General features: G+C 36.6%; 2 protein-coding genes, 2 long non-coding RNA genes and 6 pseudogenes across 9 annotated transcripts; 8 read left to right on the forward strand and 2 right to left on the reverse strand.

The window, feature by feature from the left end:
• The first annotated feature begins 522 nt into the window (after positions 1 to 522).
• Positions 523 to 1,053, forward strand: LOC122136312 (annotated as a pseudogene).
• Positions 1,054 to 1,184: 131 nt separating this feature from the next.
• On the forward strand, positions 1,185 to 2,100 carry LOC122136239. Its single transcript, XR_006154036.1, has 4 exons — positions 1,185 to 1,270; positions 1,373 to 1,509; positions 1,677 to 1,738; positions 1,851 to 2,100. It is a non-coding gene; the product is annotated as an uncharacterized LOC122136239 (long non-coding RNA).
• Positions 2,101 to 2,598: 498 nt separating this feature from the next.
• Positions 2,599 to 9,679, forward strand: LOC122136240. Its single transcript, XR_006154037.1, has 3 exons — positions 2,599 to 2,761; positions 3,306 to 3,324; positions 9,574 to 9,679. It is a non-coding gene; the product is annotated as an uncharacterized LOC122136240 (long non-coding RNA).
• Positions 9,680 to 9,701: 22 nt separating this feature from the next.
• Positions 9,702 to 14,490, forward strand: LOC109110320 (annotated as a pseudogene).
• A 1,172-nt stretch (positions 14,491 to 15,662) lies between these two features.
• LOC109110329 lies at positions 15,663 to 21,688 on the forward strand (annotated as a pseudogene).
• Positions 21,689 to 22,725: 1,037 nt separating this feature from the next.
• LOC109072826 lies at positions 22,726 to 27,696 on the reverse strand (annotated as a pseudogene).
• Positions 27,697 to 33,259: 5,563 nt separating this feature from the next.
• Positions 33,260 to 36,482, forward strand: LOC122136313 (annotated as a pseudogene).
• A 9,666-nt stretch (positions 36,483 to 46,148) lies between these two features.
• On the forward strand, positions 46,149 to 54,706 carry LOC122136314 (annotated as a pseudogene).
• Positions 54,707 to 95,993: 41,287 nt separating this feature from the next.
• LOC109056764 (SLIT and NTRK-like protein 3) lies at positions 95,994 to 103,277 on the reverse strand. The gene is made up of 2 exons (XM_042718587.1): positions 100,465 to 103,277; positions 95,994 to 99,411 (listed from the first exon to the last, which is right to left on the reverse strand). Exon 2 carries the CDS (start codon positions 99,385 to 99,387, stop codon positions 96,742 to 96,744), a length of 2,646 nt encoding a protein of 881 aa, XP_042574521.1. The 5' UTR covers positions 99,388 to 99,411; positions 100,465 to 103,277; the 3' UTR covers positions 95,994 to 96,741.
• Positions 103,278 to 105,106: 1,829 nt separating this feature from the next.
• On the forward strand, positions 105,107 to 117,173 carry LOC109078041 (nardilysin). Of its 6 annotated transcripts, none has more exons than XM_042718592.1 (31): positions 105,107 to 105,259; positions 105,698 to 105,898; positions 106,183 to 106,435; positions 107,100 to 107,181; positions 107,279 to 107,432; positions 107,626 to 107,699; positions 107,789 to 107,884; positions 107,966 to 108,088; positions 108,175 to 108,232; positions 108,316 to 108,389; positions 108,474 to 108,543; positions 108,825 to 108,902; positions 109,040 to 109,160; positions 109,467 to 109,525; positions 109,645 to 109,699; positions 109,846 to 109,950; positions 110,065 to 110,188; positions 111,283 to 111,369; positions 111,475 to 111,594; positions 111,730 to 111,781; positions 111,967 to 112,117; positions 112,202 to 112,329; positions 112,752 to 112,914; positions 113,161 to 113,192; positions 113,280 to 113,418; positions 113,528 to 113,575; positions 114,254 to 114,306; positions 114,394 to 114,477; positions 115,306 to 115,513; positions 115,622 to 115,711; positions 116,288 to 117,173. In XM_042718592.1, exons 2-31 carry the CDS (start codon positions 105,723 to 105,725, stop codon positions 116,513 to 116,515), a joined length of 3,285 nt encoding a protein of 1,094 aa, XP_042574526.1. In that variant the 5' UTR covers positions 105,107 to 105,259; positions 105,698 to 105,722; the 3' UTR covers positions 116,516 to 117,173. The 6 variants fall into 6 exon arrangements, with proteins under 6 accessions (XP_042574526.1, XP_042574524.1, XP_042574523.1 ...); XM_042718590.1 differs by having other exon boundaries at positions 105,116 to 105,259; positions 105,662 to 105,898; XM_042718589.1 differs by having other exon boundaries at positions 105,123 to 105,259; positions 105,603 to 105,898.
• The last annotated feature ends 2,947 nt before the right edge of the window (positions 117,174 to 120,120 follow it).

Here is a 120,120-nt window from a genome sequence, read left to right on the forward strand (position 1 = left end):
AATAGTAGTGCACAGTTGATCATTTTCATATAAAAAATCGAATAACCTACATAGCAACTCCAGAAAGGGGAATTCAGCGCGCGCTAAATAAACCATCGTATACACGCCTGCAGTACAAAGCCAACTCAAACCAAAATGGCGAAAGGAATGTACTTAGAACATTATTTAGACAGTAAGTTTTTAAACGGTATTCTTCAAAAACTCGTTGCCACATTTTAAATGCTGTCAAGTTGTATGAAATGAGATGAGTTCCTCTTGAGTACCCAACTTGAGAGTTGAGGAGTTGTTGTGTGTTTAACATTATAAATTTATTAGTCTTGGTGTGTTACGTTACGATAAAATGCTGTAACTGTACATGACTGAGTGATGCCTAAGTAATGTTTTGTATCGTATAATACCCTTGCTCAGTATGTATAAGTTAACTTCCTGTAGCGTGTGCATGCATGTTGTTTATTTTCCTGCCATGTAAATACAGTTTGCACGATTTTTAATTATAATCACTGGCTCCAGGTATCGAGGGGACTTCCCTGCGAGTTGCAGAGAAACTTCTCATTTAATGGAGGATTTAGATAATAGAACTGAAGGTATGAATGTTTGGACCACTTTGTATCAGAGGCCGTTACAGTTAACTTTTTTTTTTAATTATGACTAATGAACAATTATATTTCTTACTGTTGTTCACAGAGAAAAAAGCTGAGATAAGTGAACTAGCTTCTGAGTATAGTTGCAAAAGTAAGAAAATCTGGCATCCGAGGAGCGTGTCCAGCATTTAAAGAAGATTGAAAATGCCTATAACAAATGCAAAGAGTACAGTGATGACAAAGTTCAGCTTGCAATGCAGATATATGAAATGGTGAGATGCAGAGTCCTCAGTTTTATATTTGCATGTTCCATTTGATGCATCAAGCATAAACAAGTCTCCTTGCATTTCCAGGTGGATAAACACATTCGGAGATTAGATGCTGATCTTGCACGCTTTGAGAAATGATCTGCAGGGAGAAACTGGACTCAGGCATTCTGGATAGCTCAGATGAGAAAGCAATCTCGAAGTAAGTCATATTGTTCAGAGAAAGCTTTTCTTCATGTATGTATCAATACAATCAATGCCCACAGTGTATCCCTTTTGCTGTAATTTGGGGTGAGCCTAAACAGATTCATTTGTTGTTTCAGAAGATAAGAATATAAAAAGAAAAGACAAGAGGGCATCCCATGGAAGAGACAAGAAAGGATCGGATCAAGACTCACCAAAGCAGAAAAAACTGAAAAATGGGTAACTGTCATATTAAAAGGACACATTTGTTTGATGCATGTGTATATTATTTTAAGGCTTTGTATTCAACATTTGTGTGTGCTTTTGTCTCTCAAACACTAGTGCAAACATAAGTGAATCTCTGCTCGCCATGCACCCATCAGATGTCCTGGATATGCCAGTGGACCCTAATGAACCCACATACTGTTTATGTAGTCAAGTATCATATGGAGAAATGATTGGATGTTGACAATTCTGATGTGAGTAATAGTTATTTAAGAAATCTTTTTTTTTTTTTAAGCCATTGTTGAGAGAAAATACAATTGTCACACAGACACAAGCACCGTTTACATAAAAAAAATAAAAATAAGGGGGGGAAAGTTTATATGTAAAAGAATGAAAAGGAAGGTTTCTTCTCTTTTAACAGTGTCCAATAGAATGGTTTCACTTTGCTTGTGTTGGCCTAACAACCAAACCAAAAGGAAAATGGTGAGCCAAATTCTATACTTAATTTATTTTATAAGCACACTTATTAGCACATACTGACTGACTTCATGTACTTAATATTGCAGTTTTAAAGTGTTGTGTTCTCCATTTACAGGTACTGCCCACGATGCACCCAAGAGATGAGAAAAAAATAGTCTACATCTACAATGCATCCTAAATCAAATGTCCAATTATTACAGCCTATTCAGTGGAAATCAGTTACATTTTTGTAAATGTGCCTTTCATATGTAGACGACCATGAATGTAACAATAGGGAATAATATTAAATGTATTTTCCAGTTGGTGCCAGCAGAGGGCTTGGATCTCTTTTCATTTTGACTTGGAATAAAGTTTTTTTTTTTTAATGTTGTTACTTTTATGTCTTGTTTAAATAGCTTGCGTCTTACTATCTATAATATATGAATTAAGTATTTATGTTTATCTAAACGCCTGGCTCTCATAGGACTGAAACACTTACTTTGGCATACCGGTGAGTCGTAAAATGAAATCATTTGGCAAAGTTAGAATCAGATCAGTGCAGGGAAATGTAGTTTTTTAGAGTATTCGACTTAAGTGCGGTGCAATTAAATGTAGACTACATTTCCCGTCATGCAACAGAGCCGTCAGCATTCATGGACGGAACCCATTTGCAAACAGTAGTAGTTTGAGGTTGCAGAAAACTTCTTATCACCGTTCGTTTTTCGCGCAGTTTAAGAATATTAATTCAGATTTTTATGAATAATAGATTTTATTAAACCCTGTCCAACCTAAAAAAGCTACGTTTAGTGAAGTCTTCGTTTAGTGTCCAAACACTGGGCTGGGTCGACAGTTCCGCTTCCCCTCCGCCATAACACTGGCAGATCCTGGGTCCAAGAAGAAGTTAACTAAAAGAACTTACAAGCACGTCGACACGGCGTCGCAAATCATAATATCAAGGGAAATATTATCATATTACTTGCAGCAAAACCAGTTTATGAGAGTGAAAAAGGCGGAGGCAAAACTTTGAAGAGGTTTGCGGGAGTTCTGGTGAGTTGAAAATGCAAAATTTGCTCGGCCAACAGTGCGCAGGTCTCTTGATATTTAGAAAGGGTGATGTGTATTGATTTATTACTGAGCTTTTATTTTTATTTTAAATACTTGGACAGCCTTGTTTTGATAATGCCCAGAGGTAGTTGGTGCTTCGTTTTCTGGGTTGTTTTTCTCCATAAGAATATGAATCAGCTTAAGTAGATAGTAGTCAACACATCCAAGCCGAAGAAAATCGTAGTTTATGTTAAGCCTATTTTTTTACATCAACTGTTGTTTTTTATTAGTGTTTGTTAAAGTGTACTTGTATGAGAAACAAAAAATACAGTAAATCAAATTCTTTCATGTTTTTGCTGGTATGTCTTGTGACAAATGTGTTTTCTTTTCTTCTTGGAAAACAAAGCAGATGTTTGGCATTAACCACAGTTTTTAAGTCACCATTCACCTTTGTATGAAAAACAATGCAGTAACGTTCAATAAATGGTGGACTGACTCTGATAGTTCTCATAGCATTCTGTCTAACATCTCATTTTGTGTTCCACAGAAGAAATGCAGTCATGAGGGTGAGTAAATGATGACAACATTTTCATTTCTTTGACAATAAGCAAAAATTTGGCAATTAGAAAGTTGGCTGCTTCTTTGCTGGACAAGCACATGCCTTCATTCTCCAGTAGCGTGGAAGGAGGACGACAGCTAGGCTTAGTTCAGGAAGCCTTTCTCAGTATTTCCTTTTATAGAAGCCGCAAATACAAAAGGCCCCTGTTCTGTCTTCCTGTAAACAGTTCCTCTACACAACCACACATCTGTAAAAGAGAGGTGTGCTCTGATATCTTTGTTTTGGTTCAGTTGGTCAGATCAAGTGCAAGTGTGTGACCTATAGAGGTTGTGGCTGGTAGGATCAGGAAATGCTTCTGTTATCCTTCCACCAATCAGAAGAGGAGGGGATGTGAGTAATAGGAAGTGGAAGCACTCTGCTGATGATTTTTTTTTTCCTTCACTGTCTCTCTAGTGGTTGCTTGAAGATTGTAATCAGCACTATTAGAAGTAACATAGCTCAAATTCTTTTGACAAGAAATGTTTGATAGATCCAGTCCACGGGGACTTGTGTCAGTGTATCGTGCCTGTAGGCTGAATGCTGATTAGTGAATAGTGATGTTCTTGCATTCATATGGAGGGCCCACATTGCATGCATAGTCAGTCACTGGCACCTTATGTTTACTTTTGGCCCACCAGTCTGTAACTGTGAAAAAACAAATACATGCTGGTTAGTTTAGTTCTGGCGCGGCTCGCATCAAAGAGGCTCAGGGGAGCAGACGGGAATGTCCAGAGTCCCTCTTCCCATGAGCTTTCTCCGGCATTTTCATCTCACTTCCCCTGTTCGTTCACACAAGTTGAGAGCCTTTGGCTAAGTCTTACTTGCCTTGCTTTACTGTGCATTTATGCATTTGGCAGATGCTTTTATCTAGTGGAACTTATATTGCATTCAATGTTTGCTTTTTTTTTCAATTCATGTGGTCCCTGGAAATCAAATACATGAATTTGGTCTTACTAGTGTCATGCTCTTCTTTCAGTCTTGAATTCATGTCTTAGATTAGTCTGTCGCTGTGTGTTGATTGATGCATAAATGAAAAGTAAATACAAGAGAGAACGTAAAAAATAAAAAAAGTTGACTCACCAAAATTTGCTCGATTTTTTAATCTCGTCACAGCAGTGAGCAAGTGAAAAGCCAAAAGCCAGTAGTTGTTGTCAAGCATAGATCAGGGCATGCTTCACTTAACAGTGCATCTATTTATTGTGCTTTGGCACATTTTAATTTAGCAAACTTTTTTGTTTTGTTTTTTTTTTTTTTTTTTTTTTTTTTTTTTTTTTTTCCACATACTGAAATATATTCTCTCAGGTCTTTATAAGTAGAGCATTTCATGTGGAAGATTTTTTTTGTGCGATGTGTATGGGTGCACGATTACCCGCGAGCCAGTTGCAAAAAAATCGAGGCTTGTTTTAAAATTTCAATTTAGGATTTTTGTTATTTTACATTTACATTATATTTAATTTTGTCATTTAGCAGACACTTTTTATCCAAAACGACTTCCAAATGAGTACAATAGAAGAAATCAAAACCAACAAAAGAGCTATAATATGCAAGTGCTATATATAGATATATTATTATAGTGTTTATATTTCAATTTCACAAAGAAATGTGCAGCATTTTGTCCAAGCAATAATAAAAGGGACATATTTAATTTCTAATTTGTCTTAAATCTCATTTTGTTAAAAAAAAGAAAATAAATCGTGAATCGAATCGTGAAATCAAAATCGTGAATCGAATCTTGAGTTAAGTGAATAGTTACATCCCTAATGAAATGATAACGATACTTATTATGATCTACGTTTCATTGATAAAATGGGATAATACACAGTTTGATAAATGGTTCGATATAATGTTTATGCACCAAAATCATAACGAAACAGCACTGCTCAAATGGCAGTTTTTAAAGTTCAAACGGCAGCTCTTTTAAACAGCGCTGTGAGATCCTGTGTGAAGCACTTGAATTCAGTGAAGAAAACAAATGACTCAATGGTTTATTCAGATTTACAGCCAGATGAAAGAGGCGCTGACAAACAGGAGAAACACTGCGCAACAATACAGTCAGAAGGCTTTTGATGCCTGTGCTACTGTGGAAGACCAGCGATTGATTTGAATAAAACTCAAACCATCAGAATAATTACATTTCACCATATAAAAATTATGTAATAAAGATTTGAAATTTATTGTGAGAATTTTTGATATTGACTATGAAAAATGTATCATAAATTTTTTATGATATTACCGTATAGTTTATCTTCTTTTATAGCAGGGATCCTCACACCTGGTCTTGGAGGGCTTCTGCCCTGCAGACAGAGTTTAACTCAAATCTTGGTCAACCTTTGATTTTCTAGTGATCCTGAAGACCTTGATTAGTTTGCTCATGTGTGTTTGGGCTGGAGCTAAAATATGCAGGGCACTAGTTTGAGGAACCCTGTTTTTAAATCCTCACATTACCAGCAAAGTAATAAGACAATGGGTTTGATTGACAAACGAATAAATGGTCCTCTGCAGGGCTCTAGAAAATTACAACTGAAACAGTCACAAATATGCTAAAAAATTATTTGTGACAATAATTTAAAATCTGCTCATTCTTTGACTTTGTGGAAAACTTTGTGTGTATCCATTTTGTCATGTGACTCATTGGTTAAGTACATCTTCAGGGTGCAATGCCAGTTTTTTCTTGCATTCAACAGTGAACTCATCACAAGCCTTGATGTCTGATTCACAGAAAAATGGTTCTCTTACAAACCAGTTCTTCGTGAAAAAGATTCTTGAAACATTTTAAAAATGATCTTTGACCTCATCTTGTTGAAGCTCACTCTTTATCAAATTATTCTGTAATTTATTTACAAAATAAGTCATTTGGCTGATTTGATTCATAAAACGTTTTCCTTTGGAGTCCTGAATCACGTTATCCATGGCTTCACAGGAAATAGTTGTGCAATCAGTAGCTTGAGGCTGTAAGATTCATGATAGCGCTAGAGTAACAGTTTCTAAAGGGAAAACCTGAAACACTGGCTGTGAGTGGAAAAAACTCCATGAAATGGACCGTGCAGAAGTGTGTTTGGGCCTATAAAGCACTGTTGTGCTGGAAAGAGCCACACCTCTCCAAATCACTGTTATTACGGGGAAGCAAGTTCAGACTTGATGATCCCAAATAACATTCCTTAAGGAAAAAATGGGATTTTTTTTTTTTTTTTTTTTTTTTTTACTGAAATCTGTGATCCGGTAGTCTGTGTAGAGGTATTTAATACTGAATGAAACCATGCTTTAAAACAAGAGTTTATTTTCAGATACGCTTTTATAGATTTTTGTGGGTGAGAGTGCTCTCTAATCAAGCTCTTTAAAACACCTCCCGTAATCCTGATTTCATTTCCCAGTAGTGCGATTGTTGTGTAACGGTGGTGGTTCCTCAGAGCGAGAGTCAGTGATGTGTAAAGGTATGTCCAGTCTAATGTCTCCTCCGCTGTAAGGGCCTTACATCAGGCCTGAGGGCTGGTATATCACTTATAGCAATGCGCAGCACAAAGGCATGACTGCACTCGCAGCTTTTTTATCCTGCTGTGGAATGAAGTATGCCTGCATCAACAGCGCCTTTATCTCAGCTGTCTTCAGTGGAGCACAGGGAGAAAGAGACTGTGGACACACCATAGCGAAGACCCTCAATGTCCCAGGAGTGTGGCAGATCTGGGCCAGGGACCTCAACTGGATCTTCCATCAGGGTTCTTCAGGGTGAGGTGGCATTAGTGGTGGTACTGGCATCTGTTTGCATCCTTTTTCCTTGATTTCTTTAGTGTTGACTGTGTGCCTTTTTACAAGCTGAAGTGTAAGTGGTGGTGGCTGCTGGAAAAAGCTGCTTCAAAAGACAGTTTGACTTCTTAATGAAAAAAGATACAAGTGTTTTTGTTTTGTGTAGGTTTTTTCATTGGATTGCATGTGATACGTATTGGAGTTTTATTTCTATATTCCTAACCAGACTAGCTTCAGAGAATGTTCTTGCAGCAAGTCCTCTGATCTTTATTCTGCCCATGTTTTTTTCTCTATTGGGAAACAGGAACTGGTTCACGAGTGTTAGTCTAAGATCATGCAAGACTTGTGCAATAGTTAATCTTTTATTGATCTTTTCTCAATTCTTCAGAATATCTTTGTTATAGCTCAGGTAAAAAATGACTTTCTTGTCTATTTAAGGATCTTTTAAAGCTTTCGTGATGAAAGCACTTCTTCTGGATTTATTTATGTGTCTGTATAGAAGTTAAATCATGTGGTGAAATGCACAATTCAACTAGGCTAAATATTTAATGTTGCATCACCTTTGCATCACATCTTTGTTGTTTGAATACAATGCACAGTTGAACTGTGCTGTCAAACAGGAAGAGATTTGTGGTCACGTCGAGGTTGAGTTGCACATGATTTGCTGAATTGACCTCACTATGGTAAGACAGGATTTTTCCTTATTTGGACATGTTAATGACAGGGGCGGAGATGGGAGAGGATGCAGACAGCCGCATGTTGGCACTGATTTCTATCTAGACTTGATAGACTGTTGGCAAAAACACCTTTGTACCATCTTAGGCCACATGAAACCTGGTTTTTTTCAACTAAGCTACTGAATAAATTGTCTTTTCATTACTAGTAGAACATTTGTGAAAAAGAAAAAGATTGAGGACACATCATTAAATTCACCTCTATTCCAAAAAAAAAAAAAATAATAATAAAATAAGAACTTTTAGGATAGAATTTTAAAAGCAGTATAAATGTGCTTCCACCAAACAATCAGTAAATAGTTTTTTAATTTTTATATATTTTTAGCCAAAACTGAAATACAAGTTTCGGTAATTATTGAACTACATATGCTGTTGAGGACCTCATGATGAACCAGTTGTAAATTTCTTCGGCCTCTCAGTATTTCAGCTGAACTTGATGCTATTCTATCATCATTTTTGCTCATGGTGAAATGTGTCCACATTGTTGAATTGTTTACCTGTTGTAGCTTATCTGTGCTCTGTGTATTCAAAACACATCATTGAAAAATCTTTTGGCCCTTCAAAACTGTCTTGGCCAAAATTTAACAAAACTGCACATTTTCGTTGTTTCATTACTAAGAGAATCATTTGCAGTTCCATTCAGATATAATTGTATAGCATTTTCAGCTTCAGTTTTACAGCAAAATATGAAAGCTCTTAAATACATAACAAAAAAAAAACTCTTAAAATTTCCCTAAGAACCATTTGTGTGGCTCCACTGAAGATCTAATCGGCATTGCATGTAACTGTTACAAAGAAGATAATCCCATAGTCTATTTTCTATCCAAGAAAAATGTACAGAAAAAAAAAAGTCATATACAGAACTGAAAAGTATACATTTTTTCCATGTGCCTTGTATTTTTGTCTGTCGAGTTTCTTAAATATTTCACACAAATAGAAGTCTTTTTGTAGGTTGCTGCCTATATAGAATGCATTAAATCAGTTATGTATTAGGTTCTTTTTTGGTTTAAAATGCTATCATAGTGCAGAAAGCAAGGTAGCAAAGCTCTAAGTGTGCTGATGTCACACCAGCCATCTTTTAGCGAGACATCCTGTTGTGCAGACTTGTTTGTGCACTCTGGCTTGAACACCTCAGCACTTTCAGTTGAATTGATGACCTGCTAGAACTGGTTACTCTCAGAGGACTGCAATGCTAAGCTAACTGACAGTGCTCTGTGTTACAGATAGGCAGTGAATACTCCAAAATGTAATCAGTTGCTTTTGCACAGGGCGGACATTGTTGGCGTATCTCAAAAAAAGATGAGTTGGCAGCTAGCAGAAACAACGAGACAGAGTCTCTCTGTCCATGCTAAAGTTGTTGACTGGCTGTTTTGTAGCACAGTAGCAGCTGTTGGCTAGTGGTTAGTAAGTTTTGCACTGTTTTAGCAGACTCTTGGTGTGGCTGTTGTGGTGGTTGGAAAGCTTTCATAAAAGGTCTATACAATAAAATTCTGAAATTGCTCCTCTGAGATTTTACTGTGAAATAGTTACATTGTTTTTATGTGCATTTCAAACAACGCATTACTGGATGAATAACCTTGTTTATTTTGCTTGTATTCTTTTAGTGATCTTGACCCTGATAAAGTCTCTTGCTAAAATGGCTTGCTATCTGTCATTCTCTTCATTTGTTGTGTCTTCAGTTGTCTTTAGTGCAGCAGTTCATTTATTGGCTATGTTGTTTGTTTCTCTGACGCCCTCTGCAGGTTCATCTCTGAAACCCTATTACCCTTCTGAGTGTGTTTCCCTGTCATGTCTGACAACGGAGAGCTGGAGGACAAACCCCCTGCCCCTCCAGTCAGAATGAGCAGGCAACTTTGGCATCAAGGACAGTATGTCAACAAACCCAAGTTCTAAACCCCTGCCCTCCGTCCCAGAGGAAAAGAGGGACAAACCACGCAACAAGATCATCCATCTTCTCAGCAGAGAAAGGTTAGACCAGAGGACCCAGGGTGCATTCAAAATCAATATTTTGGGTCAATACAAAATAGCAAATTGTGTTGAATACCACAGAAAAAATACTTTTGACTCAAAAATTGGGTTTTCTTTAAAAGCACGAAAACTTTCACTGAAATGATGTCTTCCTTGATTTTATTGTTATTTAGCTGCAAGTTTTTGAAGCAGGATTGTGATTTTAAGCAGATAGTAATTTGTTAAATTGCATCATTCATGTGTATTAATTTTTCTCTGTCAGAAGGGTTAACCATATGCATGTCATGAGGTTTCAATTTAGCTTCATAGGTTTCAATGTAGCTTTTTAGTTAAAAATTTTTCATTGTTAATGACTTACTATAACCCAGATTTTTGCTACAAAATACCACAAATGGTGACAATAAGGCTCAACTTGTATTGAACTCAACACATTCCTTTAACTGACCCTTCTGTAGTATGCTGTAATTGATCACATTTTTGGACACAGAGGCTCATCTCATTGATTGTAAAATTGTCCACTGGAATCTGTCATTTTGCCAGTGACCAGAAGCATGTAACCACAATCCTACTTTCTGTTGAAGGAAGAAAAAAAAGACAAGGATAAGGAGCGTCCCAGAGATTTCTAATCCTTCTGACTTCGACAGACCACACCATACACGTGGGCTTCGATTCTGTCACGGGGGAGTTCACTGTGAGTTAGACATACTTTCATACTTTCCACTGGTGCAATTTACCCATGCTGCCCCTGATCTGTCCTAATCCATCAGATGCTAGAAAGAATTGCCAATTCAATTGCCTAGATTGATTTCTGTGACCATTTGTCTCCTGTCTGTCAGAGTGCACTGATTTAATTTGCTGAAGTTTAATTAATCAAATTATCAGATGGGCCCTAACTCACTTTCTTATTTTCATTCCCGCTTCTGTGTTTCAGGGCATGCCAGAGCAGTGGGCTCGGCTGCTGCAGACCTCCAACATCACGAAATCTGAGCAGAAGAAAAACCCTCAGGCTGTGCTGGATGTGCTCAAATTCTACGACTCCACAGGCAACAGCAGGCAGAAATACCTCAGTTTTACAGGTAAATGGGTACAGATACATACCACAACTCCCAACTGTATTTGAATTCATTCTCTAATATCTATGTTCCTCCTCTTGATTTCAGATAAAGACACACCACCAGCAAAAAAAAAGGCTCAGAGCAATCACCAGTTAAGGATCCTGATGATGATGACGATGATGAAGCCCCGCCCCCTGTTGTAGCACCACGTCCACAGCATACCATATCTGTGAGTGAAGATTTCTTGTCATATTTATCATGTAAAATAGGTTTATTACTTAATTTAATTTCATACTGTTTCTTGAGTGAACTCCATATTGTTGGTGTCTTTGTTGTCTGGATAGGTATACACTCGTTCTGTCATCGATCCTATTCCGGCACCTGCTGCCATTGCAGACACAGATGGCTGCAAAGCTGCAGATAAACAGAAGAAGGGCAAGGGCAAGATGACAGATGAGGAGATTATGGAGAAACTTAGTAAGTCTTTGGTGTTTACTAAACATTAGAGATGCTCACTATAACAATAGTTTTATTATATGCACTGCGGGATGTGAAAGTGATTCTGTATGACAGAATCCTAACTGTGTTGTTGTGATTGATTTCAGGAACTATTGTCAGTATTGGAGACCCCAAGAAAAAATACACAAGATATGAAAAAATTGGACAAGGGTAAATATATTCTGTGATTCTTGGTTATTTTTTCAATATGTCGGTCTGTATCACAAAAACAGTTAGTGAGTAAGTTGAATTTATATTAACTATAATCTAAGATTGCTTCAATTGAATGTTGTCTCTTTACAGTGCTTCTGGTACGGTGTATACAGCCATTGACGTGTGCTACTGGCCAGGAGGTATTTTTCTCTATTCAGTTTCTTAATCTAATTTGAATCAATGTTTTCCTGAGAAAAAGTCATTGAATAAAATTTTAATTTACATGTGGGTCTAAGACAATTGTTTGATGTACACTACTGTTCACGCAATAAATAAAAAATGAAAGTAAAGACATTCATAGGATTTCTATTTCAAATAAATGCACATTTCTAGCAGCACAACTGTTTTCTACATTAAAAGGAAATCTTTCTTGAGCACCACATCAGCAAATCATGTGACACATCATAATATTAATGTTTTTTTGTTTTTTTTTGATCAAATAAATTCAACTTCGCTGAGCATAAGAGACTTCTAAAAAATATTACAGACCCCAAACTTTTAATTACACTAAATTAACATTAAATGGGCAGCCATAATTTAATTCTTTGAGTTTTATTTTGTGCTTTCACATTTAGTTGACATAGGTTAAGCTAACTGGCAGTGATATGTTTCTGTAGGTAGCTATCAAGCAGATTAACCTACAGAAGCAGCCCAAGAAGGAGCTGATCATCAATGAGATCCTGGTGATGAAGGAGCTGAAGAACCCAAACATTTGTCAACTTCGTAGACAGGTAGTTACAGCCCTTAAAGCTATTTAAACTTGATTATTTTGTGCATTGTATCCCATAATATGTTTTCAGCCATCTACTGTAACATCTACCTTCTGGTATTTTTTTTGTATTTTTTTTTTTTTTTTGTATGTGCAGCTTCTTGGTAGAGATGAGCTCTTTGTGGTAATGGAGTATCTTGCTGGAGGCTCTCTGACTGATGTGGTTACAGAAACCTGTATGGATGAGGCACAAATCGCTGCTGTCTGCAGAGAGGTACAGTATTTCTGGCATAGTAGTTGTGAGCTCAGAGCTGTTTGTTTTTCTCATCACCACATGAACATTGGGGTCTGTTTCCTCTACAGTGTTTACAAGCTCTAGAGTTCCTGCATTCAAACCAGGTCATTCATCGAGACATCAAAAGTGACAATGTTCTATTAGGAATGGATGGATCCGTCAAACTAAGTGAGTCCATGATCCCACTGTCAAGTCCTGGCTTCATCATATCAGAACAGTTTGAATGAATTGTCTGCTCTTCTCTTTTCAGCTGATTTTGGGTTCTGTGCTCAAATCACGCCTGAGCAAAGTAAAAGAAGCACCATGGTTGGAACACCCTACTGGATGGCCCCTGAAGTGGTCACACGTAAAGCCTACGGGCCCAAAGTGGACATATGGGTCCCTGGGTATCATGGCCATTGAGATGGTAGAGGGCGAACCTCCTTATCTCAACGAGAATCCTCTGAGGGTGAGCCTTTCCTGTCTTTATTCTTTTATTGGTCTGTGGCTGATTCATTTGATAAGTCTTTTTGTAATTAATGACAGTGGTTCAAGTGATCTGTTTAACTTTGAAGAAAAGATTTATGGCATTAATGCTTAATGTTTATCTCCAGGGCGCTGTACCTCATCGCTACTAAATGGCACCCCAGAGCTCCAGAACCCAGAGAAGCTGTCACCCATTTTTAGAGACTTCCTAAACCGCTGCCCTCGAGATTGGATGTGGAGAAGAGAGGTGGAGGAAAAGAACTCTTGCAGGTAAGGAGCCAAACTGAATCCCAAAAATGCCTCAACAAATGAGTTTTGTTAGTTCATAACTCTGAACATGTCAGGGTTTCCCAAACGGGGGTTCGTGAGGAAATTAGCAATGGCTTTGTGAGGTGACGAAAAGCGAATAATTAATAAAATTCAATGTCAAATTAAAATACATAAATAGGGCTGCAAGATTAATCAAAATAAAATGGTAATCCCTATTTAGATGAGTGCATTTGGGACTGCAATGTGCACTAGTTTCTCTTTATTTACATTCACATAATTTCCAACATTTTTGTGGACACGTTTACAGCATTTCAGCAGTATTCTGCCAAAACTCTTGAGGTTTGAAATATTATATGCGTGAGGGTTTGACATTTGAAAATGAAGAATTTAAGACACAACCCTTATTATTAGTAGTTGCAACTTGTGGTGTAAAATGATTTCTAATTGTCAATATTTTTTTTTTTTACTTTGAAGTACAGTTAAAGTACATTTGCCTTAATTTTTGTAGTCAAAATGAATTATTAATGTTTCATTAAAATAATAATTTAAATTCATTCACTAAAAAGAATAATTAATTTTTTTTTTTTTTTTTTTTTTTTTTTTGCCAGTCTTGTGACTGTCAACCATCACCACGAGAACCATGAATACATGGAGGTGTTCTTAATTTATTGTAATATTTATTTAATTTCTTAGGAGGTACTTAAAGTAAATATTTTACATCTAAGTGGTTTTGCTGAGAAAAAAAAAAAAAAAAAAAAAAGGTTTGGGAACCCCTGTTATAGACTGTGTAGGTGATGATGACTAGGTACTTTCTGGAAAATGTGCTAATGTCCTTCTGTCTCTTGCAGCATCCCTTCCTGAAGCTGGCAAAGCCTCTTTCCAGCCTCACTCCCCTTATACTTGCATCCAAAGAGGCAATGAAGAGTAACCGCTAGCCGTTTTGTCACTATGTGCCAATGCCCAAATTCCTTCTCATGACCGATTCCGGTGAGAACCTCCATCACTCCAGCAGAGTCTCCCTTCTAGTCCCGTGAAGGACCTTTGCTATTCAGCCCTGAGGACCCTAGTCATCTCCACCTGGGCGACTAACTTGCACAATCACCATGTCTTGCCTCCTCACACCAAACTCTCCTTTAATGTGCCTTAAAAAGGCTACAAAGCCAGAGGAGCCACTGACTGTAGACCTCGTTTTTCTACTGATGTCTCTCATTGTATTTGTTAAATGTACACGGTTCAGACACCATTGCATCGGTTAGTGTGTACCTGAACATTTCATGCATTTCTGTCAAAATTCTCTTGTATTTTGAGTGTTGTTGAGCTCTGGCCTAACAAAGAACTTCCGCCCTTTTTTTACCTTCCAGAGAAGTATTATCATACTTGAACTATCCCATCCTCTCTTAATGACCTGTCACTTGTGCCTACTACCTATTTGCCTTCCCCTGTCTCAACAGAAATGGAACAATTTTGCTGTATGAAATTAAATGAACCATTTCTGTTTTTAAATTTTTATTGCAAAACCTAAAGTTTATTAAATCATTTTGTATATTATGTATTTTGATTAGCATAAAGAAATGGAGGGGGAAAACAGAAATCAGGACATTTTTACATGTTTTGTATTTATGTGTATGTATACAATATTTTAACTAACAAATCTGACAGAATACCAGACCTTAAGTGCATCTCCAGAGGTTGTCATAGAAATGAATAATTTGCTATATCTTTGCATGCTAAATCTAAAACTTGTTTACTAAATTAACATTGCAATGAGAAACATTTTCAGACATTCCAGTTTGAATAAATACACTTTGTCTGTTTTTTGGCTTGTTTTCCTACGAGATACAAAGTTTTTGTTGATGAAACCATCTTAAAAATATGCTTTGTAAATTATTATTAAAACAGATTTGGAGCAAACATGGTTAAACCAATAACATCGACTAGTACATTTCTAGAGCTTGCATCATTCTGTTATGACTCTTAAAATAGTTGACCTACAGTACTTGATGAAATCTAAATTAAATTCATGTTAATACTGCTGTGAGGTCAGACTGTAGTGTTTAATAATCTCTATACTTGAAAAGGATGTCTCTTTCATTCTTTTTTCTCTTTTTTTATCAAAAGGTATAAGAACATTTGTTTTCTTTCTTTTTTGATGAAGCCGTGATGTCTGACGTATAGCCTGAGCATATGAAATTATATATTTCCCCTAAAAATACAGTTTTTAGTTTACAGACAGCAAAGAGGAATAGCCATAAATGAAATGAATGGAGAAGTTGCAGAGCCAAATTTGCGAGGCCTCAGCACTTCCTCTTTGTAGTCCGTTATGAAAACAGGAAGCTTGAGAGTTAGGAACGAAACAGTTCAGCTTTCAGCTCTAGTGTTTCGTCAAATATCTAGACATCACATGGTGCTGAACTCGATTCAGAGTTGAAATCTGTAACTTTTTGGCACTCCAGATCATGGCTGACACTTTAGAGAATAACTCTGAGTGCCCTCCATCTGCCAAGAGTGAAGCTTCAGCAGGCGGTCTGAGCATGCTAGAGAGCTCGGTGCAGGAGAAACGACAAGATGGGCAGGTCGTGTTTGAAGAAGACTCTGTGTTTGCTGGTTATCTGCAGGATGGACTGCACAGTCTCCGGCTGGAGGACAGCTTGACCGACGTCAGCCTCCACGTACAGGGTCAGAGCTTCCAGTGCCATCGAGTGGTACTTGCTGCAGCCAGTCATTATTTCAGGTCAGCCAGTAGCACATTCTCATCTGAAGAAATTAGTTGAGTTTGCTTGTTTCATGTAACATTTATTTTTATTTTTATTTTTTTTAAATAGTAAGAGAGCAGTGATTCTTCTTTAGATATACCAATTGAATTTTTATTCATATATATTTTACAGAGCAATGTTTTGTAATGACTTGAGAGAAAAACATGAAGAAAACGTAAATATTAAAGGCATTGATGCTGACACCATGGGAGTCCTGTTAGAATACACTTACACCCGCAAAGTCATCATAACCAAGGACAATGTTCAGAGAATGCTTGAGGCAGCCAGTCTATTTCAGGTTTGTACTATCAGCTTTATATCAGAATTTTCGTTTATGATAGAATAGTCGATATAAAATGGTGTTCAGCAGGATGTTTTTGCTTGGTACACATGATAGCTTTTACTTCCCCAGTGCCACATCTGTGGTGTTTTGCTATGTTTGTTTCTGTTTGTTGGAGGTGAAGACATCAAAATCACCTCAAAAATACCAAACATAACGGGGAAGTGAAACTGTGTATTATTTACAGTGGGGATATTTTCCATTACAGTCAATTATAGTAGTCACATCTGGGTTAAGGTACTGTAGCTGGGTGGGGGCACGAGTTTGCTAAATATAGTTGATGTAGCTTATATATCAAATCATAAACTTTTAAGTATAACCATCATAACAATGAATTTTATCTATTTTTTTTTATTTTATTTTATAATTTTATTTTTATTTTTTGCCAAGGCCAAATCTGGTATCAGGCTATTTCACATTATAAAAGCATATATAGCACCTTTTAAAAACAATTTTACAGTAGATATATACGGTATAAAAGCACTACTCTTTAAAAGTTTAGGGTCGGTAAGATTTTTTATTGATAGTTTCCAAGAGGACGTCTTTTGGCTCAAAATTTATGTTATTTGATCATAATACAGTAAAAACAGTAATATTGTTAAATATTACAATTTATTATGACTTTAATATATTTTAAAATATAATTTATTCTTGATGCAAAGCACATGTCACATGTTTCCTTCAGAAACTATTTTTAATATGCTGATTTGGCACTCAAAACATTTATTATAAACACTTGTGCTGCTTAATATTTTTTGTGGAAAATGTAATAAAAAAATTTTAGGATTGTAAGTTTTTGTAATATTGTAACGCTGTCCACCTTTGATCAATGTAATGCATTTTTGCTGCATAAAAGTATAAAATGTATTTCTTTAAAGTCCCTAAATGTCTTAATGCAAAGCAATAATTGATTGCTCTGTTATGACCTCAAATCTAATCTATGTTTGCAGTTTCCGCGTATAGTGGACGCTTGTGCCAGTTACTTAGCAGAAGCCCTTCACCCGGAAAACTGTGTGGGAATCCTGCTTCTAGCTGATGTGCATTCGCTGGGGTCTTTGAAAGCCCAAGTCTACTCCTACATTATCCAAAACTTCTCTCAAGTGGTGGACCATGATGAGATCCTTGAGCTTCCTGTAGATGTGTTGGTCGGTCTGCTCCAGCATGATGACTTGGGGGTAACAGAAGAGGAGCAGGTGTTTGAGGTGGTTATGCGTTGGCTGAGGGCTCAACAGGATGAAAGATTAGCCCAGCTGCCCCGTGTCCTCACACATGTGAGGCTGCCCTTGTTGGACCCATGGTACTTTGTAGAAAGGGTGGAAGGAGACCCTCTGATCCGCCAGTGTGCCGAGGTGTTCCCACTGCTGCAGGAGGCCCGGGTTTATCACCTCTCAGGCAAAGAGGTCAGTTTTACAAAGGTGACCTTTCTAAATGCTTGATGTCATGTTGAAGTGGTCACAAGACATTCAAAAACAGGAAGTGAAATCCAAGCTTAGGGATTATGACTGTGCGTCATGATGACATGACAAGCTTTCTGTTGGAGGAAGTGTATTAATTCATAATGTCCACTTTGCTTACATATGAAAGAAACTGTCTGATAGGGAATGCTGTAAATTATACAGGGAACCTTCTAACTTTGAACATTGCAAAAAAATAATATAGAAATTATGTTTATTAATAATAATAAAAGGGCACAAACTATGCAGTTCAACTATGATATTTATTTTACTAAGTAAAACAATCCCTTTATTAACCAAAAACTGTTCAGCTAGATAGCAGTTGATGTGAACTTTAAACTTAATATATTTTGGAAAGATGATATGATAACTGTGTAAAAATATTTATAAAATGTGTTTTAAATAATGTAAATTCACAAACACTTCAGTGATTAAACTATGGGAGCTAATTTCTGGCACAGAATAAATAATAATAAAAGTGGGTAATTCCGATTTTTCTCACAATCATAGCTTATATCTCACAATTCTGAGTTAATTTCTCGCGCAAATCTGAATTTTGAGTGGTTAACAAAGAATTCTGACTTTGAATGTTAGTAACCAAACTGTTGATGGTAGCCACTGACTTCTATAGTTTTTTTTTTCCCCCCATACTGTGGAAGTCAACGGCTACCATCAACTGTTTGGTTACCAACATTCTGATAAAATATATTTTCTTTTGTGTTGAACATAAAGACATTTATACATGTTTGGAACAACTTGAGGGTGAGTAAATGTTGACAGAATTTTCATTTTTGTGTGAACTGGTTTATAGGTGATCTCAGAGCGTACCAAACCTAGAGTGCGGGAGTTTCAGTCTGAGGTGTTTATGATCATTGGAGGATGCACAAAGGATGAGAAGTTTGTATCTGAGGTGACCTGTCTGGACCCACTACGCAGGAGTCGCTTAGAGGTGGCAAAACTGCCCAACACAGGCATGGAATCTGAGAATGAAAATAAGAAGTGGGTGGAGTTTGCGTGTGTCACCTTCAGAAATGAAGTCTACATATCAGGTGAGCATCAGTGCATCACACCGAGATAGAGATAAAGTGACAGTAACTATGTAGTTTGTTTATTCGCATGGACGCTGATGTGCAAGATCAAAGAAATGTGTAAACCTCACTTTTTTACATTTAAAACAGGTGGCAAGGAAACATTGCATGATGTGTGGAAGTATAATGCATCACTAAACAAATGGATCCAGATAGAGTTTCTCAACACAGGCCGCTGGAGACACAAGATGGCAGTTGTTTGAGGAAAAGTGTATGTTTTGGGTGGCTTTGATGGAACCCAGAGATTGAACAGTGTTGAAGCCTATGATCCATTTCACAACTGCTGGACAGAGGTGAGTCCTGTAAATATCCGGTATCCGCTATGGTAACTTCGGGCCCTTTGCAGTCCCAACAGTAAAAAAAATAAAATAAATAAATAAAAATTGACAGAGAGGGAGAAATACCTTTTCATTTACAGTTAACAAATAACTAATTGAAAGAGTATTTGTTTTTTAAAAACATCTGTGAAGTACAGAATATATTCCAGGTATGAAAAATGTATATAATGAAAATTTGTATTGAAATAGATTTATGTAGCATATTTTAAAATTCATTTATTTATGTCATGGTAAAGCTGACTTTTTAGCAGCCATTACTCCAGTCTTCAGTGTCACATGATCCTTCAAAAATCATTTTAATATGCTGATTTGCTCAAGAAATGTTGATAATTATTAATAATGTTTACAACATACTGCTTTTGCTGCTTAATATTGTTGTGTAAACTGTGACACAGTACCATTTAAAGGTTTGGGGTAAGAAAAAAAAAGGAAATAATAAATTTATTCTGCAAAGATGCATTACATAGGTCAAAGAAGACATTTATAATGTTATAAAAGTTTTGACATTAATAATAATGAGAACCATTATTAATAATTGAGCACCAAATCATGTGATACTAAAGATTGGAGTAATGGCTGCTGACATTTCTGTTGAAAAAAAATTATATTTTAAAATATATTGATAAAAAAAAGTTATTTTATAATTAAAAAAAATATTGCACGATATTTCTGTTTTTCCTGATTATTTTTTTTATCAAATAAATGCAGCTTTGTTGAGCATAAGAGACTTCTTTCAAAAACTTAAAAAATGTCAATTATTCAAAATTTGTGTTATATGAATGGATAGATGGATGGATGGATGGGTAGAGAGATAGATAGATAGATAGGTAGGTAGATAGATAGATAGACAGTAGATAGATAGTAGATAGATAGATAGATAGATAGATAGATAGATAGATAGATAGATAGATAGATAGATAGATAGACAGTAGATAGATAGATAGATTTCTCAGATGTTTTATAACATTATTTTCTTCCTCTAAACAGCAACGATATACAACAGAACATGTGGAGCTATTCCTTACAACGTATACTAAAAGTTAGAAAAAAAAGTCATACATTTTCTTTTACAATTCAATTCTTCCATCTGAGTTCTTAATGAAAAAGATGATTGTAGATTTTCATTGTGTTTTACAAATTCCATCCCAATCCTCATCTGAGATATTAACATTTCCTTCCATTTTCCACTTGTCTCTAACATTAAAATGTTGAAATCAGCACCTTTAATAACTTTTCTGTGCATTTACAGTTTTTAATCTTATCATATATTTTCATTACAATTCACAGTTAATATTTTTATCCACCTTCCAGGCAGCACCGCTCATGCTGAGCGTAAGCTCCTTCTCTGCTGCCAGCTATGACAAATACATCTTTGTGATAGGTGGAGAGCCCAATGGCAAGCTAGCCACAAACAACATGCAGTGCTTTGATTCCCTGTCAAACAAATGGAGTTTAAAATGCCCGATGCCAACTGAGGCCAAATGCACAAATGCAGTGACCTTTAAGGACGCCATTTTTGTTGTTGGTTTGTGCCTTTTACTTTTTCTTTTTTTTTTTTGCTTAAATGAAACAAACCACTCACCAGAGATAACCGCCTTGCTTTGCTAATTAAATGTGTATTTTCCTCTCAAATAAAGGTGGTGCGATGAAGGCCTTGTATTCCTACAGTCCTCTGGAAGACTCCTGGACGCTAATAATCCAGCTGGGTTGTGAGAGGGCCAGCTGTGGCATTGCTGCCTGCAATAACAAGCTCTTCATTACTGGTGGTCGTGATGACAAGAACGAAGTGATTGCTACTGTTCTCTGCTGGAACCCAGAGACAAACAAGTTGACTGAGGAGTGTGTGCTTCCACGTGGAGTATCTCACCATGGCAGTGTGACTCTCAGGAAGTCCTACACACATATACGCAGGATAACTCCTGGAACAGTCACCGGATGACAAATTCATTCATTCATGTTTTTCCTTTATATATGACTTGTTTCAGACCCATTTGATCAAGTTTAAGCAGTATAACAATGTTATACTGTTACAATGATGCTGAAAGTGTTTCCTTTTTACCTTTAACTATGATGTTGGATACACAACTGCACCAAAGTGTAACCGGCGTGTTAAATTTGACAATGCAAAAAAATTGCATTTATTTTTTTTTAATAAATGCTTGCACATTAAAAGTTACACATTTACAGTACAACTCGTATACATGGAAACATTAATATTTATTCTGTAACACTTCACAATAATATTACATTCGTTAATGTTGACACTTTTTTTCATTTTTGACCTTGTAAATTTCAAATAAAATATAACTCAGTCTTCAGGTAAAATGAAACTTTTGATATATGCAAGATTTGTCCTTTTTCTTGCAAGCTCTATCCTATGAATAGAACGATGAATAAAAGTTCCTTCCATAGATTTTGTTTCAGTAATGTTCATCTGGATATTCTCACTACTTCCATTCAATCATGACTTTAATGTGAGTTAGTTATGAATGAATATGAATTAACAAATAACACTAGCATACTCATAAACATTTACCTAAAAAATGCTAGTTCACTTAACCCTAAGTTACCATTTATTCTGCTAATGTGGTCAAGATATAAAACCAGCTTCTATTAGCCACTGAAAACACCAGCAGCTTTGTGAAAAGAGCCAAGGAGTGTTTTGTTTTATTTCATTAATTTGAAGTAACTTAAAGGGAATGTTCACCCAAAAATTACAATTGTCATTAATTACTAACCCCCAAGTCATTCCAAACCTGTAAGACCTTCGTTCATCTTCGGAACACAAATTAAGATATTTTTTCATGAAATCCATAGACAGCAAGACATCAGCGGTTCTACCATGATGTTATGAAGCTACAAGAATACTTTTGGTGTGCAAAAAAAACTCCCTAAAATTATGACTTTATTCAACGTTTTCTTGTCTTCCGGGTCAGTCTGCCACCACTCATGAGTACCACACCTCTCGGATTTCATCAAAAATACTCTTATTTGTGTTCCGAAGATGAATGAAGGTTGTTCCAAACCTGAAGACATCCCGAGTGTGAGTAATTAATGAGAGTATTTTCATTTTGGGGTGAACTAACCCTTTAATAAACACACCATATGCAGTAAAACAAAGGATCTCATAATTTGAATAAAGCATTTTTATTTTTTGAGGAGAGATGAATACAAAGAAGTCATCATAAAAATAAGCTTTATTTGTACAGTGCACAAAAACGGCTGGGCATTTTGGAAAATATTTAACACACAGGTCTTGTCTGCGCTTTCCTGTGCAACTGTGATCCCTGATATTGGCAGATTTTTTAGCAGTCAGTTGTTCACTTTCAAGTTTTAACATATAACACAATTGTCAAATACATAAAAGGCACCACTAGCTTGCCTAACCAAACACTACATGAGCCGGTCAGATGCAAGAACAAAAACATTAAGAGAACATCCACTTCTTAACAAGGTTAACTCTGGGGAAACATTGTATTGAAGTAAGCATTTTCCAATCTACAATTTAGTCCTGTTGTCCAATGCCATCGTAGTCCCCCTCGGTTTCATTCAGCAGTGCTGAACGTCTCATCTCCTGTGTCTGCTGTGGCTGTGTCCAGAATGTGACCTGCTCTGGTGTTTGCTTCGTCCGTGATCATGTGATCTGTCACGGTCTTGTTCACGATGGTCCCAGTGGTGACTGCGATCATGCTTGTATTTCACATAGTCACGGTCACGGGCTTGTTTGCGGGGATTACTGCGAGATCGGCTCCGTGATCGCCTCCTTTTGTTGCTGTGCCGACTAGTATCGCTCTGTCTGTCTCGCTCCGTCCTGAGCTGCGTGATTGGTGAAGCTCTGCGACCTTTTGTGTTGCCGTGGCGATGGACTGTGGCTGCTCTGAGAGCTGTACGTTCCGGAGTGGCTCCTCTGACTAAAAATAAGAGAACAGCATGTCAGCGGCAGAAAAAACTAATCTATTTTAAACATTAACCTGGTGTACAGGTATGAAATATCACTTGAAGTGAAAGTGTATGTTGAAACTTACTGTCTGTGTGGAGATCGGGATGGCGAGCAAGATCGTGAGCGAGACCGGCTGTGGTTCTTGCCATTCTGAAACACTTTGCTATCCTCCTTTTTCATGCTGCTATACAGGAAAGATAAAACAAACAAAAAACAATAATCAATATAGGACAGTAAAGAACAACAAAACCGAGATGGGCAGCAGTGTTGCTATTAACCCCAAAAAATATTTTTTATAGTTTAGGTCAATTAAAATTCATGTGACTTAAAATAAGTACTAAGCTGAAGTACTAAATTAAAATGTGAAAAAACATTGCTAAAGTAAAAAAAAAAAAAATAAATTAAAAAAATAAACTTACATTTTAAAAAGTATTTACATTTTTTTTTTAACATGAACTACTAATAAAAAATGTTGTGCATTACGACCAAAATCACATTATGATAAAATAATTCCACAATGTAGTTGTTTTTGTTTGAAAATTTACCAGAAAGTTGTAGCAATAAGCAACCTTACATTCAAAGATGAAAAGGGACCTAATGTTATTATTTTTATTTTACCCCAAAATGGTCAAATTATTTGTGAATGATGGAATTTGGCATCAGTACAGAAACAGCTTTAACACAACAGTTAAAAAACAGGAATAATTTCAGAATTTAAAAAAATGTTGACATACCAGTATAACTGATATAACCATCTCTTATCAAAAGACAAATCTATTGTTTGGTATACACACATTTCACACAGTATATACAGTCTAGTGTTGTCAAAAGAAACCGATCGCGATTTTTTACAATGAAAGCTGCGTCTGTCAGTGGATCTGTCTATGTGCAGATATATTAGGGACCCGCTGACAGACGCGGCTTTCAAACGCTCTTGTGTGCTTCTGTGAAAGTGCTCGGTGAAGAGCGTGAAGCCATGATCATTGTAGCCAAACGCAGTCATATCTTTTAAGAATACGCTCAACAGCGCTCAAATGTTAGCAGGAAATGGACGTTTTTAAAATTTCAGTACCGACTTTCGTGGTCGGTATTTTTGACAACACTAATACAATCACATTGCCCGGCACAAACAAAAAAATAATAATAATAAATAATTGGTTATGGTGCTGTATTTTAAAACGTACCCATTTAAGGGGATTTTTGGAAACAACAGTCTCTTCTCAGTCTCCTTCACTAGTTTAGAGTTTGGCGATTTTTCTTCCACCTTCACTTTCTCGTGGAGAAGCTGGGAAAAGGAAAACATTTTAGCTACCTGTGAACTGACAAGTACTTGCAAATAGCTTGTTTAGTAAGAAAAAGCAAACAAACAAAAACTTACAGGGTTTTGATGCTGGGGAAAATCCACCAATGGCAGCGAGAGCTGGCGTGCCATTGGGATTCTGTCCTTTGGCTTTTAGTCTTGCCTCTTCCAGGGCCACCCTTCCTCTTCTCCACCTGTTTTTCAAGCTGTTCACTGTTAGGCTGAGAGAATGATGGAGTTTTAACAACAGCATGAAGTAACAACAATTAGTAGAAATAGAGACTGTCAAAGTAATGTGCCAAGCCAAATAAACAAACTCTACCTTTTCTCTAGAATAAAGCTTCATCGGTGCTGATACATATTTCTTTGATGTCCTCCTTCGTAGCACCAAAAACAAGATACCAGTATGGCTTGGAAGGAAGAGGAATCTGAAGAAATAGAAAAAGACCTAATGAAATAAAAAGAAAGAATGAAATAGATAAAAATAGACAGATAAATCCAAAGACGTACCTGAAGTACTCGAGCAGCGAGGTAAATACAGGCACACGCAATGGTCTCAGGTTCAAACCGCACAAACACATTGGTTCTGAGCGCGTCATTCATATAATTCCTGCAACACATAAAGAAACACCTATGCAACACCTGCCATGCTCTCTCTCTCATATGGCTTCTGGAGACTCTTAACTTCATGTCCTTTCCCTCACTTTTTAAATGTAGCCATGATGGTGGCAATACTAAATCTTAAATTTAAAAAACAAATAACTAACTGAAGAACAACAAAAGCTAATGTTTTTTGCGAAATCGAATTTTTTCAAACCCCGTATCAAAAAGTTGTGAGGAGAGGCAAGAATCACTTCAAGGTGGATTATCAGGGACAACTTACTGTAACAAAATTCACATGAACATGATTCATATGAAAAAAGTAACATACCGTTTTCACTGCTAAAAAAAAAAAATCTTTTGGATTTAGAGAGCATAAAGTGCACAACTAAGTACTAGTACTCAAGCTCTGTGTGAAAAAAAAAAAAAAAAAAAAAACCAAATCCTGGACCCCCCAGCAAAGCCAAGGCCTTCCATTCAGAGAACCTCCGCTGAGAGCTCTCACTGGATTGGCTGGCAGTCTCGAAAAGGCCAGCCAATGAGGTGGGAGGGGCTCCCGGGTCTTGTGCCTGAGGAGTTCGGGTGTTTTCTGTGACACTTACCACCATGGGCTACCCTTTAATCAAAGAGTAGAGAAAGGACAAAGTTAAACAGAGCTCTCCATAAGCCTTAACCTCAATGATGTGCATGAAACCAACAAACATGTGACCTACAGAAACACTTCTGCATTTTTACTACAAAAAAACATGTGATGCCAGAATGATGTGAACCTATCTTACCTTTAGGTATACCAACTACAAAATACAACTCATGCTTTATAATGCAGTGTTTCCACTAGGTCCTGTAGATACTTAGTACCATAGTACTTGGTGGATAATTACCAAGCTCTTTCACACAAGTTCAAGGTCTTATCAGCAAATGTTACTAGTGGAAACACGGCATGAGTCCAACCATAAACCTGAGGCAATGTCTCCTCTATAAGGGAAAAAAACTCCAAGTCATAATTTACAGGGCATTTTTATGACATCCAAAAACATAATCACACTTACCATGCTATTTGTACCAGCATCTGATTCTTCTCACATTCAAGAACTTGCAGGTACATGACTATAATCTGAAAGAGTTAAAAACTGAAAATTAATTACGGACACTAGCAGGATTTTTCATACACAAAAATAGATAACAGCAGCAAAGTATATTCTGGATAGCAGCAGAATTTTAGAATTGAAAACTTACCTTGTGTGGATGTTTTTGACGTGAACACAGAAGCCCAGCTCCTTTAGGACACGGGCGCTCCGCTTTGATCACTTGGTTTCTTGGTGTTAATGTAGTTTTGATCAAGGACAAGAGGGGTACTCCTGGTTCAACACAAAAAGCAAAAACGGCTGATGTAAGTACATGTTGGACATGATATATTATTAGAAAAAACTACATTTTCTGTGGTCTATGTTTTTTTCTGCGTTATTTCATATTTCTCTTTCACAGATGATACTAACATGTTTAGAATAAAAAAATAAATAACCCAATTTTCAAAATGGCTTTATGTAAACGAAAATCATCATTACATGCGCAATCCCGTAATTAATGGATATGAAATTCTACGGGTCTCATCTACTAAATTTCCTGGATTTAATGCTAAAAGTTTCACCCTGGGACTTTAACTAAGATAAAAAAACCCATAATCGACTTACTTTTTGCCCTTTCCTTGTTTTAAGTGATGGAAAACATTGATCACATCCCTCACTCTTCTCGGCGATTCCTCTATCTTTGATGCCAAGTTGAGGCAGGCCATGGCAACAATCTGATTTAAAGTGACAACCACAATTATTTTCATTATCTGGGTTCAATCATTTTTTTTTTTTCATTTTAATATGTCCTGACTTACCTCAAAGCTGTGCTTGATGAAGGACTTCGAGTAAAAGAATCGTTGAAAAAGGACTTGTCCGGTCGCCATCGCCACCTATTCAAATTAACTAAAAAATACATCAAAAACAACGTTTATGTCACTTGACATGCAAAAACAACACCTACTTGTTAGACAGTTAAAAGTAGAAAACAAATAATCTGTTTTAACGACATTCCAAAATACATTTACAGGGCTTACATCAGCTGAAGGAAGACAAAGGGCCGCCGGTATGAACGTGCCGGTGCCAAGCACATCGTCTTATACCTTAAGATCATTAGGAACTAAGCTAACGGACTAATTCACATATACTTTAACATATTTAGACAGTAACCTGTGGCAGACGCAGAAGAATCCCGGCGGCCTGGATGAGTTCGCAGCCCAGAATCCGCAGGTCTGTCTCAGTCTCACGATCGAGGCCATCTAGCATGGACGGGGTCGTGGAGAGTGTCTCCTCGGATACTAACGAGCTATCGATGGCCAGAAACACCTCCGAGTACACTTTATCACCGATAAGTATACCTTGGCTGTTTTGGTAGAGTGTTTTATATGAGGAGATAAAACACCCAGAGACATCGTGATCGGGTAAATCGTTATCACAAACCGTATACTTTTCGTCTGCCAGGCGGAAATGGCAACGTTTCGTGGTTAGGATTGAAGCAGGATTGACGCAATACAACAACGGACGTGACGTCAGCGGCTCCGCTGGCCTGGTGAATTCCCGTAGAATACCGCGATATTGTGTAAGTGAGCTATGTGGTTCGTGCTGTTCTTTAAAGCATAGTACATTTTGTAATTTTATATATATATATATATATATATATATATATATATATATATATATATATATATATATATATATATATATATATATATATAAACAATCTAAGTCCACGACATGTCCTAATTTAGAAAGCTTAGTATACGTTTGTTTAATAATGAAAGGAAATTGAATAAAACAACTTTATGCCACAATAGATAGATAGACAGACAGACAGACAGACAGACAGACAGATAGATAGATAGATAGATAGATAGATAGATAGATAGATAGATAGATAGATAGATAGATAGATAGATAGATAGATAGATAGATAGATAGATAGATAAGTACAAGGTCAGATTTCTTGCAATGCCACGGTGTGGACCAGGTCCCTGCAGGGATGTACTGTGTTGCCAGTACCAAAGTAATAACATCATCATGTTTGAGACCTACACCACAGTGAGGGGCTCATCGCTGAAACTGATGAGACAGCTTACAGAGGGGATGTGATATGCCTAGACACCTGGTCAACAAGACATAAAGATATTTGTTGACTTTAGGAAATCGTGTGCTTCCCTCTTCATATCAACGACACCATTAGTTACATACCCAGGAGAAAAAAAAAGACTTATAATAATAACTTTTTTTTTTCAACAGTGCAATAAAGTATGATACTTCTCTTTCATTTTGCTTTTTCACATATTAATTTTCCATTTAATACACTGTTTTAAAATATACAGATTTAAAAATGTGGATACGGAATAATTTGGTAAAACTACTGTTTGGAACAGAAACCTGTGATTAACTTTTCCTCTTTAATGTCTTAATCAGCACTGATTATACTATTTGGCTACATTTGCTGAGAGGGTAAATGATAGCCTGGGTCTTTTGCTGTGCACCAAGCAGGAAGTAGGAGAGATGCCAGATGTCACTGATACTCAGTTTGACCTCATTGCATTTACCCACTTGCCCCTCTCATTTATCAACTAATATCCTTATGAGATGTGTCCAAAAGAATTAAAGTACACAAGAAATTCATTAGTGTCACATTTGATTTTCCCCAAAACACCAGATTTCAATAAACAAATGTTTTGTAAAAGATCCAAATCCAATTTGATCTCTTATTACTGCACTTTTCATAAATCTAAATAGTTAAGAGAAATTTACAGGGGCAGAATCATTTTTTATAGAGAAGTTGTGCAAATGCTGTTTTCTCAGTCCAAGTGAAAACATTTTGATGTCACTGCCAGCAAACAGTAAATCTTTTTTTTTTTAATCAATGTATTTTCACAGTATTTTCCTCCTCTTTGCCTGTGGTTGTTTTTGTGAAATGCATGTCCCAAGTTACTGAGAGAAAGAATAAACAAGCCCTACTGTAGACAAAATATCCTGCCGCAGTAGCAATTCTATTATATTCTGTGAAACTTACTTAAAATAGCCTGTTTCCTATGCATATGCATTACTATATGTATTGTATCACCACAATTATGTGCATTATTTTCAAATGTTTCACATTTGGGAGCTTTTCTCATGAGGTTTGCACCAGTGTAGTTTCAGTGCATGCCAGCATGCAAATAACACCTTGCACACAAGCTGCTTTTTCAGTTGTATAAAAGGGAGCCCCTTCCCCTTTGCTTCAGTTTGTTACACAATATGTTTTGTGACTATGCTGTGGCTTTCAAAAAACTGAAAATTAGCTCAGTTGGACAGCCATTTAAATTACATTGCATGTCAGTCATGCAAGTGCAAAGTGTCATTTTCTCTCATACATACAATGTATTACTGGCAGCTGAGTAGCACTGAATAAACCGAATGTCCCAGAGGAGGAACATCTTGCAGCTTCTTCTTGCATAAATCACTCACTGAGACATTTTAATCAGGTAATTATTCATCCTTTCTGTCAGTGACTGGGGATTCATAATGTACTCCAGATCTGCTGGCCCTTTGAATGACACTACTGGGATCTGGTTAGAGAGCTGTAATGTTTCACCTCACAGGTTCAGAAAAGCACACACTGCATCTTTGCTAGGGGTGAAAATTTGATGTTTTAAAGCAAAAATGATGTCTGCGTATGCGCTCAATTTTCTAAGAGTGCTTTATTTCACAGTGCTGGGGCTTCATAGACCCGGGAGGTACCATCATTATGAACAAAACATTCTTGAGTGAAATGAATATCTAAAACCCTTAAGTCCACAGGAAGGAAATATCATCAGCAGTACCGCACAGTTAAAACTGAACAATACAGCGTTTTATGAGGCAGGTTTGAAGTAGCCCCCTGAGATTGGAAAAAGAAAAGTTGTCGCCCGTAGCGAGCTCGGCATGGACAGCAGGGTGACGTAAATCAGCATGTTTCTTTGTCTGACTTCAGGGTGAACATGTTCCTTTCACCTGAGGAATTTTTCATTTCTAGATGTCTCCGTCCACCATTACCCAAAGCAAAACTGATTGGCTGCTTCTATGCCAGTGAAACTAAATGTGTTCCTTTTAGAAAGCAAAGTCAGCTATATTTTCTTAACATGCTAATGATTTTCCAAAGCCTGTGGCAGTGACATACAGCAGAGACCTGGCAACCGATGGTTAACATACAAACTGCTGTTGTATGAAACATTTTCAACCTCTCACCTCTCTGCTGTTCAGATTGTGCCGAGCCCTGAGGTCATTTTCCATTCCTGAATGTGTGTCAGTGGAGGGAAGCAAAGGTGTGTGTTTTTTTTTTATTTTTTTTTATTCAAGTGTAAATATATTATATCCCCTCTGGTTTATGGTATACACTACAGGTGCCTTGTTGCACGGCCCACAAACCAGCTGCATTGCTTTATTGAGAAAGAGCGTCACAGGACACCTGCAAAATTTCAGTTCCTGTATACCTCACAATCTGAAACCCATTTATAGGAACAGGCTAGATCTGTTGCCTGGTTCACACTGGGTCTAATTCCCACCTCACCCCCCAGAAGGCCCAGAAGTGTAAATATTTCCATCTCCACATGTTCTCAATTTTGTTCTGACTGAGAGTGCTCTGTTTTTTGTGAACTGAATGCTGAACTATAAATGCAGAACAAATCACATGTGATCAAATTTTTCTGTTTCTATGTGACACATATGCGGCATGTCTGTAAATCCCCCACAAATAGTAAAAAGAAGAATGGAATGAAACTCTCTGCCAGTATTGATAAATCACCGGAGGAGAGATTTCATAAACGGTCAGATTAATGACTGCTTCTCAGAATTTCTGTCTTTTGGAATTTTTAATACTGTTTTCTTACTGACTTGATGTAGATAGATCTGCCCATTATAATGAGCAGATATTTAGTAAAATCATATACATATGTGCATAGTTTACTTAATTTTGAATAAGTAGTGCAGAAATACCATTTAGTACCATTTTTATTTGCTACTTAATTTGTTAATTGTGGACCAAGTACAACAGCTAATGACATTATGTTTGTGTGTGTGTGTGTGTGTGAGAGAGTATATATATATATATATATATATATATATATATATATATATATATATATATATATATATATATATATATATATATATATCTATATATATAAAAAGCACAACTGTCAGATGTTTTATCTATGTTCAAACAGTACATCATTTTAAAATGGAAAACACATAAAGCTTTCCTTTACTGAGTTGTTTTAATGCCTTCTGAAAAGTTGGAGTCTCGTCTGAATTAGGGGAGAAATATGCACATATCAAGCCCCGCTTACTAGCAAAAACAATCAGAAAGTTCTAAGCAAATATGTCAGACATTTATAGTGTCAACAACTGTGTGTGCCAAAGGTGTGAGGGGAAAAAAATATGAAACGTGAGTCAGTGTTCTCTACAATGAAACAATGAAGATTATATAATGCAGAATATTATAATATTCTAAGAAAAATATTAATAATGCCAAAATATTTAATTGCCAGTCTCTGAGGTAATAAATAAACCATTTTATGGCATCATATTTAAGGTAAATATACATACACACATATACATGTGCACGCACACACAAAACAAAATTTAATGAAGATGTATAGAGAATGTACAGTGTGTACACAATGTACACACACACAAATATATAAACAAAATTTAATGAATATATATATATATATATATAATATATATATATTACTGTGTTATATAATACTATATTACTGTAGCAAAGTACTTATTTTACAGTCTAAGAACAGAGTGTAAAAGGTGATACTGATTAAACACTCACACATGTGCCCAGCACAAAAGTAGACGCACACTAAATCAGTCTGCAGTTAAACAATGCTATTTCTGTCCCTCTTATAATAGCCAGTATATTGGAAAATAAAGACACGCCTCAGACAAGGAGTATTTAACAGATGTTTGTCCTCACCTCAATAAATTATTTGGCTGTGCTTCTAAAAACGTCTCTCTGCTCATAAGCAGTGGGTGGAGCATTCATTTAAATCTGCTTTGGTCTGATTCATGCTGACAAAAATATTTCTGCTGGAAAAAGACCTTTCAGGAAAAAAATACGTTTCAGGTGTTCAAGACACAATATTGCGTGAAGGGTGACTTTTTCAGTTTTTCTGTCTGTTCTTACAAAATGTAGTGAGGTCACAAATGTTTCTTTCAATAGTATGAAAGCTGGAAACCAGACGATATTATTTCATTGTTTTGTATTGTATTTATTAACTTGTTTGTGTCATTAAGAGTTTGCCCTAAGGGTCTAAATAGCCATGACATACTCAATCACTCATTGTTTATCTTGAGATCTGCTGGTAATTTATTAATATAGTCCCTGACACAATTATTTCAATATTGGGTTGTGTAACTCAGTTCCCAAGTTCTCTTTTCCCTCTATACAATATGGCGAATGAGTTAAACTTCAATCAGAGATTGATGCTCCAATGCACCCACAGTTAATATTTACACTCCCTGTTAATATTTTGAGAGTTGAAACCTCAGATTATTAAATGGACTGACCCACAATAAACATTCTCTCATGATTTACTCAACCTCATGTCATACCAAACCTATATGACTTTCTTTCTTCTGTGGAATGCAAAATTATTTCATGTTTTTTGATGACATGTGGACCCCACTGACATTCATTGTGGAGGACAATCTTCAATATATCCTATTTTGTGTTCATACAGGTTTGGAATGACATGACGGTGAGTAATCACTGGCAAAATTTACATTTTTGTCTGATCTATCCCTTTAAGAAGCAGACGTAAAAGAGGAACTCCCATATTCAAGTGCTGAGCAGTGATAAGAAAGAAATAAATGGATGGGTTAACTCCTGGACAACATACAAAGGAAAGCTCCCTCTGGTGACATTATAGCTACTCCCATAAGATCAAACATCTTTTTTGCCCAAATATTTCTCCCTTTGCTTCCACATTGACCTGAAGCAGAATTCTCCTTTGGGGAGACCCAACCTCTTTTCTACTTTTCCTTTCCACACCCCCATGACAATTTCTGCCCAACCAGCGGTAGAGGCTGTGACATTTGAGTAGATCACATATGCTGCCCACCTCCAACAAAGTATTACTCAGACTGTGACAGCCCTGCTCTGAGTGCTGTGTTTAAAAGAGCTTGCTCAGTCTCATGTACGCTCAGTGGGTTTCCAGGCACACGAGGAACAACAGAACATCTGATTTACTTCAAAATAATCTGATTACATGCAGGGGCAGACTAACATACACACCAGCATTAACATCAGAATGTATGCGCCCCGGGCCCTGCTGGCCCTCTGCGGCCCTGCTTTTTTAGTGGGAATGTGTTTGGTTATGAATATGGAGAGGATTACTCTGATTCCTACTATAATGAAATCTCCAATGGTGAACGCCTGCAAAGTAAGTATTTTTCAGTTCCAGATGTCTCTTCATTTTTATTTATTTATTTTTATGTAGCTGTACTGACATTTTGCTTTTCATTTGACATTTTAAAATAATCATGACTGCATGACAAATTATTTTAAAACAGAACTACTGAATAAAGTGGTAGTTGAATTGTTTAGTTAAATTTCAGGTTAAAATTGATCAAAGGAAACATATATTAGGTGCTTATCATTATTTCCCTATTTTTAAGTACATTTTTGTCTTCATTTTATATTTTATATGTGGACAAATTAAATATCAAAAAATACAAATGATTTTTTCACATTTCACATTTATGCTTTTCACAAGATTTAAATGTTCATGCGACAAATTCAAGAACAATATTCCATAAAACCTCTTAACTTAAAATAATAAGTTGCACACATATAATTATAAAAAAAGCAAAATATTGCTGTTAAAAGTTTTAAATGTACCATATTACAGAACAGCATATGGCAACTTTCTAAAAATATTTAATGTCAACAACCCAAATATATTTAAATATCTGTATTTTTAATGCACAGTGCTATGAAAGCATAATGTCATGAGTCATGACCCACAGCTTTCAAAAATACAAAAGTGTTGGTAGGTTTCATGACATTTGACATTTACATACCTTTCCACTGACACTCTCCTGCAAAGCCAAGCCTGGGGCTTGAACATTTTAACCAGAGGATGCTTATGAGCATCAAAGGTTATTCATTTTCAGAGAACTTGTCTCTGAGAATTTAGCAAAGAGGCAGTTGGTATTCCTTGTGACCACTACAAAACTTTTAGCAGCAGACCTGGGGAAAAAAGGATGAAAACAAACCATAACAATGTTATTCATTACAACTATATTTTGTTTTGTATTATTTTATTGTGTTTAAGGTATTAACTTTTAAAAAAATGTATTATGTTGCACCAACACAGAGCAGTAAAAACCATACTCTTTGTCCACAGCAGGAGCAACACAAATTCCCTGTACGCCTCAAGACCTCTCACGCTGGAACAAACTTTTCATCATGCTGGAGGACTCTCAAATGAAGCAAGACATGCTCTTGCATCAGAATGAAGACATGGTTAAGGTGGAGGTGGACTCCATACAGAAGGAGCTCCATAAGCTTAAACACAACAAAGCGTGTGTCCAAGCCTCAGAAAACACCTGTAAATGTATAAGTGAGCAGATGAACGGGCAATCTGAATAAAGCCATGGAGCAGCTCAGAGAGGCTGCAGATATTATCAAGCCCAAAAACAATGAGACGCTGCAGCAGCTCATTCATTTCAGCAAGAACCAGGCCACACGTCTCACCAAACTGGAGAGCAGCTCACTGCTGGGAGCAGGTCTTGGGCAAGTGGCCATGAAGTCTTTCTCCGCTTATCCAAAGGAACAAGAAGCAAGCAATGCAGATGGCGGGAAGCTGGAGAGAGCGCTTATGGCCACCGTTGCGGATCTCCAAAGGGTACATGCCCAGCTGGCTCTTTTCCAACGAGCAACGGCACATCGATTTCTGCCCTCAGGTATCTATGATTTCACTGTTTTTTAATTTAATTTAATACACTTTATTAATTTGCAAAGGGCAGTTTGGTTTAGGGCATTCGGAACTGACAGGGCAGACAAACACTGTGTATTTATCTTATCCTCAACAAGGCTGAATTTAATTAATCAAAAGACAGTAAAAACATTAATATTGAGAAATAAATTATAATATATTTTAAGTTAATAGAAGAAGAGACCAAAAGTGACAGTAAAAAGACATTGATAATCTTACAAAAAAATTCTATTTCAAATAAATGCTGTCCTTTTGAACTTTTTTTATTCATCAAAGAATCTTGAAAAAAGGCTTTAAAAAGCCCTAACTAAATAACTGAGCACAACTGAAGTCTGAAATAATGGCTGCTGAAAATTCATCTTTGCAATCAAATGACTTCTTTTTTTTTAAATATATTAGCGATCGTTTTAAATGTAATAATAATATTTCATTTCAATATTAGTGTTTTTACTGTATTTTTTTTATCAAATTAATGCAGCCTTGGTGAGCACAGAAGACTTATTTTAAAAACATTAAAAAAAAACAATGATTCCAAACTTTTAACTTATAACAGAATGTGTAATTTAAAATATCTTTGGCCTTGAGAAATAATAAATAAATATTTTGCAAACACTGTACTTTGTGTTAGTATTTGCATAATGATTCAATGCATTAATGAATCTTTAATTTCTTGCTTACTCTGTTTTAAGGCTGTGAAATGGCTTTATTATTTCCAATGCGCTCCAAGCACATCTTCGCAGAGGTAATACCCTCCATGTCCATGTCCCTACAATCATTTCACCATCTGTCTGTGGGCCAAAGTGACTCAGACTCTGAATAAAACAGTGCTTTTCTCTTACGGAACCAAGAAAAAACCTCAAGAGCTCCAGCTTCTTTTGGCAAGACACTCGGTGCTCCTCACGGTGGGCGGTGTTGAGACCCATCTAGTGGAAGCTCACAGCGTAGTAAACAGATGGGCAGTGGGGACACTTCTGTGCAGCTTGGAGCTCAGAGCAGGGGCTGGCCACTTTGTGGGTGAATGGAGAGAATGTTGCCAGAGTGCCTGGAGTAGCTGAAGGGCACGTATTGCCCAGTAATGGGTTCATTCTGCTCGGGCAAGAGCGCAGCCGCTCAGGTATCTACAGAGATCTGGACTCATCAGTTGCGTTCACTGGAAAAATGACAGGGGTGAACATGTGGGACCATGTGCTGGATGCAGGGAGGATTAAAGAGTACGCCAATCAAGATGGATCCTGTGATAGCCGTGGGAATGTGATTGGATGGGGTGTTTCAGAGATCATTCCCACATGGTGGCTCTCAGTAATCAACTGAGACTGCACCAATATACATTGCAATATAGTTTTGTACATTAAGTAATATTACATTGTATATCATCAATGATCTTGTATTTACCTTCTTTTTTCATTCCAAATAAAAAGCACTGCTAAAAGGAGTAGTTCTCCCAAAACAGAAAATGTGCTGTTTACTCACCCTCAGGCCATCCAAGATGTATGGGACTGTCTTTCTTCAGTAGAAAAGTAAAGAAGATTTTTAGTTGAACCCATGATCCCTTGTGGTTCATAAAACACGAGTCAAGAGTACCGTACTTTAACGAGAAAAAAAGAAGATACAAATGAAAATAAAATGTTGTGGCTCCTGATGATATATTGAGGTTTTACGAAGTGAAACTTATACTTATCCATTCAGGTTCAGAGCAATTGTTTCACTTCATAAGACTTCAATATATCATTAGAAGACACAATTTGAAGAATTAATTTAGTTTTTCTGTAACCACTTTTTTTTTACTCTTAGTGTCATTACCTATTGACCTATATTTTATGAATAACCAAGGACCACGGTTTCAGCTAAAATCTTCTATACTGTTCTTTTGAAGAAAAAGAAAGTCAAAAAACATCTTGAATGGCCTGACGTTGTTAATTTTTGATGCGAACTATTCCTTTAAAGGGATAATCTACACAAAAATGAAATGTCCATATCATTTACTCACCCTTATGTCATATATGATTTTCCCCCTGTGGAACACAAATATATATTTTGTTACATCTCTCTGTGGGGGACAATTAAATTTTACTGTATAGTCTAAACAGCTGAAAACATTCTCCAAAATAACTTCTTTGTGTTCCACACAAGAAATAAAATAAAGCATGACACAAAATTTCATTTTTGGATGTTATCTCTTTAACCTTTAAAACACTGTACAACTAAACCAATTAAAATGGTTTTAATGTTGTGTATTCTTTTTTAATTTTAGCGTTTAGTAGAATTGCATTACCATGTAAATAAATTAGTTAAATGAGTAAAAATGTTAATAAATTGAGTGGTGTGGCTCAGTGGGGGATAATTAATGGACTACAAATAGAAGAAATGTTTCTCTGTTGTTCCAAATGGACTCTGTTGTTCCAAATGACATGACTGTTTACATTGGTCACCAATGATTCAAAACAGATTTTCCCTCTTCTATAGTTTGGTAATTTACAATCTTTGTGGCGTATTGCATAGGTGTTGCTCATGACTATTGCCAGTTGTTCCAGTCTGACCACAAATAATATAAAATGAACTCAAACAAGGCGTGTGCTTTAACCATAGTGACAGTAACTCTAAAATGACACCCACATGTGTACCTGTAATGATTGTTTACAATGAGCAGTATTTTTCCAGTGGTTTGTGAGACATCCAGTCAGAATAGCCCTCCCATGTTAAAATGACCTAACTTTGTCCTGTCAACCTAAAAATAGGCTATTTTTAAACCATATTATTATTATGAAGGCCTACCATGTTAAATGACCTAACTTGTCCAGTCAAACTAAAAATAGGCTATATTTAACCATATTATTTATTATGAAGGCCTACCACATCAGTATCAATGACTTTAAAAGTTGATGTATATCACTTGCTATTTCTGTATTACATAATAACTGTATCATAAAAATATTGCTATAGTTTTGAAACATTTTTTTTCTTCTGAGTATGAAATATCGTAAAACAACATTGTTCAACGTAATTACTCGTATTTATAGAGATCTCAGAATTATTTGACACCAATCCATCAGCTCAAAAACAAAGAGGTTACAATATTTGTGAATTTGTAGCAAAACACAAAAACATACTTTTCTTAGGAAAGAGGAAAATCAGTTGATTGGCAGTTTACGCTGTCATTGAAAAGCCATTAATGTCGTTTTGGGGTGTCCTTTTTCTACACTTTTATGTCCCAGGAGTTGATTTTTATTAAAATGAACAGTTTTTTAAATTTTTAATTAATTATATTTATTATATGGAGGACACGTTAAAAACTGACTTTTATTATCTACTCAACATTTATTTCTTTGCATTTTTTTTTTTAAAGAAAGTCTATCAAACCCACAGGTCAGCTACTTAAGTCACAGCAGGAATATTTTGATGAAAGAAGTGTTGAAATTGTTGTGATAAAACTTTGAAAAGGCATATGACAAATCAAACATGCTAGATTCTTGAATATTGCTAGAATATTGCAACCTACTTTTTAGTGTGTACATACAAGGATATTGCGACTTACAGTACCTGCAACTTATAAAGGTAGCAAGGTGACCAAAGGAAATCTTCAGGATCCTTCTTTGCCTGCCGTTCAAACAAGAACAAGGGGCTGGATGCCTACTTCACATTTAATCCTTTCTTCCCTTTGGCTTGCTTACCCGCTTTTAGAAGTGAACAAGCATGTATATCATTTGACTCATCACAGTGTTCATAAGAGAGGTCGATTAGGCAGTGGATACTTCACACTGACTGGCTCTTCAGCTTTCCAGCACATTCGATGGTCTCCTTCCAGCCAGGTATTCCAGTCCCACATTATCACCCAGATAACAGCGGCAGACTGAGCAGAGGTTTTGTCAGGTCTGAATCTTTGCTGACAAAGAGAAAGGTTCAAATCATTTTTGCATTAGTTGGTCCCCAAAGTTCTTGTCCGTTTAGTAGTACAGCTGGCATGATGGCAGATAAGCTTTCTAAAGATCATCTGCTCCTGAACTCTTCTCCTCAGGAAGCGGCTTCTCCTCTGACCCCAAGTCTACTTCATTCACTTGTTTCCAGGACATCAAGTAGTGTCGTCGGCCCATGAGACGGAGGGAATGTAAAGAACTATCTATCACTAGCATCAAAATTTCACAGCTGCACAACTCAGACATATATCACAAAGGAAATATGAATGATACCTGACCAGAGCAATGATTGTGCTCAATTAAAGTGCTTTGTAGAATGAAGACCACCACTGTGACACCCTCACTGCAAGAAAAGTTCAAATTTACTAGAATCATTCTAGTCATGTTGGAAACTTCCTCTGCATAAAATAAGAATATTTACACTACAAACATCTGGTTTATGATTTGCAATCATGTTCATAAAAGTTAAATGACAAAACTAGCAAAACTAGTCTCAGCAGATTGCCTTCTGTCAAGTTATATTTATACTGAAATTTCATGTAATTTAAATTTGTAGTAGCAAGACAATGAAACTATAAATTAAAAAATGTTATGTTTGTAGGCTAATGATTTTGACAAATTGTGAACGACTTGTGCAAAAATATGATTCACGTTGTTTACCTACATAAAATAATGTGATGAATTAGTAGGTTTTTTTAGTAATTAGCCTATACATTTTAAATTTCACCTTAGCGCTATTTAAAAGCTTTACCATATTTCTTTCACCACAAAACGCTAATGAAAAACAATTACGTTAGGCATATCTGAATGTGGTGGAATTTATGTGGTATAGAAGTTGAAGCCTAATGACTTTCAGAAAACCATTATAATAAATAATCTGTGCCCCTAGGTGAGAAAAAACACTACTTTTTATAAGCATATGTGTTATTTTGGATGGATTCTGATTGCACATTAATCTCTTTTGAGTACAGTAAACCGAAGTAAATGTATTGTATGGTCAGCGCACTGGCTGCTGGGTGGGCACTGTACTCAAAAGGGCAGGAGTTGGTTCGAACCAACTCCCAATAATGAGTAGTCCTTTTGTGAAATGACACGCATGAAAGTTTTGAAAAAAGAGCAAGTACAGAGCCCATTAGTCGGGACTTATTTTTTCCGTAAGGGATTAAGTAAGTAGCCTATACTTCGGGATTACTCGAGAAGTCTAGGCGAACTCAACTGGTTGCGTCCATTAAAGGGACAGCATTCAGCGAGAGAGGAAAAAAAGTTAAACTGACGGCATCATGTGGCATTCACTAAAAATTTTACGTTACTGAAGAAGAATCGGATGGCACATAGTCTTGACGGTATACTCAAGAAGAGGAGGAAAGGATGGGGAAAGGAATTTAGTTCGAGGGGGACGATCAGCGAAGAAATATTTCAGTCTTTCCTACTTTCCCTTCTTCGTCTGCGGGGACGTTGTACGCCTTCATTGATCTCATATGGAGATGCATATTAAAGAGCTGCAAAAGACTGAGGCGACGGCTTTGAAGTACCAGCAGCATCAAGAGGCACTTTCTGCGCAGCTGCAAGTAGAAAAAATTAATGAAAAAGATCCTAAAGCGAAGGCACTTTGTATTAGATGTTTGAATAGGGTCTGTATCTGATTGTTTGAGATATCTGATGCATGCCCTCCGGAGATTCTTTTGAAAATGTTTTGGCCTGTTTTGTTGATTCCTCTTATCCAAGCCTAATAGTTGGTGCATAATAATTGACACGCATCAGAACAGCATCAAGAGTTTTCTTGTGAACAAAGGAGTCCTTGAGAATACTTATTTGCTTTTCACTGATGGCAATGCTTTCTGCCTCTAAGCTTTTGAATGGGGTCCTTTGACAAACATTGGGTGACACCACACTGAGGATTTTCACCTTTCTGTGCCAGATTTATAGTGTTCATATATCAAGGTGAATCTCATAAAACCTGTCAAGTCCATATCACATTTTTGTCCAAAAAGAAAACCTTATCTTGTTGTAAAAGAAATTGAATATTACAAAGGAACTTTTTATATAAAAAATAATATTTTTCTTTCTCTTTTCAGTGGTATATGAGCATCATTCTAAATTAGAGAAAATCCCTCCAGAAAGAAAGAAAAGACTTGAGCATAAGAAAGGATGAAGAGGGTAATGTCGGGTTCATTTGCACAATAATTGATTTCCTGATATACACAACCACTTAATCTGGATGCGATTGATAATGATGATAGATAATGGAATGATAATGAGTCCAGGTTGTGCTGAATTGCATTCCTGCATCACGTTTGTTTTTAAAGCCTCTATTGATTGTCAATACATCATAGATTGTGCTTGTGTTTAAGCGGGAATCACAGAAGGCCTCAACAAAGAAAATGTAATTTAAAACTTTTGGTGTTTTGAATTACTAATGATGTATAAACATGCCAGATAGAGCTGCCTGTCAGCTGTTGGGATGCATAATAAACTTACAGGTTTGTTTGACCTGACAGCAAGAATCAACCTATCGACTGAATGCTCTGCAGACAGAGCATCAAATGACTGAAGGTGAGATGGAATAATGGAAGTTTTTGATAAACTAGTTATGGTATTTTCACTTGTAGACAATGTTAAATATAATAATTTCATTTCGTTTGCATACCAATCTAAATCAGTCCCAGCATGAAGACTTGAAGATGCAATACTATGAACTTCAAGAGAAGCACCAAAATCAAGGGCAGGATCATGAACGTGCCTCTGGATGAGCACGAGGTTGGAAATAGGACAATCTGCAGAGGGAGAAGGAGGTTGAAATTTCCAGACTGACAAGGTGAATCTGTGTGTGCTACTCTTGTATGTATTCAGAGTAATCAGGTTTAAGGCTCAGACCAAATCCATTTTTCCAGCCATATAAAATGCCCCTGACCCACATACATTTGCTAGAGTCTTTCATCACCAGATTTCCTCCTTTGTAGAGAATATGTACAACCTTCAAGCGGAGAACAGTCAGCTGCGGAAAGCTCATCAGGAACCTCTACACACAGTATATTGATGTGCAGGTCAGAGAAAACTACAAAGGATTCTGTGATGCATTATGTGATTACGGAGTTCTCAAGGAGAGTGTGAATTTGCATGTAGTAGTTCAGTAAGGACAGGGGAATATACTAGTCAACATTTGAAGTGTGTTCAAACCTTTCATCAAAGTTGTCCTAAAAACCGAAAAAAACCAAAAATGTGTTCTTTTGTTAGGACAACTTGGACAACTTTTTTTTTTTTTCGATCCACTTCAAATGCTGACTACTGTATGATGTTCAGTTTGCAATCCGTAAAACCTAGACTTTTAATGTTCTAAAACATCACTGAAATTACAGTTATTTATTCTTCCTAAACATTTCAGGAACAGCACAAGAACCCTGCAAGCTTCAAAAGATCATCTCTCACTCACATTACAAGACCATAAAAAATGCACTGTTGCCGCCGCAGAAGGTAACACACAGTCCTGACAACTGCTTTACAGTTTGTGTGTATCATGCTTGAAGTGCAATCACATTCTGCCACTGCAACACACTTTAACAAATTCAAAAACAAATTGGACAAATAAAATAAAAAATTGATTGCTGGGTATCCTGCTACTAACAGTTAATATACTGTGTTTGCTATTAATTTAAGAACAAACACATTTTATGTTTTGTGATTGGTATGATCAAGCTAAAATTAATTAACTGTTAAAAAAGTTTGGGGTTTGTAAGATCTTTTTAGTGTTTTTAAAGAGGTCTCTTATGCTCACAAAGGCTCTGCATTGTTAGATAAATACAGTAAAAAGAGCAATATGTTAAATATCATTACAAAGCTGGCCCAAAGCTGATTTTTCAGCAGTCATTACTCCAGTCTTCAGTGTCACATGATCCTTTCAGAAATCATTTACTTATTAATTTTTGAAACATGTAAAATGGTCTTTACTGTTTGCTTTGGATCAGTTTAATGCATCTTAATGCACCCATTTTTGTTTTTTTCTCTCAAAGATTTTTATTGACCCTAAAACTTTTTAACCCTACAATCATGACTATAATCTCATTTCATGCCATCTCACCCTACAAAAGACAGCTGAAATGTGCAGAGAGAGATGTGAAATGGAGTTAAGTTTGTTGGAAAAACAACCTGCCTAGCAATGTTTACATCTTAAGCATGTCTAAGTCTCGTCATATGGTTGATCTTTTCTTGCATTAGGCCACCTCAAGCTGTAAATACTTCAGATGTGTCACCTGGCATTTGACCATGTGTGAGTGATGCATATTTGCCGGCTATTAACATTTTAATACTGACATTCTAGCTGACCTGATATATAGTGTTGTGGAAAAAGTTTTTGCCCCCCTTTCTGTTTTTTGTTTTGTTTTCATTATTTGTCACACTTAAAAGATTCAGGACAAATTTCAAACAATTTTAAAAAACTTTTTCACAGCACTCTAATATGCCTTTGTTTGGACACATTCTAACATGTAAAAGACTTATTCTTCCTCACCGTGCATTGTAGAGAAATTAGAGGTTCATAGTGTCATGCTGCATAATAAAACATTTTTTCTCAAATAAAACTGAGGAATCTAATTTAGTTAACAACAAATTTATGAAGTGGTTAGGAAATATATAAAATTATAATATTCAGTTACACCCTTTCTACTTAGCTGTGTCATTTAAATTTATGTTTTTACAGTCTCTGTGCTGAGTTTGAGGCTAGAGAACGCCCCCTGCGTGCACTGACACTGTACAACGCGGTCTTTATTTGGAGGACGCTATGACAAGCATCTTCATAATTTGACTCTCATTACCCATAGCATTCACATGCAGTAAGACAAGATAAAGTATCACTTGAGAAATTTTAATTCCATCCTAATTCAATGTTTGAAAAAGCTTCAGGTGGGAAGAGCTGAGGCGGAGATTTAAAGGAGAATCGCACAATATATATAATAAACTAAATATAAAGCATTCCAGTACAGGCCCGAGATGCTAAAAAATTGATAAAATTTGCCAACTGAAGCAACGCCAGCTATAAACCGCTTAGGCTACACTTACCGCACCCGCAGACAGCTAGGCACTACCTATGCAAGAGGATCAGTTTTTTTAGCTGCTAATAGTTCGTTTACTGCCTTCAGGTCAGACGAAAGGAACATACAACGTTACACATTTACTTACGTGGCCTTTTTGCTGCTGCATAGTAATAAAGCTCCAATTCATGGGTACAGAAGGAAATGTGTAAACATATTTCACACGTCTGCACCACACATTTACTATTTGGTATCTTTTGCTTTTAATTAGTAAGGGAAGACGTCCTATGGATTAGCCTGATAATAGACTTAATTTGCCAGTTTGCCTGTTCCTCAACAACGCAAGGAATGGTGGCTGTTCACTTGACTGAACGGTCGTTCACTAATATTTTCTAAGCCTTATATTCTTTTTTAAAATATTCTCTCACTTACCTATTCCTTGCAGTTTGAAGTATATATTCACAAGGCCATGTTGGCCCTTTTTGTCACACTCTCAGGATGCAGATGACCTCAGTAACTAATAATGTAACTGTGTGATTGTGGCTACCTGCAAAGTGTTATATCATGTGGGCACACCACAGCTTTGGTGTCAAAGGGATGTTTATCCTTCGCACCTAGCAAAGGATTATGAGGAAGGGGAAACGGAAACATGGAGAAAAGTGGTTATCCACCCTCAAGGTGTTGTTTGGAAAATTGACAAATAACAATGCGCGACCAACAAGTGGCAATTGAAGCAGCCCTCGGCCACAAATTGATATTTTTACTGAGGAGGGAAACGGCAAGAAAGAGGAAGAGAAGCACATCAAAGGATAGAGGGAGGAGAGGATAAGGGGGAAAAAGGCAGTTGCCCAGAGCTTGTGTGGAAACATTTCCATTATACGAAACCCAGAAAGAGCTGGGCAATTTAACCCTCGCAACACGCTAAGCCATAAAGCGACGGGCCCCGGGAAACAGACACAGACAGAGCCCACTTCACAGAACAAAAAGACCTACACTTGAGGCTTTGGATACAGTTATGTGCTGGTCAAAGGAACGAAGAGAATAACCGTTTTGTGGCAGAGTATTGGCGTTTTCCTGTATGTCCAACAATAGTATTTCATGAATGTTTAAGGGTTCTGTGTAGCACACAAAGTCCAGAGAAAGTGCTTACCAAGCAGATGCAGGATTTGAATTGTGGACAACATTTAAAATTAAAAACACTGATGTGTTTAGTGACATGAATTTATTTATTTTTTTTACACATGAAATTGCGGTGTTTAAACTTACACAAAATTACAGATAAAATTAAACATGAAATTTCAAAGTAGATAACCATAAAGTATTTTTTTTCTTGTAAAACAATAATCTGCTGTTTTTTTTTTTTTTTTACAGCTTTGAAAAAACTAATTTTTACTGTTATTATAGTTTTTATTTCTGTTGAAATACAGAGAATGCACATGTGCAATCACACCATGTATGGTATGGCTGGACGGGGAAGATGAAAAGGAGATGCACAAGCACGAAAAAAGGTGTGTCTGATAATGCAGTGTGTTATTATTTTATATATTGTCCTCAGTGTCTTTTTTTTGGTCCTGCATTTGCAAATTTTCCTTTTTGCAGTAAGAAACTGCATGATCTAGAAATGGAAAGCGACCTGAAACAGATTTTGAAAAGATCAATGTTTTGTTTATGCTCGTTGTTCAGAAATTAGATCTGTGTCACATGTAGAGAGGAAAAAAAACTGATCCGGACGACTTACACACCGAGTGAATGACAAATTGCATGCAGAGTCATAAATTAATTATTCAATAACATCAAGGCAGTGTGGCGTAAACACTGTGGCTACGCTTTCTCTGTATTATTTCTCGAAAAAAGCTCAGTTATTTGAATTTTGAAGTGCAAATTACAATTTCTTAAAATTTTATCACAGGAACTGATATCATTTGAAGTTTATGCTTTTCTATTTAATGACTTATTCTCTATGAAATGAATCATTTGCGCAGGGGATAGGAGGAAAAAAAACTTGAAACTCTGTGAATGAGGAGCCAACAACCAGAACGAAGATGAATTTGAAGAGGCAGAAGAAAGAGGAAAGAAAACCGAAGTACAAGACCCCCGCAATGCGAATAAGATTCAGGCCTGAAGAGGATGAGGCAGCTTGTGGTGAGTTAACAAGAAGGGATACAGAAACCAAGCTCCTCTTATATTATTCATGGAATAAAGTCTGAAGTGATACTGACCTCTGACATTTGTACAGAGTTTGATTAAATTTTTTGTAATTTATCATTATTTGGCAATATTGAATATACACTGCTGTTCAAAACATTTGGGGGGTCAGTAAGATGATTTTTTTTAAAGAAATGAATGTTTATTCAGAGCAAGGACACATTTAAAACTGATCGCAAAACTGACTGTAATGCCTTTTTACATTGTCACAAAAAAAATATATTTAAAAAGAAATGCTTGATTTTTTTTTTTTAATGTTCAGTTGACCAAAGAATTCTGAAAAATCTCATCGGCTCATATAAAAAAAACATTTTACTGTTTCAAGGACAATTCGAATAAACAAGAACATTGTGTTATTTTCAGAATCTGTTTGTCTGGATCACCAAATCAGCACAATGATTACGGACGATTGTACTGAAGGATCATGTACGACACTGAAGGACAATGTGACACCCCGTATGAATGGATGCCGCTGATAGGAAAATACAACTCACACGCGTTGTATTGTATAAAAAATCTGAGTATAATAAGTAAAGACAGAGGTTATTTTAAAATTATAATATATTTCAAAGTAGTAACAGTGGTACTGTATTTTTTGAAATCAAACAAATTGCAGCCTTGGCAATGCATAAAGGACTTACTTTCAAAAAAACAATAAAAACCTAACAATCCACAAATTTTTGAATCTATGATGTTTTCATAAAAGCCGAAAATGCAACCATTTTTTCCATATTCAACTTTACTGTTCTTCCATCAATTCGACGAGTTGATACCATAGACTGTATAAAGATACTCAATCCATGATAGAGCGTGGTGCCACTATGCTAGCGATTCTAGCTTGAGCAACATTGATTCCTTAGGAATCCAAACTAGGGATGAATTTAGAAGCTGTAACCAAACAACTTCCAACTGTGTTTTCACCATATAAAGCTTACCAGTTAAGAAGTAGTTACAAGAAGTAAATCATTGGGTTGACACCAAAGTAAACGGTGTGAAAGAATTTCCTAAGTGGATAAAAAATTATCGACTATAATGTATGATATCGTGAAACTGGAGTGAAAGTGTTTGGTCGCTTCTAAATTGCATCCCTGTTTGGATCCATAAGGAATGAATGGTGCTGACTAAAGCTAAAACGCTAGCATAGTTGCGACCACACGCTTACCAGTGATTGAGTTGCAAGCACTGGTGAGACGACGAGAGGTAGCTATCAAACTCTGTACTAAGTTTAAGGTAATCAAAATCCCACTGGTATGGAACAACGTAAGCAGCGATTATCTGATGCACTATATTCAATAGTGTGCCAGGACAATCAACGCAGCAGCAGTCACGAAGACAAGCTGGCCTGAGCAATATGTGAGGACAATTGTAGAGGATGAGTGTGCAGGCCCGGAGTAAAGGCATTGAGTAGACTGGTGTGCATCGCAGGAAGTGAGTGATACAAAAAATGCTACCATGGAAAAATGACTTGTTCCAATCATTCCCACACTGCATACATCCATTAGGACTCTTTGATGACCTAAGATGCATGAAAGAACAGACAGAGAGCAAGTATGACGAGGATAGAGGATTTGGAGAAGATCCCTACAAGGAGCAGTTATGGAGCACCAGGTCAGCCTAACTGCTTAAGAAGGCTCTTTCCTATTCACGCATACCAAAATTGAATTATAACTTGATACTTCAGCTAAAAGGGCAGAGAAGTGTCTTTAGACTGTATCATGCAATACACAAATTGAATATAGACGGGCTAAGTGCCATTTGCCAGCCACAGACGATATTTAAATATCAAATAAAATGTTTTGTTTTCAGGGCCATCGATGAAACTTGAATGCAAAACCTCAGGACGCTGAAAGACGGTTGCCAATCAGATGGAATGAGCTCTCCAAGAAAAAAATGATGACTGAAAAAAGAGGATGAAGAACGATCTTACGAAAGAAAAGGAAATCAAAAAGCCTGCTGAGATTGATGGATGAATCGAGAGCTGATTCTAATGTCATGATGAGTGGCTTTAGGTCGTCTTTCTGGCTTGCAGAATAACTAAAGTAGCATCACACTGTGATCCCTTGTTTGCTTTTTTAAGTGACTACTTACTGCTAAGAGCCTTGTACTTACAAGTACACACGGATTTTGTTTAGATCATTCATACTTTTAATCAAAGCATCTGTATCTTTTTGAGCTTACTAAGGCAATATGGAAATCGGCTCCCTGCTGAATAAAAATAAGTAAACTTTTGGACTTTTATGTCAGAGGGCTAGCTGAACGATTTCTTGTAGGACAAATGACTATTTAAATTTTTTTTTTCACCACACTCAGTGACGGTACTTGAGGTATTTTAAGGGTTTTTTGTTTTTTTTATTATTAGTAATCTTCACTTATTAAAAGTATGTAGTATATGTCAGTAAAATGGATAGAAGTTAAATTGTAAATGATTTTCACATATGTTTCTTTTTACCGTTTTTTGTACTTTTTGTTCTGGTATATCACTTTCATCTCAAACACTAAAGCACATCTGGACTTTCCCTGTAAAGTATCAAAAATAGTATCCTATATTAAAAGCTGTAAAAAGAGCTCTTTTATTGTATTCTGTTATTATCAAGTTAAATTGTTATGCTATCTCAGTAGTTGAACCTTTAAATAGTTTGACCATGTGGACATAAAATGTACTTATAAAAGATAAAAAATGACACATATTTTTGAAACATTTACATGAAGCCAAATGTGGGATTTTTTCTGCTTTATTAAAAATTTTGTTCATGTTCAAGCATTATAGTTTTTTTCTTTTCTCTACAATGATCATACTGTTATTTATATATCTGTTATTTGTTTTTGCGAAAAAAAAAAATGCTGTATGTTTACTGATTTGCAAAGTAAAAAAGACTTTTCAAAATATTCCTACTAGTTAATTTATCATTATATTCAATACAAAGTATGAGGACTCAATCAAACGCTTATAGAAGGTACTGTCTGTGTTTGGCAGGAGACGGAAGTCGTAAGCTTTCTCTAAAGCTCTCACGGTTCAGAAAAACTTCCGACTTTCGAAGTTGAAAAAAAAAAGAAACACAGATACATTTTGCTAGCAAGCATCATAGGAAACCTTTATTAACTACCCCTCAGACTGATGGGACGTGCAGCGTGAGAGACGAGAGCCAGGTATTTTGTTAAGGACTGTTCGGCTTCCATTACTTACATGTCAGGGACCGTCGAATCTGAACAGATCTGTCTGCTAACTTTGCGATAAGCCAGCTTGCTCAGTTTTGGTCTAGGAAAGAATGTTAGTAGAATGCTAACACTAGAGAAACATCTTGAGAAATAAGCAAAAGCTGCGATATAAGTCAGAACTGATGTGTCTGTTTCATTTGGCCTTGGCGGTTTTTATATAAACGGCCTTGGACTGACCGAAAGGAGCCGGACGGGATTGTTGACCTCAAGATGCTAGAAAAACATTTGCTGACAATGTCTGTTGTAATGGAAGGGTTAGCAGGTTAAATAGATAAACATAGGTTCACTAGCAGGGACTACCTAGGCTATGTGGTGAAAAAAACAATGTGTCTCGATTGGGTCAGCCGATGACGTCACGATATTATGTCATGCATGTTATGTGAGGCTCTTGCAGTACAAGTTTGGACTGAGGGAAACCATTGCTCCTTAATACATATATATACAGCACCTTCATAAACTATCTATATATTTAGATGTGTTATCTTTCTGGTTATAAACAAATATGCAGCAATAGTAATGCGTTAAAAATAGTTACATTGAGAAAGGCTTGATCATAATATTTATTTTAATGCAGTAAGAGTTATATAATTAATTGTATCTTTTTAATTGCACCTCAGAGTAAAAAAAATTTTGTTGTTTTTTTATATTTGTATATTCTGTTAGCTGTCACTAATAATGTGTTTAAAACTTCCAAAGTAGTATGGACTTTAACCACTTATGGATTTTATTTAAACTAAACAGTTTGTACCTGAATATGTGAAAAAAAAATTATTACAAAGTAAATCTTGAAATGTAGAAAATTTGTCATGAAGTGAATTGTTATTAGGTGAGAATACATTTTTTGATATTGAAGATCTCAATTCAAGTCAATGTATTCCTTTCAAACATTGTTAGAGTGCTTGAGAGAAAATGCATGAATTGTGTGGTCTCACCTGACCCCTTGTGTACCTGAGAGTGGGCCTCCATTGAGGCTGACAATGGACCGCGTAGGAAGGAATTGAAAGGCTGAGACAAAATTCATATTGTCTCTATTGACAATGCTATGCAGTCCAGTATACCAGTCTTCAATGAGGGTATTTAGATTTACCACTTCAGTTCTAAGCAACTACGTATGGTTTATTGACCATTATAAACCATGTATGTTTATATTTGTATAATTGAACCTGCACTGTCAAAAGTTATGGACTTTTTATTCTTTCATTGAATTACTTTATTATTTATCTAAAAATAAAAACATTTTACAGCTGTTCTGGTGTACACTGATACATTTGTGTTTTTGAATACACGTTGAATACAAAGTTCAAAAGAACCTCATTTATTTGAAAATAGGAAATCTTTATATAACTCCTATACATGTCTTTGATTCGTCGACATTTGATCAGTTGAATGGCATACTTGATAAAGAAGTATGAAAAAAGTTTTTACTGACCCCCAAAAGTTTTAAGCAGTGGTGTAGCTTAAAGCCAGTTGAGTATTAAATCATAAAGTATTGGTGAATATGATAAATGTCTGATCTTTGAATTTGTTCTTCTGACAGTACTTGGAGAGGATAAATACCTGGTCAGCAGCCACAGACTACTGTCGCATTGCGTACCTCGGGCAGCATTTATCAAAAGTAAGAATTGCCTAAAAGTGCCCTACTTCAGTCATTCATCAATAAATTCATTTATTTTTCTGAAATGTTAATTATCTCATCTGGCCCTTGTGATGTATTGGTTTTAAAAACGATTAATTTCATGCTCAACATAATATGAGGTTTACTGATGTGAGTTTAATGCTTTTCAATCGACGCCACCCTCTCAAGGCAGAGAAAGAGAACCCAGGCCTCACTCAGGATATCATCATGAAGATACTGGAGAAGAAGAGCCTGAGATCAACTTCACAGAATCACTACTGCGCATGGCTGCAGATGACGTGGAAGGTAAAAAAAAAATATATGATTTGCTTCTGGTACAGTCCCTATATCTGGATCTTTCCGACACTCAAAATGAATGATACAAATAATGAATCTGAAACCTGAGACGTTTTGTGATTCATAGTTCACAGAGTACATGACTTGAAAGACCAGAGCAGGAAGTTCCAGGACCTAAACGAGGGGAAAGCACGAGCCCTCAAACATATCTTGAGTAAGATCCCAGACGAGATCAACGACAGAGTGCGCTTCGCCTACAGACCATAAAGTGAGGGATCCTGTCCCATGTTTTAACCTTGATGTCATAGTGGTTAAAGATCTGGCCCGGTAATCTGCATGGCACTTAACCTCCGGTCACTCCAGAGGGAATGTCCCAGTAATAAGTGTACTGTATGTCACTTACGATAAAGCATCTGCTAAATGATTACTTAGGTTGTACTTAATTCAAACTAGACTAATGATCACACAATAACTGCAGTCAAAATCGTTTGGAGCCTATAGATTTTTCTTTCCTTTATAATCTTGCTTAAAGTCTAGGCTTTAGTTTTAATTAAGCAATTAGCCAACAATTAACGACTAAGGGGGATCTCACATAGCTAACAATACCATGGATACATAGACCTCAGGAGATGTTCAAACGTGAAAGATTTGTAGACATTTTAATAGGCCTCTCCTCTGTTATCTTGCCACCCTCCACTGCTTGACTGCTTAGTCAGTGCTTCGCTGTTCATAAATGTATTCATCACTCCTGACCTCTCGCTGATTTCCACAGAGACTCGCCAGTGCCATAAAAGAGCTGCTGGACACAGTCAACAATGTGTTTAAAAAATATCAGTATCAGAATCGCAGGGTAAGTATTTCTTATTTCACAGATTAAAGTTCCATTGTTGCACAAGCAGGTTGGGATATTTTTTTAAATAATATTCTGGGATTAATACAAGTTAAATGGATAGTTCACTCAAAAATGAAAATTACCCCATTATTTACTCACCTTCAAGCCATCCTAGGTGTATATGACTTTCTTCTTTCAGACAAATACAATCAGAGCTATATTGGAGTTCTGGCTCTTACGAGCTTTATAATGGCAGTGAATGGGGAGTGAGATTTTGAAGCCCAAAAAAGTGCATCTATCATAAAAAGTGCTCCACATGGCTCCGGGGATTAAAAAGGCCCTTCTGAAAGTGAAGAGGTGTGTGTTTTGTGTATAGAAAAAATATCCATATTTTAAAACTTTATAAACCATATTCTCTCACACAAACTTTGGTATGTGCTGTCATGAGATTGTCCTGTGTTCTGACACACTTTTTGTCCTATACATGAGCACGCATACCACAGTAGCAGAAGCTAGAGATTACGGTTCATAAAGTATTTAAATATGAATATTTTTTTCACAAAACACATCTCTTCGCTTCAGAAGTGCCTTAATTAACACCCTGAAGCAGTGTGGAGTACTTTTATGATGGATGGATGCGCTTTTTTGGGCTTCAAAATCTCGAACCCGATTCACTGCCTTTATTAAGTCTTGGAAAGAACCAGGACATTTTTTACTTATAACACTTATTGTATTTGTATTTGCAAGCAAGAAGAAGTCATATATACCTAGGATGGCTTGAGGATGGGGTAATGGGGTAATTTTCATTCTTGGAACTATACCTTGAAATGAATAATTCACCCAAAAATGAAAATTTTGAAAAAATGTACTCCCTCAGGTCATCAAAGATGCAGGTGAGATTGTTTCTTCATGGGAATGGACTTTGAGAAATTTAGCATTGTATCACTCGCTCATCAATGGATCCTCTGCAGTGAATGGGTGGCCATCAGAATGAGAGTCCAAACTGCTGATTAGAATTTTTATTTATTATTGTTTATTATTATTGTTTATGGACTCAACGGTTTAAAGTTTAAAACACCTTAATGATGGATTTCTTACAAAAACAATATTTTGATGTCTTTATCATCTGTTTTGATAAATAAACATCTGGATGGCTTGAGGGTGAGTAAATATTCAGAAAAATTTGGGGTGAACTATTCCTTAAGCTCAATTGATAGTGCTTATAAATTAATTTCGACTTGTCCATTCTTTTCTTGAAAAAAATAAAGTGCAGCTTGCAGTGGAATCTGCCCAATCCATAAATATTAAAATACTTGTTGTAGTAATAGAGCTACAAGTCGTAAATATTATGTGTGTTAACATGATTTTAATGTGAAGAAAATCATTTACTAACCTTTCTTTGTGTAAAGTTTCATCTAAATTATACTTCGTTACACCACTTTGTTGCAATGACCGCCTAATGGCTGAAACCTTTCAATTACTTAAATTTGTGTATTAAAACTTTTATTTGAGATGTAATGTAAGTGCTTTTAGAAAATAAGCCTCACATTTATTTTTAATCATAAAAAAAAGTCCACTTCCATTGTAAGTGCCTCACTATAACCTTGATCTGTTTTTTTGCATAATCAACAGTATGTCACAAAACGCTGCTAGTTATGCTCAATTCTTTTTTCCTTAATAGCCAAATATTAACATGTTTAAAATTTTTTTCCCAGGCACTTGAACACCAAAAGAAGGAGTTTGTGAAAGTACTCCAAAAGCTCAGTGATACGCTGAAAACATACTTCAAAGATGGAAAGTAAGCAAGCAGGCATTGACGGATGTCTTTTTAAAGTGCAGTGCTTATGCTTCTAGCAGACATCTGTTTCACAGATCTTCTATGACAGTACATTTCTCATTGAAATATGATCAGCCAATTGATGTCCTGAGCAGTGACTTTTCTCTTTCCCGTCCACAGGGCAATAAACGTCTTTATCAGTGCCAACAGGCTTATCCACCAAACGAACTTGATACTACAGACCTTCAAAACCGTGGCCTAGGAGACGAAGCTGTGACGTGTGCAGGAGTGTGGAGCCAGTTATGTGTAATATACAAAGATATTTGTCTTTTCAAAGTATAATTTATCAACTTTGCCTCATTTGAAGGAACTTGAAATGGGGAGTTCAAGACACGTTAATTTACTCTTAGCTGAATAATTATGATTTTTACCATTACTGACAGCTTCATTACCTTTTTCTTTCACTATGGTTCCGATCAAACGAAAGCCAAAAGATTTTGCGCCTTAAAGTGTCATGCAACATTCCATATTCAAAGTGTAAATATTGGTATTCTTTCTTTGTCACTGAGACATAAAGAATAAAAATAGGAATAAATGATGTATTTAACAGATATTTGGTTATAAATGTTCAATAAATAGTTTTCAAATGTTTAATATTCTCGGGAGTCTCGGGAGGTTTTTAATTTATTCAATTAATATATCCCCACAGATGCACTAAGGAAGTTAAAAATACAGCTTTTATGAAGTCTGCTCTGTAATGTACATAAAGAAGCACAGTTAATGGAAGAGCTCTTCGACTTTGTGCATTTAAGTGGATATTTAATGGGCTGCGAGTAGATGCAGAAGAGGGTGTCCTGTGCTGAAAGATGCTGAGTAAAGTCTAATTGGGTCACCCAACCTCATAATGTTATTAGTTTTGAAACTGAAAACCAAAACTGGCATATTTGCTCTCATGTAACAAAAAATACACTATTGTTCAAACATTTGTGGCTCGTAAGATTTTTTTTCTTATTCTTACTTAAGGAGCATCTTATGCTCACCAAGGCTGCATTTATTTAATAAAAAAAAATAAAAAAACTGGTAATAACGGTAAAATATTACAAGTAAAGTTTTCCATCTTTTTTTTATATTTTTAAATTATTCCTGTTATTTGCAAAGCTGTTTTTTAAAGCAGCATTACTCCAATCTTAAGTGTCGCAAGACCCTTCTTCATATAATTCTTATCAATGTTGAAAAACAAGTGTGCTGCTTAATATTGTGCAGAAACTGTGAATTCCTGAAAAAAGAATTGAATTTATTCAGAAGTTAAAAGCCCAGCATTTATTCAAGTGTACATTTTTTGTAACATTAAAAATGTCATGAACTTGATCAAAACCGTCAGTTAATTGCCATTGCTAAATAAAAAGATTAATTTCCTTAAAAAAAAAAAAATAAATTAAATCTTGCAGACCCCATAATTTTGAATGAACAGTTGTTTAAAAGAGTATAGTCTTGAAGGGATATTTCACTCTAAAATTAAAGTTTTGTCATGATTATTTTGTCATTATTTCCTTATTCTCATGTTGTTCTAAACCTGTATGACTTACTTTCTACTGCAGAAAACAAAAAATAAATAAATTCTGAAAAATGATCAACTGTTTCTGTCCATATACAATGAAAGTCATCTGAAACATTAGACCCAATTGCCCTTATTTCATCCTATTTTTTAAAAAAATATCTTCTATTGTGTTCCACAGAGGAAATAATGGTATGGATCAATATGATGATTGGTATGGATCAAAGTGTAAGTAAATGTTGAATTTTCATTTTTCAGCCATTTTCTTTCCCACAGCATTTGCTATTGTTTATCCTGATGTTTACCTTACGCTCATATAAGCCAATATAGGCCTTCTGATGCAGCTTTGTGTGTGGTAAAATCTCTGAGAGAAAAGTGACTGCCAAGGCAAGGCGACAGATGATACTGGTGAGCAAACTATTTATTACTGACTCTAAATAGAACGCCCAAGGCCAGCACAGACAAGTTGCTGCTTCTGCTTTAATATCTAATGATGCCCTTTTAGGCTCACCAATTTGTCTTGTGATATTTTGTTTGGTATCTATTTGTTGAAACAGTTTAGAAGTTTGCAGCTGCAGCAGATTGATCAATTATAGAGGCCTATTGATTGGAAATGTCAGCAGGCATGACTGTGCGAGTCGATTGTATTCAAAAAAAAATTTCCCCCACCTGTCGATATGAGACAGAGGGCCGCCGCTTCTTGGTGAGGTGTTTGGCGGTGCTCTGTCCGCGAGTCTGATAAAGCAACAGTGGTTATGTGCGTAATCTGACCTTTGGCATTGGCAGAACCTGCTGAAAAGCCTCTTTATGAAGAGAGAGGCCACCGGTTGGACTTTTCGCAGGGACTTTTGACATTGCAGACGCTGCTGACATGGTCTCCTCTACTGCCAGATTTAATAGCTCTCATCATAATAAGTGCTTGTTACAGAATAAAAACAACCTAGAGAGTTGATGGCTCTGAAGTACAAATTCCATTTCATTTTCCAAAGTGGGCTTTGCATTTGGAATTTTAAATTTAAAACAGATGCTCAAAGTCATTCCAGTCAAAATCTCCAATTTAATTTATACACAATGTTTGATATTCATGCGATGCTCTCCAGTCTTCTGGATTTAGAAAAAAAAAAAATGCTGGCATAATGCAGAATGCCCACAAGCCGCTGCAGAATTAGCATTTAAAATGGTCTGAGTTGAGTTTAATGAGCATCTACCAGGGACAGCTTTGTTTTTGTCTGCATTCTTGCAATATCAGAGCAAGTCTGTCCAATCACAAACAGGAGTTAGAACTGTCAATGCAGATTTCTTTCTAGCTTAACCCTCCTGTTGTGTTGATAATATGGGTGCCCCATTTGTGTTGGGCATCAGTTTAACCCCCATCGGTTTCAATGCAATTTGCCAAACATCAACACTACCGAAAACACTGCATCATAAAATATATATATATATATATATATATATATATATTAAAATATATATATATATATATATATATATTTTTTTGTTGTTTTTTAGTTTGTTAGTAGTTTATTTGTTTTATTTGTTTTATTTGTCACACATATTTCTGTTTAATATTTGCTTTTTTTGATTTTTTTTTTTTGGTGTTTTTTTCAAATGAATTTTGCTAATTAATAAATATAAACTAATACTTGGTATAAATAATAATTTTTTAGCCTCTGCATTTTTTGGTTTGGCTGGGGTTGAGTGTAATTTTTTTTTTTTTTAAATAATAATTTTTTAGCCTCTGTATTTATTTATTTATTATTTATTTATTTATTTATTTTCTTTTGTGCTGCAACTGAGGACTAAAAAATAATAACAACAACCAAAAACATCCTTTCAATCCTTTGACCCCAACACTGTTGTCATCAAAATTTGTACACCATTCATGACTGAGGAAAAAGTCAACCAAAAGAAAGTTTAACCAGTGTTTCAAGCAGTTTGAAATCAAATTGAACACACCACAATAAGAAAGTTATCAGTCAGAGTAAGTTTCACAGAGTTTTCCTTTCTCTGTTAAAACATGCTGACTTTCTCATCCATTAGATCATTTATAGCGCCTATCCGAGGTACAGTCAAGCTTGCACGAGCACTGAGGCTTTCAATCATTTTAGAGGCACACTTCATGTCAGTTATCTCTGTTCAATCACACCTTGATTTTGGGAGGAAATACTCCCGTCTCTCTTACCAGGATGTATAAAGAGCCATCAGAGAATCCCTGCTGGTGTTACTGATGGAGAGAGCACTTCTGCAGAGACGCGGGATCTCCTCACACCATTAGTTATCATAGCAACACGCTTGATTGATAGATTGCTGAGCGTTTGTTTATTCTCGCCAGTCAGAACTAGCGCCGTTGCACAAAAAAGGTCTGCAGACGGTGTCGGCAGGTGTCCTACTGTAACCCAGGTCATTAAAATGCAGAAATCTTTCAATCCCCAGGTATATGTGTACTCTTCCATGAAATTAAAATTGTTGTTGAACCATGGATTAACTTGGGGCGAGGTAATTGAATACACAAGCGTAAGCACATTCAGTGTATAGTTGTGAGTCTCCTGCTTTCTGTCTCAGCACACAGCATACATTTAATAGCATGTTGTTAATTGTAACACAGACCTCCATCTTTTCAGTCATTGTGCGATTCAAAACTCATGAGTTCTGAGGAAAAAGTTGTTTTTATGACATGTATGGATCTTTTACGTCTACTTTGCTCACAAGGTCAGCCAACAGAACAGTCTCATGTAAATTCTTAACCATTTTTATTAGTGATGTATTGATTCACTCAACTCACAATTCGATTCGATTCACGATTTTGATTTCACGATTCTATTCGATTCACTATTTTTAAACAAAATGATATTTAAGACAAATTATGAATTAAATGTGTCCTTTTATTATTGCACGGACAAAATGCTGTACATTTCTTTGTGAAATTATAATATAACTATAATAATATAATAATATAGCACTTGCATATTATTGCTCTTTTGTTGATTTTGATTGCTTCTATAGTCCTCATTTGTATAGCTTTGGATAAAAGTGTCTGCTAAACAACACAATTTAAATATATTGTAAATGTAAATAACAAAAAAAAAAAAAAAAAAAAAAAGCCCCAAATCAGACTTAAGTTTTTGTGAAACTATACATAAAAATATCTACATGAAACAGCGGAAGAGCTGAATGAGACGCAGATTCACTCTCTGCCAGCAGGTGGAGCTTAAAGCGTTTCCTTGGTTTCTGCTGTAAACAAAGCAGCTACGAACTTTAATATGCATTATACAGAGGCAAGATGAAAAGAAAAAATACCATATAAACTTTTCTAAAGACAGTAAGTTCCCCTCAGACATGCATTCATATAAACTTCTACACCTAAATGAATCACGATTTGTTTAGCATCTCACCCGATTTGAATCGTCACCTATTTGAATCGATTTTCAACCGGCTCACAGTTAATCGTTACATCCCTAATTTTTAGGCAAATTGGTGGCTAATTCATAAGAATTTGCACAATCTCACCCGTTAGTATGTTAAGGGTGGATCTTCAAGCGGATAGTTCACGCAATCAATCTATTAATCAATAAAATCGATCATCATTTATTCGCCCTCATGTTGTGACGAATCCCTAGATTTCTTTCTTCCACTGAAACGAATGCTTTAAAGAACTTGGGTGGCCAAGCGGTTGATGGAAGCCATTGACTTACATTAGTATTTTTTCCTCCGTACTATGGAAGTCGGTGGGTACCATTAACCACTTACCCACGTTTTTAAAAACATCTTTCGGTCTCAGCATAGAAAGAAACCTATAAGGTTTTGACAAGTTTTTATTAAATTATTTTTTTCTCAGCATAGAAAGAAACATATAAGGTTTTGTATAAGGTTTTGACAAAAGGGTGAGTGATTGAGGACTGATTTTTTTTTTGGTGAACTATAAATTTCATTTTACAAATTCATACAAAATCACCACCTCCTAAAATGGTTGTTTTCTCAAGAGACAAAACAAAACATTGTCATTTACTGCTACAAAACAGTTACAGACTTAATTTATGACTTTATTTCTTCTGTGGGACACACACACAAAATCTATTTTGTTCTTGCCAGTCCTCAAGTCAATGGGGTCCAAAACAACACTGGGGCACTTTGACTCACATTTGTATATTATAATAAAAAAAAAAAACTAAAAAAAAAAAAAAAAAAAACTGAGCATAATGTTCATGTATGGGTGATCTATTCCTTTAACATAGACGGCAAAGGATTTGATATTTAAAATGCTGACCAATTCCACATGCATTGGACAAATTTGTGTGTAAATGGTCATATGTATGTAAGAAGGTAATTTGTTGGTGTAACCACACAGAGAAGTGGAATCGCTATAGGCATTCCTACAATCTTTCCATATCAGCCACTGGATGCCAGTATAGTACTGACTTGATATCCTGACTGCACCCTAATCAGGGTTTCTATTCTTACATTTTCTTAAACAGTGGGTATTTATTACCATAATGTGACCAATTAAAAATCATTTAGCTTTTAAAAGATGCATGCTGCTGGTGTATGACAAACAGCACAGGTCACCACTTTAAAAGAGTGATAGGCTGTCATATCACTAAGCTTGAGATGTTTGTTGGGAGTGAAGTATCAACTGCTGCTATCCCTCTAGCAGCTTGTCAATTTTCCCAAGCACTTTGGAGGTAATCGTCATCTCCGTTCTCACCTGTCACTGGCTGGTTGTACCTCTCACAAGCCGAAGGGTGAAAATTCACTCACACAAGGTAATTGTGTCAAAGTACATGTTTGAGCAGCAACAGAACAGATGTATCATTTTCCTGTGTTGTCTTTCTTACACCTCCACAATTTGTCTCTGAACTTCACCTTCGTAACACCCACAACATGCCGCCTCAGAATTTCAGTGTATGTGTACGAGCCTGTGCAGAACCGGAACAGTGAAGAAGCAAATGAATGAATTTGCATTGAAATCACAATTTCAGTTCACTAAGGGTCCTTTGTCAAATTTAGCAAAGAGGTTTTTTTTTCATTCCAGCCGACTTGCTCTGTGAGAAGACAGCTGTTTTTAATGCAGGGGCAGTGTGGGTCACAACACTGATATTTCAGTAGGTCAGCTGTCTGATAACACTTTCCAGCAAAGGCTTGCCCACTGGGGTTGTTTCCATTACTGTGTTTAAAGCACAATAGAGTAAATCCAGTCTCCCGACTTTTCCTTAAAAGGTTTATCTTAATAATGTGTTTCAGGAGAGGTCAAAGGTCAGCCTGGCTCCTGGCAATCTCAAACGCTCGCTTACAGATCACTGCAGAGTTTCAGCCTATACTTATGGACACCAGCTGATAAAGGATTTGCCTTTAAAAACATCTTGTTTATGCACCATCCCGAGATTTACTTATATAATTTGAATTCTTAAAGTCATGTAGATTAAAAATACACAATTGGCTCCAAAAACATTTGGACACTTAAAGGAATAGTGCACACAAATAAGAAAAATTCTGTCATTCTGTCATCTACTATGGAAGTCAAATGTTCATTCTTCAAAATATCTTCTTTTATGTTTAACAGAAGGTTTAGAACAACTGGAGGATGAGTAAATTAACAATGAACAACATTAAGAAATGTTTCTGTGCCTTTTAAATGTATCTCTTAAATATGGTTGTCAGATGTTAGTGGAATATGTTATTGTAATGAACAGCTTTATACATCCACTAAAAATCACATTCAGAACCAGTTAGTTAAATTTAAAGTCATTGCAAAAATACAGTACCTAACTAAAGTGAAATTATCTCTGAGAAAAGCATAATTTGATTGGAAATGCCGCTTTTAAATTTTGTTATGTGTGCAATGAAATTCATACATTTTTAAAGGGTCCAATTACATTTTGGGTCCAATGTATTGCATAATATTAAAATGCCCTGAAATTATCCATCTTGTTTTCAGTTTATGGGTCTGTGGTTGCACATGACCGCAATCCCACTGCTTTTCTTTATTCATTCACACACATTACATGGTTGCAGATCGTTCGAGAGTACATGTGTTTAATTAAAGTGAACTGCAGTATATTACATGGGAGCCACTTTAGGTTTGAATTAGTAATGTGTGTTAATTATGCATGGTGTGCCGGCTGTTGAAAAAGTGTAGATTAGGGCCTGGTCAGCTTTACAACACTGATGTGATATTTCAGTAGTACAAGGCACCTCACTGCATCTGCGCACAGGCTCTGTGGGCTTGTTTTAATTGCATCAGGCAGCGCCCACAGCTAGAGTACTGGGGCAAGGAGCATCCCGTCTCTCTGCCTAATGTTTCTGAGATGCTTTAGAAAGTTGTTGGTCCCCCTGCGCGGTAGCTGAGTCATTATGTCGGGCAGTGCTTCTCTGTGGCTTTGCACATTTTCTCTGCATTGATGTTCTTTCATCTCCCCTCTTCTCCTTCTGGCTCGCTGTTTGCTTCTGTAATGGAAGAGTGTGATCAATTCTTGCCCTTCCTGTTCTGCAAAAATGGATTTTGATATTTTTTATTGTGTATTACCAGGAACAGCAATTGGGCAGACGGAATCATATCTGTGAGGAAAATAAAAAACCCTCTTCCACGATGGGCTGTAAAATTGAATAATATTCCCAAACCTTCAAATCTATTATTTTGCTTAGAGTGGTTATAAATGACAGCTTTACTGTGAAGTCAAATGTATGCTGCATTCAGCATCCTATACAAAGAACCCTGATACACTAGATACATATCACAGTGAAAGTCTGGCTCAAAATCTTAGTTTTAGGATTTTGAATGTTTTAAAACAAAGAAACGTTGTGTTTAAAGTGACACAAAGCATGTGACTTCATCAAATTGCATTCATTATTGCAAAGTAAACAGCGAAAGTCACCAAATAAGAAAAAAATAAAATGAAACAATTTTAATTATGATATATTTTTAAATACAGTTTTACCAGTCCAGTATATTATCTTAAATCTTCAGCTAAGAAAAAAAAACCATTACAATGGACAAAACAATCAGCCTGGTAACAAAAAAACCCTGTAACAATATTATATTATTATTAATACTGCCCCCATTTAACTATAATCAATCACTGAAAAGGTAATTTTAACTTCGATTGAGATGCAAAATAGTGCCAGTTGTGTGTTTGTATTAAAAAAGAGAAAGTTCTGCAGTGTGATTTGAGAGACATGATAGTAGTGTTGGTTTCAGTTCCCCGGATACACAGAGCTGCCAAAGACAACAGTGAATATTAGAAAATATCCAACCACTGAATACCACAACCGACCAATTAGAATCATCAACTATTACATAGTGCTGTGTAATAATGAGAAACAGTTAGGGGTCCCACTTTATTTTAAGTCCTTAACTACTATGTACTTACATCAAAAAATAGTACAATGTACTTATTGTGTTCTATATTGTAACTTGTATTGGCAAAACACTTTTAATTGCAAAACTTAATAAAATAATGAATGGTTAGTTACAAATGTAACTGTGTTCAAGTTGAATTGCAAAAATAAATAAATAAAAATAAAATTTTATGGTGCTATTGAGGTGGTTAATAAAATAATGAAGAAATTAATTACAGATATAATTACATGCAGGTATTTTAAAATATAAGTACAATGTAAAAACATGGATGTACACAATAAGTGCTATGTATTAAATTATTAATTTAAATGTAGTTAAGCCCACTTAATATAAAGTGGGACCCAATTAGGATTTCATACTTTTTCTAGGTCACTGATCAAATAAGCTAATTTTGTGACCACTCTTTTTCACATTTGTCTTGCTTCCATTGAAGCAAAAAAGATGCTCTTTGGAAGATTCTCAAATCATGCAGGAAAATATGAAATCATCACTTGAGAGGTCCATGTCAGCTCAAGCCCATTAAATCAGAAGTGGACATATCACATACTAAGAAATTCAAGGACTTGTTATAGTACTTATAACTGGGTATAGGTACTAACCCTGACCTTAACTCATATAGCTACCTTACATTACCATTTCTTTCATAGACTATACGTTCAGGTTAGTGCACGTACTGTAAAACAAAGTACAACCAAAATGGTTATAATAACAAAATATGTAACAAACCCCATTGTATGTTTTCTTGAAGGCATGAAACACAAAATGACCATCTTTATGATTTACAATCAACCTTATTGAATACCAAGACACATAAAACATGCAAGAGCGACTCAGTGTTGCTCTGCTTCTTCACTGAAAAAGTACATTTCTCTAAAGCTAAATCTTCAATGCATGCTTCATATGAATATTTAAAGTTATAGGCTGTTATCTTAACCAAACCTTAAATCTATACGCATGAATGTATGTTGATAAGAACCTAAACAATTATTTGCATGCTGGCTTTCTTTCTTTCTTTAAAAGATTTGCAGAAAGAAAGAAAAAAACCTTATGCATTTGAAACGGTGTTCCTGAAGCACAAGGTAAAAGTGAAAATAGTCGTGTCTCCTGTGCATGAGTGCTGGAATAAATGAATTGGTAAGTAGTTTGTTTGTTGGGGTTTTGCTGTGTAGTATTGTGGAGCACCTCTTTCTGTAAATTAGGTCCCAATGGAGCACTGCATCACAAACCCCTGCACTGATTGTGCGGCTAAAGCTCCAACAACCTAACTACACTCGATTTGCACCAAAGGATAAACTCTGGCTGTGGATTAGCTTTTTATTTTATGTTGCCCTAACCCTTTTTTCTTTTAATTTGCACAGTTCCTTCATATCAGTCTTGCAGAATCAATTCTATTACCCATGAATTCTGGAAAAGGTATGCAAGATTCTCACCTGCTGATGAAAAAACCCTTGGATTATTCCAGTCTCCAGGGCCGATTTTGCTCCCAAGAGTTTTTCTCCCATTTTGAAGACTTTTCATTCTGGTTTTATTGGGAGCTCCAATCATGTCAGGTTTGGCCTCAAGGGACAACCTATGCACCCTATCACATTGCCCACAATCCTTCAGCGTGCAGAGAGAGAGAGAGAGAGAGAGAGAGAGAGAGAAATGAATATGCCAGGACTGCAGCTGGGGATGATGAATTATATTTGAGATATGCAGACAATTTACCCTGAGAACGGTGCATATGGCTCCTGCTTTTCCTGCTCTTCTGTGTTCCAAAACGTTTTTATGCGTGTTTGTGGCTTCGTAAGAAATGGTCGATCTCGTGTGGCTTATCAATTTCACAGACGACCGAGTCAGACGCGAATGCGTTCTCCAGTGTCTTGCTCTGTATATTCCTCAGCAAAATAGGTTGGCGGATTAGTTGATGCAATCGGGTAATACAGTGCTCTCAGCGCTCGATGCCATTGCAAAAATCCCTCAACAATGACCGTATGAAAGTTAACTTGCTCGAAAAATAGGAGCTGTTTTCGGGTCTGGCTCCGCATTTACTTCGGCTTCCAAATAAGGCAGAAATACAGAGATCCGAATGCTGTCTGCAGAAAGCTAATCTCAGGGTGTGATTTCTTTTTAACTCAATGTTCTGGTATTTCCTTGAGATAAATACCCTCTCCAGATGCAGTCCACCGTCTCATCCTTGTGATTTACAACAGCATGTTGTTGCCTAAATTAAATTACTCCTCAGCTAAACACTCAAACACAGAGTCTTTATTTAGTTTAGCCGTGACACTAATGTGCGGAGAGATGGTGGCCCGCAATACTCATAACTCCCCAACACCATGAGGCAAGCTCTCCGTACCCCTAGTGCAGATGGAGCTGGCATCCCAAGGCACCTCGAGGCCTGCAGGAAAAGCCCCGGGGCTGCCTGGACGTCTGATTGAATTTGGGCCTAATTTCTGCTACTTGGGCCTGTGAGCAGGCTGTAAAGATCCCACTGCAACCCGCAGATTAGAGCCCCACATGGTGCCTTACAAATCACTCCCACAGCGTGACTGCATGTGCGACTGCGTGCGTCTGCCACAAGAACATTAGATTAATTAACGCTTCTGTGTTTGGCACAATTGGAGCTGCAAATGTTAGCATAGTGATTAGGTTTATCTGGCATTTATGTGATAAATTGTAGATTTAGGACACGCACACAACTGTGCCGGAATTAAGTGTGGCGCATAACAGTTAAACGTGCAAGTTGGTGCATCTCTTTATTCTTGTGAAAATAGCTTGGTGTTTTCACAGGTGGCGTGTGCTGATGAGTCAATGTTTGGATCGGAAGGCGGCTGTGTGCATGTCCTTGCTTTTATATCTGTATGGGGGAGAGGATTTCTCTTCAAATCTTGCATCTCATTTGTGCTGGCAGAAACTTGTGCGGCAGAATGCCATTTCTCCCTCGGAAGGCCGGACACAGATCATTTAGCTTAGGATTTGCTATGCAGCCTAATAAGAAGCCATGATAGGCCCTCTGACAATACAGTAAATTAGCTCATCGCTGCATCTTATAGCCGTGGACTAGAGGTCTGCGCCTAAGACGAAATAATTATGTCAGATTAATCCATTATTATCCAAATGTTGTCTGTCGGAAAGAGATGAGAGGCACTGGGCTCTGTATATAATGTACTGTTCTGCTAGTGGTTCATTCTTTAGGTCAATGAGAAAAAAGACAGTCTGTGATAACAAAAAGAAACAATCTGCTTAAAATCTCCATTTTGTATTCATGTACATACACACACAACCACACACCACACACACACACACACACACACACTATTTATTTCTTTTCTATTTATTTTTGATATATTCTTAATAGCATTTAAATTATTTATTAAAAGATGTTTTATAAAACTTTATTTAGTTTTCTGATCAAAACAAACATGAGGTTAGAGATGAACCTGATATGTTAAATACTAAAAGGATGTTCAAATCAAAAGATAATATTTATTAATATTTTGAATTGGCTTATATTTTAGTAATTTTATGTATAATTTTATATTCTAATAAATGTATATTTTTAGTTACACTTACAGTAATTGTATTAATTTAGCTTATTTAATTAGTTCTTATTTTAGGTTAGTTGCCAAATTAAAAATTCAAAGTTTTTTTAAGTTTTGGTTGTTCATCTAATATTTATATCAACTCTTTATTTTAATTAATGAAAATATATATCTTTTTTTTATTGTTCTGTAAAGTCTTACTTTACAAAAACAATACTGTTTCATATGGTTATGCCATTTTTGAAAAAAGTTTTGATAAATTTAATGTGGTCTAATCATCAAGTAAAATGTAGGAAGATGTACACTTACTTGTAATTATTAATGCACTATTTTTAAAAAGAATTTAAATATATTTTTCAAGATAATTTTTTAAATACCATTTTGTTGCACCACATTTTCCACCTGTACTACTAAATTTTCTATACAAAAGTTTTCAAGTATAAATAATATTAACAAATATATTTTTTTTTTCTACAAAATAACAATAAAAGATTAAGCAGTGGCAAAAAATGCCATGTCAGTCATGGCAGTGACCCCAATGCAAATGTATAAGTAAGGCAATCACTGTGTATATGATTTTTGCGTTGTTACAAGTAGCATGTTGGTTGTAATCATATAGAGCCTAAGAACTAAATTACTGTGCTAGAACTGCATCTTACATCTCGAGTCCTACTGAGACTGTGATGTTCTTCCATCTGCGTGCCGTGAATGTGGAATTAAAGAGCTGGTGTGTAGAACAGATTTCATTGCTAACTGTATCAGTGCATCTGTGGATCAAGGCTTGCATTTAATGAGCGAATTATCCCTGCAAACATTTCTAATAGCCGCATTCATACTTTCTCCTCCCATTTTTTAAGCAATTAGGCCATTTTAAAGATAGTCTTATCGATCTGACAATTTTTGCTTTCTTTTATTTGATAAAAGGCAATTAGCTTATCGGTGCAAAGCATGCCACCATATGACAATCTGATAGATGGATAGCCCACAAAACACAATGCAGCCATCACATCTTCACTGTCAGTGACAGGGCTTCTATTACAGCTACAAAAACATCTGCATCAATCATTGCCTCGGCACCTTTTAAAACAATGGGCCTGGGACTCGCTGGAAATGGCAAATCAGTAATTGCAGTTCCATTGTCAGGCGGGGACAAAACAGGGTCTCATTCGAAAACTCCCACCTCACTGTTTTTCGAGCTGATAAAGTCAATCCAACCGCCGGCATAACTAATATAGCATAATCATGGCTATTAGAGACAACCGCTAAGTAAAAGGCTGAGGATACAAGGCTGGAAAGGTGAGATGTCTGGTTGTTGTCTTGATGAGGGTGCTCTACGACGGAATTAGTACGGGACGTGAACCCGTTCCACATTCGCAGAACGTCTGGGTAGCTTTGTGAATGTGTGAGTTAATTGATAAGGAGACTGAAGGAGGCTAATGAAAAGCACTTTGATGGCTCTCATTCGGAATGCTCCGTTACTCTGCTGTAACCTCAGGCCTCTCTGCAGTAGCAATTATCAAAAGCATGTAACCCGGTGAGAGCCATCTGCAGCCTCTAGGAGTGTAATCTTCATGAAATAGATTCAATTTTCCCCAGAGCTCCAAATGAAAGCCACAATGTTGTCCAAAAGTGTGAACTTTCAAAAGTTTTCATTGTTTTGTTTGGAGTTTTTTTCTACGTACAGACCAGGTTAAGAAGATCAAACCTATCCAAAATCACACTACGGTGGACTGGACTGATCACAGAGATAAATTGTTTGACTTGGCCAAAATATAAATGTCATACTTTAAGATGCATCAATTTATCTGTACAGACTTAAGACATCAAGAACAACAAATACACTACTACAAAAGTTTGGTGTCAGTAAGAAATTATTTTATTAAATCAAGAAAAGTGACAGTACAAAAGATTTCCATTTTAAATAAATGTAGTTCTTTTGAACATTCTATTCATAAAAGAATCCTGAACAAAAATATCAGTTTTCACAAAAAATTTAAAGCAGCACAACTCTTTTCAACATTATTAATAATAAATGTTTCTTGAGCACTAAATCAGCCTATTAGAATGCTTTCCGAAAGATCATGTGACACTAGAGTAATGGCTGCTGAAAATTCAGCTTTGCCATCACAGGCATATATTACATTTTAAAATATATTAAAACAAAAATGGTTATTTTGAATTTTATTAATATTTTAAAATATTACTGGTTTTACTGTATTTTTGATAAAATAAATGCAGCCCTATAAGCATAAGAGACTACATTAAAAATCTTACTGACACCAAATTTTGAATGCTAGAATGCTCTGAATAAAGTTGAGTTGAGTAGTGTACACACTTTAAAGGGGTCATTTGATGCTGCTAAAAAGAACATTATTTTGTGTATTTGGTGTAATGAAATGTGTTTATGCGGTTTAAGGTTAAAAAACACATTATTTTCCACATACTGTACATTATTGTTTCTCCTCTATGCCCCGCCTTCTGAAACGCGTCGATTTTCACAAGGCTCATCACTCTGAAAAGCGAGGTGTGCTGTGATTGGCCAGCTATCCAGCGCGTTGTGACTGGCTGAATGCCTCAAGCGTGTGACGGAAATGTTACGCCTCTTAACATATTGTGATGTCGTGTTGCTCCGGGCGGACAAGGCATCACAATATGTTAAGAGGCGTAACATTTCCGTCACACGCTTGAGGCATTCAACATAAAAAAACATAAAACCCATTATAAACGTGATATAAACATGATTTCTAGTCGTGTTTTAATTTGGAAGGCAAAAACAAAGTAGTTTCGATTTCTCAACGAAACAGCGTCACACACCACGGCCTTGAGTGAGCAGAAGCTGGAGATCTAGAGTGAGCCGCGGCCGGCTTGAGTGAGCAGAGGCGGGCGGCTTGAGAACGGTGCGGCAGGCAGATTCTACGAAGAAGCGTACCTTGGGCTTGTAGCAACCACATGTGACGCCCCCAGGCTGGATGCTGCTTCGTCCACAGTGAAAGCCGATTCGGCGATCCACAGTGCAAAGTTGATGTATATCCTCAGCGACCAGCACGGATCAGCTCCAGGCATGACGAAGCGGATATTGTCCTCTTTTGGAAGGCCAAACAAAGTAGTTTCGCTTTTACAGTGAAACACACAGCGTCTATACGACATGGCGGCGGCGGCAACAACAATACTACAACGAGAATAAAAGGTACGCCTTCTTTCTTTGCGTGAACATCTGGGTGGCGTTATGCAAATCTTCCCACATGGTGACGTAGAGATGTGGGGGCGTGTTAGAACGAGCCGTTTCAGGGGGGCGTGGACGAGTCTAAACTTTTATAAAAAATATCTATTTGGATTTGATACTTTAGTTTTGCAACTTCACAGATCTTCTTTATTCACTAAGAGCTTGTAACACTCCAAAGAGAAAGGAAATTTTGAAATCGTATCATATGACCCCTTTAATAAAAACCTGTTCAAATTAGTAAAGGAGTAACTCTGAATGAGCTAATAAATTCACTCACCCTCTATCTAGATGTATACAGAGGGGACAACCATCATTTCAAATAAACATAAGAGAAGTCAAAGCATGGCATAATATATCTTTAACCATGTGTTAACATGTTCAATAACTCAATAACAAAAAATACTGATGAATGTTCTTTGGGATGTTGTGCCTCGGGATTACTTTAATCAGCATATGTTCTCAACTCTGTGTGTTTCCTCTACATAAAGTCTTTCACAAGGGCAAAGAATAGCATAGATGACACTGCATGAATTACAAATGACAACACTTTTTTATTGCACATACATTTTATCAGTTGCAAGGTGTGAGAAATGTTTAACTTTTTCGTTCATCAGTTCTGACTGAATAAATCACAAGAAAAGTTAGTGAACTTTAAACTGGGGCTTTTCACTGTTTGTTTCACTCCACTTGCCTGTTTTCTTTATGTTTCAGACTGAAGCGTTGTTTTCTCTCATAGGAAAATATGAATCAGCAAACGAGGAACAAAAAACCTGGAGTGGAGTAATTTCAGAACACTTGGATGGAATATATTCTATTTCTGTCTATGCGTTGCTTAGGGCCATTCAAAGACTGATGGTTTGGCTTGTTTTAGAGTATTTTTTGTGTACAATGTACAAACTGGCCAATTTGTATGAAAGTTTTTCTTCTGAAGTTACAGAACTTCTTGCCTATAGAACTGCTGTGTAAACAAGCAAGAGTACTGATATCCAGTGATGTGATTTTGCTTCACGTTGGACTGATAACAATGCAATCTTTTAAAAACAGGCCCTGACTGGCAGACAATTTCCTATTCCTTTTTTAGAAATACCATGTCATTCTGTCTGCATGCACCTCCTGCACAAACGTGGGCCAGCTTTTTTATGTGGAGAGAAGCACTGACATTATATTGATGTGTAAAACTTAACAAAAGTCTTGGTTTTTTTCTCCTCCTTTGTGTTTTCATACTTCATCATGATGATAGAAGATTTCAGACTGTTGTGAAACCTGGCTGAGAATTGATTTACAGAGGAGTCGATTCTCGCAAGGCCCCTCATCCTCCCCTCCCTTTTCTTACTCTTTCTCTTTCTTTCTCCTTTCTTTTCTCCTGCCGCCTTTCTCTCCTGCTTTTTTCTTTCTCATTGACTTTCTCACTGCTGTTCTTCCAGTACCGCATGACAGGTGTTGACAGGTTTTCTGGTCTAACTAAAACCTGCTCGTGGATGCAATCAATAATCATACCCCTACTTCATTTCTCATTTATAGACATACAATAAAAACAATAAATCAAAATGGAGAAACTTAATCGGTTCTGTGCAATTGTGCAAAAACAAATAGCTACAAGAAGTTTTTGTATGTTTTTCCCAAGAGAGAAAGATTTATAAAAATAAAAAAGATGATAGATAGATAGACAGACAGACAGACAGACAGACAGACAGACAGATATATAGATAGATAGATAGATAGATAGATAGATAGATAGATAGATAGATAGATAGATAGATAGATAGAGATAAAAATAAATAAATAAACAAATATATTATAAGATATATAAACACATAAGTCGCTCATAAGTCACTTGATAAAAACAGCTGCTAAATGACAAACTGTAACTGTAAATAAATCAGCATACACTTAGCGATTAACATATTTTATTGAACAAATGTTTAAACAATTTAAGCCAGTTCAAAGAGCATAAATATCTTTAAACTGTGTCTTTATTTTCTCCAGAGGATGTCAAAATTGCCACTTATTTACATTAATAATAAACAGATTTACCAAGAGATAGCAAGCTGCCAGCTACTATGAAATGTGCCACTATTCATGTAAGCAGTTGGTTAATGTGAAATCAAATATCGCAGCGTATGGGCAGCTGGCTGCCAGGAAGTCGCTGTGAAAGTAATTGATGGTTATTTGTTTTTTGATATTAATCAAATCGGCAGATTTGAAAATTCTGCCAACTGTCTGTGTTCACGAGCTGACTTCAGAGTGCACAGGGAAAGGCATCAGTAGGGATTTACATGATTTAGAGCACATGATGTTGAACAATACCAATTTGCCATCATAGCTAATCAAAGGTGATTTTGGAAGCTGATGAATCTGTTTGTACACTGTTTTATGGGGAACTTTTGTCTTTTTTTGAGTGACACAGTGACCTTGCCAGCATATGAATCGTGCTATTAACTCTGCGTTTCAATTTCAGGTATCCATTTTGTTGCACATGCAATTTTAATTCGCCTACTCTCCAAGTCTGATTGTAACAGGATTTTTTATGTTTCTCTGAACAAGGTGTGTTCAATCGTGTTTGTCCTCGCTGGGGTCAGAAAAAATGTATGATAGTGAAGTAGAGTAGAGATGAAAGCTGCATGCCAAAGCTCTTTGGCAACAGATGGATGAAAAACATGAAACAGTCATGACACAAAATGAAAAAAAAAAAAGAGTGTTCCTTTACAAACAGACAGTGACAAAGAGAATTCAATACAACCTTTGTTATCATAGTGTTCCTTTATATCTGGCCTCTGAAAAAAACTCCTACACAGGGGTTCATTTGTTTGTCATCAGCCGAAGCAGAATTGTGGGTCTGTGTTCACAGGAGGAAAAAAAGATTACAGTTTTGATTCCCCAGTCTATAATTGATCTGTGTATTCAATAAACAGAGAGGTTTATTACTATCCATAAAATGAGTTTTTCACCATCTTCAATAAACAAAAACCAATAATGCTTGGAAATATGATACACTGTTATTGTACAGCACATATTCATGTCCTCATTTCTTTCTTTCTGTACTTTGGCTTTCTTTTCTCTGAGAGTGGTTGCTAGCTGCTTCTTTTCTCATTTCTTTGTACATTTTTGATGACGAATCTTATAAGTTCCCTACGAATTGAATAAATATGAGAAAACGTACAGTCAATCTGTAATTATCGCAAAATCAACCCGGACAGGGTGATCAGGATATATATTTATCCCTGAATTCAAGGGGTTTATTTGATCTTACTGGATATTATCTCACTTAACATGGCTACTTACCAAATAAAGTACTTATTTACATTGAAATTATTACAAACAATTATATATTTCCAACAGGGATTTAAAAAAAAGTCTTAATTAAAGCATAATAAGCCCTGAACCAAGCTAACCAGTTACAAGGTGAATAACAACATTAAAATTTTTGATTTGATGCAAAAATTGGACAAAAAGACAAAAGAACAAGATTTTACTAAGGGAAAGAATTACAATCCCATGAAGCACTGCAAATGACAATTGAGTTTAAAATGATAGATAAACATAAAACTATTTATTTAAAGTTGTTTAAATATTTTGAGAGTGTAGGGAGAAGGCTCTTTTGATGTGATTTTCTCATCGCAGCTCTCTGATTGTTGGAATTTTTGTGCAGCATCATGGGTAATGTAGTTTTCAACTACAAATACTGCTGGTAAACATTCTTTTTTTTTTAAGTAAGTTGAAATAATGTGAACAGATGACTTCAACAATTCATCAATCAACAATCTCGGCGCTTACAACAGGTCTGTCTTTAAAGTTTTTTTTTAAATTATCCTCAAAAAATCTCCCTATGCAGAAAATTATGTTTTTACTTCCGAAAATATGGGAAATATCCAACCACTGCAGGGCATGATGACTTATCAGAAACAAGCATTACACAAAACAAACTAATTTAACAAACAATGAGACCATTGTAAATCTGTGAGAGGTTAAAAAGACAACATTATGGCCTTTGTCTTTCTGTTACTCTAAAAAACAACATTATCAAAAAATCTGCTGATCCATTTTTCATTACAGCACAAACAATTTCAAAGAACTTGGCCTCTTTCTTAACTGGAGCATCATAATGCCTGCAGTGGTTTAATTACTTTCTTATTGCTGCAACACATAAAGCTAATGAATCCGAGCAGTTTAATTTTCATCATTTTACAACGTTCTGCAAATATTAAACGCTAGATTGGTGAGGGATACGTAATGAAGACTACTCTATATTCCGTAACTGCACTAATCGTAATCTGCATACTTAATCTTCTTGATATTAAACATAATAAGGGAAACAACAGAACCCCAGAAAGTTATTAAGAGGATATATGCATATACTTGTGGTTCATCTCCCATCCTCACCCTTGAGGTTTGATTTTTTACCATATTGTTAATCAGACATCAAGAAAATGTATACCAGTCTACACAAATACAGCCTCCAGGTAGTTACACTTTCATGGAATTACAGTCAAACAAGAATATCTGTCATGTACGCAGTCTAGCATTGATATATTTTTCGCCATATTCTTGACTCTTCAGGGAATGCCAAACACCTTTCACAACGAAAGAAAATGAAGGGGAGCAAATCAAACACATGTAGGAATCGATGTCAATACCTACAGTAGAAATGAACTCAATTTCTTGATATTACAAAAACTTTGCCCACATGAATGCTTAGCTCCATACTCGCAAAAATGCATGCATTTTGCAGCTATTTTAAGACTTCACTGATGCCCTTGTATCTTGCTAATGAATTGTGTTCATGCGATTAGAGGTCACACATTTTAGAAGCAATTGCAAACCACACATAAGGTGTTGACAACGATGGTTTCAGAAGCATGCAAAATTCCCACTTCCCAACTTAGCCGACATGTTTTACAGTACTTTCTCCACAGCAACAGCAAAACTCTTTTATATAATGAGAACAGAGATGTAATTTGACAGAAACAATTGTATTCACATAGCTCCATTAAAGCACTATTTCAACTGAATGCCAAAACAATGAAGTGTTTAAGTGCAGTGACCAAGCATGTACTTCTATTGCGATCATGAACCAGCTTTTATCTCCTCCTCGGTAAATCCCTGCCTACGGGCACTGAAGGATTTGGCTTCTGCCTCTTCTGTAATGAGCTCTGTGTCAGTACATACAAAACAGCCCTTTTGCTCAATACTGGAGCTGCGGCTCTCACTCTTTTCACCCTCTCTCAGAACCTCATTTTGAGCTCACAGTTTGATCTGTTTCAAATGAATGCTTATTTAAAAGTGAGTATTTTGGAGAATGCTTTGTCTAATACCTCATGAATGCTCTGATGTCCCGCAGTGCAATACAACATCGGCCATTGTTAAGCATTAATTAACAGTGGTGACTCACAGCCCACATTATGATGTCAAAAAGTAATACAATATAATTGTGTCATATAGTTAAAGCCCTGTTTCTCTAAGCTGCAGTCGTGGTGTAAATCTCCTAATAAGCAACCGCCAGCTTTAAGGATAAATTTCTATTATAATCATGGTATTTTAATTTACATTATACATAATTAAATTTGCAACTCAAGTCAGGTTATATCTGGTTTTTACTTCACCATCTGTATGATGTTATGTACAACTGCAAATGAATTCACAGTAATGTCCTAGATTTGGCTCAACTTGTTTTGAAGAACCAAGGTAATCAAGTGCTTTCATCTTCGAAAGGATGCATACAGATGCTTTATTTGTCAAAATCTAATTAATTTTCTTTTTAAAGCCCATAGGGATCACTAATGTCTGGGGCATGGATTTAGAGCGCGCCACAATCCTCAAAAACAACATAAGAAGACCTTTATTTATTAGTTATGCTATGATTCTGCAAAATGAGCTATTACAGCTTGTGATAAATGGGACATATAATTCACCATTGAAGTATTACAGCTGAATCAAAACTATTAAACTAATTAAACACTCCAAGACTGTTATTGCATGCTGAGCTTAATTAAAGTATTTTAATTATTTTAAATGCTCAAAAGCTCAGACAGTGAGGAGACAAATATGGAAGTTGCAAGATTGCAGTGATGATGCTCTAGTTTTGCCATAAACATAAAAAATGTTTCCCGTTAGTTCTCATTCCCTGGAGGAAGGGATACCAAGATTGTGCTTTAAATTCAGTGGTCCTACTTTGACACGGAATATCAGTGTCAATGTAAAATGCAGAGAAAAAGTATTATTCCAGTTTTATTTGCTCCATTTTAAGGCATGCTCATGAATTACTTCTGGCATAAATGCATAGATCAAACTGAAACAAATGCAATATAATGTTCTCAGAACTGTGGCTGGCAAAGCTCTCTCAAAGTTATAAACAAACATTCTTCAAGTAACATTAATAGAATGTTCATTTAAACTTAGCTGGTCTTTAATAAAATGTTAGCACAATTTTATTTTATTTTTTACTAAAACTCTTCAGTTGAACGTTTGACTAACATTTTTTAAATGTTACTACTGAAAGGGATGGTTCACCCAAAAATTTAAATTCTGTCATTAATTACTCACCCTCATGTCGTTCTAAATCTGTAAGACCTTCATTCATCTTCGGAACACATATTTTTGATGAATTCTGAGAGCTCTCTGATCTTCCCATAGACAGCAAGGACCCTTACATGATTAAAGGGGAACGTAACACACACAGTTTTTGTCAAAGAAAACAGAAAATAACGACTTTATTCAACAATTTTTCTCCTCCGCATCACCCTATAGTGCCATTTCTTAGAGTATCACATATGTAAACAATGTATGACGTTCTGTGTTAGCAGCACAGCACGCGGATACACTGTTTGCATCATTTATGCTTTGATCTGAACATAAACAACGTATTTCCGTACATACGTTGCATATGTTGTTTACGTACGTGATATGCTACAAAATGGAGCTATAGGGTGATGCGGAGGAGACGAATTGTTGAATAAAGTCGTTATTTTTGTTTTCTTTGCTTACAAGGTCTTACAGGTTTGGAACGGCATGAGGGTGATTAATTAATGACAGATTTTTCATTTTTGGGTAATCTATCCCTTTAATGTTACCACTTAAACACTGAAAATAGAACATTGAAAAGTAACATTACCATAATGTTTGCAAAATTCTAAAATGGAATATCCCCTTGAAGTTTGCCCAACCAAAAAAAATTATTTTTAAAACATTTAACAAATTGGACTTTAGAGAACATTCAGAAATAAAAATTTCCTTAATGGGAAAATGTTCTTAGATCATATCTTTTGTTAGCCTTGCATGAGGTTAAGCCTACGCTTAGGTTAAGCCTTGCACTTAACGCCAAGATGATAATGATGATGGATAACATTAATGAGAACCTATTGTTTGAATGGCCTATAGGTGAGTGATGTTTTCCAAAACAAATGGCTAGTGAGCGTTATTTATAGTCACAATTGATTTAGAGTTTGAGGCATTTCTTTGTTTTGGATTCGTACACCGTAGATGTGAGTGTGTTTGAAAGATCAGGGTTGGAGTAGGATTACTGTCAAGTGACGTCCCTGGAGTCGAGTCTAAACAGAAGCTGCACAGCTGTACATACACACACAGTAATGCACCCATACAGCAAGAGATAGCTGGCAGGATGACTACAATGTATACTATGTAAAGAGTGCTTATTTTTTAGCCCATCCTAAAAGTATCTGGCATTTTGACTGTAAACCTATAGTTAAATCTATTTTTAACAGATTGTGTGCGGTTGAGCTGAATTTCAGGGTAATGAGGCAGCGAGTTGGTTTGTAAATTTCTGGGCTCATCTATGTAATGTTCTGATACTAGGTTTTTATGGGAAATGTTTTATGTAATACATACAGTTCAAAAAGTGATTCATAAATGGTTTGTAGAATTTATGGCAGGTTTGTTTGTTATCGTTCTGCACATGCTGCAGCCATGAGGAGCTTAGAGCTCCGCACATTTTGCCTGCAAAATATAAAGAATAAATAAAAGTACTTAAGAGAGAGCTAGTGATAGTGAATATTGAAGGAAAACGCTGATGTAGAAACGTGCATGAACAAGGCTTACTCTCAGCCTACCATTAGCATGTATTAACATCTTTTAACAGGTTTTTTCTACTTTGGCCAGATTTGGCCACTCACATGTTGGCCTCAAACATGAACTGGCTATTTCTCCAATAACATCACTTGTTTTAAACATGAATAAGTTTTGCAAATGCAAATCGAATCATTTTCATGTCACTCAGTTCGTTTAATGGTTCTTGAACGTGCATTGTTTTCACAGATGCAGATGAACACCATACTAAATTGTTCTGAAAGTGTTCAGGGAATTACTATTATGCACAAAACATACAGATTATGGTTGGTGATTCAAAAACATATAGCGTGACTATTGAAGTCTGATTCCCGAGCTAATATGACTCTTTGGAGCAGGTTCTGATTAGCGAATGAAACACATGCAATGCAATTAGAGCATCCCAATTCAGTACGAATGACTCTTATGAGACGGTTCTTTATAGCAAATCACAAACACTCATTAGTTGGAGCAGTTTCTCAATTAATGCAACACACTTACTAAATCGACTCACTTTCTGAACCTTCATACATGAAGTAAAAAATTAAACCATTTTAAATAATGTAATATTGTCCTCTGTAATTAAAATAAAGATGAAATAAAATAAAATATGAATATTAACTAAATGAACAACTTAAAGGGTACATCAGATGAAAAATTCATTTTTATATGGTGTTTGAACATAAATGTGTGTTGGCAGTGTGTGTATACAACCACCCTATAATGATAAAAATCCACCCAGTGTTTTTATTTAAATCCCAATAAATCACAACCTCTTTCTCAGATCAACCCATTTTTGGCAGTGTGACGTACTTTTGGCAGGCTCCTCCCATAATTGTTTGATGAACAGTGCCATTGTTTTAATGCCAGAACAGGTGTTTGAAAAGAATGGCTCCTAAGTGATTGAGGTGTTTTGTAGTTGGATGTAATAATGAACATAGCAGTCTTCATTTACTCCCGACATCTGAGCCGCTGAAGACACAGTAATTGCTTTTGATACAATCTCTCTAAAGTGTCCAGTGAGTATAGAAGAAGTGAGTATAAGTTTTTTTATAAAACTTTGCAAATTACCTTTCCTAATAATGTGCTAGTTAGCAAGTTCCATGACGAATGCAGCTAAAGTAACAGTCTCTCAGAGAGCGGCTTGTCACCCCATGGAAGAGGGGGGGGGCGGAGTGAGCAGAGCTCATTAGAATTTAAAGATTTAAAGAATTTAGTTCAGAAGTGAGGAGGGAATATTACTGTATTTATTAGTTTTCTGTTTCAGGTATGATTCTGTAGCTATGTCCATATGTCCATCAGTTTGCAAACTCGTGCTGTGCCACTAATCGGTCTGTTTTAAAACTAAGACAGAAAAAACAGACGTTTGCTCATGCTAAAAGATAAGCAGATGTATGTGTGTGAGAAAATATCATATATGTGTTGACAGAAAGAAATGACACAGCAGATAAGAAGAGTTCCTATTCTGTTTTTATTTAAGCACCATTAGATTTGAGGCATGTTCGGAACATTCTCTTGCCATTTACTGTTGCGATCAGGAGCTATTTTTAGGCAAAAGGACAGCATTTAACAAAACGTGCTTCAAAAAAGTAACATTCAAATATATACATTTTGGTTTTAATATTTTTTATTGTGTGGTAAACCGTTTTATAAATTCAATAAGGTACTCGAGGCCATGCTGTATTTTGACTAAATCACAGCTGAAGGGGTTGCAGCCACTCCGCTTCGTGTCGTGCCTAACAACCAAAAACTATAGAATACCCAAGACGTGTCACTCCTATAGTTTTTGAATGGGGAAAAAATGCAACACTTAATATGGCCGATCTATCGAACGAAGCCCCGCCTTCTCAGCAAAAGAGCCAATTGCTAAACGGTAAGATCAGTGTGTCACTGAAGCTGCAGTTAGAAGTCCCGGCTGCTATAGAAATAGTCAGCGCTCTGAGACGTGCGCTTAGGACTGCGCATATGCACTGGCTGATCTAGCCCCCAAAAATACGCTTTTTATAACACTATTTGAGCAAATAAACAATGTTTATGATACAGTTGTTGTCAGATTTCATTTGTGATTTTTAATCAATAGCTTGGCTAGCAGTTTTGGAGAATTTGATGTGTTCCCCCATTCAAAGAGATAGGAGCTGCACTTGCATGCATGAGAGGCGTTTCAAAGATGGCCCCCAAGTGACATGACTTGCCTTAAAGTGTTTTTTTCCTACAACGCCCTTCAGCTGTGATTTATTCACGATACAGCATGGCCTCTCATACCTTATTGCTTACATAAATACTACTATAACACTGGTAACAAGATTTGATACTGTGTTAAAGTATGTTGTACTTAAGACAAGGCTTAAGACATAAATCAGTGTTTTTTTTTATTTTTTATTTTTTATAAAACATTATGTAATGTTAAGGTAAATATATGATAAATTATTATTATATAAATATATATAAATATATTTTGTTCTTCATTGCTATTTATATATTACTGATCCCACATTTTTACACACAAATTACATATCTGTAATTCCAAACATTTCTTACTATTAATAAATCAATGTAAATGGGACTATTAAGAAATCACAATTGTTCAGAATCAAAGACCAAAATTTCTTAATTCTTCGAATCCCTAAACATGAGAGACATGTTATTCCGCTGTCAAATAAGAAGCTGCAGGCATAGCAGACTCGTGGCTGCGTGCATGATGGAAAATAAGTGGAGGAGTCAGGAAAGCACACAGCTTTTATGTTGCATTTGTTTTCTTTGCATCTCAAGGTTGCACTATTATTCCTGCACAAACACAGCTTCTCACCATTCATTTTGGTGAGGGCTTCTTCAATAACTACTCCTTGGAGCAATTCCATGTCATCAAAGAGCACATCATCTGTTATTGTAATGAGTCTTGACTCTAACTCAGCTCGGAATCATTAGTGAATGGATCAACCACTCTCATCAATGTGTTCGAGCCCCGGTGGGAATGTGAGCGTGATGAGGGCCCATCCAGTGCACTGTGATTGATCATTATTTTAATCACTGCAGGCAGACGGTCACGGGGACGACGTCAACCCACCACACCATTATGGAAGAGAAAAGAAATAAATGAAATGCAGGTAGGAGGCATTATTTCGAATTAGCGTCTTTATGGATTCTCGGTCACAGTTAAAGGCTTCCCGCACCTTCCTGTAAGCACCACACTTGACGCTCTGGTCCTCCAACCTTAAATACTCTCACAGCCAGTGACCACTCACAAAGATGAGTCTGCTCTCTGCTCGCTCTGTGCCAAGGGTCGTCTGGGTAGTATCTCGGTTTGCTTACAGACACATTTTGTGAAGGATTCCTTCCTAGAAATTCAGGCTAGATAAACAGAACATTTTTAACACGTAATCCCATAGGCTGCTCATTTAATGGTTTTGTTTTGAATCATTTTAATTATCTTTTTTTCTGCAATGATACTGAGCTTTTCAGCTCTGTCATTGACCTGTGTTTCTGCCACATGAATAGCAGCTCTCAAACTGCTATTTCCGTATTTCTCTGTCTTTTATGATGCTGCACAAGCACAAACAACACAGCTTGAGTAATCAAGTCAAAGGCTTTGAGATGAACTCTTCAAAAACATACTCCCACTTCTGTGTAGGAAAAAAGGTCACATTCGATCGTGTTTCCGAATGTGTGCAGTCGAGGTAAAAGAGAATGTGCTGGAAGTCTAAAAACATTAAAAGCTGATTCACTTTCTCTGTCTCTGTGGTTGAAGTGGCATATGCAGTATACACCCCACATTCAGATAATTTTTTTTTTTACAGATCAGCACCTAGATGGCCTTTGTTTTTTCCAAGCCAGTGCAGCAACGCTGGTGACAGGATCTAAAGATAGTCCAGTAGCAGATAGCACAGGGAGAATCTAAAAAATCAAGAGGACACTTTAGAGAGATTGTATCTAGAGAAAGCTAGTGTTTCTCTCTTATATGATATTGGAACGGTCTGGATTGTTTGCAGGTTCACGGATTTCTCATACAGAAAACTTATTTTGTTGATTTGATAAGATAAACTGCATTGACAGCATTCATTCATTCATTGTCTATAAAATCATCTATCATCTATCTATCTATCTATCTATCTATCTATCTATCTATCTATCTATCTATCGGTTTTTGAAAGTAATTAATTCTTGAAAAAAATTATTATGGTTTCTACAAAGATATTAAGCTATACAACCATTTTGAACATTGATAATACCAAGGAATGTTTTTCAGCACCAAATCAGAATATTAGAATGATTTTTGAATGGACTGGAGAATGAAGTAATTTTTGTATTTCAATAAATGTATTGATTTGTTATCACAAATCATGTTTTTGCTTTATCATTGTTGAAAATAGAATGAAAATTGATGCAAAAAGGATATTTATTTATTATCAAATTTTCATACATTGTATGGGTAAAATTGTCATATTCCTACCGTAAATACATCAAAAGTTAATTTTTGATTAGTAATATGCATTGCTAAGATCTTCATTTGGACAACTTCAAAGGCGATTTTCTTAATATTTAGATTTTTTTTGCACCCTCTATCTCAGCCAAATATTGTCCTATCCTAACAAACAATACATGAACGGAAAGCGCATTCATTCGGCTTTCAGATGATGTATAAATCTCAATAAAAAATTTGTTTTTCATCCAGAAAATAAATTAAATGTTAAAATACATTCAAATTTATTTCTCAGTACTACTGTTTTTAGTGTATTTTGATCAATTAAATGCACCTTTGATGAGCATAAGAGAACGCCTTCAAAAACATTAAAAGATCTTAATTTCTGCAATGTTTTCAACAGTAGTGTATGATAGGTAGATAGGTAGGTAGATAGATAGATAGATAGATAGATAGATAGATAGATAGATAGATAGATAGATACTGTAGATAGATAGATAGATAGATAGATAGATAGATAGATAGATAGATAGATAGATAGATAGATAGATAGATAGATAGATAGATAGATAGATAGATAGATAGATAGATAGATAGATAGATAGATAGATAGATTAAAAAATATTTCTAAACGAATCCTTTGAATGAACGATTCAATGACTTTTTTTCTAGTGCTGTTGGATCAACTGAAGGCTTTGGGTTGCCAAGCAACAGTGGTCATGTGATAAATAAACGGCGCTTGCTTCTGTAAAGGATCAGATTATTCTCCCTCAGTGTATTGTCGGAGGGAAAGAATAACTAGGGATGAGCTACAGGGCAGAAGTTGGAAAGATAATGCATTTACGAAAGTCTTTTAACTTCATGTAAATTGACACAATGTGCAGCTGGGTTTCTGGTGGCAATTTAACTGCCTTTCATTACGGTCAATGACCAAATTTAAGATGCAGTAATTAATAACTCAAGTGTCTTAACTGAATTCACAGCACTGAGGACTTTATCACCATACCAAGCCAAATGGATTGGCTCAATTATCTGAATAGGGAGCAGTGACCATAAAGCAGACGGCTTGAGACGTTAAATGAAAGCCTTGACACTGTTTCTGAATAATTCAATAGGAATTTCTCTTGAATTATCAATAATTGCACACCACCGATACGCCTTTGAGAGGTCATTACAAGGCACTGGGCAAAACTTGGGTTTAATATACTATCTTTATGCTTTTTTTTTTTCCCTCTAATATTCTGTGTCTCGTGCGGCAATATTTTGTACAATTAAGAAGAGTAATGATTTTTCACCAACAAAAAATAGGACTGAATCATTTTCAGTGAAATATTATTAATCATAATTCCAGTCCTGACCCAGCCTCTGAGCTGTGAAATGTATTTCTACTTTAGCAAACAACAATAATGGATAGGAGAAAAAAGAGTAAATTGTACAGCATGGTCCAAATCAACGGATAATAATTACAGCACCGCGCAGACTTTGTGTCTGCGAAGGCTGTACTCAGCCGAAGTCATTTTCAATTAATCTAGACGAAAGCCATTGTGTGAAGCAACTCATGGAATTCTCTGAACTTCACAATGCTTAATAGCACACACTCTCTGACACTCGGCTGTGCTGAAACTTTGGAATAGAATTGCATTTATTAAGCCAAACGCTATTAGATGTTCACACACGTTCGCGCTCTCTCTCTCTCACTAATCTGTCGAAGTGTTGAAATGAAATCGAAAAATATAAATACTGAAATAAGGACTGCAGTCAAACTCGCACAGAATACCTAAGGGAAATTCTACTGGATTCTGGGGGTTCAAATGTTTCAGTGCAAGAGATGATGCAATCATTTGTGTGGTGGTGGCCATGATGATGAAATAGGCATAAACAATATACCAAACAGACATATCATACAGGCTTGATGGATCTTTCTCTGCATTGCAGCAGTGTGAAAAAAAAATTATATATATATTTTTTTTTTTCCTAGCATCAGGATCTTCCTTTTTGCTCTGAGCTTCTTTGTTGTTCTAAGTCAGAATGCTTTATTGCACATATTAATGTCATATTTCAGATGCCAGCAATATGATTAAAGAAATGTTTGATGCACTCTTGGCTTGATCTAAGAAAATGGATTTAATTCAATTTAATTTAATTTAATATACTGTACATTATAATATTTTGATGACTAAATTGGCCTTTTCTTTCATTTATTTAGGCAAAGAGTATAGAAATTTAATATTGGCCATTTATCAGATATCAGCCATAACATGAAAAAAAAAAAAATGATTGGCTTATTGGTACAAGAAATAATTTTGAATATTGATACATCCTGACTTAGAAAGGTATGATGATGAAAAGATCTAAGAATGTAACATCATTAGTTACAAAAATCTAAAAAAATATATCAGTCTAAAATCAGATTTTTTTTTTTTTTTTTTTTGCTTGTGTTCTAATTCAGTAGGGAGGTAAAATGTCCCTCAAAACATCTCTTAGGATTTGCTTGGACCCTTCATGTGTTTGAGAGAATAAGAGTGATACAGGGGAATAACCCAGAGTGCTCAGACCAAAACCCAATAAGAGAATAAAAAACTTCCCTTTGGCAGGAACTTATTGTAGCTGTCCGTCTAAGAATTGGCCACAGAGGTATGTGGCGACAGCACATCTAAGCTCAGGTTAGGTATAGCTGTTGGGTTAGTGCTGCAAACAACCACAGCTGTTACTCTAGTGACTGACGTCAGGCTTAGAGTTAGAATACCAGGAGCTTATAATGACACTATGTGTTACAGGTTCAACCAAAACCTCATTTACTTTTCCCTCTCTCTTTGTGATCAATAAATTATATTAATGGTTTTATTTGGAACAAACTAAGGAGGTCTGGAAAGAGCTATGTGTTAACATTCCTATTCTTCTCACTAGTGGTACCTGGCTGGTGATGTAATGTGATAATGTATATAATATATATATAAAATATTTCAAATTCATCTTAAAAAAACTTCCAAAAATGGACCAGAAAACTATTAAAATATCTACTTCAGTTTCATAAAATATTTTGTAATTTATGTGTTATATATTTGGTCTTTAAATGGTTACGACATTCACAAGCAAGGGTCAAGTGGGCCATGCTAACCAGCCACACACTGACAGTGATTCACAGTGACAGAGCAACCAGACATCATTTATTTTCAACCATCAGAGCTCAACTTTATGCAAATGAGCAGCGACAGGACACAACAATGACCAATGGGAACACAAGCAGTATGAACACCCACAAAAGCTGGTTATTTTCCACCAAGAGGTCCTCAGATGATGCCAACCCTGAAACAAGATACAGAACTACCAAATTTTGCTATAAGTTTGATTGCATCATATAATAATTGCTGTTAATCATCTGTTTGATTACATCTTTAATTGATTTTTCCGTACATTTCTGCCGTATGTACATAAACTGAGAGCACTGATAAGCTACTACTAAATATTGTAAAAGCTTGATTTTCTGTAAAGTTGCTTTACAATGATTTATATCGTAAAAAGCGCTATACAAATAAACTTGAATTGAATTTTAATAGCTGTCAGAATGAACACCCCCATAAGTGTGCCCACGAAAACAAACACCTTAGCATTAGCATAATATAAAGACACGTCAGAACATGCTCCTTTGCTATCTGCATCCGTTGCTGCATTGTCTGCAAAATTTCTTTGCTGTACTGGTTGGGGTTGCTGAGGTTTTTGGCTGCGTTTTCAGCGTTTCAGTGGGTTGCAAGGTAATCTGCGATGACACCGCAGTGATTTAAAGCTTATTTGCAGAAGATTTCGACCGAATTCCTGGCACTGTAAAACATCCATAATTCAGTGAACTCTTCCCTCTTGGTCTCATGGGATACAAAACCTGGCTAGTGGCCTCATGGAGAGAGAGGGACTGAGAGAACAGTTTTGCTTTGCTGCAACTGATGCTAGCTGATAGCGTTCAGTAGAGAGTTCAGATATGGCTGCTGAAATGTGCTTTGGAAACGTGCCTCATTAACATCAAAGGTTAATTCCCTTAAAACAACAAGCTCTCCCTGTGTTGTTTTCAGGGAAATGCAAATTCACACTCTCTATCTCTGCAAAGCCATGAAATCCGTTAACCAGGTACGGCGCTTTGAAACGCAACTGAACTACAACTATAATCTCTTTTAATCTGTATGGAACAGATTATGTACCCAGCACATGAACAAATACCGCTGAATGATTCATCTCATCATTTTCATCTACGATGTGCTTGTTCGCAGGACTCCCTTTCATGTTTCCTCATCCTCCAAACTGGATTTCCTTAAGGCCATCGATAACTACCGTGAAACCTTCCAAATTCCGTCCCTCAAACTTATTTAAGTTGCAATTAATTTAGGACTTGCATAAAGGTTACGTAAAGTGATGAATAATGAATGGTGCATAACACCACACTGTCATTAAAAACTTCATATTTTATTAAGGACGGGGAGAGAAGCTCTGCAGATACAATTCATGTACCTCTCTAATTATCCTTGCAAATGACTTCGGGGACTAGGCCTAAATAAGAGACTGCAGAAGACAGCACCACTGCATATCATACAGCTGCCACTGTCATTTTCCCTTTCATCTGCGCTGGCCAAGGTCAGTCCCGCTCACACGTTTGATGATGCGTACGTTTCATAAACCAGGTCGAAATTAGCAGTAAAATAAAAAGAGCTGATCACTTCGAGGTTCCTTTCATAATTGATCTGAACGTAAGTTCGAAACCGTCACGTATCATTCATCTGGATTGCCAGAATCCTCCAAGCTGAAATCAAAGAGATTGTATTTAGTCACAGGCCATTTTTTTCTTCCTTGCTGGGTAAGGAGCTTTCTCTGCGAGCGAAGCACTTCAAAAAGAATTTGAATATCACTGTTATGACATGCGTGCACCTTACTGTAGCGAAATCGATTTGGCCATCTGAACCCTCATCCTCCTCCTCCCTCCGTCTTCAAGAGTCTAGACAAAGTGGAAGCCCGCCGTATTATGACGGGAGCCCCGTATTGCTGAAAATGGGCTATAGAACATGTGGGTCGCAAAAGATGAGCCATCATTTTAATGTGACATCTGTGCATCCATTCTATGTCAGGGATGAGCAGGCGCAAATTCCCAGGTAGACAAACGCTTCCGCCTCGGCTCCATTTCAATGACAGCGAGGATATCTGAGAGGATAATGGCGAGTGTCAGACTGGGAAATAGACTGGAATAATTGATACTGTGAGGGTGTTATTCCAGCAGTCGGAGTTAAGAGACGATTGGCAGCGAGCCTAAGAGCGAAGAAGACTCCCTGAAGCCGCTGGGCTCTCTGAAAACTAACCGTTCTGAAATTGAGACTAGTGATGATGTGAACAATAACCTGCCCTCCTCTGAGGAAATGAAAAAAGACTCATAATGGAAGCTGCTAAACTCTGCCTGTATAGATATACCCATTCATTACAACTGAGGAAATCATTACAGCTTTTATTGGAGCATTATGGGACAGCTTGTGAACATTTGTTTCTTTTTTTTTTGCCCCGGTACAAAATTTCCTTTCACTATGGTACTAATGAGTGGATGGTGAATCTTCTCACTCTCATTATGAAGTCTGCAGGCTCATCCCTTGACACCAACAACCTGCCATCAACATTCAAAAAGGCTTCGAGAAAACTACATTAGCGTATCACTCCTGCTCACTCCACTAAATTTCAGCAAGACTTGCGAAAATAAACTGCATGAGCAGATTCACTGGCATTAAACTGGATATTTAGAGAACTGATGTTTTAATCCATAATTCCGGTAATGGTATGTAATGTAATGTAGTACTGTAATTCACTTAAAAATGACTGTGTAATCCTTGACATTTCAAGGTTGGATTTTTTTTATAATCAATTACAAAAGGAAGATCAGTCTAAAAGTCATCATGAAACGGAAGTTGCAATTATCTTTTCTTCCCTATTGTGACATATATCAGAGTCAAACCTCTTCGCAAATGAAAAAATGTATCATGGGACTTGATTTTGTCCATAGGAACTGATTAGATTATTAGACTGCTGTTGTTTGCTATTTGCTGGCCTCTTATGTGAGTGACAGGTTGCTGGAGGGAAGGTATATTCGTCCCGTCCTCATGCCAGTGCACACATCAGCAGAGAAGAGATGTCTATAATATAGTAATAGTAAACACTGCAATATTCTGTTAAAATATGAATTATGAATTCATGGTGACTTTAAACATCATCAAAACTACTGTTAATGCAGACTGAGAAACACAACCCACAAATAGCACTTTTTTTTTTTTTGGTTAGATATTAGAAATCAGAAATCAGGCACAACAAAAGCCTTCTATTTTCTTTCAAAGGACAGTTCACAAAATGATGTTTCTGTCATGATTTACTCACTCTCATGTCAAATACAAAAAGGACTTTTTTGAAGAACACTAGGGAATAAACAACACTGAATCCCATTTACTTTCAATGCATGAAGAAAAAAAAACCCTGAGACATTTTTTTAAAATATCTTCTCTTGTGTTTTGCAAAAGAAAATAGGTCATATGAGGCTTGAAACAACATGAAGGTGAGTACATTTTTATTTTTGGATGATCTGTCCCTTCAAAGATGCACTATACGTAAGTTTGGCCTCTCTATCACCATCTGTGGGTTGAAACATTAAATTGCCAGTTTGGGGTCTTTTGAAAGAAGACTCTTCTGCTCACCAAAGCTGCATTTATTTATTTTTTAAATACAGTAAAACCTGTTATTTTTGAATTATTATTATAACTTAAAATAACTGTTGTCTGTTTCAAATTATAATTTATTTTTGTGATGGTAAAGCAGAATTTTCTACAGTCTAAAGTGTTACATGATCCTTCAGAAATCATTCTAATATGCTGAATTGGTGCTCTGCTCAATAAATATTACTTATTATTAATAATAATGGAAAAAAAAAATTCATCAATGTTTAATTAGCATTTATTGGAAACCGTGATATTTTTTTCAGGATTCTTTGATGAATAGAAAGTTCAAAAACAGCATTATTTAAAATAGAAATCTACTATCACTTTTGTGTCCTTTATGAATGAAAATATTATTTGTTTAAAAATGGTCATGTACTTGTGGAGTTGTTTTAGGATGAATCTGATGGTTTAGAGGTATACCTCTGTCTTTGATCACAATATCAGAGTAGGTTTGTCTTTCTACACCAAAACCAGATGAAAGAATGTGCTACAAAGCCACTGTGCAAAAAATTGTGTTGTCTGACCAAATAAGTAGCATCTCTTCTGAACTCATTTGGATGAATGACATACAGTAAACCTGAAAACAAAGGTATAACAGTGGTCAGTGCAGTATGTGACTGTGCATTCAAGTAATTTCAGCAGCACTAGCAAAACCAACTGGAACTGCAACAATAATGATTATTTCCAAACAGATTTCCTAAATGCTCTACAAAAAAATCAGGTCGTTCCGCCCCAAACAGGTTGAGCCAATGATACACCGCTCAAACAAATAGTGCAAAGTTTTGATGTCTTCATGAATCACGATTTGCATTTTGTCATAAAAATGAATTGTTTTTTTTGCATATTGCTTCCTCTGGAAATGTTCCAAAACGTAGGTGGACTCTATATACATAAAACAAATATTAGTCATTGTTTTTAAGAGTTTAAAAGATGGTTATAAGAGAACAAAAAGGTTTAAAAACTCAACTTCATCTTAACTCAAGACATCAGTATAAAAAAAACATGCCCACACACACTTCTTAATGTTAGCTAGATGTTAAACCTCTGCAGATAGTTGTGAAATAAGCACACATAAAATTTAAAATAGATCCCAAATGTCTAAAAACTGACAGTGCTATGCTCTTCTGTTCCTGCAGTTATATTAAGAGCCCTGACTAATGATCTGTCCTTTATCTCAGCCATGCAAAGTATATCTTCTCTCGCCTTTTCCTTCGCACATCCTCTCTTTTCCATTTCGTTCTCTCGTGCATCTGTCGACCGAAGCAAATGTTCGTCGAGGATCTGGTTTAGAGATTTCATTTCGGAGCGCCATTTACACAAGCCACAAGCTCCAAATGAGTTGCAACACGCTGCAAAAACAAAATATCTAGATAAATCTACCACAGCATGTCACAATAAATCGCAGCTTTCCTTCTCCCTCTTTTTTGGTTAGCATGCTTTTTTGCAAGCCTTTGAAGAGAATGTTAATGATCACGGAAACCTGTGCCAAATAGCTCAGCGATGAATTTCTTTTCCTCTGATCAAAACTGGAAGAGCCTGACACTGAGTAAACCCGGCTGGAGTCCCAGTCGGTATGATCTATATTTCATTGTCTCAGTAACATCTGTAATTAATCACTATTCTCAAAATGAATGCAGTCTGTCCCCTCTTCTATTTTTTATCATATAGGGTCAGCACTCTCATTTAAATGAAGGAAAATGGAGGGAAAAGAAAAAATGTGTGGATATTTCTCGCCACAGATATTTCATATTCATATTCTTAAGGTGGAAGGGCAAAAGACTCTAATTATGCTCTCTTTGTAATTATATTGTTGCATCCAATATAAAAAATTAACATTATTATGTCTTATCATGCAGAAACACTGCATAGCTTCAGGTTGCTTATAAAAACATTGCAAAACTATTTCTGTCATTCTGTCAAAACAATTAAAAAAAGGTTGCACTTATACTGTACATTTCGCTAGTTGTCATGTTATCTAGCTCGGTGGAATCTTGTAATTAGCTAAATATGGAAACTAGTGTTCTATAATGAAATTAAATTCCACCATTACTGCAGTATATTATTTAATAACATGGCTTTCTAGAATAGATGATTCTGAATGGTCAATTATGCTGCTAGCATTCAGATATTTCCTAATAGACTGCAACAGTGCCTGTCTGCTTTTTCAGTGGTCTTGTTTCTTAAGTATTTTTCCTATTCATTTTCCCTTAGGGATAAAAAAAAAAGTCTTTGCTTTAGAGTTATAAGCCATGAACCAAATCAACAAGCTACAAGATGAATTACAACGTTACAAACTTTAATTTGAAGCAAAAAAGTCTTTGAAAATCAGAGAAAAAAGAAAAAGGTACAAAACTGTCTACTTAAAGGCTTTACTGAGGGAAAGAACTACTATCCCATTAAGCACTAAGAATAGCAATTCATTAAAAAAACAAAGGTGAAATATGAAACTATTGATTTCAATATGTTAGTTATATATAAAACAACATATTTTCATATTTATTGCAAAATATGCATGTTATGGATATTGTCGTAGTTTGAGAGTGTTGGGAGGGTTCAAAAAAGCATATGCTATTGACGTAGCTCATAGTAGATCTGTCTTTAAAGGTACATTATTGTTTAAAATCAATTCCCCTGTTCACAAAATTAATACTTCTAAAAGCAAACTGTTGCAAACTATATTCACCATTGTCCATGGTAACGCTTTTTATTTGTGCAAGTATTTTTTTCTTAGATTCAAGATAACACAATTCAACATTTCATGTACACGTATTTATTTATTTAGTGATCAGCAATGATAATGTACAATCAGATGGTCATTATTGCAAAATAAACATCTTCTGGCTAATATAAGATTGATACAGTCCCGATTACCTTGTCATATTTTGTGATAATGACCAACTGACTGTACATAATCTCTAACATAATTTTCTATAATAAATGATTGAGTAGGACATTAAAATGTGTAGTTATAGGATAATAAAGAGCTATAACAAAGAGCTTGCTTTGTCCATTTGAGCTTTTTCTGCTTTATTTTTTCGCCTGTTTGTATGTTATTTTTCCATATTTAGTTCCCACCTGCCCAAAGCAGCTCTATCTGACACAGACGTAAACACCTCTGTGTAACCTTCAGCATTTTTAATATTAGTATAATAAAATCATCACTCCCATTGTGCGCACATGTCTGTCTCTTTCTCCCTTTATATTGTGTAAGCTGCAGAAAGACATTAGAAATTTGCTAGGTGAAAGATTCTTCCTGGAAACATGCTGCTGGCAAAAACATGATCAGCAAAATTCTCGATTGAGAATAACTAATAAGCCTAATTAAAAAATAAAACGCAGTATAAAAGCATTCCAATGCTATCTAAACTTCGAAAAAGCCTGTTTTGTTATATAGTGATTTCCAGTAAACCCTTTGGCAGATATCACAGATAAAAAGCATTACTTTCGAATGTTTAAATATACAAACTCAAGACATTCAAATAAACAAATACCACATATAATTTGCTTTGTTTTCCTTTTGTCTCCCCCTTCCACGCTGATCAAGTTTTCTTAATGAAAACATGTAATTACTGAGACAGTGATGGTGCTCCGTTAGATGCCGAGGGTCAGATCAATGCCCTCCCAGCCAAGACAAAAACACAATTACACTGACAGATCTCCCATAAATGTCCAAGAACTACAGCAGATGGTGGAGTTAAGAGACGGTGCTGATGGCTGCATCATAGTGTACTAGATTCTAGATTCATCCTCAAATGCATAAAACAGCTCCCAGTGCAGGAAATAGCACACTGCAAAAGCTGCACAGCACAGCACAAGGCATTGCAGAACGCCTTGCTGATACCTTCTCTACCCTTTGCACAAAAGAAATTCAGCACCACGGACAGGGAATAACCAGCTCACGCTGACTATATCAGCACTGTGCACTGTATGAAGAAATTGGGCATAAAAAGTCACTCGTCAGACACTAAAACACAACTTTTCTCCTTGCTGGCAGAGTTTAATTCCAGATGAAGAAGGAAAAGTAAAGAAGGAGAAACAAAAGATCTGGTTTGACAGCAGCCTACTCTCTTTTCCCAAGACAAAGCTCTCAGCATGGTGTCAGAGCTGCTTCAAACAGAGATTGAACCTGTACAGCATACAAAACACCAGCCTGTTCTTGCACTGGCTGTACATTTAGAGAAGTTTGTGGTGTGAGGTAATATTTTCTTATCATTTCCTAAACTAGCAACCACAGTTTATCTTTCAGTCAGGGTTTGTGAGCTGATTTGAGAATCAGGTTTTTTATCTTTAACCAATAAATACCAATACTGATATTAAATATATTAACATGCTATACTATTTTGTCTTAATAAATGAAAAAGAAAAAAGAAATAGAAAATAAAACACTAAAAATCATTTTAAATTTTAAAAGTGATTTTAGGCATTGTAGTGTACAATATGAAAAAAGAATATTAATTTTGAAGTTACATTTAAAAGTGTTATTAAATTATTATTATTATTTATTTATTTTTTTCAAAAAATTAACTTTATCAGTGACATTAAGACTCACGTAATATAAAACAATAAATATGGAAAATGAAAATGAAATATTATATATTAAATAATCACTGATTATTCACTGAAGATTAATATACTGGACAATAACCAGTATGGTACAGATTTTGATATTTTGCATCCTTACTAAAAGAGCTGCATGTGGTAACAGCTAAACAGTCTGATTTTTTTCAAATCAAAAATGTTATCAAGCTAAATACAAGATTTGTTGACAATAGTTATATTGTCTCTATAGTTATATTTGCTGTTTACCATGTCAAAAGTATAGTATACTGTAGTACAGTAATCAATAGGGATAAAATTAGTTCAATAAAACAGAAAGATGTTTTAAATTAAAATCTTATATCTAAAGACGTCTTGTGGCTTTTTCATTTTAAACGAAAAATGTGGTTTCTAAAGAACCTTTCCATTTTCTCTGTGTCCCCTACCTGTTCCTTTCAAGCACATTCTTGTTATTCCTCTTTTCTCTCTCAAACAAGCAACTTCAATATAGTGAAAGGTTAAAGAGCAAACCACATGCAGTAAATATCACCCAACACAATACCGCAGCAATATTGGTCAATATAGAAAGGTATCGTCAATATTAGAAAGGCATTTGCTGAGGGTTTATCAAAACAATACCACACCAAATTCTTGTCAAAACTAAACAGATCTATATGCAAGGCAGTGCAAACTTTTTCATATTTTTCTGCTCAGTGATACATTTTGAGCAAGAACAGCTCTGACGACAGCATGAACCATGTCCAAGCTGTCCAGCATTTCAACTAAGTAAAATGACAACTGCCTGCACTGTGGTGTCCCTGAATTTCCCAAGGGGCAGGGGTTTTGATGGCATGTCTGAGCAGAAACATTACAGGCGTGACAGCCAGAGGAAAAGGCCACAGTCTCCGGTAAAAATGCAAATGTCAGAGAGCAACGGCACACACCGTTTGCTGACTAATTGCATCCCATTGAAAATTCTGCAGGTACTTTGTGGCTCATTTACGTGTTGGGAACACATTATCCGCGGTGCGACACATTACATTTTCGCATTCATCGCCATATGTCGTGTTCAGAATTCATAATAATGGTGTTTTGTTAAATGGCTGTTCTGAGAGCATTTTTCAGAAGTAATTATTAACCTCATAATGATGCCACTTTATGTTAGGAGCCTTCCCATCAAAAAAAAGTCACACAGTACTATCAAAGAAAGTAACTGCTGGTTAGTTTGATTCCATCAACCATTAAACATAAGCTATCATTTCACATTTGCCCGTTTTTCTCTGTTCATGGTCTCTTGGTTAAATGCCACTTTGTCTTGGCGAGGCACATGAGCACTATGTAGCAGAGCAGCTGACTGCCCCTGCGATCGCATTCGCTGCATACAGGATCAGTTGGCCAGGCCGTCTGTGGGATTGGGCGGCAGAGGCATATAATGAGGGTTACTGGAGTGGCATTGAGAGGATTATCTCTCCTCATACTTTGGACAAAAGCTTTGTGAATTATCACCGAGGAAAGGTGGTTAGGAAGCTGCTCTCTTTGACAAGCAGATCTGGATGCCAGAAGCAGAAATGCCGTTATAAACGTCCAACTGTGTAAATGATGGATGGCCTGTGAGGGATGGAATCTGCCAAGTACAACATTAGCAAAAATAAACAGGGGCAGCGCGATAAGAGCCGATCCACGCTCTGACGTTATCCTCCTTTCACACACGTGTCCTTGGACTTTCAGCTCATTGACTGGCCAATTTCAAGAGAAGCCGAATCGACAGCAAAACCCTTTTGTGAGCAGCTAAAACATTCAGGCACACACTTTCGTACTTTAGACGCTCCATTACTTTAATGTTTACTGTAGCTCTTTGAAATGGGCTAATGTGTTCAGATAGCTCTGAGTGGAGGTTTGTAATTGCATTTCATGCAATCAGAGGAGAAATTATGGAAGAAGATCATGAGAATGAGGAAATAAAAATGACAAACGTCAAATCGTGGGATAACGGAACTTCGACACTCATAAATATTCAGTTTCATCTCTTTCCAGGTTTGGTTTTATTCAAGGCTTTTACAGTATGATGCCAAAGAGGGTATTTTTCTCCCTTATGCAATGCTGCGTAACTAGGTTAAGCCAGCTTATGCATGGTGAATAGGTGTATCTAACTGATGCCCTCCCATGGACACTCAGGGGACTGGAGACTGCAGAGGATGCTATAAGAATGCTGCACATATTCTCTCCTTCCTCTCCTCCAGGTCTGCGAGTGACCTGACAAGAGTCTTTCGCAAATTGACTGTGTCAATATCATGCAATCTCTGACAAATTTCACACTGCTATTTACTAGTTTCCAGCATATCAAGGTCTAGTTTGAAACACTTTGTTCTTTCGGATCTTGCCTGAAGCATACTATAAGCACATGGATAAAGTGCTGTGTGTGTGTGTGTGTGTGTGTGTGTGTGTGTGTGTGTGTGTGTGTGTGTGTGTGTGTGTGTGTGTATGCATGCTATGTTGAGGCCAAAATCTACATGTTCGCTACTCAAAATGGTACAGTTTGCAGAACTTGGCTTAGTTTAGCACCCTTTATTGAATTTGTGGGTTTTTTTTTTTAAAGGAAGGCTAAACCAGAAGCATAATCGTTATACACTGATTTAACATGATGTCTTACAATAATAATTGCAACACTGAAATCTAAGAATAAATATATGCACAGATCTGTCTTCGCCTTTTTGTGTGATAGACCATGAAAAGGTACATCCATAGACATGATCGATAGTCCCCAAGCTTTTACATGTGTTGACCTTAACACATTAAAATGTCCATAAAACCATGGTCCATAAAACCATTCAATAAGTCCCAATAAAGCCAATCTACTCAATTTGAAAATACAGATTCAACAAAGCACTTAACAGTTATACAATAACTGCAGTATCTCTATTGCTGAAGGACCATTTTCAGTTAAATAAAAAATATTTCTGAAGTTTTCAATGCAAACAAGTTAAAAGCCAAGACCAAACGCCCTGCATTCATATGTATAATTTGCGTCACATGTTTACCAACATCGCAAAGTCTGGAAACAGCAGTGGATCCTTTTCCCTCTAATGTAAATCTATGTATTTTAGATAAATAAAACTGTGATACAAAAATACTCATTTACAACATTGCTGGCTGCTCTTATGAAGGCACTTTAAAAAATCGGATCGAGGGATTTCCTCCAGAGCAACCTGAGGGAAAACCGTACCATCGCACATTGCGTAAATTCTTTTTCCATCTTACCATTTTCATTTTGGATGTGCAGTCTTATATCTGACAGGTCTTAAAATTGATATGACCTCTCCAGCATATCAATGTAATCCATCTTTGTTTTGAGTCTAGCCCTCAGCTCAGGGTAATCACTTTGGGTTTGATTAGGACATCCTGTCCTTGTCCCTGTGGTGGTTGTGATCATTTGCTTTTGTCTGACATCCTGTTTGGCATGTGGATACTCTGAGGGAGGGTGCGTGTGTCTGTCAGACAGGTTGCTAAACTGGGATGTTGTGCCAAAAAGACTGTCCACTAATCCCACCTTGGGCGTGGGACCTTGGCTATCAATGACAGTCGGGCAGAGTATTCCGTTTTCATGGAAGCTGGAAATGTCACCACACGGCGCACCGACAGTGACAATAGTGTTAATGGGGGAGCTGGAGATCGCCATGGTCCACTCCTTTTCCTTCTCCACCAGCGTTCTGTAGTGCGATCCGCTCTCTTTTGTCTCTGTGAATGTATGCTTCTGCCCTGACTCCTGTCCGCTTTTGTAAACAGGGTTGCTGCACATGTGTGAGGAGGGAGCACCGATGCTATCGTACACGTGATTGGAAGGAGGAGTCTCTGGTAAGGTGGGTGGCTGCTCTGTGAATATTCCACATTCCATCTGAATGCCTGCCAGGCCCACTTCCCCTTGTTTCCTAAAGGGTAGCTTTTCGCGCTTTTTAAGAGCATATGCGCAAAGAGCCGCAGCAGCAAAGAAGGCAGACACGAACAGAACCAGCAGGCTGAGAATGAGAACAGAGAGGGGTATGGCACCTTTCGGCGGGTGAGGCCCCACCTCGGGATACGTGGTGATAAGCCTGCTATCTGATTCGGCGGGAGAGAGCGAGGACTGTCGGAGCTCAGGGCAAATCACTTCAGAATTCAGAGAGCGTAAATCTTTTCCTGAGACCAGCTCGGGGGTCTTACACACCACTTCTCCGACTATGACTACTAAGCTCAGCGTGTCCAGCCACTCTTTGAGAGGGATGATGTCGCAGGAGCAGTCCCAGGGGTTCTGATTCAGGTCGATCTGGACGACAGCATGCAGGTGTTCCAGAACGCCGCTGACTGGGAGGCAATGAAAGTAGTTGTTCCGCAGGTTCAGGCGTGTCAGCGAGGTACCTGCGAATGCTCCCACGGGCAACGTTCGCAGGAGGTTGTTGTTGAGAAAGACTAGCTGCAGGGAGGGCATTAAACTGAAGGCAGCCGGCTGGATTTCTCGTATCTCATTGTACTCAAAATACAAATACTCAAGGCTGTGCAAGCCATGGAACATATCAAGAGTTAACTTTACAATGTTGTTACCATTCAGGTAAAGGCTTCTCAAATTAGGGAGATTAACAAAAGCCCCCTCTTGCACGTAAAATATCTGATTGTTTCCTAAGTGCAATAAATCAAGACTGGAAAAATTCCAAAAATCAGACTTGTAAATTCTCTGAATGAGATTTCCACTCAAGTAAAGCTTCTTAGCGTTCAATGGTCGAGGCATTAACTCGGAAATGTTCCGAAACCCATTTTCCTTACAATTGACTGTCAAGCCAAGGTCATTAATATGCAAGTTACAGGTACATCCAATGGGGCAAATGATCGGTATAGGCGGCCTCGTCTGGTATCCGGCTACAGGCGGCTGATTAGGGAACACGCTGCGCGGTGTTGGTGGTGTCTTTGAGGGCCTGGGTCTTTTTGTTGGCTTTGGGGGTCTTTCTCTTTGTTCCACGGAGGAAACAGTGTTTTGATTGGGGGAGACTATAGACGACGGCTTTGTAGGCCTCGCCCTCCCTGTGTAGAATGGTAAGTGGAGAATGCCTAGAATTGACTCAATCTCGGCTTCATTCAATAAGGGACAAAGCTCACTGCGTTTGATCTCTCTGAGGTCCTTTCCGTGGAGGTGGAAAGGATACTCGCATGTGATCTCACCAACAACTGCAGTGTATGGAATCCGCTCCAGCCAGGCTTGGAGCTGGATGATATCGCAGACACAGTTCCAAGGGTTCTCCTCCAACTGGATCTCCATGAGACTGCGGCCGATATATTCCAAAATCCCTTTATAAGTCAACGTCTTTAGTCGGTTGCCTCTCAAGTCAAGGTGCGTGAGAGAGACAGATCTGAAAAGAAATGCCGGCAGCATGGGTATTAAATTGTCATTAAGGATGAGCACTCTGAGTTTGTGGAGATTTCGGAACGCCCCACTGTCTATTCTCTTGATAACATTATAGTCGGCCTGAAGGTATTCTAAACTCTCCAGTCCGAGAAATGTGTCATTCCGGAACACTTCCAGTTTGTTTTCGTGAAGGTACAACCTCTTCAGGGAGCTCAAACCATTGAAAGCCCCAACATGGATATCCTGCAGGGCATTATTGCCCAGATTAATGGCCACTGCATTGTTCAAGTGCAGAAAGCTGTTGAAGTAGAGCTTCCGTAAAGAGTTTTTCTGCAGGTAGAGCTTGAATGGTCTAAGCCATGACTGTGAGACTTGGCTAATATTTGTAAATCCTTTGCTGTCACAATGAACATGAAACAAGCCTTCCTTCACTTCGCAGTAGCAGGGCTCAAAGCAAGGCTCGTCTATTTCTTCTGAATCATCAAGTAGAGGGATAGGAGTCATCCATCCAAGTGCAATTGTGCTTAGCAGTGTAACCCACAACATGCTTTCACCAAAAGCAGGCAAGTGCATAGCCTCAAGAGCTCCTTCACTGCACTGAAAAAAATACAACAGTTTTAGTGGCGTGAATACAAAGAGGATGATGAACACTGCTCAATACAAATGATGTTGACTTTTGACAAGTTAGTCGTGATATGACTGTAGAATAGGGGAGGTTATCATCTATACAGTATGACAGAGCAGAATGCAGCTTGGGTGCTTTGACTGCAGGTGTTTTTTTTTCTGCAAACAATATACTCGAAAAATAGAGTAAGGCTTCAATAACCAATGTCAGCAAATGCACTAGAGCTTAATATCGACTTAAAAGAATGCCTGCTGCATTTGTTACAGTGATATTGAGAAGAAGCAAAATATGACCTAATCCATTTAAAGGCATCATGCTTCTCTAGAGGTTTCGCTTTAGTTTCTAAATCAGCTAATGACTCTGGAATATCAATTTGACCTCCATGGAAAATATTACTTTCTCCCCTCCTCTAGGAGCACCTATTAGCTAATGTGCACGGCAGGGCACTTAGGAATGTGATGTTAATAAGACCTAGGTTATATTGATTGCTGAAGGAGTATATGTGCATACAGGTCATTGAAATAATATAGCGACCTCAGACTGCCACTAATGCATGCAAAGCATTTTATTGGGAGCAAAATCTTTAGGGTAACAGAAATCATTATTTTGCAGTTGCAGTACTTTGAGGTAAAGTATGATAAAAAAAAAATATTTTGCAACAATACAAGACACATAAATATTTTTAAGTCAAAGTTAAACTGAAATCCAGCCATTGCTCTCTTCGGCAGAACAGACCCAAAGATCAGATCCAGCTTTGAACAGAGCATGCAATACAGACATATAAGGAAACCATTCAAGCACTGCATGAAAAAGCTGAACTTATGGAAGCTGAACACAATGTTCATTAGCTAACCAAGAGCGATTCACGCCCTTATATTACGCGGTCAGAGACATAATTAACACATAATGATAATCCAATGCGCTAAAATTGTATTCTATTAGCATTCCCCTTTGTCCGCCTTTACCACCGCCCGCGTCCGGATCCATATCAGAGGCATTAATGAGCAGAAATGTGCGCTACTCACTCAGGTTACTGCAGTGGAATTAAAAGAGCGGAAGATGGACCACTTTAAATGATGCTGCTTCTTGCCATGTCACCACCGTTGAACCGCTTCTTCTTCTTCTCCTCTCCGCTCTCGTGGTGGAGGCAAATAGGAGAGCCGAAGACGTGACAGGACTGCAATGTCTCAGAAAGGTTTGCTTTAGGATGCAGGTCCGCTCCCCTGACGAGCGCTCAACAGTGAAGACTGCAGTTCAGCACCACTGTGAGGACTGATGATGAGCGAGATCTTAGTACATTTCGGTTAGAAACAGTAAGAAAAACTAAACCGCTTCAAGTATGCAAGTTGGCATGGAAATAAATCACAGGATGGCGCTTCCTCGGACTTCGGTTTCCAAGTAAAATATATTGCACCGAGCGCGCGCGCCCGCTCGCAGCCCTGCTATGAAACGCTCCAAATATGCGAAGATGATGAGAATAATATGAACGCAGCAGCCGGCGCACAATACACCGTTTCAGGTTCAGCTGGGCTTTTTTTTTCCCGCTCGCTCTCCTGAGACATGCACGTTTGTTGGAATTGCGTTCATTTACGAAAGAAAGTAGTTGAGATTGTTGGTACCTGAAATGCGTAACGCGGGTTATTTACTTTGTTGTGTCACTACATTGTCGTATTATTAAATAATACTGTAACTAGAGCGATGAGGCTTCTTGGGTTACTTGTTCATCATCCTTCACGGTATTAGCACCCTAACAATTTAATGAAACCTTATTTTGGTTACCATGGAAACATAGTGCCATCTGCTATTGCACAACAATGTGGTGCTTCATACTTGGGCATGTTGCTTATTTTGGAACTGAGAATGAACAATGTTGACTTGATGCCCACTTTTGCTGATTTCTCATATGGCTGATTAATTAATCTTATAAATCACCAGTTAATTACTTCATAATGAGTTTGTCATTTGACAGTGATATGCATAGAGAAATAAATGTGATTTCTCATGAGATCATTTTGGTTTATTGTGGAACAGACCATCCTGCTTCATTTTAAGCATTAACTACTAAATTCCTCACATATATCTAAGTAATATTCTGAACACACAAGCATATCGACTTTACTTTTCCCTTTATTCTGAATTTCCCACAGGTAACAGAGAATCTGAGCTAAAGCTGGTTAATACTCCATCTCAGCAGCCCTCTGTGCCTTTGAGCATTAAAGCATTTTCCTGAAGATCCTTAAAAAAAAAATCTTTAATGCCATCACACAGATCAGCGCTACAGATCTGAACATGTTCCAGTGAATTAGCTAACGACAACAGCTTCCCTTCTCTTCTAAAGCCTGTTAAAGGTGATTAAAGCAGTGTTTCTCCATCAAATTGCTGCAACGGTATTTACAAGAGCTGGAAAAATACAAACGAACAAATCATTAGGAATTCTGGGGTTGTAATTATAAGGCTTTATATGACTTTATTTGCTATACGTGATGCTGGACATTCATTTTTCTGCAGCCATCACATAGCGAGGAGGAAGAAAGCACCGTGATTGACAAGATAGTAATGGGGTCCAGAAACCCAGCCGTCTCTGAAAACTAATGCCTGATTCTGACCTAAAGCATATTTCAACCGCCTTCAAAGAAACAATTCAATCTCCCTTCCGTAATAGTATAATAGCCATGCCATGCTTTTCACACACTGATCAATTTAAGCAAGTAATTGTGTGTAATTAATATCATTACAAAAGATTAGCTTTGTTTGAAGAATGATTATATTAAGGATGTACATGATTTTCACCACCTTTGACTAATTAACAAATCACTTCAAGCACTCTCATTCAATTATAAATCCCCCTCACATGAAACCAACAAAACCAAATGTCTCAATTTGCAACAACTGAAGAGACACAATTAGAGGTGCAATTTTTCCAGAAAAAAAAATCACCATATGTAATCTGGTGGTCAGGCCATTTGAAGCTCATTTAGCCTGAAGCTGGTCATTAATTACCCAGAAGATGAAGGGCGTCGCTGCCACTGAGGTGCTGGAGAGGGGGGTATCTGGATCCACAGGTGCTGTTACTATTTAGTTAGGCACACCTCATGGATACCACAAAGCAATGACCTCTCTCCTCACACACATGGACCTCCAATCAAGAACGGCCGGCCTTGAGCAATAACCAGTGTTAAGCTAATTAAACTACCCTCCCATTTTAAATAGGATATAAATCAGTTGCCATGGGAATCTGTCCTTTGGAGTCCCCATGTAAACTCCTGATGGATTAAGTGCAGTGGATGAAGGGTGCTATTTTAGAAGCCCTTTTAATACATGCAGAAGTTCGCACAGACAGGCACTAACACATAAATGCTAAAATTATGAATTTGATTTTTTTTGTGCTGTTTTTATATTACAATATAACCAGATAATTGTAAATGCAAATCATATTTTCCATTACATACTAAAATTTACAAAATAATCAGCCTAGCAACAAGACAAACACTGCAGCAATGTTACTGTAATATTAACACATTAATACTCATGTGCTCTGAAAAAAATAGCATTGGTTGAGTTACCGGATATACAGTGTTGCCATGGATGACTGCAAATAGTAGGAAATATCTGACTCTGAATGGTGTGACTGAATCTTATGTTAAATCATGTTTTCATGAAACTATTCAGGGCCATTCAATAAAGGGTGACTGTAGGTAAAGTGGGACACAATAGCTTAATCAGCTATCTATTATGTGTATGTTCATCCATTAAAAATCAGCATTCATTTCTAATACAGAATGACACTTATATAGCCATAAAGCATAATTTAATCATCCACTTTACCTGTATTCTTTGCACAGTTGTTATTTGGTGTTATATTAATCATTTTGAATTTATTTTGCTTTGAATTATTTAATTTTTCACTGGCATACTTTTATTATCCTTGGCATAAATAAATGTTTGCACAAGGGCTTTTTCAGTCTCATTTGTTTGCTTGTTCGAGTGCTTTTATGGCCTAGCATTTCCTTGTCAAAAGCATCTTGTTAAAAATTGAAATGCACCAGACCTAAACTCAAAATATTGTGACACAGCATTTCGCAAAACAAGAGTAGTGCTCCAAGGGAAATCACCTCTTATCATGTGAAGCATCATACTTGAGATGCTAAAAAATTACATCAAAGTAGCCACACTAAATGAAGCAGAAAATATGCCATGACGAGAGCTCCCCTTACTGGCGGAGACAGTCTCAGTCATCCACTACTAAACAATGCAAGCGTGTTCATGGGCATGTAATACCCACACAGGATTATACAGGGAATCCAATGATTATGATTATCTCCACTTGAGAGCCTTCCAATTGTAAAATATAGAAACAATTAACCAGAATTAAATTGCTAAACACAGATTACCTGTTCTAAACATCAGCAAATAAGAACCTTGCAAGAAAACCATCCATTCCTTTCATCCACAGCAGAACTCATTAAACACATTACCTATGACTCAAGCGTTGTCTCATCCACAGCAGCAGCAATGTGATATGCGACTGAAAACACTGAGTTAACACTTGATAGTCTTTATAATGACAGATCAGCATACCAGTATACTGTTCCACATCTGGTTGTCATGGATGCAGTATTTATCAGTCTCCGTTCACAGGGTATGTAGGAAATTAAATGGAAATGAATAAAGATTCAAAAGAACACTTAAGCTGTGCCTGCATATCAGTTTACTGAATGTTCAGTATAGGCTGGTCAGTAATCTAAGATATAATGAAGCCATATAAAATAAATAGCCTCATTCTAAATTACTAAATAGCAAGAAATATGTATGTATCTGAGGTATTTAATCACATTTTCTGAGATTAGCTGCTCAAGATTCTTTATGGAAGCAGTCTGTTTACTGTTATAAAAACTTCTGATGATCAGAATTTCTTCTTACTTTTGGCCATATAAATAACAACATCAATGCAAAATTGCATATTTTTGTGTGAGCTCCTTATTCTTACTATATCATACTGTATGAGCCATAAAAGTCTGGTGTACCAAATATGATACAAAACAAAATAACAAAAACAAACAACAAAAAAAAGAGTATAATAATGTTTGATGTATGCAAACTTTTTTTTCTCTCTAAAGGTTGAATAAATTTACAAGCAAACAAAAACATGTAAAACTTTACAGAGTTAATATTGGTTTTGACAAATATGTTGGCTTGGTATATGTTAGTATCTTAAGACAATCTTAAACACATTATCATTACAGTTCTTCTGAAAGTCATATGAAGTCATAAATGTGTTTGGCTGGTTGGTGTATAACATATCCCTAATATATATATATATATTAGGGACATGTTATACATATATACATGTATGTATATTTATAAGGGAAGGTGTATATTTAAGTTGCCATGAAAGCATCTTCAGTTATATACTTTGTAAATGTCTTACCAATCCTGTAAATTACATCATTTTCTTCAGGATGATTTATCTTGGATCAATTTCAAAATCACTGTCAATGTATTCACGCTTATACGTAACTCTTAAATAAAAATATATAGTCTAAAGCATTTACTAAAAGACAGACAGGTAATATAGACATAGCGTCAGTACACAATTCTGCCGCTAATTTAGTAAACGGTCCACAACATAAATTTATAAATTACTGACACAGATAAAACAGCATCATGTATCTATTCCCCTTAGCCTTGGCCAATCAGAGATTTGCGTTTTACTACGCCTTTGACCTTGACGAATCACAACTCTTCTTGTTGCATAGATGCAACCTACCAGTGACAGGCTGAGTGCTGTAAAGTTCGGCAGACCCACCATAAGGATAAAAGGTATGAGAATGTGATGAAACTTGGTTAACTTTGTCAAATAATGTGAGGGACTGATCGCACTTGGGCATATCATGTTTTAGACAAATTATCTCATTTCGTTTGTTATCCATAACAAGTGATCCAGGCGTTTTTGGTTTATATTAATTTGTGTCACTATGTAGCAGATTAGCTTCATTGTAGCACAGTGGTGATGATACAAAAATATATTGTAAAACTATGTCTCTGAAGTTAAAATATTCCCTAATCCAAAATCCAGATCAGACTCATTCTGTCATTCAAGATAGATTACATAATGTATTTACTTTTAAGGTCACGCTGTTTCTAATATTATCGTTTCTTTTAGACTGATAAAGTCAGTATTGCTCTGTTCAAGGCTGCGCGTGCGTTTCCGCTGTTTTGTAGCACGGTCATAAACCGCCCCGTTCATCTCAACTCCAGTGCTAAAGTAGCATCACTGCTCAAGATGCCCCAGACAAACAAGTTCAAAAGTGCTGCAGCCAGCAGTGCTGCTCAGTCTGCGGGTCCAGACCGGGGAGAAGCACTCAGAGACCCCAACGCACCTCCAGGGGACAGTGATGGAGATGACAACCAGGGAGACCCTCAAATTATTAAATCTCCCAGTGACCCCAAACAATACAGGTATACAAGTCCACATGTACAGATTTTAAACGCTGATAACTAGGTACTATCGGTCAGCCTCTGCCTTATTCTTAAAGTAACAAATCAGTGCTTTTAAAAGATTATTTTACATTATGAATGATACAGTATGTTGGCTCTTAAGGTCAGGGAGTTAACAGAAATATGAGATCACACAAGTAAAACACAAGCTCTGGTTGCATCTCTTGAGTGTGTAACACAACACTGCATGCTAGAGCTGATGACTAAACCAGCTAACAGATTTTTTTTTTCCTCTTTTTATCCAGATACATTGAGCTGAGTAGCGGACTGAGGGCTCTCCTGATCTCTGATCTGAGTGGTTTAGATGGGAAAGCTGAAGATGAGGATGATGAAGATTCAGAAGAGGAGGAGGAAGAAGCGGAGGTAGAGGAAGAGGAGGGAGACTCAGGGGAAGGAACGGATGAGGAATGTGAAGAAGAAGGGGACAGTCAAGATAGCGACTTTGAAGAGCTTGACGAGGACAACGAAAGGAAGAAGAAAAAGGGATCTGAAAAACAGGTTTGTGTTTTGTTGACTAGGGATTCAGACATTGATACTGGTTGCTTTTTTTTTTTTTTTTAGCTGAACCTACATATTAAAGCATTTCTTAAAGCATCACCTCTTTTTCAAACCGTCATAATTCGATATCCCTGTGAAATGACTTCTCCAATCATTTAGCCCACTTAAACACAGCCCCTTTCTTACAATCGACTGAAATTTTCATTCAGCTTTTCATCCATCCTGAAATCAACTGATGGATAGTCCCCACTGTACATATTTTTTTTTTCTTTTTTAATAATCTATCAGATCTGTCACTACTTGTTTCATTGTGTGTGTGTTAAGTTATCTTTATCAGTATTGGATATTTTATTATGGATTTGTTTTTTTACACTTTAATGTAATGGCACTGTTACATGTAATATTTGGCAAATCTCAATGAATATCCATTTCCTCTTACTGTACATTATAATGTTTTGATGCCTAGATTCACTTGTAGAATTTAAAACGACTCATCTTAGTTTGAAGTGTTTTTGTTAGACAAAGTAATTCAAAGGTATTTTATCAGGTATGATCAATAATATGGCATTAAATTGGCCATTACATAAAAATATCAGCTAAAGTGTGTTTCGGTATTTGTATTTCCGTGCAGTTTAATTTTATTTAAAATATTTTCTGAAATTAGTCTGCAGCGGCCCTTTGTATTGGCGTAGGGAGTTTCAGTGACCCTAGTGACCTACCTGGCCTTGCACACTTCCTGGAACACAGTAAGTCACACATGCAGTTGTTTTGTCATTACTGTATTCAATAATGCTTTATTCTCAGTGATAATGTTTAACTCAAACGTACCTCTCTACTTCCCAGTGGTGTTCATGGGCAGTGAAAAGTACCCTTCTGAAAATGGCTTTGATGCATTCCTTAAAAAGCATGGCGGCAGTGATAATGCTTCCACTGATTGTGAGAGAACCATTTTCCAATTTGACGTCCAGAGAAAACACTTCAAAGAAGCCCTTGACAGGTGAAGCATCTCTAAAAGATGTGATCTTATCACATCACATCACCTCTTATCCTGTCCAGAATACTTAACATAATCCTGTTGAGTATTTTCTAACCAAAGGCATTGAAATAAAAGCAAATCCGATTATATGTTTTAACCTTTGGTTGTAAATAACCTTTAAAATAATGTGATCATCTTTTTTATGTTATCTCAGATGGGCTCAGTTTTTCATTTGTCCTCTTATGATTGAAGACGCCATTGACCGAGAGGTTGAGGCTGTGGACAGTGGTGAGTAAAGCATTTATATTATATATTAAAATATTGTTGATAGCTCAACTGTGCAGTTTAACAGCCAGATGGTTTTTTGTTTGCTACAGAATATCAGCTTGCTAAGCCTTCAGACTCTCACCGTAAGGAAATGCTCTTTGGCAGCCTAGCAAAGCCCAACCATCCCATGAGCAAGTTCTGCTGGGGTAAGTCAAACATGTTAAAAGCTGCTTTAGAGTAGCTCCTGGGTTTATTCTAAAGTTGCTTTTTTTGTCATTGTATTTAAGGAAATGCACAGACCCTGAAGACTGAGCCTAAGGAAAAGAATATCAATGTTTACAAGCGGCTCCGTGAGTTTTGGAAGAGATACTACTCTGCCCACTATATGACCTTAGCTGTGCAGTCTAAAGGTAGATACAGTATGCAGGACTTCGCTTGTAAATTGAATTTCTAATAGAAAATCATCCTAAAATCTCTTCTGCTCCAACCTTCACAGAGAGTCTTGACACGCTTGAGGAATGGGTTCGAGAAATCTTCAGTCAGGTACCCAACAAGTAAGCTCAACCAAAGCCCTATTTGAATATCTGTAAAATGTGATAATATAAATGTATTTAGAGAGTTTCTCAATGCCATTCAGTGGACAGCTGAAACCTGATTTTTCAGACCAGTTGAGCCCCTTTGAAACACCTGCCTTCAACAAACTTTACCGAGGTATGCCGTAGAACTTACTGCTCAAGTGAGGTTTAACAAAACTCTAGAGCTCACTATTAATATTTAGTTTGTTGTTTGTTGCAGTGGTGCCTGTTAGAAAAGTACATGCCCTCACCATCACATGGGCTCTACCACCTCAAGAGAAGCATTACAGGTAAATCAGTCATGATTGTGCTCTGTGTGGCTCCTTTATATATATATATATATATATATATATATATATATATATATATATATATATATATATATATATATATATATATATATATATATATATATATATATATATATATATATAAAGTGATCCACAATAAGGTTCAGTCATTTTTTACTGACATGGATTCAGGGACTTTACATATTGATTTTGTTGGTCTTTATTATATATTTCTTTTTATAATATGATGCTTAACCAGAGCTCTTTATGTTGGTCCTCAGGGTAAAGCCTCTGCATTACATTGCTTGGCTGATTGGCCACGAGGGAACTGGAAGTATCCTGTCCATGCTTCGGAGGAAGTAAGTCCTTTCTCTCATTATTTGGTTTTTAATAAATGACAAGGTGGTTCTACTTTCATTGAAACTAATCTGTACATGCAGCATATATTTTGCACTAACCCCAGAAACTGAAATTAAATCTCTTTCTTTCTGTCTAGGTGCTGGGCTCTGGCTTTGTTTGGAGGGAACAGTGAAACTGGTTTTGATCAGAACACCACCTATTCAATATTTAGTATCTCCATCACTCTGACTGATGAGGGCTTCCAGAACTTCTATGAGGTCTGCATGGGTCACCAGTCTAAACATTGCATTGTTTTACATTTCTGTGATCCTACACTACCAGTACATGTCAAAATTATGCATTACAGTTACCAGCGTCCTTGAGATATTATATTGTTTTCACACTTAATGTCATTATAGAAATATGGGGGAAGCTGAGAAACTAACAGCTTTGCTAAATGTGTGTAAAATAGGATTACAAAGCCTCTGAGGCACAAACACACCCCTTTTCCATCCTAAATTATTACAGACATGATTGCTATAAAGTTTAGCCCCACTAATTTGGATGTTTTTTTTTTCATTCAGGTTGCTCATCTGGTCTTCCAGTACTTGAAAATGCTTCAGACCCTTGGGCCCCAACAGAGGTAGGCCCTTCATGTGAAGTGTTTATTTTGAGGAGGATCATTGCAGAACTTTTACACACACACTACATTGAATAATGTAGCTTGAAAGATATCACATAAAGTTTGCTTCTCTTTGGCAGAATATATGAAGAAATTCAAAAGATTGAGGCCAATGAATTCCACTATCAGGAGCAGGTAAGGTTATTTCTCAGCCTATGAGCTTAGCTGTTCCTCACCAACAGTGGAGTGTTTTTGTATTTCTGGCTTTTAGAAATAATTAAAAAATAGATGGATATGAGTATTTGTTTGTAGACACTGCACTCACAGTGATGCTTTTACAGACTGATCCGATTGAATATGTGGAGGACATCTGTGAAAACATGCAGCTGTTCCCAAAACAGGACTTCTTGACAGGAGACCAGCTAATGTTTGAGTTCAAACCGGAGGTAGTTGCCCATTACATGGAGCACTGATTTTGATTTATTAAAGGTTTTGAAAAATATGGGTACACATTTGTGTGAAAACACAGTAATTGTGATGATTTTTTTTTCCTGTTTTAGGTGATCTCTGCTGCACTAAACCTCCTCACACCAGAGAAGGCCAACTTACTCCTTTTGTCCCCCGAGCATGAAGGCCAGTGCCCACTCAAGGAAAAGTGGTTTGGGACACAGTACAGTGTAGAGGGTTTGTAATTTTGTATTTTTTTCAGTTAAAAAGTACAATATTCAGAATCAGAAGTTAAAAATTGGTTTCTTAGAATTGTTAAAATGGTTAAAAAAGCTTTTCACAAGGTTTTCATTCACAGAATTATGTATATTTATTAAACTCATACACTCATAAACTCAAAACAAGCAGCGGTGGTGCCAGTTTAAAGTGGAGAACTTGCTCTAGCTTATGAGTGATGTCACAAACCCTGGAAGTAACTCATTGTAGTCCCTACCAACCGTTTTTTTAGGCATTAAACTGCCAAAATTTTAAAAGACAATATCTCAGTTTGCATTGAATTTTCAGCGCCGCGAATTTGCAGGTATTGTTTATGCTCAAACAGCAACATTACACACTAACTAACATAAAAAAAATGAAATCGCAGTCAACCACCCCTTTAAGTCCAAGCGCAACGAGCAGTTTCTGCCTATTGCTTAAAGGGTTATGAAACCCCCTGTTTCAGCACTGGTTCGTTCTCACCACAGTTTTAAAAAAATGCAGTGACAGTGCTTGTCATTTCTGACTTGTAAAAAAAAAAAAATAGTTGTAGATGTCGGGGTATATCACGTTGGTCTGTTCAGTTGGATCATTTCTCAAACAAAAGGAAGGTTAGGAAAAGGGCCACTAACATAGACCAAAAAGTCTATGGGCATGGCCTAAATGCGCTCTGTCTCTATAGTTCATTGCCAAGTCACAAATTGTGACGTCAACACAATGTAGATTTTAAACCCGGAAGATGAAAATAGCGCAGAAAACTCGAATGGTAACATTGTCTTCTAGGATGTGCAACACAAACACCTCTGCTAAAATCTCAGAAAAAGTAGTCTAGGGTTTCATGACCCTTTTGAAAAATGTCTTCCTTGAGATGTTGAGAATTTTGAAATGTTTTTTCTCAGGCTGACATGTTAATTGAATGAGATTATTTCCTGGTTTCAAATCTACTAAATTTTTTCTTTATTAATCTTAGGGTTATCTCAAGTTATTCAAGAAATAGCATTACGCATTGTTCCTCTATATTGTGCAGCTCTGGACACACAAGCACTTGTTTTGAACTGTTTTTTTTTCCTTTACAGACATACAGCAGCACTGGAGAGAGCTTTGGGCAGGAGATTTCGATTTAAACCCAAGCCTTCACCTGCCTGCTGAAAATAAGTTCATCGGTGGGTGTCTTAAGTTGAAATCTTTTAATGTTGTTGCTGTGTACTGTGTCTGTAGCCTGTTTCAAGACTGTTTGCAATTGTTCTTGTGTCTCTTTTCACCTCCAGCCACTGATTTCGCCCTCAAAACCTCTGACTGTCCTGACACAGAGTACCCTGTCAGAATAATGAACAATGACAGAGGGTGTTTGTGGTATAAGAAGGACAACAAGTTCAAGATCCCCAAAGGTGTCGTTGTATTTGTCTCTACACTCAATATATCATGTCTCCGATGTCCAATAGCAAAATAGATTGAGTGGGAAGTACAGAACCTTTGTGCTTAATTACCCAGCTCATACTTCTGTTTTCTCTCTCTTCCTACAGCGTACGTGCGGTTCCACCTCATATCACCAGTGGTTCAGAAGTCTCCAAAAAAGTAAGCTGAAGATCATGTGAAAGCATACAGTCAATCAAGCAGATCTTGTAAATGCTGTAGCCATGGAAAGCCCATCTAGCCATTAGTGTGTCTGCATAGGTCTATCTCTAGTTTCTATTCTTGTTCATCCGTTTACCTTTCCATCTGACTTTCTCTTTATGTTCTCTCGTCTCACCTCCACTTAGCCTGGTGCTTTTTGACCTGTTTGTGAATATCCTGGTGCATAACTTGGCGGAGCCGGCCTACGAAGCTGATGTGGCCCAGCTAGAATATAAATTGGTTGCAGGAGAGCACGGTCTTGTCATCAAGGTTAAAGGCTTCAACCACAAACTACCGGTAATTAACAGGCACAAATCAGATTATATGAAGAAACTGGTGTCTTTTTTTATTTTTCGTTTATATTTTTCATATTTTTTGCAGTTGCTGTTCAACCTGATTGTGGATTATCTCACTGATTTCTCCGCTGCTCCTGATGTGTTCAGCATGTTTGCAGAGCAGCTAAAGAAAACCTACTTCAACATCCTCATCAAGCCTGAGAAGCTTGGAAAGTGTGTTTTTACATTTGCCTTCACTGCACTTACACTTTATATATGGCTGTAGCCCCGCCCATAAGTAGCGACATCATACACAAGCACTCTTATCGATAGTTTTTTACTATTTTTTGCCATTTAAGTTTTTATTTTTTTTATTTAGAAAATACAAATCAGACTTACTGACCTCAAACTTTTGTTTGGTAGCGTATGGCACGTTGATGCCGCTTCTTCAGCGATGTAGTGTCAAAACTGCACTAGGATAGGCAAAATGAAGCATAATATAATTGGCTTGGAACTCCATGATGGGTTCCTCCGCAACCCCTGCAGTCCCATATGCCAGTGTCTATATAACTATAACTATATATATCTTTTCAATGAAAAAAAAATGCATGATCTTCCACTCATCGCTCTCTGTCTGTCCATATGTCTCTCCTCAGAGACGTGAGGCTTCTGATTCTAGAGCACTCTCGCTGGTCAACCATTCAGAAGTACCAGGCTGTGCTGGATGGGCTCAGTGTGGATGAGCTCATGGAGTTTGTGAGCAGCTTCAAGTCAGAGCTATATGCTGAAGGACTAGTGCAGGGAAATTTCACTAGCACTGTGAGTATTCACTATACACTGCTTGTATTTGTTTGTAAAGAACACTCCAGGTTCAAAATATCCCACAAATGCTGCTGATAGAGCTTACTGTGTATTGATGTATACTTAGAATATTATGTAACACTTATATAAGTAAAAAGCTTTACTTTTACTGTGTATAACTGCAGTTGTTCTATTACGAAATATCTCTCTATATATATATAAATACAAAGATCTTGTGATTTTTTTTTTTTTTTGAATCTGTAGGAATCCATGGGATTTTTGCAGTATGTTACAAAGTAAGCACTTTTTTCACCAGTTTATTTTGTATAGCACTTCCACTTTTTTTGTTTAAAACGGATAGCTTTTTTTTTCTCCACTTTTAGCAAATTGCAATTCAAGAAGCTGTCAGTAGAGGTCCCTGTTCTCTTCAGAGTGGTAGAGCTTCCTCAGAAGCATCATCTCTGCAAAGTGAAGTCTCTCAACAAGGGAGATGCCAACTCTGAGGTCACTGTGTATTTCCAGGTGAAACTTTTTTATTGATATAGACAGACATATAGGCATATTTACTTTTTATATATTGCATTCCTAAAATAGCTGTGGTTGTCCCTATTATTTTTTTTTCTTTTGATAGTCCGGTCCTAAGAACCTACGTGAGCACACTCTTATGGAGCTACTAGTGGTGAGTATGAGTTTTGGTTGCTGACTACAGTACATAATGAAGGGTATAGCTTACAGTAAACGTTACTGTAACTTTATGTATGTATAAAAAAGTATAAGAACAGCTGCCCCAGGGTTTTTTAAGCAATAAAGTCAGTCCCTCTTGCCAGATTCAAAAGAAGTTCTTAGTTATTGCTCTCTAGGGCGCTGAGCACACACATCTGCATGGCCATAAGCTCAACTCATCCACTTTACTTTATACTGAAGACTGACTTTGGATTCTGTCCAGTTCTCTGTCTTTCTCAGCAGTTACTTTAAAACACTCTAAAAGGTTGAGCTGGCTCTCATTGTAAAGTGTAATGTGCTGTTCTAAAGGTTCAACGATTTATTTATTTTTGCTGGTGAATCGCAGCTGATAACAGCTTTTGGAACTACAGTACAAATGTCTATAACTGGTTAAGTTGGTATTTTTTTGTTTGTATAGTAAACTAAAGCTTCACTAAAGAAACACCAAAAAACATTTAATATATCAATTTTAAAAACCATTGGCTAATTATTCAGCCTTATATCAGCTAAATCCAATATCAGACTTCTGTGCAGTTCTAATGCTATGACTGCAGACTAAAGTGTGTTCCTACATGGGTGGCATTACATAAACTGTTTTTATTAACTTATTTTTTATCATTTTGGCCTGTTGTAGATGCACATGGAGGAGCCATGCTTTGACTTCCTCCGAACCAAAGAGACACTGGGGTAAGTCTGTGGCACAGCGACAACATTAAGACATTATCTTGCTCCAGTTGCTGGGTTTAATTAGTTGTACTCCATCTGTTTTTACAGATATCATGTCTACCCAACCTGTAGAAACACATCAGGTGTCCTTGGATTCTCAGTCACAGTGGAGACTCAGGCCACCAAGTTCAAGTGAGCTCTCACTGTGCTTTTTTTTTGTTGCAGTTCACTGCTGCATCAGAATTATGTGATTTATGTGCTGCAGCTGCTGCCTCTTGACTTTAAAATCATAATTAACCTTTATCTCCACCCCATCTCGACTAAATTGGAGTGTTACTTTACACTGATTGGCTCTCTTTATTATTTCTGACGTGAAATACAGCCTACACTAAATGTTAACAAAACATCCACGTATTTACACCATGCATAACATTTTTATTGCTTTATAAAAGTCTTATGAAATGCTGTGTTAATATATATCAGGGTTATCACTGTAATAAATATAAGGAAATCGTGACTTTCCACAAGTCATATAGCAAAAAATAAAAAAATAAAAGTGTTATAAGGTCTTGGAAATTATAATAAATCTTATTATAGGAGTAAATCTTTGGGATCAGTAAGTTCCTGAAAAGAGTATGGCAGTTTAAACAAATATTAAGCAGCATGACTGTTTACAACATTAATAAAAATAATAATAGTATCAGGTGATCATGTGACACTGAATACTGGAGTAATGCCTGATCAGCTTAACATAAATTACATTTGAAAATGTATTAATGTATTTTTTTATCAAGTAAATGGTTTTGGTGAGCATAAGTTTTAATGGTAGTGTAGGTCAGGAAGTGTGGAAACCCTGGTATGTTAATACAGTAGTGCATTTTAAAAGAATTTTCTATTGGGTTCAGTTTGCTGCATGCTGCAAAATAGAAAATTATGTAGACTGTTCATTTGGGCTTTAAGTGAGGTTTAATGCAAAAACTTTTTCTCTTCTCCTTTCTGGGCTCATTTTCTGCAATCTAGCACTGAGCTGGTGGAGACAAAGATTGAGGAGTTTCTGGTGAGCTTTGGAGAAAAGATGAACAGCTTGAGTGATGAGGCTTTTAAGACACAGGTGACTGCTCTCGTCAAGCTGAAGGGTTGCGAAGACACCCATCTCGGCGAGGAGGTCGACAGGAACTGGACAGAGGTGGTCACGCAGCAATACGTCTTCGACAGACTCAGCCGAGAGGTGAGAAGCCCTGTTGCACATGGGCAAAGTCTGACAGTTCAGCAATGTGTTAATGATGAATTGTGGGAATATACTTGGACATAGTCATATTTTCTGCTTGTACAACAGATTGATGCACTGAAACTCATGACCAAGGCTGAACTCGTGAACTGGTTCATGGAACACCGGGGTCAAGGCAACAGAAAGCTCAGTGTACATGTAAGTATACTGCCACACCGCTCTCTTGAGATTCATCTCTGCGTTGAATCTAATTATTAAGAGTAGCTTTAAAATTCTTCCTGCCTTTTTTCGACTCAGTTTTCTTCAATTAATTCCCCTTTATATATAGATAGATAGATAGATAGATAGATAGATAGATATAGATCCAGTCCCTGCTGACATCTTTCTCCATTTATATTACTTTAATACATACTTTGTTATATATATTACCTTACTTAAAATTTGATATTACAGTAGATATTTCTGTAGCTGTGATTCTTTTAAATCGTAATGGATGAATTTATAGCATTATTAATGAATTTTCTTATATTCAAATGAATATGCGTACCTTTTTAACTGATATTAGTCTGCTAAGTATCTTTTTTAACTATTACAATTATTAGTATTACCTTCATTTTTCAGGGTTTTTATTCCTCCTTTTGTGAATTTTACCAAAAATTCCCAATTTTCAAAGAACTAGTTTCCTCTGTGTAATATACATCTGTTTGTTCATATTGTATTTAGTGAATATACTGTTTTAGATGCCAGTCTGAATGATGAATGGTTTCTTTTCAGGTTGTTGGTTATGGCGTAGAAGAGAACGACCCTCCTAGTGAAGAACAGCCGGCCGCTGGAGAGGAAGAGGAGGAGGAGGAAGGCAGTAAGATGTCATTGTATGGGGAGGTTTCCAAACTCACCTTCCTTTCTGCTTCCACTTTAATGGCCTCAGCCACTACCATCACAGACATCCGGGCCTTCACTTCCACCCTCAATCTCTACCCTTACCACAAGATTCTTAAATAAACAAAAGCATGGACTCGCTCTGCCAGATGGCACACAGGCACGCACCCCCTACCTCCATCTTCCATCCTTTCTTCTCGTCTACTCTGTCATACTTGAGCAAGGATGAGCAGGGGCCGGCGGTCTCCCGATGCTCTCGTACTTGAGAAACGAGCTTCAGCCATGTGTGCGTTCATATAATGAGCCCTGCTGTTGAAATGACATTGCTGTGAATGTTGTGTGTTTGTGTGTAGGGGGCGGGCAAGGACTGGGCTCAGATTGGGGGTCCTGCTGACAGACGCAGATCATAAACATGACTTAGAACATAAACATGACTTTAAACTATTCAGAATTTTGTGTATTTTATCAATAGGTCTGCAGTGTTAAGTTTGTACTAATACATTTATAATGTTCTGACACTGTGCTGAAAATTATTAAATATATTTGAATGAAATGCGGTAAGAGAGATTGTTGGACTGCTTTTTATGTAGCCAGTTGATGATGCCTGATGCTGAGGATGTGTAATGGTGCTCAGAGGTGGGCATTTGGGCATGCAAGACCAAAATGATGTTTCTCTTACTGCTATAGCATCATTCTGCATTTGGAAGAACTTCAACCTGTAAACTGAGCAATGGCTAATATCACTGCTTAATATATATTTATTAAAAGCACAGTGAAGCTACTAATGGACTGAATTTGAATGTCGTCATCTCTTTCACAAATCACCATTTAATTGTTTAAAAATGAAAACAAACATGCAATCAAAATATACACTATTTACTAAATACACATTTCTGGTATTGTTGTACATGATACATTGGTGCATGTTATTCTGAATAACAAAATATTTTTCTTAATAGTCTTCTATGAAAATGTCATTATTTTTTATTTTTGTCAGTGAAACAACTTTTCAGAAACTCGAGTGTTAAATGTAAGTTTGCCGTCTGTATCAAATGAGAAAAAAATAAAACATTGTGTAGGCCTACCGTGAAATAATGGAAAGAAACATTTATATGGATGCATGCAAGAACGGCATGCTAATGTAACCAGTGTAGCCAGATTCCGGATTAAAATGACTCTTACAAGACTTTTATTTTAATGAATAACTATTCTTTTAATGAATAGTTCAAAAACACGAATTTTAATTGAATCACAATCTGACACACTGAACTGCAAATGATTATTCTTTAATAACGTCCGTTGCACAACTGACTGACTGGCCATGTGACACCGTGTGATTAAAGACAAATTTATTTATTGAAAAAAAAAAGGAATATCTTAACAACATTCAAAATATGTGCACGATATTATGAATTTATCATATATTAAATGCAATGTTCTAGAAAACATGTAGGCCTAAAATTAAAATCCAATACGCCTAATTGAATGCCCCGTTTTATCTGATTACAGAAGTAAAATGTGTTGCAAATAATGTTTCATGTTGACTATGTCAAAAATGTGCCATTTACAATAGTATAGCAAGATATTAGAATCATGTGAACTGCAGTGTTGGGTGTAATTAGTTACTGTAATTTAATTACTTTTCCTTTGAAAAAGTAAAGTAAGGGATTACTCTTATTTTTTTCTGTAATTTAATTACAGTTACTTCTTATGTAATTGAACTTATTACTGTGTATTTTATGTACCAGTCTAACTTTAAATACTTTGGTGAGTAATAAGAATATTGGTAACACTTTAGTGTCCAATTCTCGCTATCAATTAGTTGGTTATTAGCATGAATATTACTAAGATATTGGTTGTTTATTACTGCTCAAAAAACACATATCATGTCTTGTTCTGCAACACTTTATTCTAAATCCTTAATCCTACCCAATTCTTAAACTTAACATCTACTTGTAAGTATTAATAAACAGTGATTAGGATTATTGAGGCAAAACTCATAGTTAATAGTTAGTTAATAGTGAGAAATGGGCTCTAATCCAAAATGTGACCAGAATAATTTATGTAGTTATCTGTTATTTATTTGAAATAATTAAAAGAACGTTCCTTTTTTTAGAGTAACTTACCCAACACTGGTGAACTGTACATGGATGTGATTTATACCGAATGTGATGTCATTTTAAAAAGCATGCCCTCAACTCTCCAAAGGTGACCTTAGATTCAGCTGAAAAATACGTTGAGAATTGTCACAGTGCCAACACTTACCAGGCACCACATGGAGTTGGCATTGTGTTCTCCTTGTCCAAGCAGGAGGCACATAGCAGCACACAGCAAGAGAGCTGATCTATTTGTACTCCAGAATAGCTCTTCTTCTCTCACCACCCCGCCTTTCATTGTTCTGATCCTGCTGTCCTGAAGCGCTCTATAGAGGTGCGGTACACTGGCTAGAGTTTCATCAGTCTGCTGAAAGCTGCACAGTTTAAGAGGGATCACGTTCTAAATATTTAGACTGTCTTGGCATTCACTGCCTGCCTTTTGTAGTTAGATGATTCATCACTACGCTGTCTGTCACTATATCTCACTCCTGCAGGGTGTCTTAATTGATGAGCTGCATAAATAGGAGGAGGTGTAGGAAAGAAAACAGGTGGATAGTATGAATAAATAAGGCAGATATATGTGAAAAGTCCTCCTTCTGCACTACACAGAGTTCTATCAGCTTTACTCATGGAGCTGTGAGTCTCGCTGCTCTTACGGATCATGTTAAATATAAGAAGGACATGAATTATGTGCCTCCCAGGCAGCAAAGCACAGGGAATGAAACAAAGGCTTCTGTAAGACAGGTTAATTGTGTCTGGCCTTTCAATACTGAGATAATAGCATCTAATGCTAGATTCAGACAGCCTAATTTAATTCATTTAATAACAGATAAATTTGTAGTTGTAATTATAATTTTTTTATTTTGTGGAACTGCTCTTTTGTGAATTTAAAAAGCTGAACATCATCATCAGCGCTGGGTGGAAAGTGATTACATGTAATTTGTATTATGTAATCAGATTCCAAAGATGTACTTGTAATTAAATTATATTACCTTCCTACAGTTAATTATTTTTTTTATTGATTACATTTTAAAATTACACTGTGTGTGTCATATTGTTTAGCTTTGAATATTCACAATGTAGCATGGCCATGTAAACGTCATGTAAATTAATTTGCAGTCCATGCTTTTGAATTTGGAAACAAAACCAACTCTCAGACAATTGTACCATGTTAATATTTCAATAATTTAACAACACATTTGCATGTTCACAGTTCTCTGATGTCAGTTAATGGTTACTGACATGCAGGTCAACAAATAAAATATTTCAAATGTGGAAATTGAATTATTTTATTCATTTTCATGTTTAAATGCATTTCATGATGTTCATAACAAAGAATGTAATATATTTAATTTCTCTTTGCTTTTTATAACAATAACCCCATTTAAATCTCTAAACAATTGGGGTCAAAATTAATCTAAATGTAATCCAAAAGTAGTCAAAATATATTAGGCCTACTTAAAATTTAATAATCTAGATTACATTACTGAATTCATTTGTCATCATGTCATTTGTAAACTGTACACTCTTAAAAATAAAGGTGCTTAAATGGTTCCATAAAGAACTTTACACATCTGAAGAACCTTTCTGTTTCACAAAAAGTTTATTTGTGGCGACAGAAGGTTCTTCAGA

Source organism: Cyprinus carpio, chromosome B2 (genome assembly GCF_018340385.1).
Source record: "Cyprinus carpio isolate SPL01 chromosome B2, ASM1834038v1, whole genome shotgun sequence".
Lineage (NCBI taxonomy): Eukaryota > Metazoa > Chordata > Actinopteri > Cypriniformes > Cyprinidae > Cyprinus > Cyprinus carpio.

What these genes read in the sequence shown, in the direction of transcription:
- LOC109078041 (XM_042718592.1), top strand. Translation starts at nt 105,723, where the DNA reads ATGCCCCAGACAAACAAGTTCAAAAGTGCTGCAGCCAGCAGTGCTGCT. An exon ending in TTTTTGCAGTATGTTACAAA is followed by an intron (nt 113,193 to 113,279) that starts GTAAGCACTTTT and finishes CTCCACTTTTAG; the next exon opens with CAAATTGCAATTCAAGAAGC. An exon ending in ACTCAGGCCACCAAGTTCAA is followed by an intron (nt 114,478 to 115,305) that starts GTGAGCTCTCAC and finishes TCTGCAATCTAG; the next exon opens with CACTGAGCTGGTGGAGACAA.
- LOC109056764 (XM_042718587.1), bottom strand. Translation starts at nt 99,387, where the DNA reads ATGCACTTGCCTGCTTTTGGTGAAAGCATGTTGTGGGTTACACTGCTA.